Source organism: Castor canadensis, chromosome 11 (genome assembly GCF_047511655.1).
Source record: "Castor canadensis chromosome 11, mCasCan1.hap1v2, whole genome shotgun sequence".
NCBI classification, from domain to species: Eukaryota; Metazoa; Chordata; class Mammalia; order Rodentia; family Castoridae; genus Castor; species Castor canadensis.
The window spans coordinates 105,113,865-105,239,212 of NC_133396.1; the positions used below are offsets into that span (position 1 = coordinate 105,113,865).

A 125,348-nucleotide genomic window follows, 5' to 3' on the forward strand; every position below is an offset into this window, starting at 1 on the left:
TTATACTCTCTCTACAACAAAATTAGAAATAAGGGCAAAATAGTTTCTGCTGGGTATTGAGGGGGTGGGGGAAGAGGGAGGGGGCGGAGTGGGTGGTAAGGGAGGGGGTGGGGGCAAGGGGGAGAAATGACCCAAGCCTTGTATGCACATATGAATAATAAAAGGAAAAAAATGTTTGTAAATGTGACAATGTACTCCCAGAGCAACAATAATATGGTAATAATTTTTAAAAAGTGAATAGAAAGAACAACAACAAAAAAAACGATCCATGCAGGTAGAAGACTTTTTTTGTTCTTTTTTTTTTTTTTTTTTTTGGCAATACTGGGTTTGAATTCAGGGTCTGGAGAGCTTGTTTGGAGGTTCTAGCAGGGGAGCGCAGCTACTCGTATACCCTTGACTGAAGAACGGTCCTCCTCTATCGGGGATGGTCATCCTCTTTGACCAAGCACGCAGCTTCGGGAGGGACGCACATGGAATGGTGAGGGAGGAAGGGGACACCCACCTAGCCAGCCAGATCAGCCAGCTGAATCAACCCTGGCAATCAGTGGGGTGACAGATGTCGCAGCCAGATCGCCCTCACATCCAAAATTTATTTATTTTATTTTCTGCAGCACTGGGGTTGATTTCAAGGCCTCATGATTGCTAAGCAAGCACTCTACCACTTGAGCTATGTCCCCTAGCCCTACTTGCGGGGTTTTTGTTTTTGTTTTTTTGCATTACTGGGATTTGAACTTGGGCCTCATACTTGCTAGACAGGTGCTCTAACACTTGAGCCACTCTGCCAGCCCCTTAAGGTCTTGTATTAGCTAGGCAGGTGTTCTATACTTGAGCTATCCCTCTGGTCCTTTTTTGCTTTAGTTATTTTTCAGGTAGGGTCTATTTTTTGACCAGGGCCTGCCCTTATATGGCTATCCTACTATTTATGACCTCTCTCCTAGCTGGGGCCACAAGTGTTTGCCAGCCCTCCTGACTTAATTACTGAGATGGGGGGGGTCTCAATAACTTTTTGCCAAGGTTGACCTTGAACCTTAATCCTCCTGATACCCACCTTCTCAGTAGCTGAGATTCAGGCCTGAGCCACCTCATCTGGCATCTGGTTCTTATTGGAACTTAACAACTTGGGAAGCTTTTATTTGTTTTTTTTCAGTGTGGGGGATGCAACCTAGGACTTCATGAATATTAGGCAAGCATTCTCCCAGTAAGACACATTGCAAGGCCTTTTCTTTCTTTCTTTCTTTTTTTTTTTTTGGTGGAACTTAGGTTTGAACTCAAGGCTTTGTGCTTGCAGAGAAGGCTCTCTTCCACTTTAGCCACACCTCCAGTCAATTTTGCTCTGGTTGTTTTGGGGATTGGTTCTCAAGAACTATTTGCCCAGGCTGGCCTCAAACCACCATCCTCCAGATCACAGCATCCCAAGTAGCTACGATAACAAGTGTGAGCCACAGGACTTCTTTTTTTGAGACAGGGTCTTGATGTGGCCCAGGATGGCCTCGAACTCTGGATCCTCCTGCCTCAAACTCCTGAGTACTGGAAGTTTGCCACCATACCTGGGAGGGGAAGCTTTTGAGGAGCAGAAAAGATATTTCAAGTGGAAAAAAGAAAGAATAGCATGAACAAAGGCAAGAAAGCAAGAAGATGGCTGGAATGGTGGGGAGCCCTGGGAAACTGGCTAGGATCAAGAGAGGAGGAAGTAGAAAGGCAGGATGGGCCACGGAAGCTGCTTTCCATTAGCAAACCTGAGAAGTTTAGGCTTTCTCTTGAATATACTAGAAAGCCACTTAGCCTTTTAGGATTAGAAAATAGGATTAAAATGGTATTTCGATTAATCTAGAGGTATTAAACACAATGAGTTGGACATGGCAGAGATCCTTAAGTGGCTACCTTTGGCTAAAACAGCTAAGTTGGCAAGAAAACTGATTTATAGCAGATGATGAGTCTATCATAGACATTATTTTTGTCTATTGAGCAACCCTTCCTCCAAGAAACTATTCTTTCCCCAGGTCCCAGGCGATACTGGTGAAACTGCAATCAAGCTCTTCTCATCAAGGTGGTATGGAGGCTGGCAGAATGGCTTGAGTGGCAGAGTACGTGCCTAGCAAGTGTGAGGCCCTGTTTTCAAACCCAAGTACTGGAGAAAAAAAAAAAAAAAAGATGGGCATGTGACCCAACACAGGCCAATCCTGGTATTTTGTTTCCCTTAGCTGTGATGACCAGCTGGAAAGCATATTCAGTAAGTTGGGCTACAGTCATACTCTGGGAAAAGCATATGGATCCTGTATCAAAGAAGCTTGCTTTCTTCTGACTTGCTATTTGGGGAAGATGTAAAGTTCCAGCTAATGAAAGCTATTGTATTTGGCCAGCATACCATGAGAAGTATATACAAGCACAATTAGAGAGGAGAAAGGGAAGGACAAAGAGATAGATTCCAACAGGCAGTGAGTCTCCAGTTCCAAAACCTGACTCCCTGTTTTTTTCCCTTCTTCATATTTTGTGAGCTACTTAGTGTCTCTTTCAACTGCACAAGCTCCTAAATTACTTTTCTTTTTTTGCTCAAGGTAGTTTGAGTTGGGCTTCTGTCATATTTATTGTACTCACGTTTTAGATATATTGAATTCTGAATTGAACGTAAGAAACTCAAATAAAAATGCTTAGCCTGCTTAGTAAGCATGAGGCCCTGAGTGTGAGGCTCCAGTATTGCAGAAAAAAGAAAAAAGTTTAGAAAGACAAGAGATGGCAATGAGTTCGGGTGAGAGGTCAAATTGCCAGGACGGCCACAAAAAGGGGATAAAGAAGCTGCAAAAATAAATTACCTCTCTAGAGTGCCTGCCCAGCAAGCACAAAGCCCTGAGTTCAAACTCCAATACTGCCAAATAAAGAAATAAGTAAATAAATTAGCTCTCCATGGCAAAAAAAGATAGAGAGAGAGAGAGAAAAAACTGGACCTCTGAGTAGTCCTAAGGAACTACTCAGATAAAAAAAAAGATAGAAGAGCAATGGAGGGCAACACAGAACAGCTAGGACCTGGCAAGTGCTTGGGTTACTGGGGAGTCAATAAGTTAATGTCATCAAGAAAGATCAAGATCAGCCCAGTGCCAGTGGCTCAGACCTGTAATTCTAGCTACTCAGGAGGCAGAGATCAGTAGGATTTTGGGTTGAAGCCAGCCCCGGGCAAATTCCAAAGACCTCATCTCGAAAAATACCCAATACACACAAAAAAAGTGCTGGTGGAGTGGCTCAAGTGATAGAGTGCCTGCCTAGAAAGCATGAGGTCCCAAGTTTAAACTCCAGTACCAACAAAAGAAGAAAAAAAATAAGTATCAAGAAAGGATAGGGCTAAATATGGCTGAATTTGGGCTGAGTGATGATTCTGCCTCTACCCACAGCATGTCCTGAGCTATGTAATTAAAAAAAAAAAAAAAGGATAGGACTAGGAGTGTAGCTCAGTTGTATAGCAGTTGCCTAGCATGTGAGAAGCCCTGGGTTCAATCCCCAAGACTGGGCTAGAGGCATGGCTCAAGTGATGCAGTGCCTGCCTGCCTAAATAGTGTGAAGCTCTGAGTTCAAATCCCAAAATTGGTTGATACGCTCCAGGAAAGGGCAATCTTGTAGTGTACAGTAATAAGTGATCAAGGAGACACCTTATGTTACCCCAATAAGTGCTGAGAGTCCCTGAGTATCTGTGGAGCTGGGGAATGTGTCCTGAGGAAGTGGTATCTCAGCTAGGATCTGAAGGATAAAGAGGCGGCCTCTTTGTGAAAAACAAGCCTGGGCAGAGGTGAGACAAGCAGGTTGTATGAAAGAAGATGTCTTATTCTTGTCCCTTACTCAAAATGCCACAGAAGGAATAGGCTGGTAAGAGAAAAAAGTGCTCACACATGGGCTGCAGGTGCTTTCTTTCTGAAATGTCACCGAGCCTATGAAAATGGACATGTGTTATGCTCATTAGTTGTTCTTGGTGAGGGAAATTTATTTTTTGTTTGCATTTTGCAGTAAGTGGGTTTGTGGTTTTCCAAACTCTACTGTACATCTTCCAGCTTCAATCTTCCCCATCCCCCAGAGTCATCAGTCATTTGATGGCTTGTGCAGTAGTAAGAAGGCAGAAACTGAAACTCCGATCTTAACATTCTTTTCATGATTTGAAAAATGTGTTAATTTCAAGGCAAATACACTTCTAAATAACTTGAGCCCTTCTTGGACACACAAGAAGGTGTTTCCTTCATGGTTGTAAGGCTTGAAGAATACAATCTATACAAAAGGAACCATATTTCTGACTAGAGAATACATAGCAGAGGATGAGGTTAGGGAGTAACAAAAGGAGGCAGAGCAGAAGAAAACAGTAAAAGGTGCTTTACATACAGTTTTTACAACTGTATGTAAAAACTAATACGGTTTTTACAATGACCCTACCCATTAAGTAGGTACTATTATTAACATTTTAGTCAAGAAAACTTGTTAGGAAATTTGCTCAGAAAAAGTCTGATACAAAGGAAAAATAAATTCATTCAATAAGTAATTATTGAGCATCTCCAATTTACAAGTCCAGTTCTAGGCACTGGGAATTCAGCAATGTTCCCTTTAGTGGATAATGCAAAAAACACAAATACTTTCCAAATTAATCAAGTTAAAAGGAAAAAAATACACATATAACTAGCATCATTTCCTCAAATGCCAAGCAATTAGAGAGGTCTGGCTTTTGAGGGAAGGGAGTAGGGCCTCCAACACACACCTTTTCTGTTAGTAGGATGACCAGTGTGCTGCTCCATCTGAACACCAACAGGTGTGGTGCCTGGGAAAGAATCATAACATCACATGAGCAAACAACCCATGATATTACTTTTACTATTGACAAGTTCATAAAGTTCTCTCCATTAGATTTGGGGAGGAAGAAGTGTGGAAGAGTATACTGTTTCATGGCTAATGTAAGTACTGTTTTTGAATTGTTCATTCTCTCATATTCCTTTTACCTGAAAGTTATCTGTATTATTAGTACTTCCTTTTTCCTCTATGCAAAATAGACCAAATCCAAAATTTATGTACACACAATTACGCTCTGCATTTGATTTCTGCAGTACTAGTCTTTTCCCCATCCAGTGTGATTAAAAAACTGGATCCCTGTAAGAAAGTATCACATATTTATGTATTTTTCTGTTGATGGACATGTGTTGCTTCCAATTCTTTTCTAGTAAAAGCAAAGCTACAGCCGGGCACCAGTGGGTCATGCCTGTAATCCTAGTTATTCAGGAGCAGAGATGAGGAGGATCATGGTTTGAGCCAGCCCGGGCAAAAAAAAGCAGATCTACCACACATATTCTTTTGTTGTTGTTGTTTGTTTTACAACATACATTCTTATGCAGTCAAGACTTTTCTAAAAGAGTGCATTTTAGATGTTCTTGTTTTCTTTCTTTTTTTTTCCTGCAGTACTGGGGTTTGAACTCAGGGACTACACCTTGAGCCACTCCGTCCACCCTTTTTTGTGATGGGTTTTTCCAGATAGGGTCTCGAGAACTATTTGCCCGGGCTAGTCTCTACTGATCTCTGCCTCTTGAGTAGCTAGGATTACAGGCGTGAGCCACGGGCACCCGGCATTTTAGATGTTCTTATCACACATAAATAATGGGTAACTATGTGGGCTGATGGAAATGTTAATTTGCTTGACCGTGGTAACTATTTACCTATATGTATCAAAACATCATGTTGTACACCTTAAATATATACAATAAAATATTTTTAAGAGAAAAAAAAAAAAACCTCTGGATCCCCATCATCTTTAACGGATCGGATCTGGAATTGAATAAAGAGGACGGGAGAGGGGTGTATGTGGACAAAGAAAATATCAAAGCACTACAGGCAATACTTGAAAAAATGTTTAGATAGTATAACTAAGGGAAAAGGTAAAGCCATCACCCTCCAATACCGCTCACACCCTCAGTAGGAAGCATTTGCCTAAAAAGGGAACGATCCACATACAGCAAGGAGTGCAGAAACGATAAACCACAACTCCCAGCTTGCCTAGGATAAAAGATGGTTGCCGTCCCGCCCCGCCCTGTCCCGCCCCGCCTTATAGAACTACAACTTCCACTTCACCCTGCATCCATCCGGCCAATTCTTCCTTCAGCTTCTGCTGAAGCCCCGCCCCTCTATTCTTCCGTGACTAAGCTGGAATAAAAGAGTGGAAACTGTCATGCCTTTCTTGACCTTCACGGTCAGACAGAAGCGGATGGACAATACCCAGTTTCATGACCTCACCTGCGACGTTAATCAAAAGCTTCAACCCCAGCACCCACCCAGTAGCTGATACGCATGCGCAATATCGTGCCGGCCACCTGATCGAGCCTGTGCGCTTGCGCCGACGTTTTCTCCACACGCGGCCGGGAGCGGCCACCCTATTGCGCAAGCGCCTGTGTCCTACCGTTTCCATCATTGTGCTCTCTCTATCTAGCTTGTTCTGCCGTTCTTGCGTAGGAGGCAGGATTAATACGTCGATTGGCCTATTTTTGCGTCAGTCAATGAAGTGGGTACAGTGATTGGTGGCAACTTGGACGGTAGCGTGTTTAGGTGTCAACCCTAAAGAGGCAGATTTTTCTGGGCTTTTCCCTGGTTCTCGGTCTCTCTCCAGAAGGTTCTGCAGATTTTCCCGGGTCTTGGTACCCGGCTCTGCATCGCGCCGCCATGATGGGTCACCGTCCTGTGCTCGTGCTAAGTGAGTTTTGGGAAAACAGGGAAGGGACCCCATTTCTTCCGCCTCTCCACACTTTTCACTCTTGCCCCCAGTGCCGTCCCGCCATGACCCTGCCGCCGAGCCTTCCGGTCATCGTTTCATTTTGGAAGCTTCTCCCGCTTTCCTCCCCTACCATCGCCTATTCCCCACCGCTTCACAAACGGAAACTGACTTCCCCCTCCCCAAGTCCCTTGTCTTTACTTGTGCTTCCCTTGAGAAGCTTTTTCTCACCGCGTGTTCGGTTTTTCAGTTGCCTTCCTACTCCACGCCCCTGCATCCTTTCTAGCATGGCTTCCAGCGTGTAGCTGAATGAATAATGGTTCTTAAAGTTAGGCCTAGCTTTATCTCCGTGACCCATCTCCTAAGTAGCGGTGTGACCTCGGGCAGATTGCTTAAGTTTTTCCATCTATGTTAGGTTGATAGTATTTCTTTGTAGAATTGTGGGATAAGGAGGTAAGCTGCTTAAAAGAAGATCTGGCCGATCACAAGTGGGATTTTTCGCCTCTACGTTTCTTTTCAGTAACCCCTGTTGCTGAAGTCACCCTGCTTTCCTCACCGGTTTTGGGGGTAATCGGTCCCACTAACCAATTTTGTTTTCCCAAATTTCTTTGCTGGTTTTGTTTTCCCTTTAGGAATGTCCTTTAATTCTTTCTGAGTAGTGAGCACTGTCTCCATTGTGATCTCTTGGTATATTGCCATTCTGTGTGTAATTTGTGTATCACATCTGCAGGACCTAGAATTTCTGGCTAACCATGTCCCCTTCCTTAGTATCTTCTGTATACACAGTGCTAGTCAAAGTTGTTTTTTAAATTGATATTATCCATATTTGGAAAAGAACTTTTCAGGAAAAATTATTCTTTCTGATGGATTGTAGGTTTGTGTAAGTTTTTTGGGTACCATTGCCTCAAGTAGAAATGTAAAACCTGAGGGTAGTGATAGGCGTTTAGCTTTGTTGAGACTGGATTGGAAAATTGACATATTAAAGTTGTAGGGAGGGGGATGTATAATTGGAGAGGGGAGGAAAATAAGCTTTATGTTGGCTTGGTTGTAACCACTGGCTTCACCATTGAGAGTGCTAAAGTGAATGTTGCATTTGTAAAAGCTCTTGCATTAATCTCTGGCATTAGCCCCTGTAACTGATGAGGCTCTCTAATAAACTTTGTAACTAACTTACCGATGGTAAATGGTTTTGATTTTTTTTGTTTGTTTTCAGTTTTTGTTGGTGAGACTGGGGTTTGAACTCAGGGCTTCCAGCTTGCAAAACAGGTGCTCTGTTGCTTGAGCCACACTTCCAGTCCATTTTGCTCTAATTATTTTGGAACTGAGATCTTGAAAGCCATTTTCCCAGTCTCAGCCTCCCAAGTAGCTAGAATTACAGGAATCGGCCACCAGCACTGGCTAATGGGTTTTGATGCATTCTTACTACACCAGGTATGGGATGGCTGTAAATGATTTGTCTTGCAAACCAGGACACTTTGGAAGTGTTTGTCCTCATTGCACGGCATGGGAGTCTGTCAGTAATGGACTGTCAGTAAGGTTCCCACATGTAAGCAGGAAAATATGAACCCTTAAATTCTCCCATTTACGTAAAGTATACTTTCCTGAGATCACACTAGGCCTTTGAGACTTTGATGATAGCTTTGGATCCTCTTCCCAGGAAAAGGAAAAAGTGCACCATTTCATTTTCTCACATAATCTTGGAGAGTTCACTATCCACTGAGGATCAGTCATGGGTCTCAGGTTGTGAATGTTTACAGGGAAAGTATTGATCAAGATTCTGAAGTTTGCCAGGCGCTGGTGGCTCACACCTGTAATCCTAGCTACTAAGAAGGCAGAGATCAGAAGATCCGGGTTTGAAACCAGCCTGGGCAAATAGTTGGAGAGACCCTATCTTGAAAATACCGATCACCAAAAAGGGCTGGTGGAGTGGCTTATGCAAAGGCCCTGAATTCAAGCCCCAGTACTGCAAAAAAAAAAAAAAAAGATTCTGAAGTTGAAGCATTATAGGTAATTTCTTGATATTTCAGAGTTTGAAATAGAGAAGTAAAAAGCTGTTTACAGCTGTAAGCACATGATTTTTTTAATTCTTTTGAGGTATAATTGACATTCAATAAACTGAACATATTTAAATATTTGATAAACTTTATGTATACACTTTGAAATCCATGTGTTTATTTTTATTTGCAAAAGTTGGGTAATAGCTGCATATCATGAGGCAAGCCTAGGGTGTTGACTTTTGTTTTTATCTATTTTAGGCCAGAATACAAAGCGTGAATCTGGAAGAAAAGTTCAATCTGGAAATATTAATGCTGCTAAGGTAGCATGTCTTTTGTCATTGTTGGGGACTCAGACACAGGGCATGCTAAGCAAGCACTCTACCACTGAGCCACATCCCCAGTTAGGTAGTATATCTTTTAAGTATAGTATAATAGTTTTCCTCCAGCTGTCTTCTCCAGTTTTTCTATATGTTCACATTGCAGTAAGCTTCCTATGTATCTAGACTTGAGAGTTAGGCTGAGGAAAAGCTGATTTGCATTTTTTCAGGACACTCCCCTGATGGTGATATGGTGAAGGAAGTCCTACTTGCTGAGTTAGGCCTAATAATCCTCACATGTTAACCTGTGCATAATTTCATTGTATGTGTCATATAGTATGCTATTTGTGTTTGTCTCCCTTACCAGATTGGGTTACTTGAGGGGAAGGACACTGTTGATTCCCTTTGCATTCCTATTGCCCACTGTACATCCTTCATAGTTGTTCAGTAAATGTCTTTTGAATGAAGTAGTGAAGTGACCCAAGATCTTAGGATAATATGGCGACTACTGAGATTGGACTGTTAAGGAATCTCTAGGAGGCATTTATCCTATTTTCTTATGAAAAGTCATTTCTTACTGCGTCTGAAATAGTGGGTAGCCCTGCTATTAGCCGTCTTTGTTAAAACACTGCTCCTGTAGGTTTCTCTCCAACACATTCATACTCTTCTGGTTTGTGCTTGTATGTCTTTTCTTTCCATCAGACTATTGCAGATATCATCCGAACATGTTTGGGACCCAAGTCCATGATGAAGGTAAGAATGTCTTACTGAAACTCTTAGGCTGGGGATTTTTCTTTTTGTTGTGTAGAGCACTAACTTTTGCTTTTGTCTTAGATGCTTTTGGACCCGATGGGAGGCATTGTGATGACCAATGATGGCAATGCCATTCTTCGAGAGGTATGGTGATTTTTCTTTTTCATTTGCTTTCTTACTGTTTTATGAAGGACCCATGTAAGTAGCTGAATGCTGTAATACTCGCTACTTGGGAGACTGAGAGTACAATCAACATTGGAGGCCAGCTTGCAAAATAGACTTTTTTTTTTTTTTCTTTTTCTTTTGTGGTACTGGGGTTTGGACTCAGGGCCTACACCTTGAGGCCACTCTACCAGCCCTTTTTTGTGAAGGCTTTTTTCTAGAGAGGGGCTCAAACTATTTGCCTGGGCTGGCTTTGAATCTTGAACCTCCTGAACAGAGACCCCATCTTTTAAATAATGAGCAAAATGGACTGGAGGTGTGGCTCGAGCAGTAGAGCACCTGCTTTGCAAGCATGAAGCCCGGAGTTCAAACCTCAGTCCCTCCCAAAAAAAAAAAAACTCATGTAAGTAAACTAGATATGGTGGTATATGTTTGTAATCTTAGCAGTCTAGAGGCGGAGATAGAAAGATTGTGAGTTTGAGGCCAGCCTGGGCTACCTAGCAGGACCCTGTCCCAAAACAGGAACTAGGGGTTAGGGCTACAGTTGCATTCTTAGCATATGCAAGGCCTTGGGTTTAATCCCCAGCACCCCCAAAAAAAGTAGGTGGTGATAGTTTCTTAAGTTTGCTGTACAAATTTGTATGAACTGGTTGATGTAAAAACAACAGAAAACTAGGTAGACATGGTGGCACATGCCTAAAAATCCCATTGTGGGGGTGGGTTGTGGACTAAGGCAGGAGGTTCATGAGTTTAAGGGCAGCCTGGGCAACATAGCAAGACCCTGTCTCCAAAACAAAAAAAAACCCACAATATGGGCTGTAGGTGTGGCTCAAGTGGTACAGTGCCTGCCCAGTAGGAACAAAGCCCTGAGTTCCAAACCTTGGTACAACAAAAAAAAACAAAAAATAACTGGATGCAAGTGACTCATGCCTGTAATTGTAGCTACTTGAGAGCCTGAGGATTGTGGTTTGAGGCCAGTCTGGGCCAAAAGAAAAGTTTGTGAGACCACCCCCCCCAACACAAAAAAAAAATGTGTGATGGCCTGCACCTGTCATTCTAGAATGGTGGTCCATGTGGTGTGTACAGAAAGCAAGACACTATCTACAAAATAAGCAGAGCAGAAAAGGGCTTGGAGGCATGGCTGAAGCAGTGGAGTGCCCATCTTGCAAGTGGAAAGCCCTGAGTCCAAACCTAAGTACTACAGAAAAGAAATGCTAGGGGCTGAGGCTGTAGCTGCATGCTTAGCATGTGCAAGAACCCTGGGTTTAATCCCCAGCATAAGAAAAATAAGAAATTTACTTGCTCATAAATTGGGGTTAGAAGTATTCAAGTATTTTTAATACTCTAAAATTAGAGCATTAGCTGGGCCTTGTTCCTGAATGCTCTAGGGAAGAATCCCTGTCTCTTCTAGCTTCTAATAGTTTCCAGAATTTCTTGGCTTTTATAAAGTCAGGGTTTCTGTCTCACTTGTCATGTGGCATTTTTGTGTATTTTCCCTCCCCACCATTTTCCTCCAAGTACTGGAGTTTGAACTTGAACTTGGGCTCATGTTTAGTAGGCAGGCATCCTGCTGCTAGAGCCACACCCCCAGCCATTTTTGGTTATTTTTGAGAGAGTCTCACACCTGGACTGTGATCCTCCTACTTAAACTTCCCTCATAGCTGGGATAACAGCCAAGTGACATTATGCCCATCTTTTTTTTGTTGTCAAGATGAATTGAGAGTCTCACAAACTTTTTGCCTAGAGCAGTCTTAAATCTGATCCTGTAGATCTCCAAATAGCTGGTATTACCAATGTGAGCCCCAGCACCCAGTTTTCTTTGTCTTCTTATAAGGACAACATTGATTGGATTTGTTACTATTCCTAAACCAGAGTGACTTTATCTTGAGTATGCCTACAAAGATTCTGTTTCCAAATAAGGTCACATTCACAGGTCCCCGAGTTTAGGACTTCAACACATCTTTTCGGAGGACACAGTTCAAACAGAATGGTACTTAGAATATATAAGGAGTATATAAGCTGGAAACTGTTCTGTCCTCAAGAAGCTCTAATAGTTGAAATCTCACATTCCTTTTTCCTAACAAGAAAAGAATGTGGGAAGGTGGTCTATTTAAGATATTTTGGAGGCCATTTTTAATCTTTAAGGTATAGTTAGACAATAAAGAGAGAAAAGAGCATTATGGAAGCAAGAAGCTCAAGAGTTAGGGCCTACTAAAACAGGTTAAGAGGTCTTTGGGTAGTCTTGATTCAGTGGTGATCTACATTTTTCTTTCAGATTCAAGTCCAGCATCCAGCAGCTAAGTCCATGATTGAGATTAGCCGGACCCAGGATGAAGAGGTTGGAGATGGGACCACGTCAGTAATTATTCTTGGTAAGAGGAGAATGGAGGGTTGAAGAGGAAAATTGTAATGTTTGTGTCATATTTTAAGAGGGAAATTCTATTTAGCTAGGCACTGGTGGGTCATACCTGTAATCCCATCTACTCAGGAGGATATCAACTTAAAGCCAGCCCAGGCAAATAGTTCTCAAGACCCTGTCTTGAAAATACCCAACACAAAAAAGGACTGGTGGAGTGGCTCAAGTGGTAGAGTGCTTACCTAACTAATGTGAGGCCGTGAGTTCAAGCCCCAGCACCACAAAAAATAAATACTTTGTATTCATATATATGTGTGTCTTATGTGCATGGACTGTAGGTGTGGCTCACGTGGTAGAGTGCCTGTTTTGCAAACATGAAGGCCTGAGTTCAAATGCCAGTCCTTCAAAAAAATATATATATGTGTATAAATAATTTGTTGCTTGTTTTCTGTGTATTTTCTCCATTGAGTTTAAAACATCCAAATGAATAAGATGAGCTATTGTATGTATAGGCATATGTACGAGCTATGAAGATCTGGTTGAATAAAATAAAGTCAGTTCTCTTTATGGTAAATTAATTCTATAAAATTGTCATAAACATTGAAGTGGTTAATAGTAAACCATTACTACTGGGGGTAATAGAGCTATGTTTCATCAACTAATAAATACTTTATTGTACAGGGGAATTTTTTGGTTTTGGGTGTTTTGTTTTGGAGATAGGCTCTCAGTGTATAGCCTGGACTGGCCCCCAGCTTGGGATTCTCCTGCCTCACCTTCTCAAATGCTGGGACTATGTGTCTCTGCCACCTACCTGGCTCTGTTTTTCATAAAAACGTTTAATGTATGTAGTTGATTGGCTAACAGACTTGTAGCCAGTAGCAATATAACTTCTGCCTGAATGAAGCATATTTTCTCTGTAAGGCATATCATGGTCTTTTTGGGAGTTAGGAACACTGGATAACATTTAAGTACTTCAATTGGGAACCATTTTAAATCAAGAAATCACCAACACAAAGTACAAAAAGGTGAAAAACACATCTCTAAATACACTACATAAAGGATACTTGTTTATAGTAAGAACTGAAACAAGGCCTTATTTGACCATTTAAGAATGTCTTGGGTGGCTCAAATTTTTCATTCTGTACATGTCTGTGAGTGACCATAAACGTTCCTTGAATATTGATTTTGGGGTTACAAACAGATTTTGGCAAGTGGGTAAATATTCCTACCAAAATATTTATGGTGCTTAAATAATAATTATCTCTCAACATTTCTGAGGGTAGGAAGACCCAGATCAAGGATACATAGGAAATCTTGAAAATACTGAGCCTAGTGTTTTTAAGTTTAAAAATTAATTTTTTTACTTCTCATATGGTCATACCTGAAACCTTGGCCTATTGTTTTTATTGTATAAACTTGAAGTTGATAGTGAACTTTTTAAGTAAAAGCATTTTACTTAAATCTTAAAGCATTTTTTTAAATCTTTATTTTGGAGACAGGGTGTCACTATGTAGCACATGTTTAACACGTTTAAAATGAGAAAAGAACTATTTTATTGGTTTTTGTTTTGAGATGGGGTCTCACTGTGTTGCTTAAGCTAGTCTAGAACTTCTGTAATCAAGTGTTCTCCTACCTTAGCTGCCTGAGTAGCTGAGGCTAGAAGCATGTGCCACTGCACCCAGCATGAGAAATAAACTCATGCTCATAATATTTTTTATGCCAGTTTATACTGGCTACATGATTGAGAATAGAATTCTTGTAATAAAATTAATAAGAATTTTTTAGCCAGGCACAGTATAATCCTGTAATCCTAGCTACTTGGGAGGGGAAGATGAGTGAGGGGGATGGTGGCTCAAGGCCAGTCTGGGAAAAAGTTATTGAGGCCCCATCCATCTCAACTAGTAGAATCTGGGCATGGTGGTGTGTGCCTGTAGCTCCAGCTAGGCTGGAAGTATAAATAGGAGAATCGAGGTCCAGGCTAGCTTGGGCATAAATGCAACACCCTATCTCAAAAATAAATGGATGGATGGATGGATGAGAGAGAGAGAGAGTAAGGCAAAAAGGGGCTGCAGGCATGCAGTAGAGAGTGCAAGGACCTAAGTTCAAACCCTAGTAACTGTCCAAAAAAATTTTTTTTTACCTGTAATCCTAGTTACTCAGGCAGAGATCAGGAGTATTGGGGTTCAAAGCCAACCCAAAGCAAATAGTTCAATAGACCCTATCAAAAAATTCATCACAGAAAAAAAGGCTGGTGGAGTGGCTCAAAGTGTTGGTCCTGAGTTCAAACTCCACTACCACAAAAAAAAGGGACCATTTTGTCAATAATCCCTCATCTAGAGGGTAAATTTTGTATGTTTTGTGGGTATTATTAGATACAAGGTTTGTGTGTTTTTAGTGCTAGTAGTTTGGCTATACTACCAACACTAAGGTGTTGGTGTAACAAGAAGGTACTTCCATTTGTATTTTTTGTTGTTTTTCTTCAGTAACTGGTGAAAAATACTTAGAAAGATGAAAATAAGTAAACCCATAAGATAAATCTTTGATTATTTAAAATATGTCTGATGAGGTAGTTTGTTTGTTTGTTGGTGGTTCTAGGGTTTGAACTCAGGGCCTTCACCTTGAGGCGCTCCACCAGCCCCATTTTTGTGAAGGGTTTTTCAAGATAGGGTCTTGCAAATTGTTGCCTGGGATGGCTTCAAGCCACAATTCTCCTGATGTCTGCCTCTTGAGTAGCTAGGATTACAGGCATGAGCCACCGGTGCCTAGCGGATTTTTTTTTTTTTTTTAATGAATTGCCTTATACAGAGTATAAAATTTGGAAACCAAATATCGTATCTTTTGGAAGAATCTGTTTCAGGAAAAAATATTTTGTAGAATCATAATGAAGTTACTTTGTTATCCTGGTACAATGGTGTTTGTATCCTTTTTATAGCGGGAGAAATGTTGTCTGTAGCTGAGCACTTCCTAGAGCAGCAGATGCATCCAACAGTGGTGATCAGTGCTTACCGTATGGCATTGGATGATATGATCAACACTCTAAAGAAAATCAGGTATGGGGGCAGGGCCAGAAATGGTAGTAGCAAATGAGGGAGGCCCAGAAAACTTAACTGATCTCTTCTTAGGGAGTAAAGGAAAGCCAAGCACATTTAATACATATGGTGGTTTTATACCCTGGTGTCATTTTGTGAGAAGAGGACAAATTGAAGAGTGGAATAAGGGAAAAGAAAAGTAAGACTGGAGTGTGAAAATTTTAGACAAGTTGCTATACAAGGTCTCTGAAAATTATGTTCCAAGTAGTCTCACAATGCATAAATTTAGAATCTCATGAGGGAAAAGCTAGGCTAATATATAAAAACAGTAAATGCTATGCAGCATACCATGAACTAGAGTCCAGTATACAAAATGGGTGGTAAAACTGGTGATAATTGAACTCAAAGTTGTTTCTTAATGGAATAAGGTTTTATACCCAAAATGTGTCTTGATGAGAGTTGTAAAAGTTGAGCTTATTTGGATGAAGCAGAAGGTAAGCAGCAAATTATTTTTCTGTTAAGCTTTGAATGTATGCTTGGAGAAATGCCAGACATAGGAATGGATTGCCCAGGGAATTGTGGCACTTTGTAGGAATTGGTTAGTTGTAATCTTGCTGAAAAAGAGGGATGGACAAGATTATCTCTTGATGTCCCTTGTTTCTACAAAGGAACAGAACTACTCATTCTGCCTGTTGACCCACTGTCACAGTCTCTGACATACTGTACAAGGGATTTACTTAAATGTCTTAAGTTGCTTCCAAACATGTTACCTGGTTTTCTTTTCTTCAGTACCCCTGTTGACACCAATAACCGTGATATGATGCTGAACATCATCAATAGTTCCATTACTACCAAAGTAATCAGTCGGTGGTCCTCTTTGGCTTGCAACATTGCTTTGGATGCTGTCAAGACTGTACAGTTTGAAGAGAATGGCAGGAAGGAAATTGACATTAAGAAATATGCAAAGGTGGAAAAGGTAAACTAGTCCACTGTGTGCTTTGGGAATAAATTGTTTCCTGTCATGAATCATTACACTTATGGAGAAAATAGTTTTAAATCAGAGCAAGATGTCTTTAGTTAGGTCTAGGAATGAGAACTGTATTTGTATCCTGGAAAACAAAAACTTAAAGAGGATATCAAGAATTCCTGAAATAATTTTGTTACCTTCACTGCTGTCCTTACAAGGGCTAGGGAAAGATTTATTGGTGCTTCCAAGTCTGTCTGTTTGCATATTTATCAGTCACTTGGTCAGTATATAAACTTAAAAAGGGTTCTTATACAGTGCTAATAAGATTCCAAAAGCTTTTGTTTCTGCTTAAGTTACAAAAGTAAAAATAGCCAGTGACCAGTAGATGGAGCCCAAGCCTAAATATCTGTGGAAATGTCTTTAAGGAAGTAGGAGATACTTGAGTCCCTTAAATTTTTGTCAAGACACTGTGGGTCTCAGCTGACCTTGAGATTGAATATCATAACCCAAGATTGGCATGCTTCCTAGAGGAGAAAAAAAATGTTTGCAGCTGTTTTGTTCTTGAGTTTTGTGGAAGAAAGGCACCTTAAAAACTATATTACTTGTCTGTGTGCACGCTGGGGATCAAACACGGTGCCTTGCACATGCCAGGTAAGCAACACAGCCCTAATTGTCTCCTCTTGGTTGTGGATTAAAGTGGGTCTTCTTTTGTTCAGATTCCAGGGGGCATCATTGAAGACTCATGTGTCTTACGTGGAGTCATGATTAACAAGGATGTGACTCATCCACGAATGCGGCGTTATATCAAGAACCCTCGTATTGTGCTGTTGGATTCTTCTCTGGAGTACAAGAAAGGAGAAAGCCAGGTAAGGTTTCTGGCCCTGTTCCTTAAAGTGAAATCTGACTGCTAATATGAACAAGGAAAGTAAAAGGTATGTTTATTGCATGCCTATTCTGCATCAATTACTGTATTATACATATATTACCACTAATTCTTAACGATAGTTCTTTTAAAAAAAAGTTGATATTAACTTTTATAGATGAGGAATCTGAAGCTCAGAGTGAAAGGAAATGAGTGGGAGGGAGGGGAGAAATTAGTCCTAGATTTGTTAAAACTGGGCTAAACAGCTGGGTGTAGTAACACATACCTGTAGTCCTAACTACTCAGGAAGCTGAGGCATGAGGATCATTTGAGCTCATGAGTTCAAGACCAGCCTGGCAGGATGCAGTGGCTTGGGCCTGTAATCCTAGGTACTCAGGAGGTAGAGATCAAGAAGATGACAGTTCAAGGCTAACCTTGCAAAAAGTTTGTGAGATCCCCATCTCAACTAATGGTTAGTGCAGTGATACGCACCTTTCATTCCAGCTACCCAGGAAAGCACAAATAGGATGATAGAGGTCCAGACTGGCCTGGGTATAATGTGAAGCCCTATCTCAAAAAGAAAAAAAAATGGAGGGGGTTGCTGATGAAGTGATAGAGCACCTCCAGCCTGCTCTTTTGGTGCTGATAGCCTTTCTGTAATTGTGGTTAATGTTCCTAATTCCTCCGGACTTTCTGTAAAAAGTGTGGCAAACACCATCCTCACAAAGTGACACAGTATGACAGGAAGCAGAGTGGCTATTAGCTGTGGTGGGCAGACTAAGCCAATTTTCTGGGAAAAAAGCTAAAACTACAAAGAGAATTGTGCTGAGGCGTGAGTGTGTTAAGCCCAACTGCAGATCTAAGAGAATGTTGGCTGTTAAGAAATGCAAGCATTTTGAACTGAGAGGAGATAAGAGAGAGGGGCAAGTGATCCAGTTTTAAGTTCTATCTTTGGTTTTTTTATGAAGAAAATAAAATCATGAAATCAATTTCACTGTGTCTTTTTTTTCAATTTCATTTTTAAAAAAAGCTATTGCTGGCCAAATCAACATTTGAACTCAGCTCTGTTGGCTTCAGTTTTACATTTATCATAGCACCTTTCCTAATGCATCAGGAAGACATAGAGTAGGAATGAATTTAGTTTTGAAGCACTAGGGGGAGATTTCCAGAGTGCAGGAGGCTTACATGGTTTCAAAACAAAGCCTTTGAATCTTATTAAACAAGGATTGGGAACAAGAATCAACTTAGTGTGAAAGAAGACCTGGAATATCCATGCACACTGGCAGGACATAAGTAACATTGAACCTGGGTCTTAAAAGGACAAAACTGAAATGAAAGAGTCAAACTAGATGGTAACTAGAGTTAAACTGATGTACAGAGATGAGAGGTCACAGCTGTTAACATTGTTCTAACTCATATTTTCTGGGATATATGAAAGAGCTTAGGGAGTGTAGTCATTAGGATGACCCTGAAGAGTTTGACCAGCCCAGGGATTTTTAAATCTGTGCCTTTTCTTTACTACACAGACTGACATTGAGATTACACGAGAGGAAGACTTCACCCGAATCCTCCAGATGGAAGAAGAGTATATCCAGCAGCTCTGTGATGACATTATCCAACTGAAGCCGGATGTGGTCATTACAGAAAAGGGCATCTCAGGTAGGACTTCATAATTTTTTCCAGCCTACCTTGAGGTAAAAGAAGGTGAGTCTTTTTGTATGTGTGTCCCATGTTGGTGTAGACATACTAAACATGATGTTTAGGTAAAAAACCAGTTCAGAACCCAGGAGTTCTGGCATCCAGCTTGACACCTCTACTCTTGGTTTTCAGACTTAGCACAGCACTACCTCATGCGGGCCAATATTACAGCCATCCGCAGAGTCCGGAAGACAGACAATAATCGCATTGCTAGGTGAGTAGGCTAAGTAAAAATAATACTCTTTTGTATTTGTTTCCTTTTTTGTAGCTGCATAATATAGTCATTACTCAAAACGATAAAATGTAGCATACAATACCAGGTAGAAATAACCTGTGTGTAGCTGACTGGTCTCTTCAGAAGTCCCAATAGTTACCCACTGCATGAGTTTCTTCTATACTACCCCTAACCATTAATGAGCAGCTTATACTTACATCTATAATCACTACCTTGGTAGGTGTCTGTCACAATTCTAAACGACTACTTGTCAAAGAGTTCTTGTTCTTTACTGTCATTGTGATGATTCTAAGTGAATGAGTAGTCTATTTTAACTGGTTCAGAATATAGTAGACCCATCAGTTTCATTGATTGGATTCTTAGCTACACTTATGAGTGAAACTAAATTGCATTAATTATTTCTACACTGATGTCTGTACTTAGATATTATTCACTTTAAATACTAATTTATAAAAAGGATGAAAAATCTGCACCACCCTGTTATTAGTCAATTTTCATCACTGTAACAAATACCTGAAATCAACTTACAAAGAGAAAAGGTTTATTTTGACTCACGGTTTTTGATGGTCTAGTCCATTTTTGGTTGTCCCTGTTGCTTTTGGTCCTGTGTTGAGGCAGGAATGTCATGATAGAAGTGCATGATGGCATTTCACATGGCTGGGAAGTGAAAAGAAAAGAAGGGGCTATGATCTCCACTATCCCTTCAACAACACACCCTCACTCGGTGACCTGACTATTTCTCATTAGGCCTACATCCTAAAGGCTTTACTACCTCTCAAAAGAGCCACCTTGGGGAGCAAGCCTTTATATGTGGACCTTTGAGGGACACTTAAGAGCCCAGCTGTGTCCCAACATATGACAACAGATCTGAGTTGAATTTTATATTTCTGCTTGCTCTGAAATGGCTCTGGGCATACATGAATGTGCTTAGTTACCTCCACATGCCCATAAGTTGGGGGAAGTGTGACAAAAAAGAAATAAGTTCTACATTCTTTAAAATTGGGTCAGACGTATACTTATGTACTTACTCGTCTCTTCCTTGCCTGGCTTTGGCTTCTGTTTTGATACAGTCCTCTTATTGGCCTTGAGACCCAATTGGGTAGTACATGATGGTTTGTATCTAGAAATGACTGTTACATGGTATGTGCATGATAGATATGCATGAGAACTCGTTTGCTCAAATTTTAGTAACCACAAAGTATGTTTTTAATTCAACTATATCTTGTTATATAGTGACAACTAGTTGCCTTGGGTATGCACAAAATTACTAAAGCCTTATTTATTAGTTTAAGGAAACTTGGCCTCTGTGTGTTTTTAATGTCTTTTCCACTAAGCAGCCAAGACCTCAAGTGATGTTTCTAGCAATCCACTTTAGCCCCATTCCCCAGCCACAGACTCTTGAGACTAAGGAAATGGATTTTAAAAATACCTGAAATCATCTGGTTTCCTTCACTTCCTCTACCCAATAGAGCCTGTGGAGCCAGGATAGTCAGCCGACCAGAGGAACTGAGAGAAGAGGATGTTGGAACTGGAGCAGGCCTATTGGAAATCAAGAAAATTGGAGATGAGTACTTTACATTTATCACTGAGTGCAAAGACCCGAAGGCCTGCACCATTCTCCTCAGAGGGGCCAGCAAAGACATTCTCTCGGTGAGTCGACCTTAGAAATGTGACCAAGTGAAGGATGTCGTAAGAGAAAAGATTTATTTAGCTCACACTTTTTGGTTTCAGTTCATGGTTGATTAACACCATTTCTTTTGTCCTATGGCTATACATCATAGCAGGAGTACATGGCAGAGCAGAGCCACTTACCTCATGAGTAGGAAGTGAAAAGAAGAGAAAGAAAAAGATCCCACAGAGTGTGTGTGTGTGTGTGTGTGTGTGTGTGTGTGTGTGTGTGTGTCCGTGTCCATCTCCATGCAGCCCCACCCCCATGACCCAAAGACCTCTCAGTAGGACTCATCTCATCGCTTTAAAAATTCCCACCACCTTCCAATAGCACCAAGCTATTTGACCAGACCTTTAATACATGGGCTTTTGGGGGACATTCCAGATCAGAACTATATATTGGGCAATACTTCAGCCCACTTGTACCTGTTTAATTTGGATTGTAGCCACACCTTTCCTACTTTCTTTAAAAAAATTTTTTTTTCTTTTATTATTCATATGTGCATACAAGGCTTGGGTCATTTTCCCCTCTGCCCCAACCCTCTCCCTTACCACCCTCTCCGCCCCCTCCCTATCCCCCCAACTTCCTCAATACCCAGCAGAAACTATTTTGCCCTTATTTCTAATTTTGTTGTAGAGAGAGTATAAGCAATAATAGGAAGGAACAAGGGTTTTTGCTGGTTGAGATAAGGATAGCTATACAGGGCATTGACTCACATTGATTTCCTGTGCGTGTGTGTTTAAAAAAAATTTTTTTAAATGTTCTAATCATGGCAAAAAAATACACAGCATAAAATTTACTGTCTTGATTGTTTTTAATTTAGAGCAATATTGGGGATTGAACTCAGGGCCTAGAGTGCTTGCTAGGCAAAACAGTCTACCCCATGAGCCACACCCCCAGTCCTTTGCTTTTTTTTTTTTTTTTCAGTTTGTCTTTGAGGTATGGTCTTGTGCTTTTGCCCAAGCCAGCCTCAGACTGCAGTCATCCTATCTCTACCTCCCTGAGTAGCTGAGAGTATAAGCATGCTGTACCACACACCTAGCATCCTAACCTTTATTTTTTTTATGGCTTTTTTTGAGGTTTGAGCTCTGGGCTTAGTGCTTGCAAAGCAGGCACTCTGTCACTTTAGCCTTACTGCCAGTCCGTTTTGCTCTGTTGTTGGGGTTTTTTTTGGTAGTGGTGGTGGTACTGGGGTTTGAAATTGGGGCCTCATATTTGCTAGGCAGGTGCTCTACCACTTGAGCCACTCGGCCAGCCCAAAAACTGGTTATTTTGAACTAGTTGCCTGGCTGACATCAAACTCTGATCTTCCTGATCTCAGCCTCCCAAGTACCAGGATAGGTGTCAGCCACCAACATCCAGCAAGACTCTTCATTTCTTCTTCCATGGCAATCACTGTTGGTTTAAGTTGAAATTAAATTTTTTTTCCTTGTGACTAAGTAACTTTCCCAAAATAAGTAGGAAGGGGTTAAATGGGGTTTAGCTCCATGTAGCGTAATAGGTGATCACAGTTAGGTGTTACCCACCAGTCTTCTTGCAGACACACACTCCTAACTTCTGGCAGTCAACAAATTATACATTGTTCAGGGAAAATAACATTTGTTTTTGCCAGTAGGAGTTCTAAGGACCTTTCTTAGTTGCTCTCCTTTGTGGTTTATTAACCTTGGCAGTCAGGAACTCCTTTGGTGCTTCTGATTTCTCCTTGAGTCATCAAGCTGGCTTTATACTGTCTGTCTGCTTCCCCAAGGAAGTAGAACGCAACCTCCAGGATGCTATGCAAGTGTGTCGCAACGTCCTCCTGGACCCTCAACTGGTGCCAGGGGGTGGAGCCTCTGAGATGGCTGTGGCCCATGCCTTGACAGAAAAATCCAAGGTCATGACTGGTGTGGAACAATGGCCATACAGAGCTGTTGCCCAGGCTTTAGAGGTCATCCCTCGTACCCTGATCCAAAACTGTGGGGCTAGCACCATCCGTCTACTTACCTCCCTCCGGGTGAGTTTTTCTTTTCTGTTATTTTGCTGGGAATAGGTAAAACTGTTTAGCTTTAGGTGATGGTTTTCATAATCCTATCTCTTTACAGTTTGTTCCTTTAAATCTTTCTCTCCTTTTAGTCACTGTTTGCTGTCACTACCATATCCCTATGTGTGTAACAATTCAGTATATTTTAGGTTTTTACCTATTGTTCTCTGACAACTTACTTGTTCCCAGTGTTTTCTCCTTTAACCATTTCTGTTTTTCTCTAACTGTAGGCCAAGCACACACAGGAAAACTGTGAAACCTGGGGTGTAAATGGTGAGACTGGTACTTTGGTGGACATGAAAGAATTGGGCATATGGGAGCCATTGGCTGTCAAACTGCAAACATACAAGACAGCAGTGGAGGTGAGGCACCCTAAGATATGTGCATGTTATTTATTTCCAGGTAACCAGGAGCTATTATATTTGGTCTAGTCCTAAAGAGAGAGAGAGAGATCTAATGAATTCCATCTCCTTCTTGTCTTTAACTTATACAAAGCAAGGTAATACAGCACAAGCAACATCCCTTGGTTTAGGAGAACTGCATTGTACATTCAAAACTGAAAGGTAGATTTCAGATAAAATGGTAATTCTGTGGGAGGACCTAGTAAAAGTTTTCTAAAAGAAAATAGTGCCCTTCTCTGCTGACCTCTTTGGGACTGGTTTTTCTCATAGACTGCAGTTCTACTGCTACGGATTGATGACATCGTCTCAGGCCATAAAAAGAAGGGTGATGACCAGAACCGGCAAGGCGGAGCTCCTGATGCTAGCCAGGAATGAGTGATGGACAAGGCGACTTCAACGCACAGAACCAGCAGTCTCCCCCTTTCCTGAGCCAGAGTTCCAGGAACACTGTGGATGTCTTTGTTTGGAAAGGATCAGGTTGAGGGGCAGCCCCAGTCCCTTTCTGTCCCAGCTCAGTTTGCAAAAGGCACTGACATATAATTCTTTATTGTCTGAAATGTAATTCTTTATTGTAAGCTTCCATTTAGTTTGCTTCCAATGATTAAATCTAAGTCATTTGAGATGGTTGTTGATGTGTTTTTCAACCTTGGGTCATATCTCTACCTCCTGGCAAAGCTGGAGGAGGTGGAAAACCTTACTGAAGATCAAGGGAGATGGGAATGAGGTCATTAAGTCTTTCTGTTTGCCTTCTTGAAAGGATATTCCTCAGACATCTCAGATTTTGATTGGAAAGACTTGGAAGTTCAAAGGGTGACACTATAAAGCTTTAGAAGCACCACTTTAGATTAGCACTAGGAGGGTGGACCAGTAGTTGAGCCCTTGAGCACTTTTGTGGCATGTGTGAGGCCCTGGGCTCAATCCCCAACACCTTAAACACTACACTGAACTACTTTGTATTCACCATCCAAAGAACAGGAAGAACCTGCCAAAACCAGGGGTGTTCCTCATCTGTTGTGTTTAGAGCTACACCCAATCCTGGCTACAGCTCAGGCATTTGTCCTTGGAGACATAACATTTTTTTTTTTTTTTAAATCATGGGAATATCTTGAGTAGTGGCTGTAAATGGGATCAGCCTTTGGTTTCTTTCTTGTTTTTCCTCTTGGCAATGAGGCCTTGTGCCTTTGCCTTTGTCCTTATGATTCATACATTAAGCCTTTTTTATCTCCTCCCTGACCACTAGACTTAGTCATTTTAAGTTGAATACTTTATAGAACAATAGTACATGGTGTTTAACAGATAAATGTTCTAGAACCTTGCATGTGTTAATTAATCCTCACAGTGACTGTGTAAAATAGCTAATACTATCATCTTGCTCAAGCGTCATAAAACTGCTAAGTGGCTGATGTTAAACTATCCAGGCAGTCTTTTTTTTTTTGGTGTGTGTGGAGGGGGGATGGGGTTTGCTTGCAAAGCAGGCACTCTACCCCTTGAGCCATAGCTCTAGTGCATTTTGCTCTGATTATTTTTTGGACAGGGGGGTCTCACCAACCATTTAGGGTCTGGGCTGGCCTGGAACCATGATCCCGATCCTCCCAAGTAGCTAGGATTACAAGAGCCACCACAACTGGTTTTTGTTTTTTTTTTTTTTTTTTTGTAGTAGGCAGGTAGGCATTCTTAACTAAAGCCATGCTATGCTGTCTGTTATGACTAAACTGAGATGTAGAATGAGAAAGGGCTGTGAGTACCTCTGGACTCCCTTTCTGCTCTGTTCATACCCAGCTTGAAGCTTCTTGCTTAGTTCAGTATACAGCCCTCAGCTGCCTGGCGCCAGTGGCTTATTCCTATAATCCTAGCTACTCAGGAGCAGAGATCAGGAGGATTGAGGTTTGGGCCTTGAGTTCAAATCCAGTACTGCAAAAAATTGCCTCAGAACTGTTAAGTCTTGTTTTTGTTTTGGTTTCTTGCAGTGCTGGGATTTGAACCCGACCTACGCCACAAGTCACTCCAAGAGCCCTTTTTTTTTTTTTTTTTTTGAGATAGGGTCTCTTAAACAATATTTGCCAAGTTCTGGCTTTGAACCACAATCCTCCATATCTCTTGCCTCCTGAGTAGCTAGGAATGGACATGAGCTGCTGGCACCCAGCTCAAAGCTATTAAGTCCTTCGGAGTGAAGGATAACTTTTCAAATAGACTGACAAATAAGATCTTGAAGAAATACTGCTCCTAAGGGGCTGGAGATACAGCTCAGTCCTAGGGTACTCTATCTAGCATAGCCAAACCTCTGAGTTTGATCCCCAGTACCACATACAAAACACTGTTAATGGACTAGCAAAGTGACTCAAGGGTTAAGATTGCCTGTCTAGCAAATGTGGGGCCCTGAGTTCAAACCCCAGTACTACAAAACAATTTTCATAAGACCTGAGGAGGGCTGGTGGTACGACCCAAGCAATAGAGCACCTGCCTAGCAAGGCTCTGAGTTCAAACTTCAGTACTGCCCCCATGCCCCCCAAAAAAGAATTACAGAGGTCCTGAAGAAGCTGGACCCACTTTGTAGATTCTTCAATTTGTCCTTTATTTTGTCTGGGTTCGTTCTGGTTTCAGCATTAGTGATTAAACAAATAGTGTATATCTTGCTATCATTGATCACTCACTTTTTTTCATTTCTAAACCTAGAATATTTCCTACCTCAAAAGTCTGTAAATCCTTGTGGCATGTGAGATCTGTCTGGACGTTTCAGTCTGGTTTTCATACTTCTTTGCTTTCCATAATTTAACAGTGATTAAAGGCCAATATGAACCATATTCACTAAATTAAGTAATTCCATGGACACAATTTTTTTACCTCCTTGACTTTACTGTTCTTCTAGCTCCTAGATTCAAGTTCCCCCATAAAACAGTATTCTTTTGAGTGGGGAAGAGGAGAGCAGCCCTTGAATTCCTGACTACTAAAATCCTCTGTACTCAGCCAAGCCTTGTTTTTATTCTCCTTTATGTCCCAGAGTTGAAACTTAGAAAAGTTTTTTCTTTTTTTTTCCCCTCAAGGAAAATGAGTCTTTGAGGAAACTTACCATTTATCCTGGAGTAGCAGTTTGGAAGAAAAAGATGAAAATTGATCCCTCTATTATAGCAAATTTAGTTCTAGACAGCTGGAAGATTTAAACATAGAAAATGAAACCATAGGAGTATTACAAGAAATGTGAGGTTTTATTTATCTAATAGTAGGAGGAAACCTTCATTTTAAAACATGGGAGAGGGAGAACCTTTTTTTTTTTTTCCTGTTCTGGAGATTGAACTCAGGGTTTTGCACTTGCTAGGCAAGTGCTCTGCGACTTGAGTCATGCCTCCAGCCCTGGTTAATCTTGAACTTTGAGCAGTATATGGTGGTACATGCCTGTAATCCCATCTCAGGTGGTGGAGGCAGGAGAATCGAAAGTTCAGTGCCAGGCTGGGCTCCAAAGGCAAAAGAACTTTGAACTTGGCAGTTAAGAAAAGGCTGGGCGGTTACCATTGGTTCACCCCTGTAATCCTAAAGTACTTGGGAGGCTGAGATCAGGAGAATTGCTGCTTAAGGCCAGCCCAGGCAAATAGTTTGCTAGATCCTATCTCCAAAATAACCAGAGCAATCCGGAAACTGGTGGCCCATGCCTGTAATCCTAGCTACTTGGGAAGCAGAGATCAGGAGGATCCTGGTTTGAAGCCACCTTGGGCAAATAGTTCTAGAGACCCTATTTCAAAAAAACTCAAAGAAAAAAATAGGGCTGGTCTAGTGGCTCAAGTGGTAGAGTGCCTGCCTTGCAAGTGTGAGGTCCTGAGTTCAAACCCCAGTACAAAAACAAAACAAAAACAGCAAAATGGACTGGAAGCGTGGCTCAGTCAGAGTGCTGCCTGCTTTGTAAGCTGAAAACTCTTTCAAACCCCAGTCCTACCAAAAAAAAGAAAAAGCGTTGGTCTGAGCAGAGGAGAGCAATGTGGCTCAGTTGCAGAGCACTTGTCCCTAGCATGCATGAAGCCCTAGGTTTGATACCCAGCCCTAAGTTTGAAAAACGCTTTAGGAAAATAGGCAAAGGGTATACAAATAGCTCCAGGGAGACAAAAATTATTGACTAACACATGAAGAGATCCATAAATGTGTTTATAGGAAAATACAAACCCTGTTTGGCAAACACTTTCAAAGGTGTGTAGAAATGGACCCTAAATATGGTATGAATATAAATTTATTAATAAGCATCACAAAGGGCAAGATGACCTAACAATCCCTACTCCTGGATATTTATCCTATACAATTGGTTGTGAATATATGAAATATATGTATAGGGATATTACAGTGTTGTTTGCCATAGCAAAATATTGCTATATCAACAAGGTTCTGACTAATCATGTACATGGAACATACCCCTGCAAAGAGAATGCTACAACTGAAGTACATTAATACAAAACAGTCCTGAAGTAGAAAAGCAAACTAAGCCAGGCACCTGTGACTCATGTCTGTAATCCTAGCTTCTCAGAAGGCAGAGATCAGGAGGATCAAGGTTCGAAGGCAGGCCAGGCAAATAGTTTGTAAGATCCTATCTCAAAAAAAAAAAAAAAAAAGTCCTCACAAAGAGGGCTGATGGAGTGGCTCAAGGTGAAGGCCCTGAGTTCAAACCCCCGTACTGGAAAAAATAAATGCTTTCAAATTTTGTGCCATATGCATTTATAGCTAGATATTTAAAATTAAACAAGAACAACAAAAGGTGTGCATTCAGCCAGGACCTCCCACTTTGAACAATTAGTTGTATTGCTCTCATATCTTATTTTCTGAGGTATCTTCTCTATAACATTGTGAGCTCTTCTAAGACAAAAACCTGCATTCCTGGGTGTCCAGTAAATATTAGGTTGACAAGAAGAATCCTCTGGGGTTCATCTCACCTCAAAGGGTTCTTCTCTGGATCTTCCTACCAGAGTTGTATTATTCAGATCCCGTTTAGATTTTAAATCCAGACACACTCACTATAGGTTCAGTGGCACTACCTGAGTAGGAAAGGTAGGAGTATGTCTGCACATCTGGTTTGGAATGCCTTGTTTGCCAGCCTGCTTGGGAATGATATACTCCCAATCTTTCTGATTCTGTTCCAACTCATGCTGAAATCTGGGTTAAGTTTACTGGTCTCTTTAAGAACTGGTGTGGTTGCCCCGCCCTCTTAAGAGGATCAGCTGAATTCAGGTCACATGACTGATGTCTCTTCCGCCAGCTCAACTTACTGCTCCATGTGTGACTGTGGGGAGTCCCACTGGGGTTGGGGGCAGTATGCCCGCGGCCCCATGCTCCTTTTGAGTCAACTTTTGTTTGCAGCCCCTTTCGGCCTGCTGGGAGAGGAGACCCGCCAGGTGAGCACTCTGGGACTAAAGCAGTAGTGATTTCAGGAAATGCCACCCTTCCAGGGTGGCTGGAATCTGGGGTAATCAAGAGGTGGAGGGTAGCTGCAAAAAAGAAACATTCAGCCAACCTAGGAGGAAAGCGGGGGCCTGACACGGCAGAGCAGCCATGGATGATAGGAAAAGGATTATGTAGTGGAGCGGATATAGTAGCTTCCTGCCTTCTGGTGAAGTCTGTACCCTGTATCAGTCATGGGTGACCCAGGTCCAGTCAAGAGTTAGGTTTTTTGTTTGTTTTTTCTTCTTAGCTCTGTGCTCTTACCTCCTCCCTACCAGAATTAGGGAAGTCTTGAATCTACCCCCTAATCCCTCCTCCACCTCATTTCTCCCCCTTATTCCAGGATTCCCTTAGCTCCCACACACACTCTTCCTGTCTGGATCCCCAAGGTCCCACACTTGCCCTGGCATTGTCCAAATCCCTTCCTCCTACTGTCAAGCTTCTTTGCCTGTCTTTCCCTGATTCTGTACTCTCCACTATTATTCCATGTTCCAGGTATCTTTGGAGGTTATCCACAGCTTGCCAGGCTTCCCCCAGAACTTGCTTCATATCCGGGCAGTGGGTACCAACTCCACGTTACACTATGTGTGGAGCAGCCTGGGGCCTCCAGCAGTGGTGCTAGTGGCCACCAACACCCCCCACAGTGTCCTGAGTGTCAACTGGAGCTGCCTGCTATCCCCTGAGCCTGATGGGGGCCTACTGGTGCTCCCCAAGGACAGCATCCAGTTTTCTTCTGCCCTTGTCTTCACCAGGGTAAGGAGGCAGTGGGAGGGGGAGGTTGGAAATCAAGAAGAGCACAGAGAAGAGAGTTCATCCCAACTAGTAGAGGGAGGAACTGAAGACTAGGGGTGGGTGAGATAGACTCAGAAGTGAGAGTCTGGGAATAGGGATGAGTGGGAGGGGTGATTCTACAGAAAGCTAGACCAGATGGAAACAAGCCCATTTGTACCCTACCCACTACCAGTTGCTTGAGTTTGACAGCACCAACATGTCTGAGGTGGCAGCAGACCTCCCAGGAATACCATATCCTCCATACTCCTTGGCCAAGTTCTTCTGGAACAACATCACTGATTCATTGGATCCTGCCACCCTGAGCACAACGTTTCGAGGCCACCCTGTGCACGACCCTAACAAGGCTTTTGCAAATGGCAGCCTAGCCTTCAAGGTGAGGGTGTAGGGACACAGAAGGAACTCAAGAGGCTGGTTTGAGGGTTGGAGTTAATGAAGGGGGTAGACCTCAAGCATAAACATCCAGTTGCCTTCCCACACCTCCAATGCCTCCTAGGTCCAGGCCTTTTCCAGATCTGGCCGACCTGCCCAGTCGCCTCGCCTCCTGCATACAGCAGATACCTGCCAGCTAGAAGTGACCCTGGTTGGGGCCTCTCCCCGAGGAAACCACTCTCTGTTTGGGCTGGAGGTAGCCACTTTGGGGCAGGGCCCTGACTGCCCCTCAATGCGGAAGCAGCATTCCATCGATGATGAATATGCACCTGCTGTCTTCCAGGTCAGGATTCCAATGGAGCAGATGGATAGGAATGTAGGTGGGACCCTGTCAGGACCTCAGAAAGTTCTTCAACTACTTATCACTTAGCATCACTTTCTCTGTTTGCTTTAAGTGCTGGGCACTGTGTAATAAACGTCCTCCTTCCCCCTCCCCCTCCTCCCATCCAGTCTCTGCCCTCAAGGGAAACAGACAAAAGGCAGTGCAGTATGATTCATGCTCTGCAGGTGGGATCTCCACAGGGACCTACCTCTAGCAAGAGGAAGGAGCTGAGTGCAGACCGGTAGGGCTGGAACTCTTTGCTCATCCAGCCCATCTCCATCTTTTGACAGAAGAGATTGAGCCTTGTTGCAAATAGCCTGTGTTTCTAAAACCACACCCTTAGCATAACTGCCTGTCATTGCCATGACAGATGGAGTCTGGGAGAGGTGGGGGAAGAAAGGGTTGGGCACAGATGGTCCCCCTTACCCTGCTTCATTTGGCTTTCTCCCCAGTTGGACCAGTTGCTCTGGGGCTCCCTCCCTTCTGGCTTCGTGCAGTGGCGACCAGTAGCTTTCTCCAAGAAGCAGGGAGGCCGAGAATCAGCCCTGCCTTGCCATGCTTCCCCTCTTCACCCCACCTTGGCATACTCTCTCCCCAAGTCACCCATTGTCCAAGCTTTCTTTGGGTCTCAGAGTAACTTCTGTGCTTTCAACCTGACATTTGGGGCTTCCACAGGCCCTGGCTACTGGGACCAACACTACCTCAGCTGGTAAGAGTCAGAGTTGGGACTCAGGGTTTTGGGGAACAAAATGGAGGAGAGCTGAGCCTCCCAGCCTTCCCTCCTAAGCCTGCTTACTTCTATTTTTCACCCTTCTTGCTCTAGGTCGATGCTTCTGGGTGTTGGCCCCCCTCCAGTGGATTCCTTGTCTCCACTAGTCCTGGGAATCATGGCAGTAGCCCTGGGTGCTCCAGGGCTCGTGTTGCTGGGGGGAGGCCTGGTTCTGCTACTGCGGCACAAGCAGTACTCAGACTACCAGTCTATAAACTGAAACCCACTCTCTAGAAGGAAGGACATTATGGGACCTGCCTTGCTGTGCATCAACCTCCTGGAGGTTGGAGGCTCAGTATTCCAGCTGTCTCCTCTCTTCTTCCATTTGGCTTTCCACAGAACCTCAGACATCAGCTCCTGGTAGGGCTTCCTTCATAGCTTGAGGAGGAGCCAGGGCCAAGGTTATTACCAAAAGCAAGGTCCCCTTAGTGTTGCCTCCTTGTGTCATTCTCCTCACCCCGTTTCCCTTGAATGAGACTTGAAGGTCTCAGTGAGAGACTGGGTGGCTGCCCTAGAAGGCATGAAATAGATTTTTTTTTCCCCCATAAGTTTCCAGTCTCTTAACATGTGAGTGCTGCTGGGCTGGGCTGGACTGGCTGGAAGGAATGGGAGAGCTAAGAGATAGGCTTGGAAGGCAAGTTTCTGTCCTTACCAGGCCTAGTTTTCTCTTCCCATGGAACAAGGTTCCACCCCCAACATGGGAGGTTTCTGGGGTAGTCGGAATCAAACAAGGAAGGACAAGAGACTGAGCTAGTAGGGTACAAACAAAAAGAGCCAACAAAGACTGGTAGTAATTTATTGTTTTACACATATACACATGTACACCCAAACACACTGGGTTAACATCAGCCACTGTACCTTCTGACAAATCCCCAGCCACCATATGTGTGGTTATACACACACACACACACACACACACACACACACACGCATGCATACACACATACACACACACAGCCCTCTTGGGAGGCAGATCTCCTGCCCTTCTCTTCCCACGGGAGATGTGAGTTCTGGGAATTTTGGAGATGGGAAACAATGGGGCCTACAGTTTGGAAGGGAGGAGACAGCAGCTTTGGACAGAGGCAGCAGCCTAATAATCTTGACAGAGGCTATAGAGTCCTTAAGGCCAGTAATAGAATCCTGAACCCAGGCCCCTAGGAAAGTTGTCATCAAGTGTGAAAATCTTATTTGATCCAGTGCCAGCTTTTATCTGTGGACATGGGTGGTTTTTCCAGTTCTCTTGAGTTCCTCTGATTAGATAACTGGCACAGAGATGGTCCTGGAGGCTGCTCAGAAAGGAACCATGCTTTTCCCTGTGTCTTGGCCTCTGTCCTCAGCATCCTTAAGGCACATGGCTGTCTACCTCTTTCCCTGCAAGAAATCTCTCCCTTATGACTGTCCCAGGCTCCAAAGATGAAGGGCAACAGCAGCTACTGAGTAAGGGAGGGCAGGAGTCAGTCCAGGCTCTGTTGAATGGGACAGGACCTCTATGGGGCAGTAGTAGTGTTCCTTCCACTGAGGTTTCAGGGGCCTGCAACCGACCGAGAGAAGTGTGGTGGGCCCACCGTGCTTAACTAAGCAGCTCAGCCCCATGGTCGGGGCCTGTAGTCAGAGGCGTGGTCCGGGTAGTCCAAGCGGCTCTCTGAGGCAGTGAACATGCGCTCAGGCTCCACAATGAACATATAATAAAGGTTCCATACTAGCATGGCCAGCAGTGGCAGGAACGTCAGGCCGTAGCCAAAGCCTCGGAAGGAGCGGCCCACAGCAAAGGTCAACCAGTATATCAGCCTGTGGGGGGCATGACAAAGGTCAGGCTACTCTCCAAGGATAGAAAATAGAGAATGAAAAAGGCAGATGGGAGTTGGTGCACATGGCTGGTACTTCTAAAAACAGTCAAAGTTTATGTATTTAAAATGTGCCAGAAGCCAGGCACCAGTGACTCCTAGCTATTCAAGAGGCAAAGATCAGAAGGATCACAGTTCAAAGCCAGCCCAGACAAATACTTTTCGAGACCCTATCTCAAAAAAACCCATCATAAAAAAAGGGCTGGTGGAGTGTCTCAAGATGTAGGCACTGCATTCAAACCCCAGTACCACAAAAATAAATAAATTAAATAAATAAATAAAATGTGCCAGAAACATGGCTAATTACTGTATGTTCATTATTTAATTTTTACTTTCCCACATCTCTCTGATGTGAGTATATTCTCCCCTTTTCAAATTTTAATTAAAAACTTTTGAAATATACATTTGCATGGTGAAGAATTCAGTGAGTATATTAAAATATCTTCCTTTACTGATTACCACACTATTCTCCCCCACTTCACCCCAAGCATCATTATGATTTCTTGTGCACTGAGTGATTTTCTATGCATGTATGAACAAGTTGTTTGCAGAGCTGAGGATCAAACCCAGGGCTTTCCACATGCTAGGCAAGTGCTTCACTACATTTCTAACCTGAATGACAACAGTTGTATTTTCTCTTTTCCTTTTGAGAAGTATGATAGACTTTTTTTTTTTTCCCTCCAGTACTGGGGTTTGAACTCAGGGCCTACACCGTGAGTCACTCCACCAGCCCTTTTTTGTGAAGGGTTTTTCAAAATAGAATCTCTTGAACTGTTTGCTCAGGGCTGGCTTTGAACCACAATCCTCCTGATCTCTGCCTCCTGAGTAGCTAGGATTATAGGCATGAGTGACCAGTGTCCGTTTTTGAGATAATTTTATATCAGTATATAGTTTCCTTACTCTTTTCCAGCTTCAGTGTATTCTAATGTATTTATCTTTCTTTCTTTCTTTTTTTTTTTTCCAGTACTGGGGCTTGAACTCAGGGCCTTCACCTTGAGCTACTCCACCAGCCCTACTTTTATGAAGGGTTTTTCAAGATAGGGTCTCACCATCTACTTACTCAGGCTGTCTTTGAACAGTGATCCTCCTGATCTCTGCCTCCTAAGTAGCTAGGCTTATAAGTGTAAGCCACCAGCACTTGGCCTTGTATTTACCTTTTTTGCAGATGGAGAAACTAAGATTCCAAAGGGGTCTAGGCTTACATCTGGGAAATAGCAAAGCCATAATTTGAACCCAAGAATGTTCATCACCCCATTTTTTCAGTGTTTTGGAGGGGCAGAGAGGAAGAAGAGAAAAAAGAAGCCAGATTTAACAAGGCTTGAGGAGGGTTGGACTGTGGCTCAAGTGATAGAGCATTTGCCTAGCATGTACCATGCCCTGAGTTCAAACCCTAGTAATGTTAAAAAATAAAAAAAAAAAGGAAGAGAGGGATAAAGGAGAATGGTGGACGGATGATATATTTGATAAAATGGTAAGAACCTTTGTAAATATCACAATGTAACCCAACTCAGCACAACAATTAAAAAAAAGGTGGGGAGTGGTTTGAGGGCCAGGAATGTTAGTGCACACCTGTAATATAATCCCAGCACTCAGGAACCCGAGGCAGGAGGATCTGAGTTTGAGGGCCAGCCTGGGCTACAGCGTGAGACCCTGCCTCAAATAAATAAATAAATAGGAGGGCTTGAAGCCCAGAGTGATGGATCAGCCACAATAAAATCTCCCTTCTTAGCTGGGTACACTGATGTATGCCTGTAATACCAGTCACTAGAAAGGCTGAGGTGGGAGAATTGAAAGTTCAGGACCAACCCAAGCAATTTAACAAGACTCTGGCTCCAAAAAAAAAAAAAAATCTTGAAAAATCCACACCCTAAGAAACTTTAGGAGGAAAACTTCCTCTTAATATATGAAAGGTGACTTATTACAAAATTGACATGCATCTTCTCCTTTTAAGGGAGGAAGATGCTGCCTCTCTACTGCACAAGGAGGCAGCAGGATGTAAGACTTCATGTTTAGCAAGCACTTAGAAGTGGCAGATTATTTTAAGCACTCTTACGTGAATGCACTCTGTTAATCTTCACAACAATTGCATTTTATAGATAATGAAATTGAGGCACGAGATGGTTAAAGTACTTGCCCATGGTAGAGAAGAGATGACCCTGGATGGGAGAGGGAAGGGGCCTGGGTTCTAGTCTTCCCACTGTTGCTGACAGACCTGAGCAATTCTTCTCACCTAATCTGTTGTGATTACCTCTCTATAAAATGGGAAGTGGACCAGTCAATCGTTGAACGTCCCTTCAGTTGCCTGATGATTCTTACTGCTTTTATTTTATTTATTTTTTGATTCTTACTACTTTAGCTAACTTCTCTCTGAGACCAGTATTCCCCAGAGTCAGAGATGGGAGGTTGCATTACATGAGCAGGAATATATTGATCTTGGGAAAATCTACTGGGAGAAAATGCAAGGCTGCATGATGGTCAGGAGGCTGGCAGGATAGCTGACCACTAGATTACAATCAGAAGTGACCTGTAATCCTAGCTACTCAGGAGGCACAACTCAGGAGGACTGCAGTTCGAAGCCAGCACTGGCAAATAGTTCATGAAACCCAATCTCAAAAAAAAAAAAAAAAAAACCCATCACAAAAAAGGGCTGGTGGAGTGGCTCAAAGGGTAGGCCCTGGTTGAAGTCCCAGTCCCACAAAAAAAAAACAAAAGTGACAAGAAGACTAATTTTAGCTCAGCAGGAAGACTGTTTTAGCAGTTAAAGCTACCTGCAATCTGGTATTAAAAATAACAGAGTAAATGTATTAGGAAAGAGTGAAGAGCTGCATTTGGCTTCAGACACTCAAAAGTGCCTTCTCTGTTAACAGCTATTCATATGAAAACACTTTAGGATTGGGAGATTAGTTCAGTGGTAGAGCTCATGCTTAGATGTTTGAGGCCTTGGGTTCAATCCGTAGTACAAAAAACTCCCAGAAAACAAATAAACAAAAAACACCCTTAAGGGCTTCAGGGTGACTGCAAACTCTGAATGAAAGGAGAGTAATGACACTACCATGAGAACTAATGTGGCCTCCATTTTTATGAAGAGCTCAGTACTCATTTATTTATTTATTTATTTATTTTGTGGTACTGGTTTAAACTCCAGGCCTCATGTTTGCTAGGCAGGTGCCTTACCCCTTGGAGCTCAGTACTCTTGACTAAGGGGTCTCTCCTCATTGACAAGGAGATTTCCTGCCCAGAGGAAAATATCCAGGACAATGACGGTCAGGGCCATTTAATGACTAGGGGAGCACGGTGTTAGAGCCAGAGGAATTGAGCTGTTGTCAGATATCTGAGTTTGTCCCAAGCAATTCTGGAGGACAGAGTCAAAGGCAAAACTTTTTAACATATTACTGTAGAAAGAACTTTCTGGTCAGGCTCATAACTCAAGTGGTAAAGCCCTTGCCTAGCAAGTACAAGGCAAGGAGAAGGAAGAAAGGTAGAGGAAGGAGGAGGGGAAGGGGAGGAATAGAAGAACTCTCTAACAACTAGGATCTTTAAAAATTGGACATTTTGGCTCAAGTGGTAGAGTACTAGCCTAACATGCTCTAGACCCTGAGTTGAAACCCTACTGTATGTGTGTGTGGCGGGGCAGGGGGGGGATTTTGAAAGGTCCAATTAGGATCTTTTATTTATTTATTTTTGGCAGTACTGGGGTTTGAACTCAGGGTCTCATGCTTCTTAGGCAGGCACTCTACCACCTGAGCTACCCTGCCAGCCCTTTTTTGTATTTGGTATTTTCAAGATAGGGTCTTAGAAATTATTTCCCCAGGGCTGGCTTTGAACTGCAATCCTCCTGATCTCTGCCTCCTGAGTAGCTAGGATTATAGGCATGAGTAACCAGAGCCCAGATTTATATAGTTCTGTTTTGTTTTTTGTTTTTGTTTTTTTTCAAATTGAACCCAGGACTTTGAGCATGCTAGGTAAGGGCTACCTGTTGAGCCATGATCCCAAGATCCCAGCCCTGTTGTTTTTCTGAAGTAGAGTCTTGCTAACTCTGCCCAGACTAGTCTTGAACTCACAACTCTCCTGCCTCAGCCTTCCAAGTAGCTGGGAATACAGGTGTGAACACCATGCCTGGTTTAATCAGGACATTTAAAAATAGGTTGCTTTAAAAAGAACTGACACTTTAAAAAAAAAAAAAAAAGAAGAAGAAGAAGTAGTAGTTAGGTGCTGGTGGATCACGCTTATAATCCAAGCTACTCAGGAGGTAGAGATCAGGAGAACTGCAGTTCGAAGCCAACCCAGGAATAGTTCTAGAGACCCTATTTGGAAAATAACCAAACACAAAAAAGGGTAGAATGTCTGTCTTGTAAGCATGAGACCCTGAGTTCAAACCTTAGTACTGCAAAGAAAAAAAAAAGGAAAAAAGAATGGAGCATTTGGTATTCACCTAGAAACTAATTTTATTTTATTTTGGCAGTACTTTTTTGTGTTGGGTATTTTGAAGATAAGGTCTGTGAACTCTTTGCCTGGGCTGGTAGAGGGCAAAATTTGAAGCTATATGACCAGAGTGCCACAGAAGAGCAGAGTGGCTGTAATGGGTGCACTGATGGCACCCAAGCCTGGGGGTGCTCAGTGGTAGAGTAAATGCTTAGCATGTTCAAGGCTCTGGGCCCAAGCACCAAAAGTAAGTTAGTGAATAAATGAATAAATAAACAAATAAATAAATGACATTTGAAAGCCTTCCAGTTCTATGTTGGTGTATGTGTCTCTGGAATCAATTTTCCATAGGAAGACAAGAGTTTGGCCACCTGTTACCTGGTAGGGTGCAAGAGAGAAAGTGGACTCATCCTTCCAGGGCACACATCCAGAAATCCTCTGACCTTGGCTCTACAGACATTCAGATGCCTGGCTCCTCTAGCCCCACCTCCCCCATGACCATCCCCAGCCCCTACTCACCGGGAGATGGCAAAGAGACCAGTGAGCAGAGGGAGCAGCTTCAGGGTATCCTGGGGCAGGTAGGTGGAGAGCACAGCCAGGTTGAAGAAGTAGAGGATGAAGAGCTGGACTGACTGGGACACATACTGCCGGTGGATCTCCACCTCCCGCCTTGTCTCTCCAAAGGGCCGTAGGGCAGAAAAGCACAACAGGCTGAGTCCATATACCAGGAGCCCTGGGAAAGATGGGAAGTACATAGGGTCAGAATAGGCAGGAAGGCTGGGATAAGGTTCACAGTGGAGGGTGCGTGGGTTCTACACTGGGGTAGCCACTCAATCCTGGGAAGAGGTGGATACACAGAGTGACAGGTATGGGAGGCCCTCAAGGGTTCAGGCTGAGTGGAGAGAAACCTTCCTCTCCAGGCCATCAAGGCCTTGCCCCCCTGAGTCTAGTTCCCCATTGCCCCTTCTCCCAGGGATCAGACTCACCCAGAATGATGGGGAAGGTGGCAAAGACCCCACAGCGCAGTGTGTAGACCAGGCGAGAACTCATGGTGGGCAGCCGTGGGGCATCAAAGGGCAGGAAGGTATATGCTCCATACAGTAGGCAGGGGAAGAGGATGAGTGCGGCCACCACTGAGACCACAGCTCTCAGCCCCTCACGACCTCCACAGCTCCCACAGCTCCCACAGGACCGGGCAGGTGGCCTGACAACTGCCTCAGCCCATTTTCGCTCTGGGGGCTCCGAAGGAGTGACCCGGGTGGGCAGGAAGTTCAGGCTCTCACCCTTGCTTGCCTCACAACGCACAATGAGGTTCTCCAGGGGATGCTGCTCAATGCACTGTAGGTCAATGGGCACAAAAGCCCGGGCTGCCTTCTCAGGTAGCAGGTTGTCATCATCTTTAGATAGCTCCTCTGACTTGATAGGTGGTTCTGACTCTAGGGGCTCTGGCTCAATGTCCCGCCAGCCAGGGGGATCTGGGAATGGGGCACTGGGCTGGGGGTCAGTCCCCCAGGGCAAAGTAGCAGCCTCACTTACTGTGCTGTCTAGACCATCCTCAGTCCTCTCTCTAGCCATGGGGGACCCAACTGAAGATTCTACTCTGAGGGACTCAGCTCCAGGGGACTCAGCCCCACCCTCCCCCTCTGGCTGCCGGCCATTGGGGACCAAAGCCTGAGGTGGGCTCTTCTCCGAGGCCTCAGGCCCCTTCACTTCCAGCAGGACCAGGGTCTCAGGTTCTGTCATCCTGGGGCCTCAGTTCTGGGGTTTACCACAAGATCATGTTATCCTGGAGGGAGCAAAGGGAAGTTCTGTCAAAAACCTGTCTTCTGGGGTTTTTTTGTGTTTGTTTTTTTGGCAGTACTGGGGTTGAACTCAGGGCCTCCAGGAGCTTTTACCACTTGAGCCACTTTGCTAGCCCTTTTGCTGTGATGAGTTTTTTCAAAATAGGGTCTCACAAACTATTTGTGGGGGGCTGGCTTCAAATTGTGATCTTCCTTATCTGTGTCTCCTGAGTAGCTAGGATTACAAAAGTGAGCCTGCACCCCTGAGGGCCTCCTATACCTGTCTTCTGTTCTTAGGACAGTTTGTTAGAACTAGAACTTTCCAGGGCAGCTCCCCATTGGCCACTTCTGGGTCCTTAGGGAGAACAAGAAGCAGAGCGGAGGAAGGTGTTGAAACAGAGGGAGATGCAGGGCAGTGACTGCAGCTGACATGGAGGCACCCTTTCAACATCAAATGCCATCCAGCAGACAAGGGTGAGTCAGGGGGCACAGGCCCAGGTAGCTATGGCCTCAGTCAGCTCTACCCACGCCTTCTACCTCCTCCACCAAAACCCTTTAAGTCATGGCAACCCTAGTGCAGGAATGGAATGAAGAGGAATTATCTAGAACTTTGCCAAAAGCTTGTTTCCCACCAAGGATCTTCCTGTAAGACAGACAAGCTGCCCCTCCAATGTCCTATCTCGTCTTCTTCCCAAAGAGTCTTGCTTGGAACTCTCCTGACAACCGATACCAGTGACTTGCCAATAAATCTGTCTTGAATTGCTGGCAGTTGTAGAGCACTGGGTCCTTTTGTCTCCGATCTAGGTGATTGGTCAGTTTCCAAACACATTAGCCCACCTCATTCATCTCCCAGGGCGCGGGTCTGTCCATTCTGAACTTTAGGTCTAATATGGCTGTCCCATGCCTTCTCTCTTTTCTTTCTTCCTCCCCTGTCACCCTTTATCTCACAGCTTTCCCTTCCTTACCTCAAGGGTCCTCCTACCTTTGCCATTTGGACCAATGAGACCCTCTTACTTTTCATCAGGAGAGAGCAGGTGGGTCCCCAGTATCCAGGAAAGTGGCTGCCCAGCTCCCTGCTGGCTCTGCAAGTATTCTCTCTCGTCTCCCTCCCTTTACCTGTGTCTCCAAACCTGTCCGACCAGAGCAGGTGGGGCCTAGATTAAAGGGACAGGCACCACCCTGCTGAATCAGCCGACAGAAAAGGCATTAGAGGAGAATGTCATCCTTTCTGACAATGAGGGTAGATTTGGGCCTACAGGTAAGAGCTTCCAGTTCAGTAAAGAAGAGGGGGAAGGGTGAGTTTGTGCACAAAAGGCTGCTTGGAGTAGTTTGGGATACCTAGAAAAGAAATGGACTTTGTACATTTATTCATTCAATGAATGTTTATTGAGCACCTATTATTAGCTACCCACTAGTCTAGGCACAAACACAGAAGAGAACAAAATGACAGTCAGGGTCTCTACTCTTTTGAGTTTATGGTCTATTGGGGTAACAGACAATAAAGAAAACTTGCAACTACAATACAATAATTTAAGTGGGAAATTTGATAAAGGTAACATTTGAACTGAAACCTGATGGAAAATGAGAAGTATTAGTGTTCCTAAGAAAGCAATGGGATCCTAGTTAGTTAGGTGACTCACCCTTCCTTCCTTTTTCCTTCCCTCCTTTTCAAATACAGGACCTCTCAAATACTAAGCAAGTCCTCTTCTACTGAGCTACATCTCAAACCAGAAGTAATCTTTTTTCTCTTCTTCATTCTTCCTCCTCCTCCCTCCCTCTCTCTTTCTCTCCCTTTCTTTTTAGAGCTTCGAAGGTGATTTACCACTTGAGCCACATCCCCACCCCCCAGAAATGATCTTTTTTAAAAAAATCACTTATTCATATGTGCATACATTGTTTGGGCCATTTCTCCCTCCTGTCCCCCGCCCCCAGAAATGATCTTTTTTAAAGAAACCCTCCTTGTACAGGGGGTTTTGTTGCGTCATTTCCATACGTGCATATAATGCACCCTGGTTTGGTTCACCCCCTCCATTATTCTCCCTCTTTCCCCTCCCCCTTCTTAAGATGATTTTGACAGGTTTCAATGTTCCACGTGTAGAAAATACATCAACCATATTCAATCTCAAAAGTGATCTTGCTGAGAGGGATAGGGAGCACAAGTATGAGGGAGTGACTTCTAGTTCCTGAGGCCTTGCCCCTAAAGTCATTTGAGTTTTGTGAGGGCAGGGGAGGTTTTAGCTTGCTCATCTGTCCCCCGACCCCAGCACTGTGGCAGCAGGTGTTCAGTGAATGTTGGGCTGGTGAGAGATGGATTTGCAAACTGGAAATCTTTGGAAGGGGAAGCTGAAGGGTTGAGGCGCTTGTGTACAAGTCACGTTTTCTAGAGCCTTAGTGCTATGTGATGCTAGGCCCTTTCCAAGAAAACTTTCACATACACATCATTTTGTTTAAATTATGGAGGCGGGGGAACAGGAGTCATTCTAACCAGTGATCTGAAAGGGGGGGGTGGCTCAAAGGGGAGGGGTGATTCTGGTGCAGAAGGCTGGGCCAAATAACCACCGTGAGATATAGCAAAGTCACTTTCCTAGCTGTGAGCCCGCCGCCCCGATCCAGTTCAGCTTCAGCCGCCTGAGTCCACTGTCTGTTCTCTAGCGGCTTTGTCAATAAAGTTTTTCTCAAGGGCTTAGAGAAGCCGGAAAGAGGCCATGGTGCCCAGAGTAAGTTCTGGCAACTTCCCGGGAGGGAAAACGATTTTCGCGAGATTTGGTAGCAGCCCGCCAATGGCCCGCAACAGTGCGACTGCTATCGCGAGATTTGGCAGGCGGAGGAGGAGCTGTCGCGGACAGCCGCCTCACAGCGATGGCGGCCGAGCAGGGCCGGCAGCGGCGGCGGCTGCGGCTACGGCCGGAGACGGCACTGGAGGAGGTAGTGGTGGGTGGCGGGGGCCTGTGACCAGGAGCCGCCCTCGGGCCCGGGCACCATGAGCCAAGGTCCCCCTACAGGGGAGAGCAGCGAGCCCGAAGCAAAGGTCCTCCACACTAAGCGGCTTTACCGGTGAGAGGGGCCAGGGCGTGAGTGCAGCTGCGGAGGGAAGTGGGGCACGGTGAGGGGCGGGGCCTCCCGGGCAGGCGGGGCCCGGGGCTGGCCTGAAGTGCGGGCGGGAGCGGAGGGTGCAATTTTGGAGGGAGCGGGGGCCGAGGGGTGGAGTCTCCTAACGTCGGATAGAGTTGAAAGAAGGAATTAGGTGGATGGGAGGCTTGGAGGGAAGCACGTGGAGGAGTTCTCAGTGAGCTTGGGGTGGGCGCCGAGCCTTACGGAGTTAGGATAATGAGTGGACATTGGGGACTGAAGGGATTGGGTAGTTAAGAGTGGGGGGGTCACAGATACAGAAAACCCGGAAGGGCATGGTGCTTAGAACCCTGTAGATTTACAGGGGATAGTCCGACTGAAATCCCCAGAGCCAGGGTCAAATCCTTGCTTTGCCCACTCTTCTCACTGTGTGACCTTGGGCCTCAGTTTCTCTTCCTTAACAAGAAAGTTTTTTTCGTTTTGTTTTGTTTTTGGCGGTACTGGGGCTTGAACTCAGGGCTTTACCCTTGCTAGCCAGACGATCTAACACTTGAACCACTCCGCCAGCAAAAGGATTTGTATTGGATACACTCTGAAGTCTCAAGGCTACATTTTGGGGAGTCTGATTGAGGAGGAGTCTAGAAGACTAGTCTTGTTGATTTGGAAGGACCATGAAGGACTTTGGGTCCAGAGTGTTCTTAGAACACTGGAGCCCATGTCAGGGTACCTGGTGACTCCTGAGTTCTGCCTTCCTTCCAGCCTCATGACAATAGTCTCTTTGCCAGTCAACTTCCCATTCCTGTTTTCTGATTTCCAGAGTGCCTCCCACACCCTTCAAGTCACATCTTTAGCCCTTCTGCCCTCTGTTGGGAGCAAGACAGTATGAGTTCTTCCCGCTCTGGGTGGAGGAATTTTTGTGTTGGTCAACTAAAACCATGGGCTCCAGAACTGAATCACAATAGGAAGAAGCTTACCAATCAGGCCAGGTTTTCTGCCTTCTAGTAGGAAGTAGGGTTGGGGATTTCATTTAGCTCAGGCTCGTTGGAGAGAGGTGTTTGCTGGAGACTACCCTCAGAGCCTTGGGCCCTGGTTGGCAGTGAAAGAGTCAGGAGCTCATTGTCTTCCTCCCTTAGTAGGCATCCTATCTGCTCTAGCCTTGTAAGCAAGAAGGCAAAGGGGAGTTTAAGCTGCTCCAAAAATAGAAAAGTGATCCAATCCAGCACCCCCTGGACTACCACTGTGGGATCCCCCAAGCATTCCCCAGTGAGTGTGAAGAGTTGGCTGGAGGTGGCACATGTGCCTTGTCATGCTGCTGAGCTTCAGACAGAGCGTGGGCAGTGTCTGCAACATTCCTTGCTTGTGTTGGACACAAGCTATCCTGATTTTTCTCAAATTTAGTTCTTTCTCAAACCCTACCTTTATAGAACTGACACTTAAGTTGGCATGTTTGCATATGCTTGCAAGTGTGCACATGGTTATCTGTTATTGTGTATTGTTGGCTTTAAGTAGGGTAGACGTTTGAAGCAGCCCATCTCTGATTTTATTATTTATTATAGCATTGGTGGTTAGTGGAAGGAATTGAGAGGAAGGACTAATTGCTCTAGGATAAATGTGTTGTTAGACTGTGGATCTGTCACTGAGCTTCAGTAAATTTGGAAAACTCCCACAACTAGCTGTTTTAGGGATGTGAAATTCTGAAATTTTCAAAGATTGTCTGAAGAAAAAGAAAAGGGTTGCTGGAAGTTCCACAGCACCAATTTATTAGGCCAGTAAATTTTTTTGTGTGTATGTGTGTATGAGAGACTGGGATTTGAACTCAGGGCTTTGAACTTGCAAAGCAGGCACTGTACTACCACTTGAGCTTCTCCTCCAGTCCATCCATTTTTCATGTGTGTGTGTGGGGGGGGGATACTGGGGTTTGAATTCAGGGCCTACACCTTGAGCCACTCCAGCAGCCCTTGTTTGTGATTTTTTTTTTTCAAAATAGGGTCTCTCAAACTGTTTGCCCGGGTTGGCTTTAACTGCGTTCCTCCTGATCTGTGCTTCCTGAGTAGCTAGGATTACAGGTGTTAGCCACTGATGCCCGGCTTGTTACTTGTTTTTTAAATATTTTTCTTTCTTGGTGATACTGGGGTTTGAACTCAGGGCCTCACACTTGCTCTGCAGGTGCTCTACCACTTGAACCACTCCATCAGCCCAAGCCTTCACTCTTAACTATATTGCTAAACAAACAGTCTTTCAGCAAAATCCAGGAGACCTTACAACTAAATAGCTCAGGAGTCCCCTCTACTTTCCTATACGCTGCAATTCCAAAGCAGAATTTTATATCAGAAGTGCCTTTTCTTTATGTCAGAGATAATAAGCCCTTGCATCATAATAGTACACTCATTCCTCCATTCTTATTGAATGTTTACCATAGACTAAAGCTGTAGATAAATTATTGTATTTGATCTTCACAACAGTTTTCTGAGTAGCTTCTATTATTAGGCCATTTTTATTGGTTAGATCATTTGCCCAAAGACAAAGCCAGGGTTCAAACTCTAGGTTTTTCTGCCTGGCATCACAGCCTGCACTCTTTCCATTGGGTGAGTCTTATCTTTCTGGTACAGAATTTCCCTGCCTTCACACTATTGACATTTTAGGCAGGGTATTTATTTATTTATTTATTTTTGTGGGACTGGAGTATGAACTCAGGACTTGGCACTTGCAAAACACTCTACCACTTGAGCCAGTCCATTTTCATCTGGTTATTTTTGAAATGATCCCTGACTGGCCTCGAACCACAGTTCTTCTGATCTCAGCTTCTCAAGAAGCTAGGATTACAGGCATGAGCCACTATCTCCCAGCAGTCTTTTTCCTGGTTTTTTTTTTTTTTTTGCAGTAATGGGGCCTGAACTCAGGGCCTACACCTGGAGCCACTCTACCAGCCCTTCTTTGTGAAGGGTTTTTTTCGAGATAGGGTTTCTTGAACTGTTGACCTGGGCTGGCTTCAAACCTTGATGCTCCTGATCTCTGCCTCCTGAGTAGCTAGGATTACAGGTGTGAGCCACTGGTGCCTGGCTCTTTTTTCTTTTTTAAAGACAGGGTCTTGCTAGAGGAATGGTTCAAGTGGTAGAGCACATACGTAGCAAGTACGAGGCCAAGAGTTCAAACCCCAGTGCCACAAAAAAAATCTTTTAAAGATAGGGTCTTGTTCTGTTGCCAGGCTGGTACTGAACTTCTGAGCACAAGTGATCCTCCCACCTCAATCTTCTGAGTGCTGGGGTTGCCGGTGTGTGCCACCATGCCTGGCTGAGGGTACAGTAGACCCTTGATATCAGTAGACTTATGGTTCTAAAGAGATTGCCATTGAGGAGCAAATGAGGTTACTCAGAATACATAGAATTCAGTACTGTACTGTGGATACTTGTTTCATTTTTTCCCTTAACATCGCCCAACTTCTGCTAAAGACATGTCACCTTTCAACAAGTCTAAAATTTTCACTTTATCACTTAAATTAAACACATTAATTTTTACCTTGCTCTTAGGACACTGTTTGCTTTTTAAAAGGCATATTTTCACAAAATCGAGGACAGGAGAACACTCAGCCAATCACATGATTTAAACACAACTGATGATAATGCAGGATTGCCTGAGAGCTTCTCTGTAGCAGTTGCATAAACAGGAATTAAAATTTTTTGTTTTAGAAATATTTACTTCTATTTGGCCATACTTGGTCAAAATTGTGTGTTATAAATCTGTGAATAAGGTGGGTTTGCTATAATTCTTTATTGTGATGGACTGACATGTGCATTGTACGGTGTCTAGTAGCACCCACTAAATGCCAATAGTACCTCCCTCAGTTGTGACAATGGAAAATGTCTCTGTCATTGCCATATGTCCCCTGACTGGGGAGAGCTGCTGTATCAGGGTGGAGAATGTTTGTTTTGTTTTGTTCAGGACTCAGCCTATGGCCTATTTGTTTCTCCACCCCTATTTTTTTTTTTTAGATTTGATTCCTCACTTTTAAAAAATAGTTTTATTATATTTTGAATTAATATACATTAATAATACAAGGTTATTTCATTGTGGTAATTTCATACACATATACAGTATAGTTTGAACAAGTTCAACCTCTCCATTATTTCCCATTCCTCCCTCTTTCCCCCTAATCTTTTAGTTTTTCCTTTAGAATCAGCACCTCAGCATTTGAGGTGAATATGCGCATGGCTCAGGGCTCTTTGCCTGTTTCCTGCAGGGCTGTGGTGGAGGCTGTGCATCGACTTGACCTCATCCTTTGCAACAAAACTGCTTATCAAGAGGTGTTCAAACCAGAAAACATTAGCCTGAGGAACAAGTAAGCTAGAAACTCTAAACCATAGATCCTTAGTGTTTCCCTGTCCATTTCTACCAGAAACCCTGACAAACATATATATATATTATATATTTTATGTGTAAATATGTATATATATTTATATATATAAAAACATGAGCTCTTTTACCTCCTGACTTCATGGTGAAGTCCATTATGATAGACTGAATCTTTGGCCCTCCCAAGAGATGAGATAGGAATTTCTCTCTCCATCTGTAGCTTCTCCATCCAGTAGACTGGTGTCATAAGAATGGCATTTAAGTTAAAGGAGCTGGCCATACTGTGTAACAAAGGAGGGAAATAAAAAGGATAAAAAGGCATAGAAAAAGGGAGGAAGGGATGCTGAGGAAAAAATAAAGATTGTTAAAATTCTTATTATTTTCTGGTTCTATCTTTTGGGGCTCCCACTGCTTTCTTAGACTGCTGTTGTTGTGAGTTTATATTGACTATGGATGTCTCCTGGGAGGCATATAGATTTGTTGGGGGGGGTATTGGCATATGCCTTCTTGCCGTAGTTTTTGTGACCCCCCCTCCCCACCAAAGGATGGCAGTGTATCTCACTCTCCCTTTCACCTGCTCAGGCTGCGTGAGCTCTGTGTTAAGCTTATGTTCCTGCATCCAGTGGACTATGGGAGGAAGGCGGAGGAGCTGCTGTGGAGAAAGGTGTACTATGAAGTTATTCAGCTTATCAAAACTAACAAAAAGGTAAGGAGAGGTCCTAGAACTAAAAGAAACTTGCCTAAAAGAAGGGAAGCTAAGAATGGAAGAGAGAACAGTGATCCTCTTGATTCAGCTGTCTGAGTTCTGGGAAGAAAAGTGGTCCCAGAATATGGTTGGAGGTAAGGGAGCCAAGGAAAAGATGGCAGAAAGGAGGGAGGGAGTCAGGCATAATAGTCGGAATTGGAGAAGGAAGGGAGTCTCGTCTCATGGAGATAGACCAGAGAGGTAGATCTAAGGGTGTAGGGATAACTTGTGAGTGAGAGAACTTGTGATTGAGGTTCCAGAGCCAAGAAAAGTATCTCTTCAGTGAGATGAACAGGTTGGGGAGGGAGGAATGGTACTCTGAGCTTATTCCTTAGCCAACTCCTTCTCTTTCCCAATCTCTAGCATATTCATAGCCGAAGTACCTTGGAATGTGCCTACAGGACACACTTGGTCGCTGGTATTGGCTTCTACCAGCATCTCCTTCTCTATATCCAATCCCACTACCAGCTCGAACTGCAGTGCTGCATTGACTGGACCCATGTCACCGACCCCCTCATAGGTCAGTGAAACCTATAAGGTGGACTTAAGGACTAAGGTTTTCATGTTCCACTTCTGGGCTTTTTGTCCTCAGGGTTTGTATAGCTCATGACCCAGCCAAGCAGAAGGAGTTGTAGCAACACCTACAGATGCTTCATGAAACCTAGATTTATTCAAACAGTCATATGAATTAGGGTAAAGATCTTAAGGAAAGAAGCCCAGGATTGTGGACTGATGGTGGAGGCAGTGGAGAAAGGACAGAAGGATCTAGAGAAGGTCTGGCACTGGAAAATGGTATTAATAACATTTCTTTTCTTCTCCCAGTTGAGTTTTACTGGCTCTGTTTCTTGCGACTTTAGAGATGGTTTCCCAGTGTTTGATGAAAGTTTGAAATGTTTAGAAATGTTAGGAAAGTTGTGAACAGTCTTTTAAGATAATGCAAATATGTTTTCAGCCAACAGATGTACTAGAAGCTATAGTTTTACTTCTTTTTGTAGTTGGTAGCTTTCTTTTTAGTTCTACCATCTATTAGAGCTCCTTCCCACCATCTCTCTTTGCTCTCTTATGTCTCCTTCCTTTCCCCCACAGCCATGCCCCTAACCCTAATGAGGGCATTGTGGGTCAGAGATAGAGGTCATGTCTTTTCTACTACATGGCAGTATTTCTCTGGTCAGAAGCATTTGTGTTTTGTGCACTTAAAAACATTATTTAAGCCAGACTCTGGTGGCTCACACCTGTAATCCTAGCTACTTGGGAGACAGATCGGCAGGATCATGGTTCTAGACTAGCCCAGGTAGATAGTTGGCAAGACCCCATTTCAAAAATAACCAGAACTTGGCTGGTAGAGTGGCTCAAGTGGTAGATCACCTGCTTAGCAAGCATTAAGCTCTGAGTTCAAACCCCAGTTCCATCAAAATAAATAAATAAATAATCAGAGCAAAATGTACTGGAGGTGTGGAGCAAACAGTAGAGTGCCTGCTTTGTAAGCACAGAACCCTGAGTTCAAACCTCAGTCCAACCAAAAAACAAAACAAAACAAAAAAAGCATTTAAGCCAAGCTCCAGTGGCTTATGCCTATAATCCTAGCTACTTGGGAGGCCGAGATCCAGATGATTGTGGTTGGAGGCCAATCTGGACAAGAATCCATCTTGATGGTGAAATGACAGGTGCATTGTGGGAAGCATGAATACAAGGATCACAGTCCAGACTGGCCTGAACAAAAAGTGAGACCCTGTCTCCAAAATAATAAGAGCAAAGAGGGCTGGGGGTGTGGCTCAAGCAGTAGAGCACCTGCTTAGCAAGTGCAAAGGCCTGAGTTCAAATCCCAGTACCACCAAAAAAAGAAAAATTATTTAAAAACAAAGCAAGGGGCTTGGGATGTATCTTAGTGGTAGAGTGCCTGCCTCACATGTATGAGGCCCTTGGTTCAGTCCCTAGCACTGCAAAACAATATTATTCTGAAATAATGTCCAAAGGCTGATAACCAGACAGCCAGAGGGGTCCATAACCTAAGAGTTGCTTCAAAGGGTCCGTTCTCTGAACTGCTTTTGTTTCTCTCTTCATCAGTGTTTTCTTCATTCAGCCAACTACAGGAACATTAGAAAAGGCTTTTCAGAATGGGAGCTTCGTGCCCAGGAGAGAGACTGTAAGGTGCAGGGGATGAGAGGATGGCCTCTGGAACCAGAATGCTTTTTGAATTCTGGCTATGTCTCTTAGCAGCCCTGTGACTTTGATTTCTTCCATTGTGAAATGGGAATGGTAACTATCTCATGGAGTTGCTGTAGGTACTGAGACTTGAACTTAAAGGAAGGCTTCACACTTGGTAAGAAGATGCTCTACCACTTGAGCCACTCTCCCAGCCTGTAGGGATTAATTTAGTGCTGCAGAGTCATAAACCAGTACCTGGCATGTGGGGAAACTGCCACTCAAAGAGCTTAAGCTCTCTGAACTGTGAAATTACAAGGCTGCTTGGATGAAGGGAGAGATGAAAGCCCAGGTATATTTGGCTTTGGCCATTACTAGTTCTCAGACAAGGCAAGCTCACTCTGTTGACCTCCACTAGGTAGAAGCCAGTATTTGCCTGGGCCTTATTCACATTCCATTCTTCCTGGGCAAGTTAGTTTCCCATCTTTCCTTATCCATAGGTAGATTATATACAAGGCACTCTCAACCTTCCTGACACTTGAGCCTCATCTCTTCCTTCTTTCTATAAACCTTCCTATGTTAACCTTTCAGATAATCTTCCGCCTACTATTCAGGGTTGAGGGCCTAGCCCTCCTTCAGTTTCTTCATGTCCTGTGAATGAATCCTACCTGTACCTGTCAGCCTCTGTCTCTGCCTACATTCTAGATGAGTAGCAGCTCTGCCCTGGAAGACAGCTTCCAAGGCCCACCCTTTCTTCATCAAGTAGGAGAGTATTATCACAGCCTAGATGGGGGCAAAGGAATGGGCTTCTAGAATAATACCTATCTATTTATTTATTTATTTATTTCTCTCTTTCAGGATGCAAGAAGCCAGTATCTGCCTCAGGAAAGGAGATGGATTGGGCACAGATGGCATGCCACCGATGTCTGGTGTACTTGGGGGATTTGTGTAAGAATCTGCACCTTTCGTTTCCTCTGTTTAGGGCCACAGGAAAAGCACAATCTGCCTCTGTTTGTTGGTACCACCTTTTATGAGCCTCTGATAACTTTCCCTTCAGTCTGTTTACAGTGATCCCCTCTTTCATGAGTTAGAGAGGATCAGTGAATATGGGAAAGGGGAACTTCCTTTGAGCTTTGAGGAAGTGGGATGATCACTGTTTCAGAAGTGGTTGACATTTTAACTTGGTCAGGCTTTTATCTTTATGGGCTTCTAGATGAATAAAGAATTTCAGCATAAAGGAGCTCAGGGAGCACTTATCTGCCTTACAAATAATTCTGAGGATGAAAATGTGCTCTCTTGCTTTATGGCCTCTGAGTCTGGTCTTCATAGACATCTGTGCTTCATTAGGCTGCTGGTGTGTGACTACTGGACACATTATTTTTTATTGACCTGGGGACTCCTCTTGTTCTTGTCCCTAGCCCACTTCTGGTGTCCTCATGGTCTTTATGTGCAGAGAGTCAAGGGCAGACCAGCATGTCTTTAGAATTGGCCAGTTGCATTTCAGACAAGAAATGCAACAAATAATTTGCAAGAATTATATATGCTTAGTTTCCCTTCATTAAAGAGATAATCAAGAAGATCCTGTTTAGTTTACAAATGCTAAATATTCTTTACATTTTGAACTGACGAATTTGCCCATAGTCATGCAGATTTAGGACTGTGCCAGAGACTCCACTGCCTGCCTTCTAGCTCATAGTCTTTTCTCCCAAGCTCTTGTTACATTCTTCACAGTGAGCTCCCCTTGAGGAGGGAGGGTTTTCTAAAACATGGAGTCATCCTATTTCCCTTCCTCTTCCCTCTCCGACAGCACGCTATCAGAATGAATTGGCTGGTGTAGACACGGAGCTGCTAGCTGAGAGATTTTACTACCAAGCCCTTTCAGTAGCTCCCCAGATTGGTAAGTGGACCCTTGCTCAGGCCTCCCAACATTTAGCATTTTCCAAGAGAAGGATGGTATTGAGATTATAGACAGGCCTTCTGCTCATTTTCCTCAGGTCTTTGAAATCCTCGGTTTTCTCGTATTTCATTTGTGGCGCCCATTCAGAATGTGTTGGAAAGTCTTAACTAAGAAGAAGGGAGGCAGAAGAGAAGGAGGGGAGAAGCTGGCTCCCTGTCTCGAGATCTCATAAAAAGAGATCAAATGTCAGCTATCCCCATAGGAGGTGCAGTGAAGGAGGGATAAGATTTTATTATAGGGAAAGATAGAAATTTGCATATAGAGTGTGGGAGAGACCTCAGAGGTTAAAAACAAACAAACAAACAAAAAAAACCTGACTTTGGAGAGAGGAGAGGGCTCCAGGGAGTTTCATCAACCTTGGAAGAGCTACAGTGGAAAGCCAAAGGAGTGAACTGCATGCATCCAGGTAAACCCTGGCAAACCAGGCAGGAATAGACTGAGAGGAGATGAGGTTAGTAACCCGTATAAAAACAACATTAAGATACCACTGTCACCTGAAGACCCAGCTGTTGTCCCCATGAGTTCTCTGATGCTTAGCATTGGTTGGGCCTGGCAGCTTTGAGTGAGAATTGTGGCCTTAGATTGCATTGAATTCTTTCTCTCTCCAGGAATGCCCTTCAACCAGCTGGGCACCCTTGCAGGCAGCAAGTATTACAACGTGGAAGCCATGTATTGCTACCTGCGATGGTGAGTATTTGGCAGGTCTTTCCCCAGCCCTACTTTTATGTCCATATCCCCTGTTTTCTTTTCTGTCTTCCTTTCCTTCCTTCTTCAGCTCCTCACTGAAATAGATAGGGGAATGCCAGATTAAGGGTCTGTCCACTCAGGGGGATCCTGACACAGCTGCTTTTCATAAAACCATATGTATTTATAGACACTTGGCAACTAAAATAAATACTTATCATATGATACATGTGGATTACTGTTTTCCTGAAGAAAGAAATACATTTGATACAATTGATAAAATGTTACCAAACTGCAGTCTGTAAGTAATCCTAGCTATTCAGGAAGCAAGAGATCAGAAGAATTGGAAGCTAGCCTCCAGCAAAGGTTCATGAGACCTTATCTCAAAAAAACCCATCACAAAAAATGGGCTGGCTGTATGGTTTGTGAGGTAAGAGCATCTGCCTAGCAAGCATGAAGCCCTGAGTTCAAACTCCAGTCCCACCAAAAATAACAATAACCAAAACCAAAATAGATTGGAGATGTGGCTCAAGCCATAAAATGCCTGCTTTGCAAGTGTGAAGCCCTGAGTTCAAACAGCCCCACCAAAAAGAAAAAACTAAGCCAAGTGCTGGCGGCTCATTCCAGTAATCCTAGTTATTTGGGGAGAGATCAGGAATATTGTGGTTCAAGGCCAACCCCGGGCAAATAATTCACAAGACCCAAGACCCTATCTTGAAAATACCCAATACAATAAAGGGCCGGTGGAGTGGCTGAAGTAATAGAGAGCCTGCCTAGCAAACATGAGGCCTTGAGTTCAAATCCCATTCCCACCAAAAAATAAATAAATAAGACAAGGCTGGTGTGGTGGTAATTATCTGTAATCCCAGCTACTGAAAGGCAGAACTAGGAGGATCACAGTTTGAGGCCAACCCAGGCAAGACCCTATCTCTAAAACAAACCAGGCATGGTGGTATACTTCTTCAATCCCAAGTACTCAGGAAGTGGAGGTAAAAAGATCAAGTTCAAGGCTGGCCTGGGCAAAAGCAGGAGACACCATCTAAAAAAAACTAAAAGTAAGCTGGATTGGTCATGCCTATAATCCTAGCTACTCAGGAGGCAGAGATAGGCAGATCATGGTTTGAAGCTAGTCCGGGTAAATTGTTCATGAGACCCTATTTTGAAAATACCCAATGTAAAAGACTGGTGGAATGACTCAACTGGGAGAGTGCAACTCACTGGGCTCCAGCAAGTATGAGGCCAGAGTTCAAACCCTGTACCACCAAAAAACAACAGCAATGACAATAAAATAGTAGAGCACTTTCCCAGAAAGTAAGAGGCCCTGAGTTCAATCCCCAGTACTGTCAGAGAAAAACACAAAGCATGTCACTTAGTGCCGAGGTCATTGGTTTTGTAGGGAGATAGAATTGGATCAGAGAGGGCTGGACATGATGTAATACGCCTTTAATCCTAGGAACCCAGGAGGTGGAGGTAGGAGGATCAAGGTCTGAAGTCTTGGGCAAAAGTACAAGACCTTAACAAAAACAAACTAAAAGACTGGGGGCATGGGTCAATTGGTAGAGTGATTGCTAAATGCAAGCAAGCATGAGGCACTGAGCTCAAACCCCAGTACCATCAGAAAAAAGAATTGGAGACACTCAGCTCTTCCAAGTGACTGGACATTATACTCGAAGGGTCCATTTCCTTGTTTTTAAATATGGATAATATTAGAGTACCCCATGTCCTGATAAGTGGTTGCTCAGTAAGTATTTTTCTTTGAGTGTGATTTAATAATGCAGATAAATATATCTGCTTGTAGTAAATGTTTATTCAGTACTACCTGTTACAAAGTTAGGATAATATGTTTTAGCAATAGTAAGTTAAGTTTGTTCTATAGAGTAGGATTAATTGTTCCCTTTGTAGATATAGAGAAGAGTAAGATGTCATCTTTAATTTTTATTTGTTTTTTTGGGTGAGACTGTAGGGGTGGGGGCTTTGGACTCAGGACTTTGTGCTTGCAAGCAGGCACTCTACCACTTGAGCCTAACCTCCAGCCCATATTGCTGTGGTTATTTTGGAGATGGGGGTCTCATGAATTATTTGCCTGGACTGACTTCAAATTACTATCCTGCTGATCTCAGCTTCCCAAGTAGCTAGGATTACAGGCATGAGCCACTGGCACCTAGCAAGACATCTTTACTTGGATTAATCTGGAAGTTGTATATGTGTGTATTTTATCAGTAAATATGGGTCAGGAGTCTTTCACTCTGAGTATGTACAAGGAAGTTGAAACTGGAGCAATCTATTTACTAGTAACATTGTTCCCTAAAGCCCTAGCAGATGACATTTCCCCTTTCCGCCTCTTCCCCTACCCAGACTCAATAGCTCACCCCTGTATCTCCTTCAGCATCCAATCAGAAGTGTCTTTTGAGGGAGCCTATGGAAACCTCAATCGGCTCTATGACAAGGCAGCCAAAATGTACCACCAGCTGAAGAAGTGTGAGACTCGGAAACTCTCTCCCAGCAAAAAGCGGTGAGGGGCCGGGGGAGGAGGGATCTTTCTGCAACTGCTGCAGTAGGACCACAGGGTCTCTGGAGCCACTCAACTTTGACTCCTCTGATTTCAGATGTAAAGACATTAAGAGGTTGCTGGTGAACTTTATGTACCTGCAGAGTCTCCTGCAGCCCAAAAGCAGGTGAGTACAAAGTAGCTTGAGCAGGAACTGTATTGGATGAGCCCTAGATACAACTGTTCTTTTACATAAAGTCTACAAGGGAGTGACTGTCAAAATCTGCCCTCTGTGGAAATTCAGTGTTTTGCCCAAAAGTTCTGTTGCCCATTTCCTCCTGGCAGGTTACCCTCTTACGCAGAGTATATGCTTAATAGATTTTGAAGGGGTGACTGTATAAGAAGCCTACCCATACCCCTTCTCAGGCTGTTTGCTTTGTGAATTGTTTTGGGTTTTTTTCAGTATCAAGAATTGAACCCAGGGCCTTGTACATGCTAGACAATGTTTTATGAATGAGCTGCACCCCCATTTTGTCTGCTTTTGTGATCAGTCCAGCACTGCCCTACCCCTTTTTGGTTTCCTTTGCTTCATCTGTTAATTTTTCCGATGATTTTACCCCTCCTTTTGAGATGTGTATGTATGTGCCTGTATGGGGAGGAGTTTTTGGGGAACCCAGGGCCTTGTGCATGCTAAGCAAAGTGCTCTCCCACTGACTGGCATTCCCAGCCTTTTATCTGAATTTTGTATTGCCAACTTTTCACTTCCCCCAACTCCATCACTGGCCTCCCCTGTTACTTCTCAGCTCCGTGGACTCAGAGCTGACCTCGCTTTGCCAGTCAGTCCTGGAGGACTTCAACCTCTGTCTTTTCTACCTGCCCTCCTCGCCTAACCTCAGCTTGGCCAGTGAGGATGAGGAAGAGTATGAAAGTGGATATGCTTTCCTCCCTGATCTGCTCATCTTTCAGATGATCATCATCTGTCTTATGGGTGTGCACAGCTTGAAGAGAGCAGGTAACCTTCCCCATGTCCCTCTTCTTCCCTACTGGGTCCTTACTGACCTTTTCTGCAGCTCCTGCTTCTTTTCACAAGTAGTCCCTTTACTGCCTGTGTCACCACCTGGCTGTAGGAGTAAGACCAAGGAAGCCTCCTGTGAATGAGCAAAGATAGCCAGGCCCTCCCACCCTCTCTAATATACCCTGTTCTACAGACTTGCACATACTTGGCCAGGATCCAGGCCAGGATGAGGGCTAACATACTTAGCTGATTATGTAGGCAGAATTCAGACCTTGATGTCGGGCACTTAGGCAGTTCTGAAAACCATTGTGGTAGAAGTGTGTGTATTGCAGTGTGGAAGGAAGATGAGGAGGGTGGGGAGCTGATGTGAATGCTCTTGTGTTATCAGGGCATTTGAACTAGGACAAGAAAGTACATTTACCTGAAGGAGCATGGGATGAGTGGATATATTCTAGATTATAGGAGAGATAATAGTCCAGAGACTAGGGAAATCTTTTTTTTTAACCATAGAAGCTTTGAGTGGTAGTTAATTCTTAGATGAAAGCCAGGTGCTAGCTATTCCTAATAGCTATTCAGGAGGCTATTCAGGAGGCAGAGATCAGGAGGATTGAAGTTCAAAGCCACCCCAGGCAAATAGTTCATAAGACTGTATCTTGAAAATACACAACACAAAATGGGGGTTGGCGGAGTGGCTCAGGTAGTAGAGTGCCTGCCTAGCAAGTGTGAGGCCCTGAGTTTGAACCCTAGTACTGCCAAAAAAAATCCTTAGTTGACTTGAGAGTAGGTGGGATGGGGGTTAGAACTGATATTTACTCCTCATCAGGGCCTTGGGTCCCTAATGCCTGCTTTCCTGGCTTCAGGATCCAAGCAGTACAGTGCAGCCATTGCCTTCACCCTGGCTCTCTTCTCCCACCTCGTCAACCATGTCAACATACGGCTGCAGGCTGAGCTAGAAGAGGGCGAGAACCCTGTCCCGGCATTTCAGAGCGATGGCACAGGTTGGAGAATGGGGGGAGGTCATGACTGTAGAAAGGTTGGCATGGAAAACAAGGAAGGGAACTCAGACTTGGTGGGGAGATGGTGTTGGAGAGCACATTTTAGCTGTCAGGCCTCAATTTTTTTCTTGGCTCCAGGCTCCACTTGACTTTCCTCTTTCCACAGATGAACCAGAGTCTAAGGAACCACTGGAGAAAGAGGAGGAGCCAGGTCCTGAGCCCCCTTCCACAGCACCCCAAGGGGGTGAGGGCAAAAAGAGTCGTAAGTTCTCCCGTCTCTCCTGCCTCCGTCGCCGCCGCCACCACCCACCCAAAGCTGGTGATGACAGTGACCTGAGTGAAGGCTTTGAATCGGACTCAAGCCGTGACTCAGCTCGGGCCAGTGAGGGCTCGGACAGTGGCTCTGACAAGAGTCTGGAAGGTGGAGGCACAGCCTTTGATGCAGAGACAGACTCAGAAATGAATAGTCAAGAGTCTCGTTCCGACCTAGAAGATATGGAGGATGAGGAGGGGACCCAGTCCCCAGCTTTGGAGCCCCCTCGGGCCAGATCAGAGGCCTCTGACTCCCTCAATGGTCCTCTTGGCCCAAGTGAGGCTAGCATTGCCAGCAATCTACAAGCCATGTCCACCCAGATGTTCCAGACCAAGCGCTGCTTCCGACTGGCTCCCACCTTCAGCAACCTGCTTCTCCAGCCCACCACCAAACCTCACACCTTGGCCAGCCGCAGGCCATGTGTCAATGGGGATGTGGACAAGCCCTCAGAACCAGGTATCCGGGCCTCTCTACACCCTCCTGCTCTGGCACACACCCCCATGCTGTAATCCTTCACCTGAGAGAAGCTACTTCTCTTTGTGAGCCGACATCTTATCTGCCTTTGTTGCCTTACCTTTGCATATAGTGTAGCCCCAGAGTCTTTTTCCTGAGTGGCCTCTCTCCTCCTCCTTCCTTATTTCCAGATAGGGTCTTGCTTTTTCTTTTTTTTGCCCTGACTGGCCTCCAGCTGTCATCATCCTGATCTCTGCCTCCTGAATAACTAGGATTACAGGCATGAGCCACCAGTGCCCAGCTTGAGGCTCTTGGTTTTAAGGCAACCAGTTAGTGGGCCTGTAAAAATTGGGCAGGGATCTGACAGTGAACTCCCCACCTCTTTGATATCAGAATTCCTTAGAAGAAGGTGGGGGTGGGTGGAAGCATGGTTCCCTTATAGTGCTGAGAATCATTACCAAGTGCTGGTCCTTGTTTACCCCAGTTCTCTCTCTTCTCCCCTACCCCAGCCTCTGAGGAAGGCTCTGAGTCCGAGGGGAGCGAGTCCAGTGGACGCTCTTGTCGCAATGAGCACAGCCTCCAGGAGAAGCTCCAGGTCCTGACGGCCGAGGGCCTGCTTCCTGCTGTGAAAGTCTTCTTGGACTGGCTTCGGACCAACCCTGATCTCATCATCGTGTGTGCACAGGTGTTCACTCTTTCCTTTGCCTTTGTCAGGGTTGGGGTATTAAGAGAATCCCCTCCTCTTAACCAGGAGGAGCCCTGGTCAGCTGTCAGATGGTCTGTCAAGCACCTACTTGTGCTGGGTTCTTAATGCTTTTTACAGGGAAAGAGTATGCATGACCTTTCCCCTCAAAGAGCCTGTGGCCAGGGAACACAGAGAGTTGTTTATTCTGCTTTATATCCTCGATGCTGGGCGTAATGCCTGCCATGATGAGTAATGTTGATGAAAGTATGTGTTCGAGGGCCAAATTCAATAAATTCTAAAGAATCCAGATGGAAGAGATGGAACTTGCGAGAAAGGTTGAGGTGTTCTAGGCAGGGACAGCTGATTGGGGAAGAGTCATATAGCAAGAACCAGTGATGTTAGATTTGCCACCATAAGGGCTGGATGGAGCCTTAGCCTCTATTACTGCTTCTTCCTTCGATTCAGAGCCTCAGTCCTGAGCTTCTCATTTTTGGAGGCTTATATTCAGACTGGCTTTCTTTCAAAAGTCTACTTGCCCTGCTGTGAAAGACCTTGTTCCTTGTTGGGTCCTCCCTTCTCTAGCTAGATGAGAGAGTTGGGTCAGGGTCATACACACCCTTGGGTGTATGCTTCTGTCTAAGAACACCTGGTTATATAGACATTAGTCATTAGGGTAGCTGTGAGGAAGGTAGAGACGCTGGGTTGCATGCCTGGAGTGCTATTCTAGTATGGCACATGGAGGACTGAAAGGAAAGATTTCTGCTAGACATGAAGAAGCCATCCCTTCCAACGCTCAGCTTTTTTGCGCCATCTGGGTCCAGGAAACCCTTCCTGTGATCTCACTGTCTTGTATTCATGACGCAATCAGCAGGTGAATAAATTCAGTAAGGTTCCATAGTCCCCACTTTTTCAACCTCACAGGACCAGTCCCCTAGTTTTGAAATCCTCCATGAGCCCCTTGGCCTCTTAATTTTCCTATCAAATCCCTCCATGTGTAGGTCCCCTAAATATGGTGTTTGCCTTGCTCACTGCTCTGTTCTTCCAGTAATGTTCTTTACTGATGGCCTCTTCTTCCCTCTCTTTCCAGAGCTCTCAAAGTTTGTGGAACCGTTTGTCTGTATTGCTAAATCTTTTGCCAGCTGCTGGTGAACTGCAAGAGTCTGGTAAGTGGGGCCCAGGCACTGCCCTCCCTTCCTTCTCCCTTGTTGGCCCCACCAAACCCATTCCACTCCTGTAAACCAGCCTTTTTGGTAAGGAGGTTAATGGGACTCCCTGCTGAGCCTCCCTAGCACACAGCAATTATTGTGTGGTCCAGGCCTCTCCAGTTTCAATCCCAACACTGTCCCACTGTGTGCAGGTGGCCTGGTCTGTGAAGTTATCATCTCTGGGGAAGGAGCCAGGTGGGCAAGAGCAGAGTAAAAGGAGTCTGAGAGCCAAGCCTGTTACTGCTGTTGCCCTGCTGCCTATAGGCACTGGAAATTGACTTTGACCTCCAGAGAATATCTATCATCTCCTCCCTTCGTACCAGTTTCCAACTGGAAAACTCCATCTGCTCTTACTTCCTGAGACTCACCAAGGACTATTCATTCCTCTAGAGTCCATGCTCTCATTTCCATCTAGTGTAATTGTTCTGTCAGGGAGACTTCCAGGACTGAGCTGTCCTTCTTCTACCTCCCTGCTTTGTTGTTCTGCCCATTATATCCTAGAACTCTGTCTGACTGACCTTGTGTGTCTGTCTCTTTTCCCTCCCCTCAGTCCATTCCCTACCTTTTTTGTTCCATGGTTGTATCCTGTCTCATCAGCTGGTAATTGCCAGTGGAAAGGGTTGTGTCTCCTTGACTGGAGTTCCCCAGGGAAGGTGGTCTGATGTGCCCTCTTTCTGCCTAGGCCTCACCTTGTGTCCTGAGGTCCAGGATCTTCTTGAAGGTTGTGAACTGCCTGACCTCCCCACTAGCTTGCTGCTCCCAGAGGACTTGGCACTTCGCAACCTGCCTCCTCTCCGGGCTGCTCACAGACGCTTCAACTTTGACACAGATCGACCCCTGCTCAGTGCCTTAGAGGAGGTGAGGGATCCTTCTCAAGCCCACAAGCACTGTGTGCTAGTCACACAAAGCAGCAGAGTAGGGACTCAGGGCAAGGACACACCTCTCCCCTCACTGCCACCCTATGCAGGTAGGGGAAGTCCTTAGGGCTTCAGGCTGTGATCATTTCTTGCCTTGGCAGGTATCCTTCTAGTGTGCTGTTGGTAGTTTCCCCTATAGTAGAACCCCTTCTTTCTCTACCTTCTACAGGGGACAGACCAAGTTAATTTTTAGGTTTTGAGTTTTTGTTTGTTTTTTTTCTAGTGGCACTGGGGTTTGAACTTGGGGTCTTATGCTGTTAGGTAAACATTCTACCACTTGAGCTACACCTCCATCTCTTTTTGCTTTTGGACTTTTTAGGGGTTTTTGTTGTGTTTGGACTTTTTTGGTAGTTCTAAGGGTTGAACTCAGGGCCTCACGTTTGCTGGGCATCCACTCTGCCACACTGTCAGCCATTAGGTTATTTTTAAGATAGAGTCTCAAATTTTTGCCTTCAGGGGCTGACCTGGACCTGGTCTGGATCAAGATCCTCCTATTTGTGGCTTCCTGTGCAGCTAGGATGACAGGCATGCACCACCATGCCTGGCTTGTTGATTGAGATGAGGCATCAATAACTTTGCCTAGCCTGGCTTCAAACCACAATTCTCCTGATCTGCACCTCCCATGTAGCTGGCATTACAGGCATGAGCCACTGCCCCTTGCTTAGGTTTTGAAATCTTTATCAGCCTCTCTGGGCCAGTCTTCTGAGCTGAACATCATATAGTTGTAGAAAGTTAGAGTTGGAAGGAACATGTGGCCCACTTAGGCCAGCAAATTTTACCCTTGAATCTGTCACCATCTGGGGGCAGCAGAGGGAAGTCAAGCAGACAGGCCACCAGTCTCTTCTGCCTTCCTCCTGGCTGTCTCCTTTCTAATTGGAGCAGCTTGGCTGTAATCTGTTTTGTATATTAGAGTTCTAGGGGTTTTTTGGGTGGCACTGAGTTTGAACTCAGGGCCTCATATTTGCTAGGCTTGTGCTCTTACCACTTGAGTTACTCCACTAACCCATAGTAAGATTTTTATTTGAGGGAGGGAAAAGAAGGGTTACTGACCGAAGAAAGTTGAGAAATGTTGATCTAGGGCAGTCCCCTCATTTTACATGTGAGGAGCTAAGACCCTGAGAGCAGAGATGGTGTTGGAACCCAAGTCTCCTCACTTCTGGCCTACCCCTTTGCACTTTCCTCAGCCAGAGTCCTGGTCTTCTGAGGAGTCTACTTGCACTGCTGGTTTACTCGGTTTCTGACAGTCAGAGGTTCCAGGCCTTAGTGTTCTTTCCCATATTATAGATCCTAAACCTTTCCAAGGAGCCCTTGCTGCCAAGGTAGCTAGGCCAGCAAGGAGGATGGGCAAGAGGTAGGGGTAGAAGTGTCCTGGCAGGACAGTGGGCCTGATTCCTTTCTCCCTACAGACAGTGGTGCGCATCTGCTGCATCCGCAGCTTCGGGCACTTCATTGCCCGCCTGCAAGGCAGCATCCTACAGTTCAACCCAGAAGTTGGCATCTTCGTCAGCATTGCCCAGTCTGAACAGGAGAGCCTGCTGCAGCAGGCCCAGGCCCAGTTTCGCATGGTGAGTCAGGTCTTCGGGTATTCCCCTTCCTCTGGCAGCTCTGCTCATTGGACTCCTCAAGAAACCAGAGCAGGAGGCTCAGCCACACTGGCAGTCCTCACCTGAAGAACAGGGGAGTGAGCTTGGAGAGTGGGGAGGCCCAGCAGGGCTTCCTGCAAGAGGCCCAGGAAGGTCTAAGGGATGGAGCTGGCAGGCAGAGAAAGAGAGCAGAGGCAGCCTGGCTCAGGACTTGCACCCAGATTGACTTGGGCATGAGGGCCATCTCTGTCATCTGCTCTGAATTAAGCAAGTCACTGAATCTTGCTAAGCCAGTTTCCTTATCAGTTATGTGAGAATAAATAGAATGAACTTTGTGAAGACTGAATGATGGTGCATTAAGGTACCTTGCATATTTTCCTAGGGATGGGACTCTGTGTTCAGCAGGTGTTCCTATACTCTCCTCTTCCTTTCAAGAGGGGTCAAGACTGAGGTAGGGAAGGCAGTAATATCATACCATGTCTGTCCCAGACATAATCCCATCCCACAGGGGCCCCATAGAGTAGGAAGTAGTCCTTGTTACCTTTTTTCCATTTAGTAATTCATTTCACAAGTGTTAATTGGCAGCTTGTTCTATGCCAGACTTATCAGTATTCTAGGCACTGAAGTTAAAGCAGTGAAAAAGACAGTCCCTTCTCCTTGGGGCTACTACTTTGTGGGCAACAATCTGGTTTTCACACTAGGGCATGCACAGCCCTAGGCATGTTGTTCTCCCTGAGCTAAATGGCACCAGTACATTTGGGGTGTTGGTGTCTGCCACAGGAAGTAGGGACCATGTGTTTCAGCCAACCTCAAGGTTTCTTCTTCATCCCAAGCCAATCTCCTCCCCCATGTTCTTCCTTTTCCCCAACCCTGGGCCAGCAGCTTCCCAATCCTCCAAGCCCCTTTCCTGTGGACATGCTGTTAGGCTGGGAAGGGTCCCTTGTTCCCCAAAAACTCCCTTCCTTGCTGTCTCATAAACAAGGACATTTTGTTTAAAACAAACCTTTTGTGTTAAGGCTTTTATTGCTGTTCCATAGGGGAAGACACAGGGGGTTATAAAAATAGTTATGGGGAAGTTACACAGCTTCAAAAAATGTTAGTTTTTGCAGGCATTTCCTTCAGCTCAGGGTTCCTAAAGACTTGGGGTGGGGGGTACATGAGTAGGGGCAGGGGTACCTGCACACTCCTCTATTGTGCGCCTGGACACCACAGGCTGTGATGCCTCCTGCTCTGCTTAGATTACAGGCTTTTACCCCAGTGAGCCTATCCCCCACCAGGAGCATTGTCATGTCATTGTCACATTGCCATCTCCTGTCATTCAGTGAAAGTGTTCTGGGTGCACAGCCTCTTTTGCAGGTGACCTCATTTAACCCTTGCAGTAGCCTTGTGAGGTGAGTGCTTTGGATACTTATTTTATATATGAAAAAAACGGACAAAGGAAGATTCCTAAAGTTAGCAAAGTATAATCAGGGTAGAGCCAGGGCTCTGTAGTTGGACAAACCTGAGTTCCTTTTGGTTATTTGGTTTTAGTTTATTTATTTTTGCAATGCTGGGTGGAACCCAGGGCCTCATGCATGTAAGACAACTGCTCTAACACTGAGCTGCACCTCTAGCTCCAAACTTGAGGGTTTCTTTTTTTGTTGTTTCCTTCTTTTCCTTATATATTTACAACACATATGTAATGTACTTTGATCAAATTCACCCCATTTATATTACTCTTTTTTTTTTCTTGGTGGCACTGGGGTTTTTTAACTCATGGCATCATGAGTTGCTTGCTAGGTAGGCACTCTTACAAATTGAGCAACTCCACCAGCCCTATTTTGTGATGGGGTTTTTTGAGATAGGGTCTCATGAAACTGTTTGCCTGGGCTGGCTTCAAACTGATGCTCCTGATCTCTGCCTCCTGATAAAGTAGACTAGAATTACAGGCATGAGCAGTTGGTACCTGGCTGTTTTGCTTTGTTTTGAAAGTCCTGGGGTTTGAACTCAGGGCCTCAAACTTGCTAGGTAGATGCTTTTCCACTTGAACCACATCCCCAGCTGGAACATAAGGTTTCACAATGACAATTTTAGCATGAAAAACTCCTGGGCTCAATTTCTGCAGTGAGAAGAGGGGAAGCTTGTCCTCATTGCTCCTTTCATTCCAGTCTGCCAACTGGCCTGTGAGGAAGTGGCCCTCGTGGGCTCTGGTCTTCTACTCCCATCTTTTTTCCTCTACCAGCGGTTCCCAAAGGGATACCCTATTGGCTTTTTGGGAAGGACAATTCTTTATTGTGCAGAAGTCTGTAGGGGCAGGAGTCGGTTTTGGATAACCATAGCCTGAGAAATTGGGGTTGGTGCAGTACTATTAACTTTAGGTTTTGTTCATGTTCTGGTTTTCCCTTCCATTTCTGTACAGGATCCTGCATTATATTTGCTTGTTATATCTTCTCTAATCTGCGATGGTTCTTCAGTTTTTCCTTATTTTTCATGACCTTAACCCTTTTGAAGAGAATCATCTGTTATTTTGTAATTTTCTTCAGAAAGGAAATTTGGGTTTGTCAGATGTGGTCTTATGATCAGAACAAGATCTGATACTAGCACTTGGCTCACCAAGAGCTTCTGTGACTCCCTACATCTCCCAGGATAAAGGCCTTAATACGGTCTGTGTTCAGATGATATTAAGGAATTTGGACTTCATCCAGAAAACACAGGAAAACCATGACTTTTAGGCAGGACCATGATGGACATCAGAGTTTGAAAGATTGCTGTGGTTGCAGATGAAAAAAGGGGATTGAATTAGAGAAATCAGTGAGGAGAGGGTATAGGAGCAGTCTCAGAGTGAGAGATGTTGGCTGAGACTTGGGTTTTCCTGTAGATGAAGAGAAGTGGAAGGGTTAGTGTGCTGGTCAGTTGACAGGGCTTGTCAGCTGGTAACTTTGGGGCTTGAAAAGGAAGCATGCCAACTGTGAGCTTCCTGACTGGGTAGATAGATGGTGGTTCACTTCCTAAGCAAGGGCACACTGGAGGAAAAGAAGCAGATGTGAAGGGCAAATGGGACTCAGGGTGGGCAGGTCTTGGCTGAGTCTGCATATTGGAAGGCATTGGCAAGGGGTGGGGATAGAAGCTGAGGGGTCCATGGTTGATAGCTCCTAGAGGGGAGAATTGGCTGGAAAGCGCAGAGATCAGGTCTTGAGGCACAATCAGGTAGTATCCTGCATGGTGACAGTGCTCAGCTGTCTGTTCCCTTCCAGAGCGTTGCATGGCATGGCCTGCAGCTGGCCACAGGGGTTGTCAAGTACACCAGAAGAATGTTTCCTCTTCCATGCCTCCCTTGCTGTCCTGTAACAGGGAGTCACAGACCACTTCATGTGAGCCACACTTCTTTCAGACACCAGGAAGTCTCCTTGATTTTCCTGGTTTTTGGAGGAGGGATAGACTCCTTCCTCCTCAAAGCTTCAGTTTCCTTGTAGGCACAAGAGGAAGCTCGGCGGAACAGGCTCATGAGAGATATGGCTCAGCTCCGACTACAGGTAAGAAATTGGCCAAATGCTCCTGCTCTTGGTCTAACTTTTGCTTAAACCCACTGTCAGATATTCCCTGCTCCACCTGCAGACTGTGCTTTGTGGCACCCCATCCCTCAGCTTGTCCCAGGTCATCTTCCTGGCCTCCAGATTAGAGTCTTCTTTCTGCCTTTCCTCTGTCTCTTTTCCTTTTCTTTTTCTTTACTCTAACTTTTAATTTATCCACTGTTTTCCCACCCCCCCAAGATTATTGGCACTGTCCTCCTTAGTAATAGGCATAGCCCTGTAAAAGCCATCTTGAGCTACCTTGTCACTGGCTGCCTGGTTTTTCTTGATGACGTCTCCTACCCAGACTGGGGACCCCATGCAGCTCCACCCACTTTACCTTCTCTCACCAGCTAGAGGTCTCTCAGCTGGAGGGCAGCCTGCAGCAGCCCAAGGCCCAGTCAGCAATGTCTCCCTACCTCGTTCCTGACACTCAGGCCCTCTGCCATCACCTCCCTGTCATCCGCCAGCTGGCCACCAGTGGCCGCTTCATTGTCATCATCCCAAGGACAGGTAAGCATATTGGTTAGATAGGGGACCAGATAGAGTGTGGCTGAAGGACTTGGAATTGAGAAATCCTTATTTGGGGGCCCACTTTGTATAGTGACCTTGGTTGAGTCCTACCATCTCTAAACCCATCCTACCATTTCTAAACCCTAGTCACTTCATCTGTGAAATGGCATTAATAGTCTACATTAAACCCTGTCGCATAAGGCAGTGAAAAGAAATGGATGAGAAAATCTAAGTGAAAGCACTTGGTGAATTGCCAAATACAGTGCTGACAGATACTGTTTTCAAAAAACTTTTGAGAGCCTTGTAGGGCATAGTAGTCCCTTCTCCTGTGGTGTGTGCAGTGGTGAATACATATACTTCCTGCAGAGCCATGTCTGCAGTCTGAGCTCAGTGTTTTGTCTTCCTGCCCCACCCTGTCCACCAGTGATTGATGGCCTGGATTTGCTGAAGAAAGAACACCCAGGGGCCCGGGATGGGATCCGGTACCTGGAAGCAGAGTTTAAGAAAGGAAACAGGTAGGGTTGGTAGAGTGGCTCAGGTGGTAGAGTGCCTGCCAGCAAGTGTGAGGCCCTGAGTTCAAACTTAGTACCCTCCACCCCGCCTTCCCCCACCAAAAAAAGAAAGGAAATAGGTGAGTGCAGGCCTGGCTGGACTTGTGTGGGACCTGGATCTGTTGTCTGCACATCACAAGTTATGAGCTCCTTGCTTCCTGAGATAAGGCACACACCTCAGTACCTGTTTAATTTGCACACTGGGGAAGGCCACCAAGTATATAATTAGAAGTCAAGGTCCTAGCTGCTGAAATAGAGGGTGATCAGAGGCGCCAAGAGCCCTGTGGATATCACTGAGTTGCCATCCTTTTGCCTCTGTGTCAAACCTCTGGACAGCTACTGAAAGAACATCTACTGAAAGAAGAGAGTGGTCTCCCCCTGGACTCCAGGCTTGGGCTCCTTTATAGGAGCTCTCTTGTCCTGTGGTTGGGACTGGGATTAGGCTTCTCTTCTCCCTACTAAGCTAGAGGGTGGCCAGATAGCCAGTGAGGAACAGATGGCAGCATGTGCAGGGGCTAAGCCCAGTTTAGGCCCACCCTCCTGGCTTTTGGGGTTGTAGGGAATAGGGAGAGAGCGCCTCCTTCCTGCTGGCTGGCCTGCCTAGCTAGAAAGTTACACAAGGCCTTGCTTGTTTGGCCCTTGTCTATAGAAGCCCTGACTTGAAAAGTGTCTGCTGCTTCTGCCCTCTTAGCTTCTCCTCCAGGAGGAACCAGAGAATCGATGTTATCAGAAGAAGTGAACTGGACTCAGCGGCCAGGAAGCCACTTCATAATGGCTCCAAACAGCCTGATGGGAAAGACATGCCTCCCCCACCCCCTGTTGCAAACTGAGCCACCAGAGCCACAATGGCCTGCTTTGTTTTAGGTGCCCTCCCTATCTCTTGCCCCTACCTCACTCTGCATCTCCTTTGCAGGTACATTCGCTGCCAGAAAGAGGTGGGAAAGAGCTTTGAGCGACATAAGCTGAAGAGACAGGACACAGATGCCTGGTAAAATTTCAGCCCTCACCCCCAAGCCTCTTAGGAGCCAGCCTTGCTGGCATGCCTGTGCACTTCCCTTGGGAGCATACTGGAGATGCCCCAGCCTCAGCCTTTCCCTGTCTGCAGATGGGGCCAGGTGCTCTGTCTCCACATTCTCAGTTTGCCTACTTCCTCTAGCATGTCCTCAAAGACCAGCTTTCAGGGCCCATTGCTGCTGGCTGCCTGGTTCTTCTTGTTGACTCCTGGTGCCTTCCCAGTCCCCAGCTGCCCCTGTCCTTTGGAGAGTCTCACATTCTGGTTGTGCTAATGCTGGGTCTCCCCCACCTCCCCTCCAAGGACTCTCTATAAGATCCTGGATAGCTGCAAACAGCTGACTCTGGCCCAGGGGGCAGGGGAGGAGGACCCGAGCGGCATGGTGACCATCATCACAGGCCTTCCACTGGACAACCCCAGTGCACTTTCTGGGCCCATGCAGGTGGGTCATGGGTGAGGTGGAGACAGGTAGGACTATAGGGATGAGGTGCCAGAGGAATCCATCCTCAGCCCCTCCAGAGAAGTTGCCCTTTCCTCTTTATCACCCTTCCCAGCCTCCTGGTGAACTGTTCACAGTTCAGGAGGTCAAACCCTTCCCCGTCTTTCTCCCCCACAATGCCACAGGCAGCCCTGCAGGCTGCTGCCCATGCCAGCGTGGATGTCAAGAACGTTCTGGACTTCTACAAGCAGTGGAAGGAGATTGGTTGAGACTGACCCCCAAGCCCTGCAGTGGGGCTGACTCCAGATCTCTCCTGCTCTCCCTGGCAGCCAGGACCACCACCTGTAGTCACCCCACCACACACAGACTCACACACGCACACAGGAAGGAAGCACAGCTGCGCAGAGGCTGCAGGGATGGCCCAGGAGCCAGCTGGGAGGGTGGGGTCCCCCTGTTGCCAAGACGACGTCAGGAAAGTGAGGGAAGTAGTTGGAGCAGGAGAGGCCTTGGGCCCTAGCCAGCCTTCCTGCCTTGGCCCTCCTGTTGTTCCCAGGGGCAGGTGGCAGGCATGGGTATCTGCATTTCACTGGAGTGGTTCCTGGACCTCTGATGGGCAGGGATAGCAGAAGGGGCCCTTTATCCTCACTCAAAATGCAGGGTGGTTGGGGCCAGGAGTTTGGACTCTCCAGACGCTGGGGGAGTTGGGCTATACCAGGTGTCTGGGTGATTCTCTACAGCCCTTTCCCCTTTTCAAGGACCACCCATCTTCCTTTCATCTCCCTTTGGCAGGGGCGCTCTGGAGCCAGCTGTTGGGGGCACTTGGAAGCAGGGCCTGGAGTGCCTGTACTGCATGGCAGGGGCAGGGTTTGTGCTCCCTGTTGCAGGGGTCCCACACCCAAATGCCCTACTTCTGTTTTCTGTACGCCTCTGTCCAGTTTACAAGGCAGGGAGCAGGCCTCACCCAAGGCTACTGGCAGGCTGGCCTGTGTTGTCAGTGTTGGTGCCTTGACCCACCAGCCCTACAGTCACTGTGCTTTGTGCTCTTGGCTGCTATGCTGGGAAGGGGGTGCCAGTAAGAGAAGAGGGGTGCAGGCTGAGGCCACCCCCTGTTTACTATCCACGGAGGGCTAAAGATAAGGGGCCAGCATTCTGTGGGAGGCAGAAAAGAGAGGCCCCTGGAAGCTGCTCGGTCAGGGGTCCTCTTTCCTGATGGGCTTCTCTCCTTTTGCCTGTCCCCAGGATTGGAGGCCTGGTGGGGCTTTTGGAGTGTTGTGAAGTGGGAGCAGAGATCATGAATAGCTCAGGGCAGTGAATGGTGCTCTGAGAGCAGGGCTGTGTGGGGAGGCTTTGGCCAGGGCTGCCTCAGCCACTCCCCTCAGGCTGGAAGCAGAGTAGGGGTTGGGGGCAGATTTTCATTCTGCTGCCCTCCCCACCCCAGTGCTGGCCTAGCTTCCCAGGCTGTGCTTGGAGGAACCGGCTTCCTGCCTCCCTCTTAAGACAGCATGTTTTGGGAAAACCTGGGGGTAGTGGGGTCACCCAGCCCCAGTTCCTGGCAGAGACTGAGACTCAAGCATCACTTTAATAAAGACCCCCTAAGCCCACCCTGTCTGCTGTGCCTTCTGTATAGAAGCCTCACTGTGGCTTGAGGGGGTGGGGGTGGAGAAGGATACTGGGGTTGGCTGCTGAAGTGCATATCCAGAGGGCCATTCTTCTGGTGGAACTGAGGTTTAAACTCAGGGCTTCATACTCTGAAAGGCCATTTTAAAGTGGACTAGACAGCAAGCAGGCAACTGGAGAGAAAGCCCTGGAGGTGGTTTTATTTTTGTTGTTACTCTGTTTTTGTTTTTTCCTTGCTGTGATAAGGATGAAACTCAGGCCCTTGCGCATTCTAGGCCATTGCTCTACCACTGAGCAACATTCCCAGTCCTTTTTTTCTTCTTTTGCAGTACTGTGGTTAGAACTCGGTCTTGCGCCTGCCGGCGGTCTACTACTTGAGCCACTTCCCCAGCCCTTCTTGCTTTAGTTATTTTTCAAATAGGGTCTTGTATTTATGCCATGCCAGCTTGGATGGAGAGTGTATTTATGCTTACCTGGAAGCTAGAATGACAGGCTTGTGCCACCACACCCAGCTTTTATTGATTGCTAACTTTTTGCCCAGGCTGGCCTCTAACAGAGATCCTCTCAGTCTCTGCCTCTGAGTAGGTGGGACTTCAGGCCTGAGTGCTGCACCCAGCTTTTAGCCCTTGTTCTTTTTTGAGACAGGGTCATGCTGTGTAGCCCAGGCTAGCCTCAAAATTAGAAGTGGTTTTATGATCAATATTTACTGACCCCCATGGATGGTGGTGGTGCCTTACCAAGGGTGATGAGCCAAAATATTTTCCAGACAGTGCTGGGGCGGGTTTGTCATTCCCAGCTGGATTGTCATCCTTAGGGGAGTGTTGGGGGTGAGGCTTGAAACCAGCCTGGCAACACTTGTCCTTTTGCAATTTGGGTCAGCACCTCAAATTGTGTGTGGAGGTAAGTTAGCTTAGCACATATATCCTTTGTGGCTGAACAAACATTTACCAAAGGCAATTTGCTCAATCCTGCCCAAGCACCAATGCTAAGAGGTAGCAGAGAAGGGTGAGAGGTGTTTTCTGTCCTGTCTTCAAAAATCAGGATTTGGAGCCCCCGTAGAGTCTGAGGTTCAAGCCAGCCTCAAGTCCTGAGAGAACCCGAAATCCAGTTCACTGGTTTGAGGAGACTGGACCCTGCAGCACTGGGGCTGCATCCTGCCTTGGGTCACTACCCTGTTCTAGTAAGTCTGAGCACAGTGAGGTTGGAATATGCGGAAGGGGCTGGCTGTGTGCTGAAGGCCAAGTGAGCTGCCTGCTAATGGGGCTGGGCCACCCCATACTGCTCCCTGGAGGCCAGACAAGGCTAGGATTGTTCCCTGGCTCCCTTTTGTCTCCCCACTCCCCGCCCAGGCCTGGCTTGGCCTCCCCAGCCACTCTGCTCCCTGTCAGCCTGGCTGGCAGGAGCTGGGGACTGCCCTTGGAACCTAGACTACTGACCCACCTGCTTGGGGAGCACCTGTCAAGCTCTGGGTAAAGAAGCTCACCTTCTGGGGCTCTGACAAGTCCTGGGGAAATCAAGGTAAAGTGTTTGCCCTAGCTCCCCATTTCCATGACACCTGCACACACCTCACTCCACCTCAGAGATCTTCAAACTCTGCTGCCAAGGGCAAGAACCCTGAGGGGAGATGGACCCCAGCATCCTCTCGCCTCTCCCCCACAAGTGGCTGGGTAGCACTCAGTAGGCGAGACCTCCCCATCCCTCTCCTGGGAGGGGCAAGGGACACCCTGGGAGCCCTTCACTCATTCGCATAGGGTGCAGGAACTAGGAACCAGGTTTGCCTTGTGCCCACATGTGCAGACGCGGACCTCAAAGGCTGTCAGCAGGAAGAGGGCGGGGCTGGTCATGGAATTGCTGGAAAGTTTTGGCCTGGGGAAGGCTGGGGGGAGTGTCCTGATGTCCCTCCTCTTGGGTGGCCCAGCCCCTCTACTGGTGCCAAGGAATGTGCTAGGAGAGGCTGCCTGAGAGGCAGGCGGGGCAGCAGAGCCGTGGCCACCCGGAGGCAGCGCAAAGGTCTGGGTTGAGGGGCAGGGGGCTCAGGTGGGGCAGGGACCCCGAGTACCTCCAAGGGCACAGATACAGTCACCTGGGAGGAGTCAGCACCTCCCTTGTTCCTTGCTCCTCTGGCTGTTACCCTGCTTCTCCAGGAATCCTCCCTAAGGGCGAGAGTTTTCTGTGCTCTTCATGAAGACCATGGGCCAATATGGTAGGGGCGGGTGCTTAGTCCCCTGCAGGGGCCTCCAGGAGTCAGGGTTCTCCCTGAGGCCAAGGCGGGGCGAGGGATGAGGATCATCCTCCCTAAACTGTGGGTGACAGAAAGCCACAGGGCCGGCATGGGGAGGGCATGGTTCTGTGCTTCAACTGCCTGAGGAGGAAGCAGAGTCGGCTTCCCCTGGCATAAACACTGCCTGTGCAGGCAGCTCATCCTGGGTTCAAGTGACCAAGTCTAGCCTGCACCGGTGGAAAGGGCCTGTTGATGGAGGTTAATCCCTGATCTTCCCCTACTCTTGTCTCCAGGTCAACGTGGAGGTGACCGGCCACCATGCTCAGTCTCAAGCTGCCCCAACTCCTTCCAGTTCACCAAGTGCCCCGGGTGAGGGGCTTGGCCCACCAATCCCCAGAGGACTGAACGGGGCAGAGGTTCTTCTCTTTAGCTGCTGGGGAAGTTCCTCCTGCAAACTAATTTATCCCTCTATTTCAGTGTAAGACATCCTCTGTTCTCTGAGACACAAGCCTGTGATCCCCTCCATGGAGCCCAGAATGCGCCCCCATCCAGAGTCCCCTTCCCAGTCCTATGTGGTCCCCTCACTCTGACTCTTCTATTTCTTAAATGCTATGTGTGCATTGGGTCCTGTGGCTAAAATGGGGACTGGATTTCGTGTTTTGGGGCATCTGTGATCTGCAGCGCATCCTCTTCAACCCAGCTTCCAAAGAAGGGCAAATGGCCGAGTCCAGTGACTCCCCTTCTTTCTCCCTCCACCACCACCCCAGGTGTTCTGGGAAGATGGCATCATGTCTGGCTACCGACGCCCTACCAGCTCGGCCTTGGACTGTGTCCTCAGCTCCTTCCAGATGACCAACGAGACAGTCAACATCTGGACTCACTTCCTGCCTACCTGGTGAGGGGAGGATCTGGCCCCAGGAGGGCCCAGAGGGGGTCCCCAGAAGGGCAGAGGACCGGGCGGCCCGCTGGCTGCAGCGCCTGAGCACATGTCCGCGCAGGTATTTCGTGTGGCGCCTCCTGGCGCTGGCGGGGGGCCCGGGCTTCCGCGCCGAGCCGTACCACTGGCCGCTGCTCGTCTTCCTGCTGCCCGCCTGCCTCTACCCCTTCGCGTCGTGCTGCGCGCACACCTTCAGCTCCATGTCGCCCCGCGCGCGGCACATCTGCTACTTCCTGGACTACGGCGCGCTCAGCCTCTACAGCCTGGGTGAGCCGGGCGGGCGGTGCGGGGCCGAGGGCGGGAGGAGGGAGGGGCGCGCCGCGGCCTCAGCTCGCTCCCGCCTCACCGCAGGCTGCGCCTTCCCCTATGCCGCCTACTCCATGCCGGCCTCCTGGCTGCACGGTCGCCTGCACCAGCTCTTCGTGCCCGCCGCCGCGCTCAACTCCTTCCTGTGCACCGGCCTCTCCTGCTACTCGCGGTGGGTTCTCAGGCTGCGCCAGGGGCATGGGAAGGCCAGGCGAGGGACCGGAGAGGACAGGCCCACTGCCCTTGCAGTGTTAGTGATTGGCACCATCCCCACACTCTCCCAGTCACCTGAGAGGCAGGAGTCTTTGTCCCCATTTCACAGCGGCGGCCATTGGGTTAATGGCTTTCTTAGCCGCCAAGCTTCATTGGCACCAATTTTGGCCCAGGGTGCCCTTGCCCTTCTTGTCCCACTGGAACCAGGCATGGAGACCAACCCGCCCTTCTCCCTGCCCAGGTTCCCCGAGCTGGAGAGCCCCGGGCTCAGCAAGGCCCTTCGCACAGCCGCCTTCACCTATCCCTTCCTGTTCGACAACCTCCCGCTCTTCTACCGGGTAAGGCGCCTCCTCGGCCCCACCATCCCCCAGCCGTTCTCACTCCCAAAGACGCTGCCCACCAGCTCCGCTTCTCCTTTCCCAGCTCGGGCTGTGCTGGGGCAGGGGCCGTGACTGTGGGCGGGAGGCGCTGAGCACCAGCCATGGCTACCACCTCCTCTGCGCGCTGCTCACCGGCTTCCTCTTCGCCTCCCGCCTGCCCGAGCGGCTGGCACCTGGGCGCTTTGACTACATCGGTGAGAGCACCGCGCCTGGCCTAGCCTGGCCTGGTTGACGTGGAAGGGTTGGAAGGGTCGGGGAGGTGGCGTCCCAAAGCACAGGGAGGGAGCTGGGTAAATGCAGTATCCCAGCGAATGACAGGAGGGTCCCCTCCCCCTTTTCCACCTAAGGCCCATCTTCACCTCACTTCTCAGGCCACAGACTAGCAGCAGGTGTGCTGAGGGCTTTATGCAGTCAGCAGGTTTGCTCCTCTCACTAGCTCAGGGAGTTGTTCGTATTTTATAGGGGAGTGGAAGGCCCAGATGGGTGACTTGTCCTGGGTTATAGGTCAGGTCAGGGCAGTCTTGGGAATGGGTATTGACCTGACCTGCCCCTACGCTCCCTCTAGGCCACAGCCACCAGCTCTTCCACATCTGTGCAGTGCTGGGCACCCACTTCCAGCTAGAGGCTGTGCTAGCAGATATGGGATCCCGCCGAGCCTGGCTGGCAGCACAGGAGCCCCCCCTGGGCCTGGAGGGCACAGTGGTCACTTTGGGCCTGGCAGTGACCGGAAACCTGCTCATCATTGCTGCTTTCACAGCCTTCCTGCTTCGGGCCCCTGGTACATGCCCTCTGCTACAGGGTGGTCCACCAGAAGGGGGACTCCAGGACAAACAACAGTGAGACCCTGACCCTAGTTTGGAGGTGGAGGCCAGGCCCCAGTGCTGGGGAGGACCCAGAGCCAGGCCTGAAAAAGAGGGGGCACTTCTGAGCCTGGAACCAAAAGTGGCTGAGGAGAGACAGAGAGAGAGAGGGTAGAGGAGAGGGGAGCTGTCTGTGGGATTGGCAGAGAGAGAGTGGGACCCGAGGTGCTCTTGATGGGAGTAGGGAAAGTGCTGAGGGTCTGTAAGGGGAGATGTCTGTGTGCCCAGGCTGGAGCTGCCCTGCCTGTTGGAGGGAGGGGTGAAAAAGATGCTGGGGGCTCTTTATCTGGCCCCATTCTGGCTCCTGACATCTGCTCAGCCCAGGGGAGAACTGACGCTACTAACCCAGGCCACCCTGAATGCTTCTTAATAGGCTGGAGAGACACATTTGCTCCCACCCAGCAAGGTCAGATCCTGCCCAGTTTGCAAGCAGCTTTGTGCCTACAGAAATGAGTTTGTCCCAGTCACACTGTGTGCTCAGGGTGTCCAGGCCTTTGGGCCAGTCTGTTTGGGTTGTCCTGGGTGGTGTAGTGGATTGAAGTGAGGGGTCTTAGGCTGGGGGGATCCCTGATTAGACTTTAGGAGGCCACCTCCAATGCTTTCTGGGACAAAACAGGTACAATAAATAAGTAAACTGGACTTTGGGTAGCGTTTTCTGGGACTGAAGGTGAAACAGCCTCTCGACCCCGTCACCACTCCACAGACTGAACAGACTCACAGGCCCACCAATTCCTCCTCTGGACTTTATTTTGGAGCAGCTGGGGTGCTCATACTCACAGGGCAGAGTGGGGACAGGGAGGGAAGGGCCTGCGAGGAGCCAGAGCTAGAGCTGTGCCGCATGGAGACGCCCTAGGCCGTGCCATAGAAGCGTTGATAGGCCTCCTGGAAGCCAATGTGGTCAGCCAGCTCGTCACAGTTGGGGTTGAGCTCACACACTTCCCTCCTGGGCTCCAGGGGATCTGGGTAGGGGGCTGGAGCTCTGAGAAGACCCACACAATGGCATCAGTCCCCAGACAAAGTGTCCACCCCCAATTCCTACTGCACAAGGGACTTGGGGGTGGGGTATCCTGCTCCATCCCTCACCCCAGCACCCCACCACAACTCTTCTCCAGCACATCCTGGAGACAGGGGACCCTGGCCCAGCCCCTCCTTTCTTCTCACCCCAGGCCATGGTCCAGGTAGCGCTTGAGTCTCTTCACCATCTCGCTGCCCTCCTGCTTGGATGTAAAGGCTGTGGAGCAGAGGGGTGGGGATCAGGTGGCTCCCAGTTTGGGAGAAGCTGGGTGGCTTTTTTGACAGCCAGACAGGAGGGAGCCAGAGTGGGGGATGTTGCTGAGGGGAGCATGGTGAGGGGCAGCCTGGGAGACAATCAGACCCGGCCTCCTACCTGAACCTTTGCCGGACTCTGCACCGCTGGGCTTCGCATCTGCAAAGAGGAAGGAACCAGTTCACCCCTGTCCTTTCTTAGGGCCTCAACCTTCTGCCCCTGCTTCTGGCAGCATGCTCTGCCCTCTGTCCCTCCACAAGGACAGAACTGGGGACAAAAGGATTGAGCCTGCAGGAAGATGGCTGGATTGCAGAAGGAAAGGGTAAGAGTTGGAGACATGGCATGCTCCTCTTGTAGCCCCATTGGAGAAGATCTGAGTGGGATTGGTGATACTCACCTGTCCAGCCAGTGAGGCAGAGTGTGGCCAGGGCCAGTAGGGCAAGCAGAATGAGGGCCCTCATGGTGTCTGTCAGCTGCACAGGGCTGCTGTTCAGGACTCAGCTGGGCTGTCCCTTCCAGCAGCCACCACTGTTTATACATGCTGGGCTGTCCCTGAGGTGCAGGAGGGTGGGGCAGGGGAAGCTGCCAGTACTAATTGGGGGTCATCTGCCCTAGGTCTGTTGGCTAAACCCAAAGGAAGTTGTGGTTGGGGGCTGTGGCTGCCTGGGTAGGGCCCCGGGTGAAGGAGTGTGGGCTACAATCGGAGCTTGCCAGACTCTGACACCACCCTGGCCTCTTCCCTGGGGGCTGCTCCATGTCCCCTAGCCTCTACTGTCTTCCTGGAGACCTGCAGTGTCAGTTTGAGCACTGGCTGGGTCCCAGGGGGAGCCAAAAGAGGAAGGGGGCGCAGAGGTCTAAAATAGCCTCAGCAGAACTGGTCTCCAGCTCTCACAGCCTGTGATTTGCACCATCTGGCCAGGGGGCAGGAGGGTGGGAGGGGAGCAGGAGCCAAACCTCAGGGAGGGAGGCTAGGCCAGCAGGCAATGCCCTCACTCACCCAGTGAGCCATCAAAGGCAGGCGGTGTGCGCCTCCCCACTGCCACACCCCTGTGCATTAGGAAGGGGAGAAGGGGCTGGGGCAGCACAGAACCAAGAGTCATAAACCACACATGTGGGGCTGGGCACGGGATGAGGACAGCATCTCTGGGGAAGGCCAGGTGGCTACAAGTGCCAGGGAGCAGGGGCACAGGACAGGGAGGTGAAGCACTTCTGTGGGGAAGCAGGACAGGGAGATGGAGCCACCTCTGGGCTCCTGACCCCACCATTCATCTGCCAATGCAGACTCCCAGTGCTAACAGCCATGGGAAGGACCCGTCTCTCACACTCCTCCCAAAGGTGATGGGAAAGATTGTCTTCCAACAGAACTCCCCAGCCTAAAACACCCCATCCCATACCTGAGAGCCATCACTGCCTTGGGCCAGCCTGGGGAGGAGAGGAAGGGAGTGCTGGAACCTTCCCATCTGAACTGGGTCCTTGCTCACCCACCCACTGACCAAGGCTCAGACTGTCTGCCCAACCTAACAGACAAATGAAGCACTGGGTGGGGCCGGCTGGGCAGAAGGGAGGCATCTGGATGCCTTAACATGGCAGCTTCATGGTGAAGAGGCAGCCAGAGGGAGACCGAGCCTAGGTTCAGTTTATGGGGATAGTGAGCAAGGGCCACTGTGCTATCTTCCTGTCTCCAGGGCTCCTCAGAAAGATAAAAAAAATCCTCTGTTTATGGGGCTAGGGTGAGGCCCTCACCATGGAAAACTTTTTTTTTTTTTTCTGTAATGGAGTTTGAACTCAGGGTCTCATCTTGCTAGGCAGTACTCTTATCACTTGAACCACTCCACCAGCCCCAGAGAAAATCTTTTTGCCCAACCTGAGCCCATCCCCTTCCCATCTGGTCTGGGAAGCACCATTTGGCCTTTGGAGGTCTTGGCTGGAGAAAAGTGAGGCAGGAGAAGTGAAACAAAGTGCCAGCTATGCTGGAGGGCCCACCAGTGGGCCTGAGAAAGGCCCACTGCAGATGCTTTCTGAGTTAACTCAAACAGCAAGGAGAAGGGTAAGATGGGTTGGTCAGAGTGACACCCTTGGCAGCTTGGACACAGAGGTCCTGGTTTCTGTGACAAGGGGTTCTGCTGCCCTCTGCACATGACCAGATACAACCCCAGTTTGGTGGGTTCCAGCCCACCCCAGTTTGTAGGCTTCCAGTGCACTGCAGCTGAGGCCTTGGCCCAAGCCAGAGCTTGGGAGCCCAGGAGTGGTCTTGGTCTGAGACGCCTGGCGAGGAAGCATCCTCACAGATTACAGTGTAGAGGAGGAAGTTTATTTACGGATGTTGGAGATCATAGCAGGGCCCTGGGGCTGGCCAGCAAGGGGGCAATCAGTGGAGACTGAAAACACATTTTCCAGGCCAAGTCCAGAGAGGGCTCAGGAGCCAGCAGGATAGCATGGGGGCAGCACTGGACCCACCTAGAGGAGAAAAAGCCTGGTGCCTGGTCCCCAGAATGGGAGCTGGCCAGCCTCCAGGTAGAAGAAAATGGGAGAAAGCTAAAGATGGTATGAGAGCGTGACCCATGGGAGCCACAGGTTCAGTGGCAGTGGCAGGTGCCACTTCCTGGGGATTGGCACCATTTCAGCTGTTCTCATAGCCAGCCTGTCCAGGCCCAGTGTGCCAACCACAGGGCCTCGACCTCAACTGCCCTGTGCTCTGGGGCTGGGCCGTCTCCTCACTCAGGCCCCCCAGGACTTCTAGCAGCTCCTTCTGCTCTTTGTGTAGAGCCTAAAACCAACAAAGAGAACAGACAAATAAGCGCATGAGGAAACCAAACCCTCTGTCTCCTTTGTTCTTCATTCCAGGCCTGGGTTTTCCCCAGGACAAGGTGGATGGGGTCTGTGCTCATGTCACTGACCCAGCAGGGCATGTCAAGACAAAGGCACACTGAGGAGTTCCCACCACTCAGCAGGCTGTGTACCATGGCCGCCTAGGCTGGGTCTCCCCAAAGTACAACCCATTTTCTTTTCTTTTTTTTTTTTTGGCAGTAACTAGGGTTTGAACTAGGCCTTGTGCTTGCTAGGCAGGCACCCTACCTCTTGAGCCACATTCTCAGCCCTTTTTGCTGTAGTTATTTTTGAGATAGGGTTAATGCCTGGACTAAGCTAGACTGTGACTGTATTTGCACTTCCCGCTGTCACTGGGATGATATGCAAGTACCACCAGCTACTTGTTAAGATAGGGCCCAGGCTGGTCTCCAATCACGATCCTCCCAATCTGTCTTCCCAGGAGCTGGGACTACAGGCATGAGCCACTGAACCAGACTTAGAGCCTATTTTCAACAAGAACCCCCAAAATGGCACCCAGATCATCTGACCTCACCAGAACTTTCTAGGAAATCTCCCACCTTTAGGCAAGTGCTCTCCCAACTAAGCTGTACCTCCAGCCCTAAATGAACTTTCAGTTGAGCACAGACATGGAAATAGTGGAGAAAAATAACTTTTGGAAGCTCCACCCAGGGCTCAGATGGCCACTTCAAACATAGTTGGGATCTGCAGCTGGGATGGATGAGGTGGGGTTTCAGGCACAGGGTCTTCATGCCCCTCTTAAGATAGAAGCACTGAACATCAGAGCTGGCGGGGTTCTGGGAGCATTATTAGGAATTTGGAAGCCAGGAACCAGAGAGGAGTGCCCAGGCCTGATAGTGATAGAATGCAAAGGCAGGGCACCCTGCCTGAGGGCTCAGCAGAGTGACCCTGAGAGTGCCCAAGACACAACCCTGAATTGTACAACTTGCCTGAAGAGACAGACAAGGGGTTGGAGGTGTAGCTTAAGCAGTAGAGCACCTGCTTTGCAAGCATGAAGCCCTGAATTCAAACCCCAATTCCACCAAAAAAAGAGACACAACACAAGGCTGAGGGGCCTTAGTTACTACTACCTTTGTGGCTGCTCTCCAGTCCCTCAGGACCAGCCTGTGACACTGGGAGACCTGAGGGATTGGGACAACCAGTCTTCCACCTGCTGCCACCTCTCCAAGCCTTGCAGCTGTTGGGAAAGCCAGGGTATCTCGTTGCAGCTAACTGGTCTTGGGAAAAAAAGACCAGGAAGAATCTGGGAATCATGGATTTATAGACTTGTTCTCCTTGGGAACAGGAAGGTCTGCCCAGGAAAGTGGCCGTCCAGTGGTCTAGATGATGGACAGAGATAATTCAGCAGGGGTCTTACTACTTGAGCCCTTCTGAAACTCCTGTTGGAACTGCATTTCGAGCCAGTAAGACATCACCCCAGCCACACCTGCTACCTGTGCCTCCAGCTGGATCATCCGTCCCCTTTATCCACCAGAAGTCACTTGGGCCATGTTCAGAAATTAAGTTTACCCTCAGAGGACACACTTGCCGCTGGAGAATGTCTTGGACGTAGTGACGGCTCTACAAGTCATTCTGATGTGCACATTTTAAAGGTCCTGGTCATGTGCGTTCTGACATGCCACTTAGACAAGCCCCTTGCCCTCCTTGGGCCCATTTCCTCAGTGGCTGAAGCAGAGGACATGTGCTATGGCTGGACTTCGGGAAAAGCAGGCTGGCAGAGGGAGAGGATCCAGGCAGCCTTATCTGCTGAAGTCTACTGTGTATGTCAAGCAAAGGTGATGAGTACAACTACTACCATGATAGGACTGTACTAGCCTACTCCCTACAGGATCCCTGGTGGCCTATCAGAGACCAAAGGGAAAGCAGGCAGGAACAGACACTTGCCTGCCAGGCCTGCTGCCGGGCCTGGACCTGCTGCTGCAGCTCCTCCACCTGCCTGCGCCCCGCCAGAACGGCATCAGCCAGCTCCTTGTTCTTGGCCTCCTGTTTCTGCACATGGCGCCGCAGAGTGTCGCGTTGCTGAAGGAAGTAAGGTGCCATGGCACTGCACAGGTCTTTCTCTGGGATTCCGCTGGGGCGCCTGGAGGGTCACATGGGACCCAGGAGTTAGGGAGGAAGGAACGCACTGTGGGAGGGTTCTACTTCCAAACCCAATCCGTGACATTCCTACCTCCAGTTCCAAGTTGAGCTGGCTTCCTCACCTCCCAAGACCTGCTCCTGATGGCAGCGTTTGCCTCCTGCACCTCAGCTTCACTGCCTGATCTTCTCACTGAGCCTCTCCCTTAGCTCTTCCCCCAGCACCGCACCTTCTCTTGTCTCCTACACATGCTCCCCATCTCCAACACCCTAGGGCTAAAGATGAATTTCTAGCCCTGCTGGTGTATCACCTGTAAGACTGAGCTGAGAGGCTGGGGTGGTGACAGGACAAATTCTCCCAGATGGGGTGCTCCTGACAGAGGGCCCAGCCTCTGGGAAGCCATGGTAAGTGCTGGCAGATATGGGAAGATAAAGAAAGAGGGGCTCAGGAAGGCAAGGGAGTAGTCGCCATTGTAGTTATCTAAAAATCCTTTTTCAGTTGTAAAACTTTACTTTTTTAAGAATTAATGGTCACAAAGTATTAAAAAAAAAAAAGTACAAAAAATGTATTTACTCCCTCTGCCTTGGGATCTTATGAGGCAGGGGCAGGTAACAGAAGGCCAGAGCCCCAGGTTCCTGTGGTCGTGATGGCCTCTGCTCTCCACTCTTCACCCCAGGCCCCACTCCTCTAGTGGGGTCACTGGTAGGTAGCTGCACCACTCACTGCAGTGTCAGCCCGTGAGGGTAGCTTGTTCACTGCTGAATCCCTGGCATCTGCAACAGTCTTGATAGTTCTTGGATGAACAAATGAACCAAAGCCAGATGTCTGACAAACCTAATCTATACGTGATTCCAAACTCACTATTCTGCCTCCTTCCTGTGACCCCCCTTTTCCCCTAGGCCTAGCAGGTCCTGAAATGAGCTTCCCCAGTAAGGCCTCCTCAGTCTGGCCTCAAAACACTGCCCTGGGGCTCTGTCCCAGAGAGCTCTAGATTTCAACTGTTTCTGGTTACTGTTAAACAGTGTTTATCTTCCCTATTTGTCTATGTCAAAGGGTCCTCTCTCTCCCTCTGAGACAGTCACTATGTACCCCAGACTGGCTTCAAACCTGCGATCCTCCTGCCTCAGGCTCCTGAGTGTTGGGATTACAGGCATGAACCATCACACCTGGCTCAAAGGGTCCTTTCTCAGGGGCCATGAGCCCAGCATCTCGAGTCTCCAAGAAGCTAAAGCACTGCCTCTTTCTGTTAGCCTTCACTGCTCCCTGCCCTCATCTCACCAGGCTGGTTCCTTGTGGTCTTTGCCTTCTTCCACAATTTTATCCAAGGAATTCAAGACAGCTTCTAGGTTCCCTTCCTCTTTGATTTCTGAGATTTCTTCCTAAAGTGAAAGGAGGAAAGACTGGTCATGACACTAGATAAGCCCATAGCGGAAATATGCTCAACTGCTAGCAGCTCTTAAGATTCTGCTAATTTCAGTTCTGGGTCTTTGACTCTTTCCAAACATTTCAAATTCTCTATAGCATGTGGCCTTATAACAAAGAAAATAAAATATAAAACAGCAAACATTTAAAAAGAGCCTTCAGGGATGGTGGAGTGGCTCAAGTGGCAGAGCACTTGCCTAGCAAGGATAAGGTTCTGAGTTCAACCCCTAGTACCAACAAAAAAACAAAAACAAAAAGAACCTGCAGCCAGCCTCTCCCCCTGCTTGTCATCTCTAGAAACAAGAGCCTTCTTCTTGCCTCATGCCCATAGCACCCTGTGATGATTCCACACATTGGGATGCTTAACAGAACCATCCTGGAGTGACAGTCCAGGATCTGACTCTAGAGACATCACAGTTACTTAAAGACATGAGAAGTCATGTCCTTTTTTTTCTTTTTTTTTCCCGTGCTGGGGATGGAACCCAGGATCCTCAGGCTTCGTGGCCTTTTTTGTATCCCAGTTGCATTCACTTTCTTAAATGCCTCTTCTGTGCCAGGCACTGTCCCAGGAATTGGAGGTACAAAGATGAGAGTAAGGCTCTGTCTTGCCCTTGCTGAACTCACATGGTCTAGTGGGGCAGACAACATATAAACACATAATTACAATACAGGACAATGAGAGAAGGGCATTTAAGATAATCACGCTGTTAGGATGGGAGGGATAATGGCACTGCAGCCTACCGGGCATGGAAGACAGTTCTAGGGGCTGAGGAGACAGGGCCAGAGTACGGGACCTCAGCCCTCGGGGGACTGACGATCTGGAGATAAACACCTAAGCTACTCACCCGGACAGATGTCTGCAACTGACTTATAAACTTGTCATATATCCTCTGTGTCATCTCAGGCTGCAACTGGTAGAAGTGTTTGTAACAGTCAGTGAATCTCTGGTAACTGGAAGGAAGGGGAGAAGGCAGAGGAGGAGAGGGATCAAGTACAAGACCAGTCAGGCTGCCTGGGCTCCTCTGCTTCTTATCACAGGATGTAAGCTTTGTCTACTTTGTGGTCCTGGTTAATGGCAGTAGATGCAAATCTCTCATCTTCAGCTCAAATCTCAGATCGCTCAATCCCACTACCAGTGCCCCATCAGCCTCCCACTCCCTCTCAGTAGAGCCCTTCTAAGTTAGGGGTTTACACCCTAAAAGTAGGTCACGATGAGCTACTCAGGAGGCTGAGGCAGGAGGATCACTTGAGCCCAGAAAGTTGAGATCAGTCTGGGCAACATGGGGTATGAAGCTGGGAAACAATGGGTCATGATTAGCCATGCTTATTGTATCTTACTGTGTGTGTATGTTTCTGAGACAGGGTCTCACTTTGTAGGTCAGGTTGGCCTCAAACTGGTTATTCTCCTACCTCAGCCTCCCAAGTGCTGGGATTTTAGGGAGGTACCGCCATGCCCTGCTTAGCCACAATTCTTAATCTTGACTGCAGAAAAGTGCCAAGTACTGGGATTCCAAACCTGAGCCTTTATGCCCAGTCCCCACTGAGTTTCTAACAAGCTCTCAAGTAAGACTGATGCTGCCAGCCTAGGCACCAAACTTTGAGCACCGCTGGTCATTTCAGTTCCCTTGTTAGGCCTGCATGAGTTAGCATGTGGCTCTGGGAAAGTCTGCCTTACTCCTAAAAAGAGCCACACAGATATTAATGGGTATCCTTTTTGCAGGACATTGCTGTATCCAGGTGATGCTTCCAGCTGCTGGCAACTGTGAGGATCCTGGTCAGAGGGCTGAGCTTATACCAACCTGCAGCCACCCTACCTTGAGGCTTCTTTTCACGTGGGCTAACAGACTTCTCTTACTGTTCAAGCCTGATTTTATTTATTTACTTATTTAATTATTTAACTTATTTATTTTTGGTGGGACTGGAGTTTGAACTCAGACCTTCATACTTGCAAAGTAGGCACTATATACCACTTGATCCACACCTTCAGTCCATTTTGCTCTGGTTATTTTTGAGATGGGGGGTCTAATGAACTATTTGCCTGGGCTGGCCTCAAACCAGGATCCTCCTGATCTCAGCCTCTCAAGTAGCTAGGATTATAGGTGTGAGCCACTGACACCTAACTCAAACCTGATTTTAAATCAGTTCACTGTCACTAGTTCCTCACTGATATATCCTTCTAGCTGAAGGATCAAAGGTACCCAGTATATTTCAATGGCTTATTCCTCTTGAATGAAGAAACTCAAACAAGTTATATAAACTCTTGGCTATTTCCTCTCCTTCTCCTTTGTTTTTTGGTGTTGGGGCTTGAACCCAGGATCTTGTGCATGCTAAGCACATACTCTAATGTTAAGCTACACTCCCCAGTCCTCCCCTTGTTTTGTTTTTTGTTGGTACTGGGATTTGAACTCACGCTTGCTAGCACATAAGCCACTCCACCTGCTCCTCCCCTTGTTTTCTTGCTTGTCTGTCCATTTCTCAGACCCTTTCCCTTCAATAAATATCCACCATGTGCCTGCTGTATGCTGGCTGCCCTCCAGGCACTGGGTATGGGCCCTCTTGCAGCTGCCAGTAGGGACGGAGAGATGGCAGCAAACACAGAAGCTCACATGAACATGGCAATCACACTGTGAAGAGTGATTTCAAGGGCCAGCGATATGGGGCTGAAAGAGTGTATCCAGGGAGAAATGACCCAAGCCTTGTATGCACATATGAATAATAAAACAATAAAAAAAAAAGAGTGTATCCAAAGGTTCACCTTCAGTTGGGAAGAGTCAATGACCTCTCATGGCCTCTCTCATGAACAATGTTCAAGCAACCTGCAGAAAGCTTCTGAGTCAAAAGCTTGTGTTTGCACCCTCCTGTGGTTAGGATGCTTCTTGGACATTCTGGTCCAAGTGGATCAGGCTGGTGGGCCATTAGATAAATAGGGCACAGCTACCTGGACTCCAATGCAGGACTTCTTACCCAGCCAGGGAATCAGTGTTGGGCCTCCCTTTCTCACAGCTCTCTAGACCTCACATCTAATCCCCACTCCCAAACAATATTTTTGGAAATAGGTAACTAGAAAGAGCAGTGGTGTGCTGATGCTAGCTCATAGTGGCTTGCAAGGGATGACTGCTACATTTTCAGGAACTCTGGAAGCCAGTTGTTAAACACAACCACTACTAAAAATTATATTAAGTTTAAAAACTTACAAACTTTTAAATAAAAAAAATATATATATACTTATATATATATATATATAATTTTTTGTGGTACTGGGGTTTGAACTAAGGGCCTACAACTTGAGCCACTCCACCAGCCCTTTTTTTGTGATGGGTTTTTCGAGATAGGGGCTCGTGATCTATTTGCCCAGGCTGGCTTTGAACAGTGATCCTCCTGATCTCTTCCTCCTAAGCAGCTGGGATTTTAGGTGTGAGCCATCAGCACCTGGCTATAAATTATATTTTAAAACAAAGGTACCAATGACTCCAAACATACCACCTTGGAGATACTTGGCCATATTTTACTTGTTTTGAGGTTATTTATTTCTGCTGCGTCTGTGTGGTGCAAACACTAGACAAAGGTGTGCTGCCCCCCTCTCTGCTCCCCTCTGAATTGGTGATGCCATGTCAGTTCTGATGATGATAGGAGTTTATTTTCAGAGAGCCGGGTGTAAGCATATACTGGCACACATCTGGGTCAGGATGACACATTCTCCTACCTTCTCAAGGGCAAGCATTCCACATTAGTACACTTTGGTGGCTAAGTCCAGGTATCCAAAGGATGATTCAAAGGATACATGCTGGACATCTTTTTAACCCTCAGCAGAGTCCCAGATAACTTGTTTTGCTGCTGCCTCACCAGCCACGCAGTCTGTGGCTACAAGGAGGGATGTGGAAAGACACATGATGCCTGACCAAGGAGACTAGAATTGAAACCGGGTAATTGTGGCTTGAAAGGGATTTGGCTCAGACAACAGAGATCCTGTTCCTCCTCCCAGCCCACTCGGGAGGTGGAGGGTCCATTCTGGGTGCATCTCTCCTCAGCTCAAGCAGTGGACAGCACACAGGACCCAGAGCAGGGGTGAAACTAACTCTGCCCACCACTATGGTTTGTGAAGTACTCTGGGATCTTTTTTTTTTTTTTTTTTTTTTGGTGGTACTGGGGCTTGAACTCAGGGCCTCATGCTTGCTAGGCAGGCACTCTACTACTTGAGCCACTCTGCCAAGTAGTGTCTTCTTTATGGCTTGAAAATTCAATGGAGGTGAGGGACCCCAGAAACATACAATTTTCACACAAATACACAAGCTGGAAATATATGATGAATAGGACCATGTGACTTAACCAAGGAGGGAAGGCAGTCCAACTGTGGACCAATGTCAATGAGCACAGGAGGAAAGCGAGTCCTTCCGTAACAGCTAGTGCAGGCTTGGGGATGGTTTGAAGGCCTTGTAGGTTTCTCGAGCAATACCCTCAGGGAGAAGAAGAAAGTGGTATGTCCCCAAGTGTCAATTTTTACCTTCTCATGAAAGCTGCAATGTCTTTGTGCATAGGAAGGCCTTCTGCAACGCCACTGGGATCTCCAGGGTGCCCAGAGCAGTGGTAGATGCACAGCAGTACGTAGGGCCCTGCCCTTTAGACTGGGCAAATGGTGTGCTTCCTGGCCCTATGCAGGCCCCTCTCCCAACCACCCCTCCTGGACCTCAGGTCCCAGGGCCTACTGCTTGGGCAGAGTCCTCCCTATGCTTCTGTGCTAATGCTCCCCTTCATCCCATAACAGGACAGGTTTTTGGTTTCAGCCTTCTGAGGGTACACAGGAGGCCACCCAACTATGTGCTGGGTAAGTGTACTAGATTTGAAGATAGACTGCCTGTCCTTTTGCCTGGGTTCAAATCCTGCCCCTACCACTCATGAGCTGAGTGATCTTATCAATTCTTCACGTCTATAAGCCTCAGTTTCCTCTTCCATCAAATGGAGATAACAAGTGCATCTATGTCTCATAGTTACTGTAAGGATGACACAAGGTTGCATATATAAAATACTTAGTATAGTGCCTACCACATTGAAATGTTCCACACCAGCTACAATTATCAGTACTATTTTCCCAAGAACAGTCTTCACCGTGTCCTGAGGGGTGTAAAACTGTCAGTAACTTGGCTTTTCAGAACTAATTCTCCCCTTGGAAGGCAGGTGCTTTAGTAAATGTGTCTTGGTTGCAACTGCATGTGAAGAAAACTCAGCAGTAAGAAGAACTGGCCTTCAGGATTTGTCTCCACGAAAGAGAAAGGTTAGGGCTGGCTGAGTGGCTCAAGTGGTAGAATGCCTGCCTAGGAAACTTAAGGCTCTGAGTTCAAACCCCAGTACTACCAAAAACAAAAAACAGGCTTAATCTATCATCAATTTTTAAAAGCAACTTTTAAAGCTCATATTATTAGCAGAAGTAGGAGGATCACAAATTAGAAGTCAGCCTAGTTACATAGAGAGTTCCAAGCCAGTCTGGCCTACATAATGACATCCTGTCTCAACTGAAAAAAAAAAAAAACACATCACTAAGTTTTAAAACTGAAAAAAACACATTTGTTGACTTTAACCTGTTATCTTTATGCATTGCTAGGCAGGCTCTCTACCACAAGCCATTCTGCCAGCCCCTTCACTATTTTTTGGGTTTTTTTGTTTTTTGCTTTTTTGGCAGTTCACGGTTTTGAACTCAGGGCCTCATGTTTTCTAGGTATGTGCTCTACCACTTGAGCTACTATGCTAACCCTTCACTGTTTTTGAACTCATTGAAAAAGCATTTCACTCACTGCACTAAACACTCACTATAGGGATTCCATCACTGGGGGGCGGGAGTGGAGGCTAAGGCAGGGGGATTCAAATTCCAGGTAGCTTGGGCTACATAGTAAGTTCAAGGTCAGCTATATATCCAGACCCTGTCTCAAAAAAATACCATGCTGGAAGTATGGCTCAAGCAGTACAGTGCTTGCCTAGCAAGCACAAGGCTCTGTGCAAAAATCTCAGTACTGCCATAAAAACACCAGGTACAGTGGCTTGCTCTTATAATCCCAGCTACTAATGAGGTGGAGATCATTGGATTGAGGTTCAAGGCCAGCCCAGGCAAAAAGTTGAGGCCCATCACAACCAATTAGCCAGGTATGGTGGTATGCTCCTGCATCCCAGCTATGCGGGAGGCCATGGGTAGAAGGATCATGGTCCAAGCTGGCTTGGGCAAAAACACAAGATCCTACCTGAAAAATAGCTAAAAGCAAAAAGAGCTGGGCAATGGCTCAACATGCGGCCTTGAGTTCAAACTCCAGTATTAAAGAAAAAAAACCTTAACTCACTGTAGGCCCCTGGATGTAGCTCAATGCTAGAGTACATACTTTATTACTTTTTCCATTTTTATTAGACTATATTCACTGTACAGGAATTCACTGTGACAATTCCAAATAGCCTTACATTATACATTGGTTAGATCACTCCCACCATCTCCTGCAACCCACTCCCCACCCCACTTAAAGCAATTGCAAGAGGTTTCATTGTTCTATTTCATATATGTTATGTCAAGCCCATCAACCATATTCCCTCATCTTCAGCTCCCTCCCACATAGAGTACATACTTTAACATGTGGGAGGTCATGGGCTCAATCCCCAGCAGCAAAGAAAACAATTCACTGTAAAGTGAGTTTTCACATTAGTTTTACTTTTTAAAAATTTAACTTTGAAATATTTAAGCACAGAATCAAAGTCTGGTGGTTTGTCAATCTGTAGATTTATATATGCAGATAAATTGTACAGGAAACCATGAAAGGATAAGGCTCAGACAAACATATGCTTCGGTAGTATCACAAGTGTACACACCATCAAGGAAGCCAAAAAGGGAGTCCGGGTTTGTCTTCCTACTGCCCAACTCAACATCTTCTTCACTGATTGTCCACCAGAGGGCAGTAACGACCAGCGCATTTCTACAGGAAAGGGGCGCTGAGAAGGCTGAGAACTAGATCCAAGCTGGGGTACAAGTGACAGTGAAACTCATGTTCTTCATCCCCTACCCGCCAACTATACAGCTGCCCCATTCTGTTGAATCATGGTTCTCTGGTCTTTTTGTGGGGGTGTGGTGGTACTGCGGGTTGAATTCAGAGGGTGCTCTATCATGCCCTCAGCCTTTCTTGTTTGGGGCACAGGGTATGCCTGAGCTGGCCTGGACTGAGATCCTCCTATTTACACTTCCCACATAGCTGTGATGACACTCATTGTCACCATGCCCAACTATTGGTTGAAATAGTTCCTTTTTTTTCTTTTTTTTTTTGCCCTGGCTGGCCTCGGTGATCCTCATGATCTGTCCTGTCAGTCTCCACCTTCTGAGTAGTTAGGATTACAGATGTGAATCACTTGGCACATGGCCTTGTTTTTTGAGGCAGGATCTTGATATGTAACTCAGGCTGGCCTCAAACTTACAATACTGCCTCAGCCTCTCAAGTGCTGGGATTGCAGGTGTAAGTCATCATGCTCATATCTATAATCCTAGTTCCTGGTCTTTTTTCTCTTTCCCCATCCTTAGTCCTGTGCACACAGAGCAGCCCCAGGGCTGAGAAAGGAAAACAAAGACTAGAGAAACATTTCTTAATGAAAAAAGAGGAAATCTCCAGGTCAGTAATTCAAGATAAATGGCTATATTAACAAATTATCTTGTAGCTGAGAGCAGTGGTACACATCTATCATCCAAGCAAATGCAAAAGATAAAGTAGGAGGATCATGGTCCTAGCTGATCTGGGCAAAAAACAAGACCCTGTCTCCAAAATAACCAGAACAAAAAGGGCTGGCAGTGCGGCTCAAGCCGAAGAGCACCTGCCTGGCAAGTGGCAAGCCCTGATACCATAAAAAAATAATAATAATAATTACTTTTTCAGGTGGCTCACACTGTAATCCTATTTACCAGTGGGGTGGAGACTGAGAAAATCATGGTTCAAGGCCATCTTGGGTAAAGTCAGGGACACTCCATTTCAACCAATAGCTGGGTGTGGTGGTATGTGCCTGTCATCCCAGTTATGCAGGAAGCAGAAATAGGAGGCTGGCTGGGGCAAAGATGTGAGACCCTATTCCAAAAATAACTAAAACAAAAAGGAATAGGTGTGGAGTGGCTCAACTGGTAGAACACCTGCCTAGCAAGCTTGAGGCCCTGAGTTCAACCCCCAGTACCACCAAAAAAAAAAAGTTAACTTTTAAAAATGAATCTTAATTATGTGTTTAAGTTATTTGGTATCTTAGGCTAATTTAAACTTTTACTATTTAGGTTCTGTTGGAAAACTTAAAATTAAGAGTCTGAAATTAGGATACATTTTCTGAAGAAAGAAAAAAATGATTTTATCAATATTAGCATGAAAAAAAAATACCATCAATTTGGTTGGTGGAGTGGCTCAAGTGGTAGAGCGCCTGCCTAGCAAGTGTGAGGCCCTGAGTTCAAACCCCAGTATTGCAAAAACCAAATAAAATAAAACACACAAGTAACTCTACTTTTAAAAAAATATATAGCATCAAGATAATTACATTCATTTGAAAAATACTGAGCACTGACTGCACAGCAGGCCAAGCTTGGTGGTAGAAACCCGAAGATAAGAAAGTACAACTCCTTTTCTCAAAAGGAGTACAGATGAGCCCTCAAAGGTATGGGGCAGCATTGGGGGCCTGGCAGGAAGCTCTGGGAAGGCTCCCTGGAGAATGCAATGTCAGAGAGAGAGAGAGAAGCAAGAGCTGGCCAGAGGACAGAAGTGAAGCATATACTAAGACACAGGCAGCATGGACAAAGGTGCCTGTGCACGTGTGTGGGTACGTGTATGCAAAGATGCTGTCATCATGGAAATGACTGAGGACTGACCAGTGCCAGGACCTATCCTAAGCACTATACATGGATAACTCACTGAATCCTCATAAGAAGTATGTGGGATAACTAAATTCTCTCATCATCCCCAGTGCTCAAATGAGCAAGCTGGGCAGAGAAGCTGGCCCAGGGTCACACAGCCACAATGCGATAGAGCCAGCTGGGACTTATATAGCCTGCAGGGCTGGGGAGCAAAAGCGGGGGAAGATGGCAATGAAATCTGCATTAGACCAAGACAGAGGGACAGAAAAAGGTCTGAAGCAGGGACCGTGATATGATCAGATCTGCACTTCAGGACACTGGCTTGGCTGCCATGAGGGTGGATTGAGGAGGCACAGCTGAGATGACAGCAGCCTCTCGTGCAAAGGAGAAACAGAGAGAGAATTAGCATGACAGGCCAGAAGCACACACCACACTCTGAGTCATACTCACACTTCAGAAATGAATTACCACCACCAACCCACATCATCTGCACATTCAAAGAGGGTGAGTTATTTCCATGGCATTTAGATAGTTTATAAACTAAACCATTCTTTTTCCTGTAAAGAACTGTTTCCTATGAACACCAACGGTCTTTCCCGCTAGTTTTTTGGTGTGGTACTAGGGATGGAATCTAGGGCCTCACATGCTGGACAGGCTCTTTACCAGTAAGCCACATGTGAGCCCCTTTGCCACTAGTGTAAAACCCTACCAGTTCAGAGCTGATGGACAGGCTCAAGTGGTACACCGCATCCTAGCAAGCACTTTACAAAAATCACAAGTCACTTTACACAAATCATAACCTGCACAGGACATCCAAGGCCAGAAGACTGGACCAGAAGGACATGGGCTGGATGCAGTATAGCATTTAAAAACTTAAGAGCAGTCACTCATCTCTTGCTCCCTCAGCCCTCATGAGACCAATCCTGCTGTGGCACAGCTGCCAGGCTGCCATGAGCACCTGTAGCAGATCCAGCTTTTCTCTGAATAGTACTAACTGGTCTTTAGGCAGGACCCCACTAACAACACATCTATTCACCTGCCCTTCTAGGCAATTCCTAAACACAGAAAAGGAGCACCCTCACCTGCTTGCTGTCGCTAAACAGAATGGGTGTTTCAGAGCATCTAGGAAAAGAAGCTTCACTTTCAGAGAATATGGTGGAGGTCACAGAGGCTCAATCCAGCCACATTTCTATGTTCTGAAGCCTGAAGAGGGAGGAAAGAGCAGTCTTTGCCTCTACACCAATGAAAGTGCTTATAGTTTAGATCTTGAATGTCCTCCAAAGGCCCATGTGTTGAATGTTTGATTCTCCAGCCTGTGGCATTATTGGAAGGTAGTAGAATACTTCAGGAGGTAGGGCCTAATGGAAAGAGTTATTCTCATTGAAAGAGGTACTGGGATCCTGGCCCCTCCTCCTCCTCTCCTTGTTTCCTGGTTGCTATGAGGTCAGCCACATAGCAACCTTTGGCACACACACTCACCATGATGTCCTGCCTTCCCCACAGGCTCAAAGCAATGGAGGACAATAAATCATGAACTGAAACCTCAAAACCTGTGAGCTACAATAAGCCTTTCCTCTTATTAAGATGATTTATCTCAGCCGGGCACCAGTGGTTCACGCATGTAATCCTAGCTACTCAAGAGGCAGAGATCAGAAGGATTGTGGTTTGAAGCCAGACTGGGAAAATAGTCCACAAGATCCTATCTTGAAAATACCCAACACAAAACAGGGCTGGCAGAGTGACTCGAGTGCTACAGTGCCTGCCTAGCAAGTGTGAGGCCCTAAATTCAAACCCCAATACCAAAAAAAAAAGATGATGTCTCAGGTATGTTGTTTTGGGTTTTTTTTGGTTTTGTGGCGATACTGGGATTTGTCTCAGGTATTTGTTACACTGCCAGAAAGCTAACACAACCACCAAATAAATAAACAGCAGACAACAGAACTGTAGACTGTGGTGTTACGAAGGGATAACTAAGGGATATAATGACAAATAATCAAGAGAGAGAAGTGACTTTAGAGAAGATCAAGGAAAAGATGGAGAAGGCTATTTCAGATAGACCAGCAGCAAGTACAAATGCTGAGAGGCAGGAAAGCTCTAGACATTCCAGAGGATGAGGAGGTCAGTATGACTGAGTGTGGCTGGAGGGAGGTGTAAGAGGAAGGCAGGGACAAGAGCACATCAGGCCTTGGAAACCATGGCAAGAAGACCGGATAGTCACTGAAGGGCTTTTAGCAGCAGTGAGACATCATAGGGGATGTGATCATTCACATGTGGCAGTGAAGTGAGGACAGGCAATGCTTACACATTTATTAAATGTAAAGGACAGGTGGAAGAAAAGGCCAACGGAGAAGGAGCCTCTAGGAAGGAAAAGAAGAATGGTATTGGAAACCAAGGCAGAAAATTTAAGAACACAGACACGGTTAACAATGTCAAATGCTATAAGGAGAGCAAGTAAGTCAGAGATGAAAAAAAAATATACCCAGTTTACCAACAAAGACCATGAAAGGAACTATCTTTGGGGAGTGGTGGCAGACTGCCATGTGCTGAGGAAAAAAATGGTGATGGGGAACTCGAAACCTGAAGGTACAGCCTTGAATGTAATGGGAAGTCAGTAGGGATGTAGACAGTATACAGGATTGAGCTCTCAGCCAAATTTATAGATGTAGAAATTCCTGCTTAGTGCTCTTAATTTTCTCTATGAACTCCAAATATTGGGGTCATTTTCACTGAGGTTGCAGGTGATAGGGAAAGGGCCTGAGCAATGTGAAGATTTAAAATAGCTCTGGGCATGGTGGTATACATCTGTAATCCCAGCACTTGGGAGACTGAGACAGGATTGCAAGTTTGAGGCCAGTCTGAGCCACACAGGGAGAGAGATCCTGTCTCAAAAAAAATTAAAAAGCTGCTGTGGCAATGGGGAAGAAAATTGACTGGGGTATCATGGCTGTGGGTTTGCTGAGGGCCCTGCTGAACTCCAAGACCTTGACTTTGTGGAGACTCCATTTTGTACTATGGGTGAAGTCCTACAGTGCTGCTCAGCAGGTTGGGTGAAGAAGCAGAGGAACACAGATGGAATACTTAAGTTGGGCTCTTGCTAGTTGGTGGGGTGAAAGGATGAGGGCACAAAAGGAGTTGGAAGCAGGAGTATAGGTGCCATGTATTGCCAACTGATCCCATCCAAAGATATACCAGATGTGCACTCCCCAACCCTCACCTCTGTTCTTTGCCTTCTTAGCAGATGGCACTGTTTTCTAACCAACCATGTCATGAAGAGCCGGCATCTTCCTGACACTGCCCATTCCCTCATCTTCTCTCTAATCCACTCTGCTCAAAATCACTCATGCTCTCACCTGGATGGTAACAGCAGCTCTCCTTGTTTCTGCTACAGCCATGGCCAAGCAGTTGGCACCCAATGCACAGGGCTTTGGACTGACAAGCTTTTCAGAAGCAGACAAAATATTTCAGACTTTAAAAAAAATGAAGGGGGGGCTGGCGGAGTGACTCAAGTGGTAGAGTGCCTGCTTAGCAAGCATGAGGCCCTGAGTTCAAACCACAGTACAGAAAAAAAAAAAATGGAAGGACTGGAGGTGTAGCCCAGTGGTAGAGCATGTGCTTAACACATGTGAAGCTCTGGATTCAAGCCCCAGCTTGACCAACAACACAAAACAAAACAAGCAATAGGAATGGCTTCAACTACAAAAGTTCAAAGTTGAACTAATTATTGAGCCTCAAACTTGCTAGGCCAGTGCTCTAATACTTGAGTCATACTGTCAGCCCTTTGGGCTTTGGTTATTTATTTATTTATTTCTGCAGTACTGGGACTTGAACTCAGGGCTTCACACTTACCAGGCAGGTGCTCTACCACTTGAGTCACTCCTCCAGCCCTGCTTTAGTTATTTTTGAGAAAGGTTATTTTATGCCTAGCCTGCCTGGACTGCAGTCCTCCTATTTGTGCTTCCCTCTGTAGCTGGAATGACAGGTACACACAACATCCCCAGCCATGGTTTGTGAAGGGGTCACAAAAACTTTCTGCCTGACTAGCCCTGGATCTCCATCCCATCTATTCTCAACTCATGCAAGGATTTCTTTTTTTTTTTTTTTTGGTGGTCTTGGGGTTTGAACTCAGGGCCTCAGGCTTGCTAGGCAGGTGCTCTACCACTTGAGTCATTTGGCCAGCCCATAAAGATTTCTTACAGATAAAATTAACACCAAACAAAGAGAGATTTTTCTACAACAAGAATTCCAGCAGATCAAAAAGAAAAACCTCGATTAAAAAAAGGGTGATGGGGGAGAGGGGCAGGGTGGAGAAATGACCCAAACAATGTATGCACATGTGAATAAATGGACAACAACAAAATAAATAAATTAATAAATTTAAAAAAATTAAAAAAGGGTAGGTAGACACCTGAAAAAGAAACCATTTTTTCAGGTTGGAGGAAATGAATAAGCAGTTCATAGAAGGGAAAGCCCAAACTTAGGAGGAATTTTTGTTTTTTAACCACTTGAGTCATGGGCCATCACCTAGGGCTGGAGGCTTGTTTCAAGTGGTAGAGCACCTGCACCTGCTCACGTAAGGCCCTGAGTTCAAACCCCAGTATCACCAATAAACAAGAAACAAGCGTCCACATTATTTTAAAAAACAAATCAATAATGAGATACTGCTTTCACATTTGTTAGAATGGTAAATCAGAGTGGTGGGCCCACCATTTCAGTGGTAGTGAGCATGGGACACAGCAACAGCTTCTCTGGAAAGCAAACTGACAAAACACAGGTAGGCGTGGGATCTGTCTCCTAGTTATACACCTCGAAGACGCTCTAGCACTAGTCCTTGAAGGATGTTCGAGGTTATTTCCCCCTCCATGATTTGTGGAGAAGGAGTTGCAGGCAACCAGGTGCCCATGACAAGGGACAGGCAAGTGGTAGATGCACACCACTGAAAATGATGAGCAGCACTGAGAAGCTGCGAACCCTACGCACTTAGAGAACATGGCTGGATCTTTAAAACAATGTTGTGTGAAAACAGATGTGCAGCACGTTATCATTCACATAATTTAAAACACACAGACAAAAGCCAGGTTGGTGGTGTACTCCTATAATCCCAGCACTCAGGAGGCTGACTCAGGAGAACTGATAATTTGAGGCTGGCCAGGGCTATACAGGCCAGCCCTTTATTTTAAAAAATAAAGAAAATAAAACAACAAAAAACCAAACATATCCAAACAAAACACCACCACACTGAACTGGGGGTGCAGCTCAGTGGTAGAATGAGAACCCTCAGTTCTATTCACATCACCACCACAACAACAAAAAGATAACATGTTTTAAGGATACAATCACATTCAAATGTCATTTCCTCATACTCACCTAACCCTGACCCCTCTCCTCATTGCTCTCTATTCTTTCACCCTGATTTCTTTTTTTTTATTTTATTATTCATATGTGCATACAAGGCTTGGGTCATTTCTCCCCCCTGCCCCCACCCCCTCCCTTACCACCCACTCCGCCCCCTCCCTCTCCCCCCCACCCCCTCAATACCCAGCAGAAACTATTTTGCCCTTATTTCTAATTTTGTTGTAGAGAGAGTATAAGCAATAATAGGAAGGAACAAGGGTTTTTGCTGGTTGAGATAAGGATAGCTATACAGGGAGCTGACTCACATTAATTTCCTGTGCGTGTGTGTTACCTTCTAGGTTAATTCTTTTTGATCTAACCTTTTCTCTAGTTCCTGGTTCCCTTTTCCTATTGGCCTCAGTTGCTTTTAAGGTATCTGCTTTAGTTTCTCTGCTTTAAGGGCAACAAATGCTATCTAGTTTTTTAGGTGTCTTACCCATCCTCACCCCTCCCTTGTGTGCTCTCGCTTTTATCATGTGCTCATAGTCTAATCCCATTGTTGTATTTGCCCTTGATCTAATGTCCACATATGAGGGAGAACATACGATTTTTGGTCTTTTGGGCCAGGCTAACCTCACTCAGAATGATGTTCTCCAATTCCATCCATTTACTAGCGAATGATAAGATTTCGTTCTTCTTCATGGCTGCATAAAATTCCATTGTGTATAGATTACCCTGATTTCTTTTTACCTTTTTTTTTTTTTTTTTTGGTGCTGTGGATGGAATCTAAGGCTTTGGGCAAGCTAGGTAAATGGTCTACCACTGAGCTACATCCCCACCCCTGATTTATTTTTCTTTATAGCACTAGAATATCTATTTCATGAGGGTGGGACCTTCTTTAACTTTATCACGGGTGTATATAACAGCAAGTAGAACAGAACCTGGGACACTGTCAAGGATGAATAAATATTTGTATCAGGAATAAACGGAGGATATATAGTCAACAGAAAGTGGGCCTTTGGGAAGAGGAAAGGAAGGCAAGAATGAGGATGGAAAAATAAACAAGGAGGGATGCTGCCTGCACATCTAATGATGGTGTGTTATAACTGGTCCATAAAACTAATTACAGATTGCTTGATCAAATTTATTACCATTGTAAAATAAGCCCTGCCTGATAAGGTTTGTCATCTGCCTGCCCAACCTTCCTGATTTTACTCTCCTTATGATCACTATGTTGTAGCCAAGAACACCTCTTCTATAAAACAGCTGATCACCTCAGGGCCTTTGCATAAGCTGTCCCCTTTATCGATAAGCTCTTTCTCTAGTTCTTTGAAAAGCTTGTTTTTTGTTATTACAAGTTTCAACTCCCATGTCACCTGCTGACCATGCTACTTAGGGCTATCACATCACCTGTTCATTATCTTACCAAGCTCTGTGACTGTCTTTTTTATGCTGTGCCTCTACCCAGTAAATGTAAACTCCAAGAAGACTGCTTTATCTTATCCCCAGCACCAAACACAGAGAAGGCATCAAATGTGTGAAGAAGCAAATTATAAGGTCTATGCAAAAGTAAAGTAATGGACCAGGAGGAAGAGAGACTGGAAAAAGGTGTGTCTTTGTTTCATTTTGTTTCTGATATGGGTTTGGGGCTTCCTTATATTGTTCAAGGCTAGCCTTGGACTCCTACCTCAGCCTCCTGAATAGCTGAGATTAGAGGCGGTGGACCCAGCCTCAAAATGGGAATTTTGTTTTCAGTACTGGAGAATCAACCCAGGACTACTGAATTACACCCCCAGCTCTTTTCGTACTTTATTTTGACACAAGATCTCCCTAAATTGCTCAGGCTGGCCTCGGACTTACGATCCTCCTGTTTCAGCCTGCGTGAGTAGCTGGGATTACAGAAGGGAACGCCGGCAAAGAGAGTGGAAAGGGCAAAGAATAGGGGTAGTGAGGCCACAGAGGTGGACGGCAGAGAGGCTGTGGCAGAGAGGCTGTGGACGGGCACCAAACTCCAGAAGTTCTGGTAGCTGTTTTAACCATTAATGTGCTGGGGTGATGGGATCAGGGGCAAAACTCTTCCTTTAAAGTGTCTGGCATCATTCATAAAAAGAAAAGATAGGCAAAATGTTTCTTTCTAGCATAATACATTTAGTTCCTCAACCTCCCATTTAAGAAGGTACATAATTAATCAACAATAGCTAACATCGTTCTCTTTGCGAGCTCGTCCCGACCCTATAGGAAAGGTACCAGTGCGGACGTTTGGCTAAAGAGATACCGAAGAGGTTGTCTTGCTATTATCAGTGGTGCGACATAACTTAAACACTGCTGTAGCTGGACACGGTGGTTCCCACCTGTAATCCCAGCACTCGGGAGGCAGACGCAGGAGGCTCGCGAGTTCGAGGCCAGCCTGGACTACACTATGAGACTCTGTCTCAAAACAAAATAAAACCCCCAAACAAAAAACCATCTGATCTAACTGCAAGGCTGTATCTTTCCACGAGGCTTCTCGGTAGCGAGAGAATATGGTTGCCGTGGTTCTGCTGGAGGTTACCCGCATTGGTAATCATCACTCGATTCCTTCAGGCTCAGAATTTGACGCTAGTGTAGGAGGAGCCGGCGAGAGCCAATAACCCCGAACTCGCCACACCTTGCCGGACCCACCCAGAGAGCGACTCGCCCGCGCCCTCGTGACGCGACTTCGCCGCCCCGCCCCCTGCCGGCAGGGTCTCGCGAGATTTAGAACCCAATCGGACGAGCCCTCTTCACTGCCATTCTCCCTCTCCGTCCTCCACCATACCTCCCAGCAGCGACCAGTTTCTGGAGGAAAGTGTCCACCATGGTGTCGAGGAGCTTCACCCTCGAAATGGTACTTCCGGGTGTCCCGGATTCCAGAGATGACTCCTCAGGCCTTTTTTCTTCAGCAGCTGCCTGATTGGCGTTGTCCGCTTCAGCCATGTTGAAGTCGAACCGCCGAATCAGACTGGCACACCCGTCCCGCCCACCCGGGTCCCCGATTGGGTGCTCCTAAGCTGAGCGCTCCGGATTGGAACCACTGGAATGTCTATCAATCACCCAGCCGGAGGGGGAGGGACTAGAGAAGATGAACCGAGAATATGTGGTACATGTCCCCTGTTGCAGCCTCGAAAAATCTGCGCAAGCCGGAGCTGAGGGCGCAATAAAAACTTTTAATTACACTTCAGAGACGTCATACAGTGCAACAGTGAATATTAGCTGCTAACATTCACAAGAGTCCATTTTGTCAAGTGTTAAGTGAGCCTGATTTTCATTCCCTGTCCTTCAGTCCTCAGTCGCGTTTCCCTTGCCCAGTCTCCCAGTTTTTCTACTTTGGCTACCCTCCAATATATCAAAATTTCCAGCTGCTTTGGTCGCCAGTTAAGGGAAACAAGTAGTCCACTGCCCCTCCTCATCAAGATCTATTGTAAACCCATCCCGGGCCCTAAACAAGGAAAATAGGGGCCAGGGGTCCTTTTAATTTACACACGTCATCCAAACTCTCGTACGTGCGTGTTGTGTGAGAGAGAGAGAGAGAGAGAAAGACTATAAGGATATAAGGAGTCTGGAGTGGGAGGGAGAAAGAAACTAAAAAATACCTAATGCAGGAGGCAAATACCTTCTGTCCATATTTTACCACAGTAGGGAAAGATCTAAAACGAGTCTGTAGAGAGAGAAATTTGTAGAGCTGAGTAAACCAATCTTTGAAGGTCTTTGTAGGGCTGTGGCCCAAACAATAGAGTGCCTTCCTAGCAAGCTGGAGACCATTAGCTCAACCCCAGCACTGCCAAGGGTGTGTGTGTGGGAAGGCTCACTAGGAAAAGCTTAAAGAAAGAGGGTCCCTTGTTTCTATTACATTCGTGGTAAAGAGGTTAGGGGCTGAAAGATAACAGAATGATTTGTGGGCTCAACCCTTTGGATGACCATTTGTAGTATGAATTGGAGGACTCTCTTGACAAAGTGCAGGAAGGACAAACAAAATTTAAAAATAATGTGGTGGTGACAAAGGTAGAGAAATATGATTTTCAGATTCTGATCTGGCCAGGATGGAAGAATGTGGAGAAGCCATAAAATATCAAGGCTTCAGGTAGCTAGCACCTTTCAAATTGGCACCATGGCCTTTCCCAGGGGGTGGGACCATTAAAAAGGTTTAGAGGATCATCCAGGCCTAATGTCTCAAGAAGAAAGGCAGGGTTTGGCTGCCTTCTTATTCCATTTGCTGCACCTCTCTGCCTGCAACACAGGCTTGGTGGAGGTGAATGAGAATGAGGCAAGGAAGGAGAAGCGCCATCTCCTAGCTCCTGAGGAGAGTTTCAACAGATAAGCTTGGCAGTATCGGGCTGGTAAATGCACTGGTCCTCGTATTGGGTAACTTCCTGAACTGTTCTTTATTCTCTTGCAAGCACAGAGTGCCATGACCGGGAAGACTCTTCACATCCAAAAAGAAAAAAAACATTCCTTATCTAAGAGATTTGCATCGTGAGACATCTGTTGTTGTGAGTGACTGACTAGGGTATATATGTGTCATGGCTACCTGGGGCCAAGAATCTCCACTACCTTCTCCTGGGCTTGGCTTGGCTCAGCTGACCTGAAGAGATATTATTATGGGGAACATACAGCCTCATGTCACTTTCCAAACCAATTTACTCTCTCAACTTGACTTTTCAGGGTTGTGCTCCAACTCCTGTGTACCCTTGGAAGCCTGATTTACTTAGAACTGTGCCCTCCACTCTTGTTATCTGGCTAAGGGAAGCCAACAGCTTATATTGTCCAGAGGGTCCTGAGACTGAAGGAGCACTGAAGGGACAATGGAGACATAAAGAACTGGGATTAAGGAAAAAAAACTACATGACATTTTTCCACTTGTCTGAGGAAGATGTGGGTTCTGACAGCAGGACTGGTACTTTAGCAGGTCTAAGACAATAGTCTGGTTCACAGATGTTTAAAAAATACGTAAAATAAAGTATCAACATTTCTCCCCATCCTGGTAACTTCTCCAGAGAGGAAGAGTGCTCTGAAGAGCCAGAGGGGGGTTGCTGCTCCTACTCCTTGTGCAAAAGTGCCAGGCAACTTGCCCCAAGAGGCAGGGAAAAGTGGAATAGTCCAGTGGGCAGCTCAGTTCCAAATTAAAAATAAGCAAACCTAATGGATGAAGTGGGAAAGGACTGGGCAGCTGCTTAGAGTCTGGGCTGAAAACCCAAGAGGAAGAAGGAAGCAAGCTCTATGCACAGCTCTTTCCAGGGTCTCAGAAACAAATGGAAAAGGAAGCCAGAGAGATGCTTGCAGGGTGGGGGGGTGGGCTCTTCAGGGTAGTGGACTAAGTACAGGGGCTGAGTAAGGAAGCAGGAGAAATAAAAACAGTGGGGGCAGAGGAGCCAGGAATGGAACCTCTTCCACAAGAACAGTCCAAAGACTCTGCCCTGTCCCAGGTAGGCTACCTTGCCCAGGGCAGGGCTGGGTATATGGTGGGAGCATTAGAGAGGGCACTGTTCCCTGCTCTGCCCCAGCCCAGAGTAGTGTAGGAAACAGCAGGTTTCTCTGTCCACTGCTGGCTACCAGTGTCTCGAGTCCACCAGCTCAGGTCGGAGGCTGAGTTTCTTGAGACTCTCATAGCCCACCACAATGACAATAGTGGAGGGGGTGGCTGAGATGATTCGAGCAGAGAGGCCCTTCATGAGGCCCCAAGGCCCCTCTTCTGCTATCAGCTGTCTGAACGTCAGGATGATGGAGCTCTTGCCTTCAACCTGGAAAAGTCAACACAGGGAAGAACCAGTTTTCAGTTAGAACCACTCTGCTCAGTGCCCCTGCCTCAGACAAGTGGGGAGAATTAGACTTGGGAGTCAGAAGGGCTGGATCTACTTTGGAGGGATGCCAGACTGCCTGGGTTTGAAGTCTGCTGCCCGGCTAGCTAACAGCATAACCTTGAGTAATTTACTCACCTCTTTCCACCCCAGCTTCCTCAAATATAAAACTGTGATAATAGTATTTGTGCCATGAAGTTGTTCTGAACTAAAAGAAAGTAAATGCTGATAATATCTGGCAGACAGCAAGAGCTTGCTAAGTGTTAGCTGTTACTACCATTAGACAAGCTACTCTGAGTCTTTGGACAGGGTGTTTCTCTCTGGTCTTAAGAAGGCTGGATTCAATCCCCTCTAGGTCCTCTGTAGCTCTGCCAGTCTGTGATTTTTGACTCTGGTCATCTCAATCACTCTCAAGCCCAGAACTAGAATCCTCCCCTATCTTTAGTGCTCACAGACCCTGTGGCCTGTCTTTCCTATCACACTAAAAGCCTGGCTAAGGCAAGAATCTCTTCTTTCTTTCTCAACAGTCTTCCCCTCTGCCCCTACCCAAACCTTAGAGATCATTCCAAAACCTCCTCAGCCAATGCAGGGCAGAGGCACAACTTGTTCATAATTCTCTCCACCCAGTATAATGTGCACGGGTGGTCCTAGCCCTGGCTATGAACATCTCCCCATCCCTGCCTCCTTCAGCACCTTCCTCCACACTCTCTTCTACCTCTCCAGGACTCTCACTTGACCAGCTACGCTTCCCTAACCTCCCACATATCCACAGTCATCTCAAGGGCTTTTTCAGCTATGCCTCTGGCCTCCAGCCTGGGAGCTCCTCAAAACAGAAAGAACCATCCTTCCCCTAGGATCTCCTCCTAGGACATTCGGATGAAGCTCAGGAGAGAATGAGATGGACCCTTGCTCTCCATGATGACGGTGGAGGTTATTCTTTATTTGCAAACCAATCTAATGTTGATGTATTGATTTTCAAATGTTGGGGCGGCATTCTTTCTTAGGGACACAAATACCGATACTTGATACCTGTCTCCTTTGAACACTCTGGTGACTTTATCTCCAACTTGTTAAGGTAGTCTTTCTTCCTTCCGTTTTTTCATGATAGCCCAATGACCACACTTTCCCAGTCATCTTTCTTGATTCTCCACCTTTCCTCTTAAGTTATGCATGAAAGACATTAAAATTCCCCTTTCTGGATTGGATGTGTGGCTCAAGCAGTAGAGCACCTGCTTTGCAAATGTAAAGTCCTGAGTTCAAACTGCAGTCCCACTTAAAAAAAAAAAAAAAAAAGATTCTTCTTAGCTAGGCACCGGTGGCTCATGCCTATAATCCTAGCTACTCAGGAGGAGGAGATCAGGAAGATCAGTTTGAAGCTACCCTGGGCAAATAGTTTGTAAGACTCTAGCTCACAAAAACCCATCACAAAAAAGGGCTGGTGAAGTGGCTCAAGGTATAGTTTAAATAACAATACCATAAAAAAAAAAATCCCCCTTTTTCTCCACCTAAAATTTTATACAGCAAAACCTACCCTTTGCCTATCATACATCATCATTTGGAGTCTATGGAATTGTCTTTGGAGCTGACTGAAGACAGGGACTAATTTCTTGACAGCACCACCAATGGCTTTGTTAGTGAGTTTGCTGAGTGTACCTAGAACAATCTGTGAAACCTACTTAAGAACAGTCACTCCCACTCTCTGTGGAGAACCCATGCTCTAGTGGAAAAACAGACAGACTTAAAATATTAAGTGAAATCAGTATTTCTAGTAACTACAACCTGCAAAGGAAAGCATGGTTTCTAGTCTATGCTAATAGGCTACAGAATAGGAGTCCCAGCTTATGGCTGGAGGAAAACAGAATTACTGGACATGTTATGGGTGGAGGCATGCAAGGTAGCAAAAAGGGTAAGAGAAGCAATCTAGGTGCTTCTGAGTGCTCAGCTGTTTTTTGTAGATGGTAAGCACAAGGAAGGGGCTTGGTTGACCAGGAAAAGGCTAACTGGACTAGAAGACCATGACACAAAGAGGTCAGGGGGACACTGGAAGACCTAAAGGTTATACTTCTAGTTGCTTCTCTGGGAGGAGGCTAGTATTACCTGCACACGGGTTCGGATGACATCCATGGGATTGGTGAGTATGGAGGCAGTGGCTGCAGCCAGAGGCCCCGAGACAGCTTGAAAGACAATGTGAGGGCATTCCTTAGGACACAGGTACGAGAGCTGCTCTGGAATCCAGGGAAAGACAATGCCTCAAGATGTGAGGAACCACCCATCTGCCCTCACAATGCCCACTGCTTCTACCCAATGGCCTTTGCAACCATGACAAGCCCTCAGTCCTTCGCCAGCATGGACCTTTACACCTTTCTCTTCTCTGCTTCCACCTGCATCCAACAAAAATTCATATTATATATCTCAGGCCCTTTCCAGAAGTCATCTTGGTGGCATCACCCATTTAAACAGGACAAGATTCCTCTGTAGGAAAGGATTTCCAAACCTCTTTGCTGACTGACTCCTTTCACCTAATGGACAGAAAATCCATCCTGAAGCAAAATCCATATGCATCTTGCTTACTCCTTATGACTCATGGGCTAGAAAAGCATACTCTAATATTTGATTATATATAATTTGCCAGTCCATGCAAAAAGTTAGTGGGATCCCATCTCAACCAATAAAGCTAGGTATGCTGGCACACACCTGTCATCCAGCTACTCAGAAGGCATAAACTGGAGGATCTCAGTATAGGCCAGCCAAGCCAAAAATCTTCAAGACCCTATTTGAAAAAATAAATGAAGCAAAAAGGGCTGGGGCATGGTTCAAGTGGTAGTGCATCTGCCTAGCAAGTGCAAGGTCCTGAGTTCAAACACAGTACCACCAAAAAAACAAGCCAACAAAACAAAACAAGCTGGAGGTGTGGCTCAAGTGGTAGAGTGCCTGCCTAGCAAGCATGAAGTCCTGAGTTCAAATCCCAGTACCACAAAAGACAAAAACGAAACTATGACACTAATGGTCTCTATGGAAGGGGCCTGGGTGACTATGGTGGGTAAGGAGTCCTTTCATTGCATATTGCATATCTTTTGAATTTTGGACCATGTGAATGTTCAAAACTATAATGTTTTTGTTTTTTGCAGTATTGGGGTTTGTTTATAGTTTTTGTTTTTTGCAGTATTGGGGTTTGAACTCAGGATCTCACGCTTGCTAGGCAGACACTACCACTTGAGCCACACCTCCAGCCCATAAATAAAAATGATTAATTTAAAATAGAGAGTCTCATCCTATAGCAAGAACTTTTCACCAGCTTATATCAAGAAAGAACATTTCATTTTTAAAATACTAATGACAATTGAATGCTACTGGATGTACTACTTCCTGGCACCAATGAAAAATCCACCTGAAAATGAATTTTTTGCTTTACCTTCTCTGGAGGTGAAAGACAAGAGTTCATCCATTTATTCAAAGAGTTACTGAGTGACTACCATGAACCCTGGGTCCTGAGAACTTAACAGTGAATAAAAGTTCTTCAAATTCTCACCCTTAAAAAATGCACATTCTAGTGAGGGAAGACATGATAATTGAACAAAAAGAAAAATACATAGCCATATCAGAGGTGTGTGCTATAGGTAAAGATAAAGCAGGAAGGGTAAATAGGGAATACCAAGGATAGGGGTGAAAGGGTTGCCATTTTAAACAGGAAAGTAAAGTTTGGGCAAAGACCCCCAAGATAAGAGTGCAAGCCACACAGGATATCATCCTATGCAAAGGCCCTGAGGCAAGAGCATACCTAAAGTTTTCAAGGGACAGCAAGTCCATTAAGCTGGAGCAGAATGAGTGAGGGAAGGAACAGTAAATGACATCCAAGAGGTAAGTCATTAAGGGCCATAAGGCCACTAGGACTTAGGCTTTGGCCCTGAGTCAGATGGGACGTAAAACTCATAGAGCATTTCAAAGATTCCCTCTTGGTTTTCTCTAGTTAGTCATCACTCCTTTAAATTTTTTTTTTTTCTCATGTGCCTAGTTTTGGTAGTTTGTGGCCAGGCAACTAAAGATTGGAGGAGAAGTAGAAAGGGGGTTGGTAGGGCAGAAGTCAGGGCTTCAAAGTCCCAGCTGGCATGGCAGAATTCCTTAAGCCCTTGCAGAACACCTCTCCCCCAGTTTCTAATCACTCTTTTCCAGAGCCAGCATGCAAACAAAAACAAAGTGAATTGGTGGTATGAAGAAGGCATTTTGCAATCATTAGAATGTAGCATTGGGACTGGCACTGCCTGTCTCCTTGGGCCTGTCTTCACTGGCCCCAAGATGCGTGGAATACAAATTCCAATCCTAATTATGCACATCACTTCCCTGGGGCTTGTGGAGGACAGAAAACACAAAGGCAAGAGAGTAGGCTTTGTCAGGTGTGGTGGTACCTCACTGTAATTCCAATACTTGAGAGGCCTAGGCAGGAGGATCATAAGTTTGAGCTGCGCCTAGACTACATAGTGAGACCCTATCTCAAAAGAAGGTAGGCAAAAGAGTCCATATCTTTCCTTCTTCACCATTATTCATTCAAAAATGTTTACTGAGCACCTACTATCTAAAAGGCAGAAGATAAATCCAAACCACTTTGGTTTAAGTCTCTCCTGGCTAAATGACTTTGGACAAGTAATACAAATGAATATTGATTAATGTTTACTAGATGCCAGATACTGTAATAAATGCTACACACAAAAAAGAAATAAGTTGGGTGTGGTAATACATGCCTATAATCCCAGTACTCCAGAGGTGGAGGCAGAAAGATCACAGCCTGGGCTACATAGCGAGACTCTATCTCAAATCAACAACAATGGGCTGGGGACATAGCTCAGTGATACAGTACTTGCCTAGAATGCTAAAGGCACCAGGTTGGATCCCCTAGCACCACACACACACACACACACACACACACACACACACACACAGAGTTTAATACCTTCATGGAAATTATAGTCTAATAAGGTACTTCAAATTGGGGGTAAAATAAATGCAAATTATAACAAGTGCCAAAAAGGAAGCAAAGTGCTAAACTACAAAGCAGAAAGAATCCTCTTTCCAACAGGGTAAAGAAGTTAATTTTGTAAAGGTGACATGTAAGCTAAGGCCTTAAGCATGTGGAGTCAGGCACGCAAAGAACAGGAGAAAGGGTGTCCCTGACAAAGAGCTCTACCTGCTACATCCCAGCTCTACAACTAGAGTTTAAAAGATCAGTGCTCTAGGGATGTATGCAATGGATGAATGATGAGAACTTAGAATAGCTAGAAGGGTGATGCAAAGGCCAAAAGGGTGGTACATAGGCATGATTTCTAGAGAAGGCAACAGAAATGGGGAGAAAGCTGGGAGAGTCCTTCTGGAGTAACCAGTTTTAGATGTGGGACAAGAAAGGAGTGATCTCCCTCTTCCACAGCTTCAGTCTCAGAAATCTGGAGAAAAGTAAGATCGCTGACAGATGAGAGTAAGTCTGAAGGAAGATCCAGCTTGGAATGAATACTTAACTGAATAAAATTTCATATGTAAGCCAGGCATTGCAGTACATGCCTATAATCCTAGCACTGGAGAGGCTGAAGCAAGATCATGAGTTTGAGGCCAGCCTGGGCTACACAGTGAGACCCTGTCTCAAAAAACAAATGAAATTTTACATGTAAGTACATGCAACCTGTTGAGAGGCCCAACAGTCACAGTGCTAGTCAGACTACTGGACAAGTTAGTCCGGGAGTGGAAACAGACATCTGGAACAAATTGGAAGAATGCAGTTCAATGGTAACTGAAATCAAATAGGGAAAGAAGGCCAAAAACTTCTGAGAAAATGCTCACATTTCCTGAGAGATGCTGTTGTGTTTTGCTTTCCTTTTTTGCAGTGGTTGGGATCAACTGCAGGGTTACATGCATACTAGGCAAGCCTTCTACCACTGACCTAAATTCCCAGCCTTTCTAGTAAGCTTTTTTAACATTAAGAGTGCCAGGATCTGGGATGTGAGCATGGCTCAAGTGGTAAAGTGGCTACCTAAAAAGCTCAAGGCCCTGAGTTCAAATTCCAATATTGCCAAAAAAAAAAAAAGATTGCCAGGATCCATTCCCAAAGGTTCAAGTATGGAGTCCAGGAATCTGAATTTTACCAAATAGTTCAGATGATGAAAGATTGTGTTAAACAGAATAAACATAGCTAGCAAAAAAGAAGGTATGATCAAAAATATACTAAAAAAAGTACAGTGCCACAGAAGTCATTACAAAGTTGGGCCAAAAAAGTTCCACTTGGGTTAGGACAGAATGTCCCTTGTCAAAGGTAAGGAGCCAACAGCAGCAATTAGGAAGGTTAGAAGTATTGACTGCCCTAACCAGAGTTTGGTAGTTACTCAAAATTGTGGTAGCAGACACACCTGGGTCTTGTTCTTGGTGATGGTCTCTGCCATTTCAAAAGACAATCTAGTTGGATACCGGTGGCTCATCCCTGCAATCCTAGCTACTCAGGAGGCAGAGATCAGGGAGATCACGGATCAAACCATCCTGGGCAAATAATTCTCCAGACCCTATCTTGAAAAAAAAAAACTTCACAAAAAAGAGCTGGTGGAGTGGCTCAAGGTATAGGCCCTGAGTTCAAGCACAAGTACCACAAAAAAATAAAAAGCCATTATCCATCAATTTTATCTTCAGATCTGAAACATTCCATACCTTGTTTTCCCTCACTGTCTCAATCTCTGCCAATATGCTACTAACCCAAGTTGATTACAATGCATCCACAGCATATGCTATACACTGTTCTATATTCATGTACTTTACTGGTCTGATGTCCCTAATTAGATTATAAACTCTGTGAAGGCAAGAACCATGTATTGTTTCCTTTTGAATCCTCTTGGATTCAAATGTTTTCTGAATGAATGGCCCATTCCCCCATTAAATCTCATCTCCACTCCAGCATACACAGAACAACAGTATCCCAGCCCAATTGGTAAGTCCACCATCCTCCCCAGCTCCCTCAGCCCCTGCTTACCTGCATAGAAGTGATAAAAGGGCCACCAGACAGCACTGTTTGGGATATATGTAAGCAGTGAAGCCACGTAGCCTCGGTAGAAGCCTCGAAGCCCATCAGCCCTCAGGATCTGCCTGATGATGTCCTTAGTTTGGCCAAAAGCAATGACGCCTTGTCCCTCTGGGTTCCCATGCACCTGGAAGCGGCCCATTTTCTCACCCTTGCGCTGCATCATCAGATGCTGGGAGACTACATCAATGGGCACTGTGATGCTCTGGGCCACCAGGGAGGCTGAGCCACCAGCCACAAGTGATTTGACTGTGTTGCTCTGGCTGTAGTCAGATACAAATTTCCGGGTGAGCTCGTAAGTGGTGACATAACACTGGCCGGAGATGAGTGTGAAAGTGTTGACCAGGAACCCCCGGTAGAGACCCGACACGCCATCTGCACGTAGGATCTTGATGAACGCGTCAAAGGTCCCATGGTAGAGGCTCTTGCCCTTCTGAACCTGCAGTCGGGTGCGGATGAGGGTGAATGGGTATACACTGACGCGGATCATCATTGTCATTGCCACACCAAACACATAGAACTTCTTCTTGTCCAGGTGTTCCCACTCGATGATCTGGATGTTGCGTTTGTCCTCCATTATGCTTGAGGACCTGAGATTTGGGCAGAGTAGAGGAATGTGAGGAAGGAGGTCAGAACTTTGTGTTTTCCTCTCCTGACTAGGCTCTGAAGCCCCCTTCTCAATTTCATCTCCTGGGACACTCACCTCCTCAAAGCTTAGACTTCACTCAGCCTGGCTGTGTCCATCCCTGTCCTTCACAGATCAGGATACTCTTCTGCCTTCTTCTCTGTCCTGGACCAGTCCTTCTCAACTCAGGTCCCCTCCTCCAGAAAACATTCTTCACTAGTGATTATACTAGCTGCATTCACCTCAGCTCCCTACCCCAACTTACAGGATTGTCCATCCTGAATGCTATTTCTGCCTGGATCATGGTGTCACACCCAGGCAAGAACACTCTCCTCATCTGGCTCACCCAGGCAGAGATCAGGATGCTATGGACAAACGAACCACTTGGCAGTATTCAGGGCCTTTAAGTGGGCTAATGGGCTATCACAAAGTGATATTTAGGAGGTTCCTGAAGGCTGAAAGAGAGAGCTCCAGTTTTGATGCTCCTGGGCTCACTGAAGAGGCACTACCTTTGGTTTTTCATCCTCAGCAAGTGCCATTTACCACTTGACCCATATTTTATTTCTGGTTTCCCATGCTGGTCACTCTGAGATCCCCAACACACCCTTACCACAGTTTATATTTTCTCCAGTCTTCATTAGAAGAAAGTGTGGGCAAGAGTACAGGTGAGGCCTTCACACTACAAGGCACCCCTACCACCTTCCAACCCTCCAGGGAAAAGAGAAAGTCAGATCAGGCCAAAGATCAGAGTCCTCTCTGGTTATTAGATAACTCACTCCAAAAAGAGAGAAAAAAAAAAAAAATCTACCTGAGAATTAGTTTCCCTGAAGAGCCTGGAGAACCTACTACAGACATGTTTGACTTTGTGCTGTCAACACGAAGTATACAGACTGCAAGCTCAGTCCTACAAAATATAGGAAGAACAGTGACACAGAAAACAGACTCTGCCTTTGAGAAACTCACAGTCTATTCAAGGAGACACTGGATCCCTCTGGAGAATGGATATAAAATACATAGGAAAAAAAAAAAGAACAGGGCAAATTAATGTACATGTGTCCCACTTAACAAAGTTAATCTGTTGCCTACAATTTCAAATCAAGTCAGTAAGCTTACCAATGTAATAAGTTTGTAAAATCAGGAGCTTCACAGTCTGCTGTGGTGGTACATGCCTACATTTCCAGCACTCAGCAGTCCGAGGCAGGAATATCGACAGTGCAGGCCAGCCTAGGCAACATAGTGAGACCATGTCTCAAAAAACAGCAGAGCGGGGTAGGGGGATGTGGCTAAACAATATATACACATGTGAGTAAATGTAAAAAACATTAAACTTAAAAATTAAAACAAACAAACAAAAACCGGAAACTTCAAATTTAGGAAATGTGAAACCTGAGAACATCATATATTGGATATATATTTAGTGGTAATATCATGTGCTCTAGTGTGGCCCACCCCTGTTCTGTAGAATACTAAAAATTGAGAAATTTTCACCCAGACAGGGAAAGTAGAGAGTTAAGTTCTAGGAATTGAGAAGTTAAGGGCTCTCAGGCTTTGAATGAAATCCCTAAGGAGGTAGCCACATCAAAGGATGACTCTAGAGGACTGAAATGTTCTACACAAGCAGTTCCAGTGGTAAATCTCATACCATGTCTAATCAGGGTCCATCTTCAACCACCTTCCCCAACCAAAACTCCCAACTCAGCTCAGGTAGCTTTTGTTCCATGGGAACTACTCTTGGCTTACTATGGAAGTGTGTAGACAAACAAGGTTGGCTCTTCAGGCAGGAATCTGTGAGCTGCACTATGTCACTTTCATTAAAGTGTGGGCTACTCACAATGCAAACTGAGTACCTGAGAGCTGAGGCATGCATGGGTCAGGAACCAAGACAGGTTGCCTGGAGGACAAAGCAGAGTGAATGAAGGAAGAATAAATGTAGACAAAAGCAGAGAACAAGGGTTTAGAATGAGAAAACAGAAGTCAACTGGGTTGGCCAGAATGGAAAAATTTAGGCTGTGGAAAATAAGCCAGAGGTAGGATTCTGTAGGAAAGAGGACTCCTAGAACACTGCTATGCCATTGCTACAGGCAAAGGTGGTCCTTCTTCCCCTGCCTCAGCCTGAGGAATTCACCAAGACCATTAGGCAATCTTCTCTGAACCCTTCAAGAGAAAGTGGTTACTGTTTTTCCTCCCCAAAGTATTTAGCATCCAGGGTCCCAAAGTCATGTTTTGAATACCACTGAGAAATGAGAACATATAGGAAAACACTAGATTTACTGAATACCTATTTCTCATGCAAACCTTACAACTTAACCTGTATACAGTTAAATACTTCTGATAAATGAGGAAATGGAGTGTCAGGTTAAATGTAATAGGTCCAAAGTCATGTGGCTGGTCAGCAAGAAGGGGAGACAGAAGCCAAGATTTCTCCTCTACTCTGCCATGACACCCCATGGGAGTTGAAGATTCCAATACAAATCATTCTGAAAAATTTAAAACCAAGTCATTCCCACCCAAGGGAGGCAGAGTAAATGCCCTCATGACTGCAGGTCACCCAAGGGTTCAGCATAAATTTCTAGCCATGCAGATGCCCAGTGACTTCTCTCAGCTTTGTTCCAGAAAAAGGAAGCACTACCTCTGTTTCCCAGTGTGCTTGTGGAGTGACAGAGCTTAGTGGCTGAGTAGGTATGTTGTCATCACAGAACAAATACAGCAGGGTTCAAGCAGGAGGGCCTCCTACTGGGCACATGCAAACCACATGCTATGCAGGGCAGGAGAGAGCAAGGAAGGGTTCTGTTCCAGGTCCTAGTTTCATGGGTTCTCGCTCTCTTGTCTGTCTTTGAGATGCTGAGGTTTCAGCTCAGGACCTTGTACTTGCTGGCAGGTGTTCTACCACCTAAGCCTTGCTCCCAGCTTCATGGGTGCCATCTCAAACTGTCAAGCTGAATCACTTAGATAAGAAGTCCATTGCCCCATTTTCCCACTTGCCTCTATCTTTCCTATGTGTCAGTCAATTTTAAATTCCCAGAAGGAAGTTAAGGACTCTGCAAGGCAGCGTTGTTATGGTAACAGGAGAAGCCACTAAGGGTCATGCCTCATTTAAGCCACTACAGTAGAAGGGTGAAAGTGTGCCGCACCCACCCCTCTGTTCCTTTGAAAGGGGGAAGTTGCTCCTAAAAAGTGGGATCTCAACCTGCTCATTGTCACATAACTCCCAAACTTCCTGCTGAAATATCAAATACCCTCTAGAAAATCCTCTTTCCAGATACCTGTAAGCAAACTTCCTTCAGCCTTTCCTTCTCCCAATTCAGCCAGTCAAACATCTTTCTGGCCCTTTATAAGACCCTTATTTGTGTACCTAGCTCCAATTCCAGATTTTCTTCCACCTTTGAGACCACTTAGGCATGAATGCTTAAGGGCTCCTATGAGGATCCAATATGTGACTCAGGATTAGGGAGCAATTTGTTCTGAAGTTATCAAATGAAATGTCAGAGGCAGAGCCCCCACTGCTGACTCCACCAATAGAAAGGGACAAATTGACCCAAATGTGTACACCTCCTCTTCACTTCCATTCTCCTTGCACAAACAAAAAAACATACCAGACTAAAACTAAAATTCATTACATTAAGCTGGGATTCTGGCTCAGGAGAAAGCAGTGTCAACTGGAAGGTAAGGTGATGCTATGTAAAGAATGCTAGTCATCAGGAGATCCATGTTTGAGTTCCACTTTCATTACTTACTAGTGTAAGACTGGAACCAAATCACTTCATAGGATTTCAGTTTCCCCATCTGTGACATGGTGCTAATAAAGCCTGCCACAGCTATCTAACAGTTGTGGTGCAGCTCACAAAAGCTAATAATTGTGAAAACATTTTGTTAACAGTAAACTATTTGTTATTATAGAATAACAAAAATTACTGTATTGCACAGTAATGCTCTAAGTCCTTGCTACTCAGAGTGATTCACAGACCAGAATATGAGCATCATCTGGGTTGGCTAGAATTATAGAATTTCAGAACCAGATGTGGTGATGCACACATGTAATCCCAGCATTCAGAAGGTTGGAGCAGGAGGATCGAAAGTTCAAGGCCAGCCCAGCTGGGGCTACACAGCAAGACCCTATCTCAAAAAAAGAAACAAAAAGAAAAAGGAAAACAAATAGAATTTCAGACTGCTTAGACCTGTTGAATAGGAGCTAATACTCTAACAAGATCTCTAGGTGACTTATATTAGCAATTTTCAGTATTATAAGAATTATAGCCAGAGAGGGTAGCTCACACCTGTAATCCCCTAGCTAGTTGGAAGGCCAGTCTGGGAAAATAGTTCTCCAGAGTCCATCTCCAAAATAACTAGAGCAAAATGGACTGGAGATGTGGGTCAAGTGGTTGGGCACCTGCTTTGCAAGCATGAAGCCCTGAGTTCAAACACCAGTTCCACCCACTCACCCACCACCCCAAAAAAAGAATTATAACAACTATTCTAGGAATCAGGACCATTATGCCTAGTTAGGGGCCTATGACTCCAACCTGACTTGTCAGTGAAACTGGGCATAATGATGACCACTTGGTTCATTTCCATTTTTTTCAGTCAACCACTCCCACCAAATCAAGTCACCATGGTGTCTACCCATGGCTCCCCACTTCTCAGATGGAAAGAAGAATAAGGAGCAGCATCCTCCATTCCTTCTGTCCTCCCTACTGCATCTGCATCAGGCTCTGCATCCTGGGAGTTATTACCATACGACGTGAATACATTTGCATGCTTGCTCACCTGTCCTACATTTCCTTAAGCGAGGTCCCCAGCGATGTCTCCAATCCTTCCTTCCAGGTATCTCCCTCCGACATGGTGAGGTTCCCACCCAGCCTTCCTTGGTCTTCCATAGGTATCCACGTGATTTCTCATCACAGACACTATATGACAATCCTCCCCACATATTCCACGTGACACCCTCCTTTATGTAGCTTTGGTCCGGCCCCCTCGCAGCCAACTCTGGGTCCTCAAACATGCCCCTCGAATGCGTCTGTCGCTGTCAGCAAATCTAGTCCTCCTAGCAATACCTCACTGGATTTGTCCTTCACTCTCAAAACTACAAGGCGGTCTCCCACGACACTGCAGCCCGGCGTCACACTCATCCGCTGCCTCTTTGACAAGTCCGGGTCCTCAGAGACCCTAGCCCTCAGCCACCCCTAGCACCATGTTTCTCTTACCTTCTCAGACCCCGGAGGTTCCACCGTGTCTGAGACGAACTCCAAGCCCGAACTTCTAGGCTGCAGCCCCAGCTCTGCCCTCCGTTCCCAGCGAATGACGGCTTCGGGTCGCATCTTCCTCCATCTCGACTAGAATCCCGGTACTGCCGGAACCGGAAAGTGCGACGCTGTCATTCCCGCCCCCAATTACTAGTGGGTCATCCCACCAATGCCGTTCTGAGTCTTTGAGCCGCCCCCAGGAAGCGAGGACCGGCGGCTACGACGGCCATCTTAGATTATGGCAGTAGCCACGCCTTCTTTAGCTTCGCTATGCTCTCAGCTCTACTGCGCGTGCGTGCGCTGCCTGGGCTCTTTCCAATTCGCGAAAATTAAGTCACCAGGGTGCTTCTTGAAGATCAAGTTGTAAAGATAGGTTATCTTGTATTTCAGGATCTATTGAAAACTTTATGTTCAGATCTAATCATCATCATCTAATCTTTAATTTTTGTGTAGTTTTTATTTTTATAGAGCCAAAACAGTAGAGGTCAAAGTGCAACAGGAAAGACAAATTAAATAATCAATTTAGAACTTTGGTAACTCAAGAAATTGTAGAATCGGGACATCCTGGAGGTGGAGGTGACATTAAGACACTCAATCCAGTTGTGAAACTGGCTGTGCCTATATTTAATATATTTATGTATTCTATACTTCCAGGGTTTTTTTGTTTTTGTTGTTTTCTTTTTTGAAACACGGCAATGCTATGTAGATCAGGATGGCCCCAAAGTCGCCATCCTCCTGTCTCAGCATCCCCAGTACTGGGATTAGAGATATGCCCTACCTTTCATTTTTTCTTTTATTTTTGTTTTCAATTTCACTGAAAAATTGGAACATATCAGTGAGGTACCATGTACAGTTTTGATACATGTATACAGTGTGTAATGTTTAAGTCAGGTCAAACATTATTATTTATTATTATTTTCAGAGGACTAGGGTTTGAACTCGGCTTCACGTTTGCAAAGCAGGTGCTCTCCACTCCTTGAGCTGCACCTCCAGTCCCTTTTGCTCTGGTTGTTTTGGAGATAGGGTCTGGCAAAATATTGCCAATGCTGGCCTGGAACCTGAGCTCAGTCTTCCCAAGTAGCTAGGAATAGGCATGAGCCACCAGTGCCTTGTTATCTTTTCCTTTTTTTTTTTTCCTCGGTGCTAGAACCCAGGGCCTCACACACCATAGGCAAGTGCTCTACCACTGAGCTATATTTCCTCATCTTTTGTCTTTTTTTTTTTTTGCAGTACTGGGGTTTGAACTCAGTACTGCACCTTGAGCCACTCCACCAGCCCTTTTTAGTGATTTTTTTTTTCAAGATAAGTTCTCATTTATTTATTTATTTGCCCAGACTGGTTTTGAACCATGATCTTCCTGATCTCTGCCTCCTGAGTACCTAGGATTACATGTGTAAGCCACCAGCACCTGGCTTGTCTCTTTGATAATAGCCAGTCTTATTGGAGTAAGGCAGTATCTCATATCTCATTGTGGTTTGGTTTTCATTTCCCTGATGTTAGCATTTTTTTCATATTCCTATTGGCCATTTGTATATCCTTTTTTGAGAAATGTCTAGTTAAGATTATGTTCTGAATATTAATCCCTTGTCAGATGTATAATTTGCAAGTGTTTTCTCCCATTCTGTAAGTTGTTGCTTCACTAAGATGATTGTTTCATTTGCTGTGCAGAAGCTTCTTAGGTTGTTTCCTGTGCTTTTGGGGTCTTGTGCAAAAAATCCAACCCCATTCCAATATTCTGAAGCATTTCTCTGTTTTCTTCTAGTAGTTTCATGGTTTCATGTCTTACATTTAAATCTTTAATCCATTTTGAACTGATTTTGTAACTGGTTAGAGAGAGGAATCTAGTTCCATTCTTTTGCATGTGGATACCCAATCTAATCTTCCCAGCATCATTTATTGCAAAGGCTGTCCTTTTTTTTTGCAGTACTGGGGTTTGAACTCAGGGCCTACATCTTGAGCCACAGAACCAGCCCTTTTTTGTGAAAGGTTTTTTCAACATAGGGTTTCATGAACTATCTCCCCAGGCCAGCTTCAAACCGAAATCCTCCTGATCTCTGTCTCCTGAGTAGCTAGGATTACAGGTGTGAGCCACTGGCACTTAGCTAGGGCTATCCTTTCTCCAATGCATGTTCTTACCACATTTTTCAAGACTCAGTTGATTGTGGACCTGTGCATTTATTTCTAGGCTCTCTGGTCTGTTCTATTGGTCTCACATGTCTGTTTTTATGCCAATACCATGCTCTTTTGATTACTGTAGCTTTGTAGTATATTTTTGGTCAAGTAGTATGCCTCCTGCCTTGCTTTTTTTACTTGATTGATTTGGCTATTGTGAGAATCAGCTTAGGTTGGGTCTTTACTCTTGAAGAATTTAGTCAGTAACCACTGCTGTTACAAATGTTAGTCTCACTAACTCAATTCCCATACGCTTCATTGACTCTGCTTAACCTGACAAAAGTTTCTATTAAGAACAAAGAGTTGCTGGGCACCAGTGTCTCATACCTGTAATTCTAGCTACTCAGGAGGCAGAGATCAGGAAGATCACAGTTCGAAGTCAGCCCAGGCAAATAGTTTTCCAGACCCTGTCTCAAAAAAACCCATCACAAAAATAGGACCAGTGGAGTGGCTCTAGGTGAAGGCTCTGAGTTCAAACTGCACTACCACAAAAATAAATAAATAAAAGAACAAAGTGTTGTTATCCTTGGCCAGACAAAATTCCACTAGATTCCCTGGTTCCGGAGCTGATAACCTAGAACAGCTGTTGCTTCCCTGAACTTCTGAACTTTTCCCTATGTCCCCTTTTCAGTAAACCAACCATGTAGACTGTGAACCCAAAACCTGCCCTATCCAGGGGAGGGGCAATATTGTATTAGAGATAAAACCCAAGTGGACTTCCTGCCCAGTGTGCTTGCTCTTTGTCTGTGCACACAAAGTAAATTTTGCCTTGCCTGTTGACTTCTGAGTTGTGTTGCCTCTTTCTCATGACACCCCAATATCTTAAAGACATTTTTAACAGATATTCAGGATGTTTTGTGGTTCCATACAGATTTTAGGATTGTTTTTCAAGATCTGTGAAGAATGTCATTGGTGTTTTGATAGGGATTTCGTTGAATTTGTAGATCATACTTGAATAGTATGACTTTGTTAGTGTGTGTGCTGGGGATTGAACTTTTGACGAAGTTTCTGACATCACAATGACAAATACAATCAAGGTGACCATAGCATACCTACTTTAAGAAAAGCCATTCTGTCTAAGTAAAGATTTACACAATAAGAGATATAAATTTAAAGTGAAACTGCTTCTCAAAATGCATCTCACTATACTGAATGCGTCAGTATAGTGATGATCACAAATGCATGCATGGGGTTGTACACTGAGCTACAACCCCAGTCCAGTATGTACATTTTTTTTTGGGGGGGAGAGGTTTTTTTTTTTGTCTTTTCTTTTTTGGTGCTGGGATCGAACCCAGGGCCTCACGCATGCTAGGCAAGCACTGCACCACCGAGCTACATCGTAGCCCCAGTATGTACATTTTAACAATATTGATTCTTCTAATTCATGAACTTGGATGTCTTTCCATTTTTTGGTCCTCTGTAATTTCTTTAATGAATATTTTATAGTTTTCATTATAGATATCTTTCACTTCTTTGCTTAAATTTGTTATTAGTTGCTTTGTTTAGGTGTAGCTATTGTAGGATGCTGCACTGGTAGTAGCAGTCAGCTTCAGGGTCACAGGAAGTGCCAGTCTCCCAAGACTGTGCATGTGTATGTGTGTGTGCTGCTGGGGATTGAACCCAAGGCCTTGTGCATGCTAGGCAAGTGCTGTACTCCTGGCTGTACCCCAGCTACGGTAGCTATTGTAAATGGGGTTGCTTTTTTATTTTCTCTTTCTCTCTCCCTCTCTCTCTCTCAGTGAGGTTTGAACTCAGAGCCTTTGAACTTAGAGCCTTGTACTCTAAAGTAGGCAGGCCCTCTACCATTTGAGCCATTCCACCAGCAAAAATATTTCTTAGCTTTTCTTTTTTTTTTTTAACTTTTTTATTAGTATACATTGACGGGCACCAGTGGCTCACACTGTTATCCTAGCTACTCAGGAGGCAGAGATCAGGAGGATCATGGTTCAAAGCCAGCCTGGGCAAATAGTTCAAAAGACACTATCTTGAAAAAAATCCATCACAAGAAAAGGGCTGGTGGAGTGGCTCAAGGTGTAGGCCCTGAGTTCAAACTCCAGTACCACAAAAAAAAAAGGGTGGTAAATGACTTGAATAGACCCTCTTCCAAAGAAAATATACAAATGGCAAGGACACACAGGAAACAACATTAGTCATTACAACAATGCAAATGAAAACCAAGTCAGTGAGATACCACTTCACAATCACTAGGGTAGCTAAAATTAAAACATACAAGCAGACTGGACATGTGGCCCAGGGGTAGAACACTTACCTAGGGTGTGGAAGGCCCTGGGTTTGATCCCCACACTGCAAAAACAAAATGAACAAAAGCCCCAGAAAATAATAAGCATTGGTAAGGATGTGGACAACTTGGAACCCTGGAACATTGCTGGTGGGAATATAAAATGGTGCAGCGGCAGCACTTCCCCAATAAGCTAAACATAGAATTAGCATAAGGCTCAGCAATTTCACTCCTGGATAGAGAACTAAACAGACATTCTCACAAACACACATGAATGTTCATAGCAGCACTATTCACGTTAGCTAAAAGTAGAAACAACCCAAATGTTCAACTCCTGAATGAGTAAACAAAATACGGTATATCCATATAATGGAATATCATTCAGGGATTAAAAAAGTATGAAGCGATGAAAAAGGAGGAAACTGATAGTTGCAACAACATAGATGAACCTTGAAACCATTATGCTAAGTGAGATAGTCTAGACACAAAGCCCAGCTGTTATGGACTCTCGTTTATATGAAATACTATTCTAAACAAATCTACATAGACAGGAGCAGATTAGTAGATAAGCAGTTGCCAGGGGCTGGCGGGAGGGAGCCTAAGGAGTGACTGATTAATGAGGATAAGATTTGTTTTCCTTTTTTTTTTTTTTTTTTCTTTTGTTTGGCAGTACTGGGGTTTGAACTCAGGGCCTCATGCTTGCTACCACGTGAATCATTCTGCCAGGATTTCCTCTTCAGGTGAAGAGAATGGTCTACAACTAGACAGTAGAGGTTGTTGCACGACATTGTGAAAGCGCTAAATACCATTAATGGTGCATTTAAGTTGTGCGTGCTTTAGTATGACAAAAAATTAATATCTCTCACTCTCTTTGCTTCCCAGTTACCATGAGCAAAGCTGCTCCCCCACGCCCTCTCCAACCAGGAGGTTCTAGCTCTTTTTTTGTTGTACTGGGGTTTGAACTCAGGCTCTTGTACTTGCTAGGCAGCCACTCTACCACTTGAGCCATACCGCCATCCCTACCAGAAGGTTCTGCCTAGTCACAGGCCCACAGTAATGGGGCCAATCATGGACTAAAACCTCTGAAACCATAAGCCAAAATAAATCCTTCCTTTCTTAAAATATTGATCTCTCAAAGATGGATCCTTGCCAAGTGCTGGTAGCTAATGCCTGTGATCCTAGATACTAAGGAAGACAACCTCCCCAGTATGGATGGGAACTCATCTAATCAGTTGAAAGGCCTTGCAAAAAGTTCATGAGACCCCCGTCTTCAAAATAACCACAGCAAAATGAAGTGGAGGTGTGGCTCAAGTGGATGAGCTCCTGCTTTACAAGCACAAAGCCCTGAGTTCAAACACCATCCAAAAGGCTGGTAGAGTGGCTCAAGCATAAAGAGTGCCTGCCTAGCAAGCATGAGGCCCTGAGTTCAAATCCCAATGCTGCCAAAATAAATAAATAAACAAAAACCCAGTCCCACCAAAAAATGGACCCTTCCTCATGAACTCCAAACTTGTGCTAACAACTGCCTCAAATAGCGCTAATGGACATTTCAATCTTAATATGATGGGTAACTTTCTATCAATTTAGATAGGCTATACTATCTAGTTTTTAAGTCAGACACTGATCTCAAACACTAACCTAGGCATTGCTATGAAGGCATTTTGTAGGTGTGGTTAACAACTATACTCAGTTGAGTTTAAGTAAGGGAGACTACCTCCATAGTGTAGGTGGGATTCATCTACTCAGTTGAAAGGCCTTGTGAGCAAAACTGAAGTTTCCCCAGGAAGAAATTCATCAAGATTGCAACTTCAGGGCTGGCACCTGTGACTCTAAGGCAGGAGGATCATTAGTTTGAGGCCAGCCTTAGTGAGACCTTGTCTCAAAACAACAATATGTAGTTCAGTGTTACAGCTCTTGCCTAGCATGAGCAAGGTCCTGGATTCCATCCCCAGCACCTAAAAAAAAAAAAAAAAAATCAGCTCCTGTCCCCAGAGTTCCCAGCCTACAGGTTTACCCTACAGATTTGGACTTGACAGCTTCACAATATATACTTAAGCATTGGAAGGACAGGTAGGACATATCTCTTATTTCTCTGTAGAACCTGGACTGACAGTGTGGTGGAATCCTATTCCTTCCCACATCTGACCTGTCTACTGTCTGCCTCATCTCAGACTATTGGTAGTTCTCTTTCCATTTGACCAGGATAAAAGACTGTCCATCTTTGACTGTTCTCTTTTTCTGTGTGCAATGCAGATCAGATATCATTGGTTTTATTTTAAAGCTATGGCCAGAACTCAACCAGTTCCCAGCACCTCCATAGGACCACCCAGGTCCCAGCCACCATCTTTTCTCACTGGATTTTCCCAGGAGCTTCCTCATTAGCCTCTGATTCTACCCCTGCTTCTGCTACATTCTAGTCTCAATAAAGCAGCAGAGTGATTTTCTTCCTCCTTTTTTTTTTTTTTGAAGTACTGGGACTTGAACTCAGGGCCTACACCTTGAGCCACTCCACCAGCTCTTTATTGTAATGGTTGTTTTCTGAGATAGGGTCTCATGAACTATTTGCCATGGCTAGCTTCCAACTACAAGCCTCCTGATCTCTGCCTCCTGAGCAGCTAGGATTACCGGACGTGAGATAGGATCTCTCTGTATTGCCCAAGCTGGTCTCGAATTCCTGGACTCAAGTGATCCTCCCATCTCAGCCTGGCAAGTAGTTTGGACTTCAGGCACACATCAGTGATCCTTTTGAACTGTAAATCAGATTGTGACTCTCTTCTGTTCCAGTCAGTGGGTCCTCATTTCATTCATAGTAGACACCGAAACCTTTATAAAGTCCCATAGTGATACTGGATTGTTGTTCCCAGGTTCATGTCCTGGCATAGTCTATGATTGAAGATGCTGGACTAGGAGTTAAGAGTTAGAGCAAGCACAAAGTTTATTGAAAGGATAGCAAAGCACCCTGATGGGTGGGATTTAGTGAAAGGGCTGAGTCATAGAATAGCTGGAGTCAAAAGATTACATAGGGACCTGACTTTAGGCACCCCCCTCTTACTCTACTTTGAAGTTGCATCTATAATTGGCTATCTGATTAGCTTCTTGCTGAACCCAACCATCTGGTTGCCCCCATCCTTATCTAAGTAGACATTCCAAGAGGGTCTCATTAGCCCATCCTGTCCTTGAAACTTGTTGTGTACATTTTATGACTATGCTCGTTATTTTGGTGAGACCCCTTTTCTTTTATCTTGGGAAAGTTTGCTGTGTTACTTTCCTCTAGGGGTCCATATTTCATCTCTTTAATGTCTGCCTATAGGAATGCTTTGTTTCCCTTATCTAGGAAAAAAAAGACCACTGTGCTTTACCACCTGCGTAAGAAGCCTATTTCTCATGTCTCTTAGATATTTGCTTTTAAGAACAACTTCCTGTCTCCTTTATCTAAAACAAAGTTACTTCTGCCATTTGTTCCCTTTACATTCCCAGGGTCGTTTCTGTCCCTTGTTCCCAGAAACATTTCTGCCATTTTATTTCCAAAGCTATTCTTGCCATTTATTTCCCCTCACATTTGTCCCCTTACAAAAGGACCGGCAGAGTAGCTCAAGTGGTATAGTACCTGCCTAGCAAGCTTGAGGCCCTGTATTCAAATCCTAGTACTGCAAAAAAAAAAAAATCAGAACAGGGTCAAAGACCCCTGGACAGCAATGTGGTCAGACAATTTAGGGACAGAAAACGGAAGTGACAAACTGATGGCAATTTGATGTTTTGCCTTATTTGAGGAGGCAGAGATCACGAGGATCCTAGTTCAGCCAGCCTGAGGAAATAGTTAGAGAGACCCGATCTTGAAAAACCTTCACAAAAAAAGGGCTGGCATAGTGTCTCAAGGTGGAGGCCCTGAGTTCAAACCTCAATACCAACAACAACAACAACAACAAAAGAGTGATTGTACTAAGCTAGTTGTACTAAATTGGGTTACCGCAGAGGCGTCGCAGGCTTAATTTAATTGAACACTGTTGTTTCTATACATTGTCTTTCACACTAGAATGCATGCTCCATAAAATAGATAAGAATGGTGTCTATTTTGTGCCACTGATGTTGAGGCAGGTTAAGATTAGGGACAGTTTGGGACTACTCCCCTTCCTGACTCAAGGAGTTCCTCCCCCTAGCCCACAGGTCAGAGAAGCCAAGTAACGAAGTACTCTCTTCCTACCTCCAATCAAGATGTTATAAAAATGACCCACAAAAGACCACAGCACCTCCTTTCATCTGGCAGAGCCAATGCTTCCCCTTCCCTTAAGAAAACTTTTCTGCCTCACCTGTTCTGCTTGGATCCTTCCATGCCAGAGCGCAAGAACCAAAATCTTCTGAAAACACCGTTTGCTGTTGACAATGTGTCCTCAGCACCTAACAGTGCCTGTCACACCATGGGTGCACAATACATTTTTATGAATGGATTTCAGCATGGGGTGGGTGCCTACCACGTTACAGGCACACAAGTGCAGTGAGAAAGTAGCACTGTGTGAGGGTTACACGCGGGTGCAAATAGGGCACTAACAGCATCCAGGTAGAGGTAGCAAGCCCAAAGGAACCTCACTGCTGGTTTCCTGAAGGCAGGCCATCTGTCTAGTTCCATTGGTGGGCACTCAACAAGGGTTTCCATGAAACCACATGGAGGACTCAGGTATTGTAAGTCATGCCAGGCAGGTATAGGGGAGCTGGAGACAAAGCACACCAGTCCTGAGAGTCTTTATTTTATATTCTGAATTTAATGAAAGCCACTTAGCATCTGAGGCAGAATTTGTGTTTAGAAAGCTCTCCCTGCCCTTGAGTGGTATGGAGTGGATGGATGAGAGGAGAAAAGGTAACAGAGATTGGATAGGGGTCTGCTGGGGTTGTCCTGGGGGATGGTATGTCCCAGTGGACTGGAGAGATGCTAAGGAATTCCAGGAAGAGGGAGAAAGTCAAGGAGAGGTACTTGGTGGCCCTCTAAATGTGGAAGGGGAGGGAGAGGGCTTATAGGGTGAGTCCCAAGTGTCTGCACTGCAGTGTGATTAAATAACATGGAGAGAGCCGGGCACCTGTGGCTCAGCCTGCAATTCCAGCCACTCAGAAGGATTGTGGTTCAAAGCCGGCCTGGGCAAATAGCTCTCAAGACCTGATCTTGAAAAGAACCCTCACAAAAAAGGACTGGTGGAGTGGCTCAAGTGGTAGATCACCTGCCTAGCAAGCATGAGACCCTGAGTTCAAATCCCAGTACCACAAAAAAAAGAAAAGAAAAGAAGGTGTAGGCTCTGAGTTCAAGCCCCAGTACCGCAAAAAAAAAAAAAAAAAAAAAAAGCATGGAGAGTGAATGGGGAACAGGTTTGGAGGGAATGATAAACCCAGTTTGAACATGTTGCTCTAGAAATGTCTTTGGTGTGTCCAGGAGGCAGAAAGCCTGAGTTGGGGGGGAGGGGGAGGACAGGGGAGGTGAGGGGGGAGGACGGGGGAGGGTGGGAAGGGGAGAGAAATGACTCAAACATTGTATGCACATATGAATAAAAGAAAAGAAAAGAAAGCCTGAGTTAGCAATACAATGTCCTACAATATCCCCACCCCTCTCCCCACCACCCTCTACCCCAGCTCTCACTGTTATTGGTCTGTCCCTACAGCTGGACTGTAAGCCCTGTGAAGACAGGAAACAAGCCTGGATCAGATTTTTCCCCATTGTCTAGGGCAGATTCTTTCTTTCTTTCCTTCCTTCCTCCCTTCCTTTCCCCCTCCCTCCCTCCCTCTTTCCTTCCTTCCTTCCTTCTTCCCTTCCTTTCCTTTCTTAATGGTACTGGGGCTTGAACGCTGGGCCTCACACTTGCTAGGCAGGAACTCTACCACTTAAGCCACTCTGCCAGCCTACGGTAGATTCTTAATCATATTGGTATTGAGTGTCTGCCTGCTGAATGAATGCATGGGCATCCTTGGTTAAGAGGTGGAAGTAGTTGGGGGTGGTGGCTCACCCCTGTAATCCTAGCTACTTGGGAGGTAGATATTAGGAAGGTCACAGTTCAGGGCTGGCCCTGGCAAAAAGTTCTCAAGAGCACATCTCAATCAATGGCCAGGTGTGTGGTACAGCCTGTTGTCCCCAGGAGGCACAAATAGGAAGACTGTGATCTGGGCTGGTCCTGGGCATGAAGCAAGATCCTTGTTTTTTGGTTTTTTTTTTTTTTTTTCAATACTGGGGTTTGAACTCAGGGCCTACACCTTAAGCTGCTGCACCAGCCCTTTTTTGTGATTTTTTTTTTTTTTCTGAG

The 125,348-nt window shown here is 45.9% G+C and overlaps 8 protein-coding genes and 1 non-coding gene across 26 annotated transcripts; 4 read left to right on the plus strand and 5 right to left on the minus strand.

The window, feature by feature from the left end:
• The first annotated feature begins 6,541 nt into the window (after positions 1–6,541).
• Positions 6,542–23,804, plus strand: Cct3 (chaperonin containing TCP1 subunit 3). The gene is made up of 14 exons (XM_020169827.2): positions 6,542–6,700; positions 8,974–9,035; positions 9,735–9,785; positions 9,867–9,929; positions 12,223–12,319; positions 15,236–15,353; positions 16,122–16,308; positions 17,016–17,165; positions 18,688–18,820; positions 18,992–19,073; positions 20,564–20,744; positions 22,511–22,756; positions 23,014–23,145; positions 23,455–23,804. The coding sequence occupies exons 1-14, from the start codon at positions 6,670–6,672 to the stop codon at positions 23,557–23,559; spliced, it is 1,638 nt and encodes a 545-aa protein (XP_020025416.1). The 5' UTR covers positions 6,542–6,669; the 3' UTR covers positions 23,560–23,804.
• Positions 23,805–28,376: 4,572 nt separating this feature from the next.
• On the plus strand, positions 28,377–35,031 carry Glmp (glycosylated lysosomal membrane protein). 3 transcript variants are annotated; one of them, XM_020169824.2, is made up of 6 exons: positions 28,377–28,550; positions 29,092–29,349; positions 29,561–29,761; positions 29,882–30,100; positions 30,592–30,848; positions 30,963–35,031. In XM_020169824.2, the coding sequence occupies exons 1-6, from the start codon at positions 28,392–28,394 to the stop codon at positions 31,126–31,128; spliced, it is 1,260 nt and encodes a 419-aa protein (XP_020025413.2). In that variant the 5' UTR covers positions 28,377–28,391; the 3' UTR covers positions 31,129–35,031. The 3 variants fall into 3 exon arrangements, with proteins under 3 accessions (XP_020025413.2, XP_073903964.1, XP_073903963.1); XM_074047863.1 differs by lacking the exon at positions 30,592–30,848; XM_074047862.1 differs by lacking the exon at positions 29,882–30,100.
• Tmem79 (transmembrane protein 79) lies at positions 31,691–40,078 on the minus strand. 3 transcript variants are annotated; one of them, XM_020169825.2, is made up of 4 exons: positions 39,970–40,078; positions 38,161–38,960; positions 37,694–37,907; positions 31,691–32,696 (listed from the first exon to the last, which is right to left on the minus strand). In XM_020169825.2, exons 2-4 carry the CDS (start codon positions 38,915–38,917, stop codon positions 32,492–32,494), a joined length of 1,176 nt encoding a protein of 391 aa, XP_020025414.1. In that variant the 5' UTR covers positions 38,918–38,960; positions 39,970–40,078; the 3' UTR covers positions 31,691–32,491. The 3 variants fall into 3 exon arrangements, with proteins under 3 accessions (XP_020025414.1, XP_073903966.1, XP_073903965.1); XM_074047865.1 differs by having other exon boundaries at positions 39,938–40,076; XM_074047864.1 differs by having other exon boundaries at positions 39,921–40,070.
• Positions 36,435–36,507, minus strand: Trnal-aag (transfer RNA leucine (anticodon AAG)). Its single transcript has one exon. It is a non-coding gene; the product is annotated as a tRNA-Leu (tRNA).
• Positions 40,079–41,786: 1,708 nt separating the features above from the next.
• Positions 41,787–69,220, plus strand: Smg5 (SMG5 nonsense mediated mRNA decay factor). The gene is made up of 22 exons (XM_020169830.2): positions 41,787–42,009; positions 46,262–46,360; positions 46,957–47,080; positions 47,483–47,639; positions 50,120–50,209; positions 51,069–51,158; positions 51,827–51,905; positions 54,289–54,414; positions 54,509–54,577; positions 55,194–55,402; positions 56,266–56,403; positions 56,567–57,169; positions 57,676–57,851; positions 58,939–59,014; positions 59,739–59,914; positions 61,380–61,538; positions 65,009–65,068; positions 65,458–65,617; positions 66,042–66,132; positions 67,082–67,156; positions 67,484–67,622; positions 67,805–69,220. Exons 1-22 carry the CDS (start codon positions 41,936–41,938, stop codon positions 67,886–67,888), a joined length of 3,054 nt encoding a protein of 1,017 aa, XP_020025419.2. The 5' UTR covers positions 41,787–41,935; the 3' UTR covers positions 67,889–69,220.
• Positions 69,221–71,149: 1,929 nt separating this feature from the next.
• Paqr6 (progestin and adipoQ receptor family member 6) lies at positions 71,150–74,792 on the plus strand. Of its 3 annotated transcripts, XM_074047867.1 has the most exons (8): positions 71,150–71,246; positions 71,751–71,826; positions 72,225–72,352; positions 72,456–72,661; positions 72,746–72,872; positions 73,155–73,251; positions 73,337–73,487; positions 73,859–74,792. In XM_074047867.1, exons 2-8 carry the CDS (start codon positions 71,776–71,778, stop codon positions 74,131–74,133), a joined length of 1,035 nt encoding a protein of 344 aa, XP_073903968.1. In that variant the 5' UTR covers positions 71,150–71,246; positions 71,751–71,775; the 3' UTR covers positions 74,134–74,792. The 3 variants fall into 3 exon arrangements, with proteins under 3 accessions (XP_073903968.1, XP_073903967.1, XP_073903969.1); XM_074047866.1 differs by having other exon boundaries at positions 72,456–72,872; XM_074047868.1 differs by lacking the exons at positions 71,150–71,246; positions 73,337–73,487 and adding an exon at positions 71,253–71,439.
• Positions 74,793–74,882: 90 nt separating this feature from the next.
• Bglap (bone gamma-carboxyglutamate protein) lies at positions 74,883–77,570 on the minus strand. The gene is made up of 4 exons (XM_020169829.2): positions 75,818–77,570; positions 75,541–75,579; positions 75,315–75,384; positions 74,883–75,132 (listed from the first exon to the last, which is right to left on the minus strand). Exons 1-4 carry the CDS (start codon positions 75,879–75,881, stop codon positions 75,003–75,005), a joined length of 303 nt encoding a protein of 100 aa, XP_020025418.1. The 5' UTR covers positions 75,882–77,570; the 3' UTR covers positions 74,883–75,002.
• Positions 77,571–77,709: 139 nt separating this feature from the next.
• Pmf1 (polyamine modulated factor 1) lies at positions 77,710–98,939 on the minus strand. Of its 4 annotated transcripts, XM_074047879.1 has the most exons (6): positions 98,288–98,679; positions 82,612–82,717; positions 81,623–81,723; positions 80,152–80,347; positions 79,338–79,444; positions 78,050–78,187 (listed from the first exon to the last, which is right to left on the minus strand). In XM_074047879.1, exons 1-5 carry the CDS (start codon positions 98,491–98,493, stop codon positions 79,361–79,363), a joined length of 693 nt encoding a protein of 230 aa, XP_073903980.1. In that variant the 5' UTR covers positions 98,494–98,679; the 3' UTR covers positions 78,050–78,187; positions 79,338–79,360. The 4 variants fall into 4 exon arrangements, with proteins under 4 accessions (XP_073903977.1, XP_073903976.1, XP_073903978.1 ...); XM_074047876.1 differs by lacking the exons at positions 79,338–79,444; positions 98,288–98,679 and adding an exon at positions 98,734–98,939 and having other exon boundaries at positions 77,710–78,187; XM_074047875.1 differs by lacking the exon at positions 79,338–79,444 and having other exon boundaries at positions 77,710–78,187; positions 98,288–98,670.
• A 162-nt stretch (positions 98,940–99,101) lies between these two features.
• Slc25a44 (solute carrier family 25 member 44) lies at positions 99,102–114,904 on the minus strand. Of its 9 annotated transcripts, XM_074047869.1 has the most exons (6): positions 114,621–114,901; positions 110,533–110,643; positions 110,030–110,410; positions 108,747–109,384; positions 103,847–103,974; positions 99,102–101,692 (listed from the first exon to the last, which is right to left on the minus strand). In XM_074047869.1, the coding sequence occupies exons 4-6, from the start codon at positions 109,369–109,371 to the stop codon at positions 101,501–101,503; spliced, it is 945 nt and encodes a 314-aa protein (XP_073903970.1). In that variant the 5' UTR covers positions 109,372–109,384; positions 110,030–110,410; positions 110,533–110,643; positions 114,621–114,901; the 3' UTR covers positions 99,102–101,500. The 9 variants fall into 9 exon arrangements, with proteins under 9 accessions (XP_073903970.1, XP_073903971.1, XP_073903973.1 ...); XM_074047870.1 differs by lacking the exon at positions 110,030–110,410; XM_074047872.1 differs by lacking the exons at positions 110,030–110,410; positions 110,533–110,643 and having other exon boundaries at positions 103,847–103,923; positions 114,621–114,902.
• Positions 114,905–125,348: the final 10,444 nt, after the last annotated feature.

Excerpts from the sequence above, each read along its gene's own strand:
- Cct3 (XM_020169827.2), top strand. The coding sequence starts at position 6,670 with ATGATGGGTCACCGTCCTGTGCTCGTGCTAA. Across the intron at positions 18,821-18,991 it reads TACAGAAAAGGGCATCTCAG|ACTTAGCACAGCACTACCTC; the intron begins GTAGGACTTCAT and ends CTTGGTTTTCAG. Across the intron at positions 23,146-23,454 it reads CATACAAGACAGCAGTGGAG|ACTGCAGTTCTACTGCTACG; the intron begins GTGAGGCACCCT and ends TTTTTCTCATAG.
- Smg5 (XM_020169830.2), top strand. The coding sequence starts at position 41,936 with ATGAGCCAAGGTCCCCCTACAGGGGAGAGCAGCGAGCCCGAAGCAAAG. Across the intron at positions 50,210-51,068 it reads GGTGTACTTGGGGGATTTGT|CACGCTATCAGAATGAATTG; the intron begins GTAAGAATCTGC and ends CCTCTCCGACAG. Across the intron at positions 57,852-58,938 it reads TCATCATCGTGTGTGCACAG|AGCTCTCAAAGTTTGTGGAA; the intron begins GTGTTCACTCTT and ends CTCTCTTTCCAG.
- Glmp (XM_020169824.2), top strand. The coding sequence starts at position 28,392 with ATGACTGATGTCTCTTCCGCCAGCTCAACTTACTGCTCCATGTGTGAC. Across the intron at positions 28,551-29,091 it reads TGGGAGAGGAGACCCGCCAG|GTATCTTTGGAGGTTATCCA; the intron begins GTGAGCACTCTG and ends TCCATGTTCCAG. Across the intron at positions 30,101-30,591 it reads ATGCACCTGCTGTCTTCCAG|TTGGACCAGTTGCTCTGGGG; the intron begins GTCAGGATTCCA and ends CTTTCTCCCCAG.
- Slc25a44 (XM_074047870.1), bottom strand. The coding sequence starts at position 109,371 with ATGGAGGACAAACGCAACATCCAGATCATCGAGTGGGAACACCTGGAC. Across the intron at positions 103,975-108,746 it reads CTTTTATCACTTCTATGCAG|AGCAGCTCTCGTACCTGTGT; the intron begins GTAAGCAGGGGC and ends CCTGGATTCCAG. Across the intron at positions 101,693-103,846 it reads TCATCCGAACCCGTGTGCAG|GTTGAAGGCAAGAGCTCCAT; the intron begins GTAATACTAGCC and ends TGACTTTTCCAG.
- Bglap (XM_020169829.2), bottom strand. The coding sequence starts at position 75,881 with ATGAGGGCCCTCATTCTGCTTGCCCTACTGGCCCTGGCCACACTCTGC. Across the intron at positions 75,580-75,817 it reads CTGCCTCACTGGCTGGACAG|ATGCGAAGCCCAGCGGTGCA; the intron begins GTGAGTATCACC and ends TCCTCTTTGCAG. Across the intron at positions 75,385-75,540 it reads AGAGTCCGGCAAAGGTTCAG|CCTTTACATCCAAGCAGGAG; the intron begins GTAGGAGGCCGG and ends TCTGCTCCACAG.
- Paqr6 (XM_074047866.1), top strand. The coding sequence starts at position 71,776 with ATGCTCAGTCTCAAGCTGCCCCAACTCCTTCCAGTTCACCAAGTGCCC. Across the intron at positions 71,827-72,224 it reads CAGTTCACCAAGTGCCCCGG|GTGTTCTGGGAAGATGGCAT; the intron begins GTGAGGGGCTTG and ends CCACCACCCCAG. Across the intron at positions 72,353-72,455 it reads ACTCACTTCCTGCCTACCTG|GTATTTCGTGTGGCGCCTCC; the intron begins GTGAGGGGAGGA and ends ATGTCCGCGCAG.
- Tmem79 (XM_020169825.2), bottom strand. The coding sequence starts at position 38,917 with ATGACAGAACCTGAGACCCTGGTCCTGCTGGAAGTGAAGGGGCCTGAG. Across the intron at positions 37,908-38,160 it reads CACCTTCCCCATCATTCTGG|GGCTCCTGGTATATGGACTC; the intron begins GTGAGTCTGATC and ends CATCTTTCCCAG. Across the intron at positions 32,697-37,693 it reads GGTCTCTTTGCCATCTCCCG|GCTGATATACTGGTTGACCT; the intron begins GTGAGTAGGGGC and ends TGCCCCCCACAG.
- Pmf1 (XM_074047875.1), bottom strand. The coding sequence starts at position 98,493 with ATGCGGGTAACCTCCAGCAGAACCACGGCAACCATATTCTCTCGCTAC. Across the intron at positions 82,718-98,287 it reads CCCGAGTGCTGGGATTACAG|TTACCAGAGATTCACTGACT; the intron begins GTGGGAACCACC and ends CCTTCCTTCCAG. Across the intron at positions 81,724-82,611 it reads AGTTGCAGACATCTGTCCGG|GAAGAAATCTCAGAAATCAA; the intron begins GTGAGTAGCTTA and ends CTTTCACTTTAG.